The sequence below is a fragment of the Solea solea genome, chromosome 14 (assembly GCF_958295425.1).
Source record: "Solea solea chromosome 14, fSolSol10.1, whole genome shotgun sequence".
Taxonomy (NCBI): Eukaryota; Metazoa; Chordata; class Actinopteri; order Pleuronectiformes; family Soleidae; genus Solea; species Solea solea.
Genome location: NC_081147.1, coordinates 12,551,882 through 12,693,264, shown reverse-complemented (window position 1 = coordinate 12,693,264; position 141,383 = coordinate 12,551,882). Strand labels below are relative to the sequence as shown.

Sequence of the window (141,383 nt, the reverse complement as noted above, 5' to 3'; positions counted from 1 at the left end):
CTCATTTTTCATCATGATGATTCAACAGTTTCATGTCTACCAAAGCTTTGGAATTGATCCAAGTCGCAGTCACCTCAGCTTTTCTGTGTAGACAGTGAGCAGACTGTTACCTCAGAACCCCGATGAATGTTAAAGGTGGCGTAGGCAACAAGTGTTGGCATTACAGAGTAATAATTCCTCAAGCATATTGTAAATCTGGCTTGTGTTGGGATACTTTGACCAATCACATCCAGAGAATATGGGACGTATGCATAAAATAACAGGTTATTCTTTCGGAGAAAAACATGAACTGAGTCTACAAGTTAAAGTGTCAAGTATTTAGTGTGACCTAACAAAATCATGACCCTGGCTCTCTTAAACCTGCAGTGGAACCCTTATTAATTTTACTGGTAAAAACCTGTTTTTTTTTCCTACTATTTCATGTCACACCACGTTTATTTAAGACATGCTTGAGCAATAACCTCCACATGTGACTGAAAGACCAACTTTCAGTCACATCTTTACAATCCAAATGCCAAAGATCCCAGAATTTGACAGACTATAGAGTAGAGACTATAGAAACTACTTGTTATATTGACCCTTGTTCTAATAAATGTTAACTGACACTTGACCAACTCTCGGAAGTGTCATCTTCAGTAACTGTCTGTGTCCTAATCCCATTGATGCCATCAGTTCTGAGAAATCGAGCAGCACACACTAACATTGCTGCAACACCACATGTTCACAAACAGCTGCTGTAAAGCCTCAGTGGTACACAGGTCATTGGTCATTGAGGCGTTTGTGGTTACTGGGTTTATTTGACCATTTTACACTGAAAAAACATTCGACAATGAATATCTCAAAGCCTATAGGTGAATAACACCAAGCATGTTTTTTGTTTGTTTCTCGCACACAACTAAAGAAACTCTAAAACTCTAAAGAAACAAAACCACAGGACAGGCACTCTTTTACAAATATGTTGCAAAGCAATACAAAGGAGAAACGTGCCCTGCCCTTTTCACTTTCACTCCCTGTGTAACTTCCTCTTTTTGCCCTCGTAGCTTATTTCTTTTCACTTTATCTTATCTGTCACTACTTTACATTCCCTCTCACTGTGCTGAATATTTGGCAGTAGGTCAACTGTACATTTCTGCCTCAGGAATAACTTCCAGAAACTTCCTGACCAGAACAGAGCTGACGGGCAACATTATCGATCTCACTTACAGTAATGCTTTCCTTTTTCAGTGAGACCACTGAGATGTGATATCACCATTAGCACTGTACACGTTGACTAAAAGGCTGCTATTTGTCCTACCACAGACAGCTTATATAGAACAGCCAGGGAAGCCGTAAAGCATCCATCCTAGTTTTGAGTTTTGCAACCGTGGAATATTAGTGGTGATACAGGTAAAGCTTGCTGTGCTTCCTGTAGGTGTGTCTGAATCCATTCAAATGACCTGAATCACTTGGTCATCCTGTTTAACCAAACCCTAAACTGTAAAGGGGCTGAACATGGAAGGAAGACTAACTGATGTTTATCAGAGCCGCCCACCATGAGAGCGCAGAGTAGGTCTGTCGTAGCATTCTCAACTTCTGAACACGACAGAAATGTATGTTTCATAGATGACATGACAGGCAATATCGCTAACACACTCCACATATACAGTATTAACATGTGTTTGTGTTTATTGTCTAACTCTCTTTAAGACTCTAAGTGGAATAGCTGCTGTGAAATGCCCTGTGATTGGTCAAAGTATCACAAGCCAGATTTACAATATGCTGAAATTTTATTGAGGAATTATTGCTCTGTAATAACTAAGTAACTAAGTCTAAGTAACTTGTTGCCTACCCTTTAACATTCATCAGGGCTCTGAGGTAAGAGTCTGCTCACTGTCTACACAGAAAAGCTGAGGTGACTGCGACTTGGATCAATTCCAAAGCTTTGATGGAAACTCTTGGAGTTGAATCATCATGATGAAAAATGAGGAACAACATTGCAAAATGTCTGCTTTCTTTTTTTTTTTGGTAAACACAAAAGCAAAACTCCCAGCTTTTTGCTCAAACAACATATGTAATGGTGGTCTAAGACTTTTGCACAGTTCTGTATGTGCAGTGTGTCTTTTTTGTGTGTGTGTGTGTGATGTGTGCAGTGTCCTCATAAAAATGAAATCACTGACATGTCTGTGTGTTACTCACTGTGTCTGAAGTCAACAAAGAGTCATAATAAAATCAGTATCTCGGTTGTCACGATCTGTCTAATGATCTGGAAAATACACACAGACACACACACGCACACACGCACACATTCATACACGTGCACGCGCACACACTAGCAATAATGTCCTGCAATAACTACTGCTTGCCTAACACTACCTGTTATCCTAACATCCACAAACTATTTTCCATTATTAACAGAAGTTAATAATAATAATAATTCATCATTTCATCATTTCATCATTTCCTCAGCTCCATCTAAGTAGAGCAAAATGTCTCCAGTGGATTTAACTGTGATTGAACATGAACAAGGATATCTATTTGAACAAAATAACGTGCTAATAGTCTTTAAAGAACTGAACTATGAAAATCCCCCCAAATTCCAGACACTGGTGGTGGTGATGATGATGATGATGATGATGATGATGATTGTTGACCTGGTGAGACAGTTGAAGGAGGAAGAGAGATGAATCAGAAGAGACTTCAAAGACTTGGTGATGATGTGGACATGGGGGAGTGCACGAGACAGCAGCGAGAGAACTGAGGCCGAAAGAGACAACACATTGAAAAACATGGCAACGTGATCATTGTCTCAGGAGGCAGGTGTGTTGCAGAGACACACAAGTTTTCATGCCGTTTAATCACACAGTAGTAGTACTCCTGATTGAACTTCATTTCTTATTACCTCCAAATAAACAATAAAATACTTTGTAATACTTAGTATTTGCCTATTTAGGTCACATGGTCCACTAAGGTTACATTGTTAATGAGGGTGTAACATTAGTTTAGTGTCACCTAACACTACTACAGTCTTAAATCTCAAAAACAGACAACACAAACTTCTTCTACTACATCAATTAATCTCTTGCCTCTGGGCGTAAGGAAATCACTTTGATAGCTCGTGGACAAAAATGAGGTCCCTTTGACACTGACAGCCGCCATTGTGTCTCTTGACGCACGTTGTTTATCTTAGTGAGGTAAGGGGGCGGGGCTTATCCATAGGTCAACTGGACCAGTTAGAGGTAGCCTATGAAAGGCAGTCATACAAAGGAGCACACACATGCACGCACACACACAATGCGCGCGCACGCACAAACTACTGCAGCTCGACTGTAGTGCCTGTGTAACAAGAGGCGGCTTTCTCACAGAACGGCGAATGTCACAACGATAGGTCTCCATTCCACAGACTCTCCTGACCTTCACAGTTCACACAATGCTGCTTTTGAAAGGCTAGAAATGTCTCTGTGCTCAAGCCAGGCAGTTTGTGTGTGTGTGAAGCGAACATGGAATGGGGGAATCCCTGAGACAAATAGTGTTCCTCACATACTCAGTAATTAAATGGTGCATTTTGCCAACACAAGCAAACTATCCAGGGTCTGCAGACTCTTTTTTTTTTTCTCGACAATGTGGTTTCTTTTACTCTTTCACAAGCCCACACAAAACGGATGCATGGAGAAGAAGTGTGTTGATTTGGACAAGAAAAGGGAGAGAAAAACCATTTGTCATGAATAAGACAAGTCTGTCTGCCCGGGTTTCCTTGACTGGGTGATGCCTCCCATGATGAAAAGCCTTGTTTATTTTTCTATCATGGACCACAATCCCATACTGCAGGGAGGAATTGTGCTGCACCGCGTGGATTATGTGAACTATGCAGAGGATGTGTGGGAGGCAGACACATTCTGTTTGACGTGAATGATACAGGAAATAAAACCATGCAGGCAGACAGACAGTCTGATGACTTCGCGGACACACAGGAGCTGACCAGCATGATGAAGAAGCAAAGGAGAGATCACTCACAATTTCTCAGACAGCATCATGGTTCGCATTTGTCACTGGAGACACGAGTATAAACTTCATGAGTCTGGCATTTTAGATATTGAAACAATGGTTTGATTCATCACGTTGGTCATATTATACAGTGGACACATCACAGCTTTATAACACCTGCAACAGCAGTCTGGGAGCTCTTTGAAGCTGGTCTGCACAATATGAATGCACTAATATGCTTGACCACCACCATTCTAATTTAGCATCAACTTTCCAACAAGTGCAAAAATGTTTTTGCAATATTTTAAGGATTTATGCCTCTATCTTGTCCTCTGTTACACCAACTGTCCTCATGTCCCTCCTTTATGACATCCATGAACCTTCTCTGTGGTCTCCAGCTCCATCTCACAACATCTTGTGTCCAATATAATCACTATCCCTCCTCAGCACGTGACCAAATCGTCTCAACCTTGCCTCTCTGTGTACTTTATTACCAAACTGTTCAGCCTGAGCTGTCGTTGGAATATGCTCATTTCTAATTATGTCCATCCTGGTCAGTCCCAACAAAAATCTCAGCATCAGCAATGTGCAATTTAGAAATAAGCTGGAAATAGAAGTAACACATGAGAACATCTGCTGATGACACTAGTGGCATGATTAAAAGATCACATAAGCAATTACAGTTCAGTGGTGGAGGTCAACTGAAATGCTGCTCATTTACTTTGAATGGGGCAGCATCAATAATCATCGTCCAGTAAGCATACAAGTAGAGATCAAAATACAGTATTTCAAATCAAAACTACTAATCTGACCCTCATAGAAGAGATACAGTAAGCAGGTCTTCAGAATAAAATGAACTTTGTCCTCTGGGGAACATGAATGTTCATGGAAAGGATCCATTGTGGCCGATAGCGATCGGATGGCTCTTTACCACATGCATTTATACCTGGTATTCACACGCTTCCACATCAAGATCCTATTGCTATCCGATCACAGTCATTCCCTTTATGTCACCTTCCTCTCTTCTTCTGCAAAGATTTCCAGCAGCAGACATATCAACAACAACGATGTTAATGTTAATGTATTGTATGGACTCCTCTGCTTTTCGAAGCAGGGAAAGAAGTCATCTTCCACAAGCGTAAAACAGATGAAAGCAGAGGAGACCGTGCAGTTTTCATGTTAGCTGTGGTCGGAGCCACAAACATACATGTATTTTCGCTCACAAAGTTGTTGTGGGTGGAGCGGAGACCCATCAGAGACTCGTTGCATTTACACTTCTGTTCAATGTGGCCAGAATGCGTCTCCGACCACCTCCCAGAGTGGTTTGGCAGATGGGATAACAATCCTCAATGTATCTTGGGTGTATTTACACCTGTACTTACAAGTGGTCAGGCACTATACCACTGCAATCCGATCACAGAAAACACATTTTAAAGCCAGGTATAAAAGGGGCCTTTTTTTAACAGTGACTGATGCGTAGCTCAGTGACTTAATCTCCACATCTCATGCTGTCATGTACCTGGAGAAAGAGAGGAAATGAAATGTTCCTGCCTGGTGAGGGTGTGTGTGTGTGTGTGGTGAGGTGTTGACATCGGTGCTCTGTCTAAACATGCATATGCACACAACCTGGGAACCGGTCATGACATCATAATGAGTGATTGCCCCTCTCATAACTCAAGAATGCAGCACCGGCTTCCCCGTCTTTCAGGGCTCGTCTTAAGTACTTTTCCAAAACACAGCCAAGTCCCTAGGCTGTGTTTTGGAAAAGTACTCCAGTGCAACACAAGAGGAAAATAACAGTTATTGTTACTATTATTTTTTTTTTTTAAATCTAACAACTAATAACTTCATTGACTTTTACTCTTTCTGTTCTGTTTAATTTGCTCTCTGTCGTCCAGTTTTTTGAGCCTGTGACTGCATCACATACACAAACACACACACGCACACACACACGCACACAAACACACACACACACAGAAAGAGAGAGATTACAGCTGTCAACACATGCACAATTTATTGCTGTGTATCTGAGCCACTGCATGCGTAGTTCGTAGCCCAGAGGCCATAAAACAGCAGTCACCGATTGGAACAGCTGTGGCTTAAGTTTATTGTCAAGAAAATGTTGGCTTTTTATATTACATTCACTTTGTTTTTATTACCTGAGTGCATCCATGCGTGATAAATGTACGTAGTACCTGTAGGTGCAGGCTCAGCAAAAACATACAGATAATACACGGTGCACACATAGTGGATGTTGCAAGTGAGTGCATCGAATAAAAAGGTGAAGGCTGGGGGAACCATACTAACTATAGATACTGGGTCTACATCGCCAGCATTCCCCCCAACCTTAGTCTGTATTTAGCAGTCAACCCCCCCCCCATGACAAGGATCTACAGACCATCATGACCTCACCATCCAGGAGGCTTGCGCATTCACATGGTTGGGGACAGTGGGTAGTCGAGGGTGTTCATTTACAAGTTAACATGATGTCATTAAACTGGACACATACACACGCTCATGTCACAGCCCAGATTTGACCCCAACATTAATATGAACCCAACGCCCTGCATTTGAAGCATATTTTTAACTAAAAGTACGGCATGTCTGCAGTGGGGAAATGATAAAATGACCCCTTTATGGATTTTCATGATGCACTTTGCAACTTTTACTCATTGCCTGTCTGAATAAAGACTTCACTGAGGGTTATTGTTAATAGGTAGTTGCATTTGAGTGTAAATATGTGTTATTAATACACCAATGGCACTCACTTGGGGGGGATTAGAGGGACCTCTTGAGTTTCATGTGTTTGTGAGCGCACAGACAACTGTCCCTAAATGGTCCCTAAAAGTGCTAATGGCTTGATTTCTTCGCCAAAGGTGCCAACTCATCAGATTGCAGGCTGCAGCATATAAAGTGCTGCATTTATACAGCATCACCCCAGTACCAACAACAAAAAGCAGTTTTCAGAAAACAAAACTATTATAGACAAATGTTTATGGTATTTACACATTTTGTTCAGCAAAATCTTCATAAATAAACACAGATTTTATGATTTTTAAAGTCTCCGTACAATTTATAGCAGTACAAAGCTAAAGTTGGTCAGCACAAATGTTTGAAGTGTATAAAACAGCTTATTTATATATATATCACTCATTGGTAAAGCACTCCTAGTGTGACCTAATGTGCAGCCCTAGCAAGTCCACATACAGGTCAGGTCTCACAACAGAAGATGCATCTTGTCTGAAACATGTCTGCATTGGATGTGATTTTTCTCCAAAGAGCCTGGGAAAATCTGCGTGGGATGGATGACAGTCACTGTCATCCACTTCAACAATGGTCATTGTTGGTATAAGCAAGAATCCTAAGCCCTGAATGTCCCTCTGGAACTATTCACTGGTCAGCAGCAGAAGACTGTGGTTACACTGGGCAACTCCCCCAAATGGACTTTGACAAAGACTATGCAAGAACAGTCAGTTTTTGTCAAGTAACTGAAGAAAAACCACAAAGTAACAAATATAAAAGCACACAAATATTAAAATTTCTTTTCATTGTGATTATATTTTTCCTCCTCTCTCTAGTCCAGTGATTTTATTCATTGCCCCCGTACGGTGCAAAATCTGATCAACTTATAAGGTAACAAAATATTTCTGCAGGAGGAGATTTTCTGCACGGTCGTCATTATCGTCACGCAGTCACGCATGCATGGATATTCTCCACACACAGCGTGACTAAACCTGTGCTATTGTGCAGGTGAAACCCAACAACAGGAAGCAGGGGAGTCAGCCTCAGCACCGGTCTGTCTGACCAGCGGTGACACAGCATGTCTGTCTGTCAGCCAGTCTCTGACCTTGTCCATCTGTCTGTCTGCTTTAAAACTATCCGTCATTGCAGGCTGTGTGCCTGCTTATCTGTCTGGCCGTCTATTTGCAGCATCAGACAGTCGATCCTGTTTGTGTTTGACAGTTGATGTGTTATTTTGTCTGTGTGTCTGAGCGGTGGCATTCAGGTGTTCTGTGCCAGAAAGCCCGGGTGTGACTAACGCCTTCATCCTTTTTTTTCCCTCTCCTGTCGCTGGTGATCCATGCACTTGTTATTGCATAAAGACATGCAGTATGAGCATAAGTACAGGTGTGCACATCTGCACGTTAGGTGGTAAAGATGCAGTGCTGTAGGTCCTGCTGTACAGCGTGACCTATGGCTCTGTTGTTGTCAAACTGTGAGGGGTTTTAAATAGGCGAGTCCTGAGATTACACTGTGGTGACTGATGGGCCACACTTTCTCTTCCTTGCTGTCTGTGATTTTGCGCTGTGTTGATGGATGCCCAGCCCTATGTAAATATAGCCCTGCCCCGGCTAGTTAGCATGGTTGGCATGATCCAGCTTGGTGGTCATAAGCTAAATATATATCCAAAATAAATACTTCCAGATTCAATTCAGGACTGTTGTTTAGACAGGCCGTAGTCTGACAGAGAAAAAGTTTATAATTGAGCATGTTCTAAGGTTTGCAAACAAGTTTCGAAACTATAGAGTGATACCGTTTTTAGAGAGCAGTGGAGGAAAACTCTGTGGTTCTGCCACTGTCTACAGAAACTTTGCCCAGTTCTGTGGCGGCTGTGGCGGCGAGTCACTGCTGTGGTAACAAGTCATTGCCATGGTTTCCATCCAAACTCTGATTTTGTTTCACATGCACTGATACTGTGGAATGGATGCTGTGGGTGGAGAGACGGAGACAGCTGGCCAACGCTGACCACAGCAAGTGACGCAAGTAGAGAGGCGGCTATGATGTTCGAGTGGCACTCAAGAGTTCATTCAGGTGAGACTGTAATACATGGTCTTAAACGACCACACCTGCTCTGTGCAGGAGGCAGTCGCAGGAGGACAAAGGCATTTTCCACAGATGACCTGTCAACGCAGATGCTTTTATCAGATTAGACAGCCATCAATGTAAACATTCACAAAGCCTGGGACGTTGTGCAACCATCACGTGTGTGAGCTGTTGTCGGAAAATAAGCCAGAGAGATATTCATAAAGGGGGAAATACTTTTGATCTAACAGAAAAAACAACAACAGACTCTTTGAGATTGGTTCAGAAGATGCTTATCAGAGCGTTGCCACCATGACCGCACTAGTAGGATGGAATCTGGCTGTATGAGAGTTTCTATTCTCCTCACAACAAAAGAAGGCCTTCTCTGCCTGCGTCCACCCTGCTCACTTGAAGCACAACAATCATCCAAACATCTCCTGTTCTTCCCGTTTGCTACTGTTTTGACTTCTCACCTATCAGGACAGATGCACGAGAACAAGCCTTTTACTGAATTCTTATTTGATTTTCTTGAACACACACACACACTGACCTCATTTGGATGCCGTCAATGGTTCCACAGTACTACTATCTCAGCTTTGAGCACGGCACACTGGAGCTTTAGCATTTTGAAGAAGCCCAGTGGAATTTATGAGCATTTATTTGTATGTAAACACTGCCAGCACAGTTAAAGCTGGCAGGAGGATTGTGTTCAGGATAACACAGTATCCAATGCATGCCTGTGCTTTCCTATGTGCATGCATGATTTAAGTACAATGTCACGTGGTCAAGAAAAAAACAACCCTGATAGAGTATCCTCAAAGTGTTCAAAATGCACAATACTGCCACCTAATGTTGCAGACTGGTACTCTGAACTTAGAAACAAACATGATCGATGTACAAAACAATCACACTTGTACTATGTTCCAGACTCTCATACATAAATAGGCTGCAGAGGGCTTTTTTCTGTTTCACTGTGCCAGTGAATGTCTCAAGGAGGAATTCAGCCAATCATAATTGTTTTATTAGTCACTCTTTGTTTTGTTTTTTTTGCTGCTGGGATAAATTTCCTACACCCAGTTCAGACCATTTTCCAAAATATACCTTTCTGACTCTGGATGGTGCTTATTTTTCTTGGTTGATACAGAATACAGTATCTTGTACGTCATGTAAAAAATATTGCTAAACCTTTGAAGGGAAGGTATGCCCATTAATCTTATCTATCACACTGGACCTGACTTCAAACCCTCATGTGAGATGTTTTGAGTTCTGCCTTCTACTATTTTGGGGGAAAATATCATGGGTGGTTTCTTATTAATATTGTCTTATTGTTTCCTTAATGCTGGGCAGGCAGCCTGAAAAACAAACTCACCCAGCTGCCTTGGGGATGTAAGAAACACTTGGAAAATATGACATACTGTACAGTAACACCTATCTGACACTTGGCACAAACAATCCAGCGGCAAAGAGCTGCATGACAAATTACCCAGTCAACAAGACTATTAAGGAAAATTTCCTACACGTATTGTTTGTTTGTGTCTCTTCCAGCTTGTCTTGTCTTGTTCAAGCGATGGTTAATATGACCACCAAGACCACACCACTTATTAGATCTTATATTAAGGACTCCTGTAATTTAGGTGGAGCAGTGGCTTTAAAATGGAATGTAGATAATTGTGTTGGTATGACACTGATGTTAAGGGAGGTAAAGGTAATAATAACGTATCACATGTATACCAAAAATAGAATTTTCATCACTATCACTATAGCTTTATTTACTATATTTGTAATACATGCCTTTTTCACTGCCCGCTCAGCACCAAATGAAAGACTTATTTAGCGATTACCTGGTAAACATAGTAGAACATACAGCAACTAATGAGCCAGATCTAATTGGAAGCCCTGTTGTTCTTATTAACACTCTTAATAAGATGATAAAGAAAGTAGGTTTAAATACTGAATGTTGTTTGAGGGAGTTTTGAATGTAGTTATGAGCACAACATTTTGTGTCCTGTCTGTGAAAGGAACTGAAAGACCTTTGGCCCACTTAATAATGCAATAATAAACTAAGTGAACAGTACAAAGTGCAAGCTATAATTATTCCTGCGGCCTGCACGTGTGGCCCTGGTCTTGCCCTGCGGCTAAACTACAAAGTTGCCTTTTTATTGTTGTGTTTCAGGATCTAAAGTCCTCTCCAGTGTGCTGGGGATTGTCTGGACTATGTTTGAGATTCCACACACTCAAGACATGACAGAGATTCTTAAGTGAGGGGAGGGAAAATATTTCCTTAGGAAATCAGAAAGACAGATGTGCTAATGTTAATGGCTTTGGCTCTCATGTCTAAGAGTTGTAATATTAAGAGCGGACAGTCTGTGGGGGCCACCCTGCGTGACTCACTACTTTTACCTCACACTAGAGGAATCCAGTGACCCGTACACCAAAGGCCAAATCCCGGGGGAATAGCCTACATTCTTCAATCTGCCAGAGCTGAGTTGACATCACTGTACAACTCAAGGAGCTTCAAGGAGCGGTGCAGTAAATATGTGACACAGTACAAAAGCAGTAAAAGTTCAGACATTTCATCAGCTCTGAGTGATTTGGGATGGAGGCAGCAAAGAGCTTGTTCATGTCAATAATCTCTCTCTCGCTTTACTCTCTGTCATTTTTTTCCAGCAGCCACTTACACACATGCACTCAGTCTCTGTCTCTCTCCTCATTCTCTCCATTCCTCATTGATCTGCAATTCATGGAGGAGGAGGAGGAGAAGGAGGAGGAGGACGGGTAACGTGATCAGGCCATGACATCATTCCTTGGCTACTTCATCCTCAACACTGGATAATACCAGTGTGTTTGTGTGTGCATGTGCGCCTCAGTCTCCAAGACGAGGATCGACTCATACTTTAAGTAACAATTTCCTTCCTAGACATGAGGGGTCCTGGGGCCACTAAAGAGACGAGACTAGTCTAGACTAACGATTTCCACTATAAATGAAAACATCGCTCATCGGAACTCTCTCTTTTTTTTTTTTTTTTTTTTAGCTCTAAATAAGTAGCACTAACAGTTCATGTAATGGTATTCTGAGATTTTCTGTGAAATGAAGCACTTGGACAAAATCAATAATTAGATGGGCTGGCGACCTGTCCAGGGTGTATCCCGCCTATCGCCCTCTGTGAGCTGAGATTGGCACAGTGCCCCCCACGACCCTCATGTGGAGGATAAAGCGGTAGAAGATGGATGGACGTTATCGTTGCTCAAACAAGCCCTGATCATTGCTAGATAATTATTAGATTCAAGATTCAAGATTCAAGATTTCTTTATTGTCATACCAACACACATTAAGACATGAGGTCAGAACGAAATTTCAGTCTCTCCAGAACCCGTTCAGCCCAGCAGTAAAAGAAAGAAGAAGAAAGAAGAACCAACAGTTTAACTTAACAAAATATAAATTAAAAAAAAGTTGAAAACTTTAAACCTCTGAAGGTAAGGTGCTGTGCAAAAATTGGTGCAAAAGGTATTATTATTGTTGAGATTGATGCAATCACAGGAAGTGACGTGGATATCAAACACTGTCACACAGGTAGGTACACCACCTGGTGGATAGAGTGAGGCCTGTGGAGGACTTGCATTGCAACACAGAGTCATTATTATGCTCTGGTTGCGAGGCATCGGGGTGACTGCTGGAAGGCACGCATTGAGGTGGCATTTCATGTGTAGGGACACATGAAATGCCATGAAATTCCCTTATCTTATCCGGTCTTGTTGCGTCACTCACCAGCTGTCTTAATCAGCAAATACTCACACTCACACATGAGCCATAAGCACCACACCCACTTCCTCCTGGAGGAAAGCCATCTATGGGCATGTACTTACCTACTACTCACAGGTAAGGCAGCACTTGAGATAAAGTAGGGTTTCTACGCTATTTCTTTGAAGGTGGAGGAAATCGCTTCTGTCAGATCTTTCCATAGGCCGTCATAACCAATAAAAGTAGAGTTTGTCTTTGTTGACATGGCAGCATCAGTAATAAACGTTTCCCAATATAGTACTGATTGAATGAACTGGTGGTGATGCAGGTAGACATCACACAAGGGAAAGGAACGTGGAACAACTATGAAGAGTGAATCATAGTTTTGGTGCATCTTGGCTTCTTTAGCATTTATGCCACTGTACATAAAATGTATATGGTATCAAACCTGAGAGTCAACCCCCCTCAACTATGGATAAAATATATTGTTTTCAAATCAAAATTGCAATTTGAAGCAAAGCGAAAATGTGATGTTCCTTGGCAATCAAACAATTGAATGCATGTATGTTAGAAACATCTATAATATGGGGAATATTGATCTAAAGTTTGTCTCGGTACTTATATATATCCTTTTATAAACAGTGTGCCACGGGTTTTGATTGATTGAGAGCATTAACACCTGAGAGCAGTTTTGTTCCATTTTAGATTGTTTCACTTAGAAAACTGTCATGAACCAGAAAAATATCCACTATTTAACAAAAAATTAACTTGAAGAAAAGTCAGACAGAATAAATACTTCTGTGGCAGAACATGTTCTTCTGCACCCATGAAGTATCTGTCTCAAATTTATATTCATAAAATATCAAATTGTAATTTTGTCAAACAAGTTTTACTAAGCCTTTCATCCTACAGTATGTCAGCTGAGATTGGCACAGCGCCCCCACGACCCTCGTGTGGAGGATAAAGCGAATGGATGGATGGAAGTTTTACTTATTTGTTGAGTATGATTTGTTATGCTGCCTTCTTGGCCAGGTCACTCTTGAAAAATTGATTTTCTTTTTTATCTCAATGAGGCTTACCTGGTTTAAAAAATAATTAACGGTGGACATTTTGTGAGCTTTCTTGCCTAACATTCCTCTTTCTCGAGACAATACATCCTGAATAAAGCTTTCCAGCCAGCCAGATGTTACTGATATCAGCGTCTGACAGGGACCACACAGTCAGCTCATGATGTTCCTATTAATCGATGCAAGACACAAAGACACCAAGTCATGGACAGACTGACTGGAACAGTTGCCAATTCGGTCACTATTTTTTTTTAGAATTTAACATTTGTAAACCGACATCTAATCACAGGTGGAGGCCCCTCACTGGAAAATATCAGGCAGCACACCACACATTTTATTCCTTATAGTCACTTAAAACTCTGCGTGTTATCTTGTCGCCTGGTCCATGCTACCCACTTTTCTCCACATTCCTGATACCAGAAAGACAATGTAGAGAGAACTTTTCCACTGAACAATCAGCTCTGCAGTGGGTCCACATCAAATGTGGCCCAGGAGTCAAACTCACCCACTCACTCCTGGGTGCGGCAGGGATGATTGGACTTCTACATCGTATGCATGTGTGTGGTTTTAAAAGTGGTCAAAGAACCATAACAATAACAGCCAAGATTCCCCCTAATCGTGTCATGGGGTCTGTTCCGTGTGTACATATGATTGGAATTCACTTTAGTCACACACAGCGGGGAGGATGGTTATGGAAAATGTTGATTACTTTAAAATCATGATTATTAAATAAAGGTGCATTATCAAATCCAGTATATGTTGCTAAATGTTGTTTAAGTGTATGTTGCAGAGAGCAATGCTTTTATCACCACCTTGAAGATTCTTTATGGTCTTTTTTGACAGTTAATGAACAATAAAGCCACATGAGGTTAACATCTTTTTCAAATAGCACGTTTGCTGAGTGATGTGTCTTTTTTATTTATTTATTTATTTTTTAACGGCATATTTGAGAATAAAAATTGGGTTATAGTAAGAATGGTAACTCAGTGAAGTGGCCTCTTGGAACAGGACCAAGGTGTGTTTTTTGTGTGTTTGTCTGGAAGTGATTTGGCAGTAGGCGTATCAGGAAGTTTATACAGATTACTGTGTGTATCTAAGGTGCGTCTCAAATTCTTATCCAGGCAGTGACACAGGAACACTGCAATAAACTTAAATAGCTTCCACTCACCGTTTTAAAAAGAGGAAGATCTAAAGCGGCAATTTATTTCATGCGAAACCAAAACACTGTGTCATTTTGAAAATAATGAGGCATGTAATGTTTGTTATGCTGTTGCTGTGCAATAACTGCCATTCTTACTGATAAACTCCGTAGGCACCTTTCCTCTCTAGCTCAGTGTCCTTAGTGATTTACATTGTTTAGGTCAGTCTCATTATTTAATGAGTGAAATTAGTGAAACAACATGTCACTTGTCTCAATAGACATGAACTGTCAATAAAAAGTTGTGGATGTTTGTTTTAGAACACATTGATAGTATAGTTTTATAGTGGTGAAAGTGACCTACATAGAGGAAGAAAACACATGTTGCCAGGTGCTGCAGTATGATAATCCCTCCAGATGTGAATGAACATGCTCCTGTAAGGCTTCCTTGTTACAGATGAAACAGTGTATTGTTTGAGGTGTCATGTGAGACACACACACGCACAAAAGGCCGCCCTCATCGCTACTGGTCAGACCTCTCATTAATTTTACTGCTATCCACATCAAAGAAAAGGAAAGCCAACTTTGATCCTCGGGTCTAAAATAATGAGGCTCTGGTTTCTATTTATGGGTTCACGTTCTGATTAGGGAAACACCAACTTGTGCTTCACTAGGTCTTTACACAAGAGGGTAAGTGGAGGCCCTGAGAATGGGACATGTTCACCTGCTGCTGTAGTGGTCTGTGGCACCCTCCAGTGGTCATGGTGGTGCATAGTGATTTCACACTCTCCAATACATGATTATTAATGTTGTCTTACAGAAGCCCTAGCACAGGAATGATTTTTTTTGTTTGTTTATGAATAAATGAAGTTTAGTTATTATGGAACAACTTACTATCGATCTTTAGGTAGTCTGACTACCATGAATTAGACTTAATTTATGTTGCACATTGTTAGGGATTTCAGTGCTCTCTAAAGGTAAGAGCTGAGATAAAACAATATATATATATAAAGTGATGGTTTCAAAGAAGCAATGGCACAACATATGGTCAAGTAGTGATAAGTAATGTTTCATAAATTATAATGGTGGTCAGTTGCAAGTGAGCATGTTTGATGGACTGTTAAATCCATCTATATTATTTACATTGTTATTTATATATTCAGTGTAATGGTGCATGTCAGTATTTCCATTTACACAATGTACCATATTAAATTAACGCATTTTCAAAACAAGCTACTGATTTAGTTCATAAAGTGTGCTACAGAAAGAAACTAGATTAAGGAATGAATAAGGAGCAGTGGATATACGGTAATGTGACACATTTTATTGGCATTGTTGCATATATTATTTGCAAAAAAACTCACTCATTAAATATTAGAGAAAAACAATAATAAAATAAATATGAGGTTCTTTTAAAACAGTATTTTCAAGTTTTTTTTTAGATGGTTGTCATTAAAGTACACAAATCAGTAAACCTATCGATGTATAGTGTATGCACATTAATGTTGACGTTACAGTATGATGTTCTTGCCCTGCATCAAAAAATGACGAAAAACCTTTATGGATAATTTTGAAATTCTGTAACAATCTCACAAATAAACACATCATGGAAAAGGTTCACTCTTTTTTGTGTTTTCAAAACCCCCTTCTCTATATTAAAGCAGGTTTGCACAAAACAAGCAGCAGCAAATAAACAGCCAAAGAATTGCTGTCTTTAGTTGCAGTGTGAAAACTCAAATAACAGTACAGGCTAACATTAGACACCCACTTCTATATACTGTATATTTAAAACCCAACAGGCTCCAGTAAGGCGGTCTCTATCCTCTATTTCAGGACCTTTCCCCCCCTGTTGGGGGAAGGTTGGAGGGATGTTTGTGGTAATAGTCTGGTGGGGTGGGATTGGGGCTCGCATTCATCCCTGTAGGGACATAATACATATTCTCCAGGTAGCTCTGGTCCAATGGTGGACGGTTCTGGGGCTCCAGCTTGGACCCCTGACCAGATTGATTTCTGTAGTTGACCCCAGACCCACTTGGGTGTATTGTTGCTTCAGCAGAGGCCTCAGGATAGCGAGGTGGCTGGGGCTGAGTCTGGCTGTGGGCTGGGGGAGGAGGAGCTGCATAGGGCATGTACTGGGCACTAGGCGCATACATGTTGGGGTTGTGGAGAGGTGGGTAAGGAGCTGCTGAAGGAGGATACAGACCTGAATGTGAAATAGCTTGTTGTGGGATGAGCACTTCCACATATTGGCCAGTCTCAGGGTCAAACAACATTTTCCTCAGAGGCTGTACAGGCACCTCGATATAAAAATACTTCCCAGTCTCAGGATCTAGGAGCACTCTGCGAGGTGTCTGTCCATAGCTGCTCTCAGAGTACAAACTGGAGCTGTCACCGCCATATTCAGAGCCATAAGAAGGCCCCAGGCTTTGAGGCCCACACAAATACTGGGGATCCATGGGGGGAAGGCCAGGAGAGTGGCCGTGGCCAGGATCGCTGTAAGGAGCCCCAGCCATGTTCTGTGGCTGCTGCTGAGGAGATCTGTGGACAGGGGGTCGTCGAGGGTCAATATGCTGGGGTGGCTGCATTGGCCGATCAGCAGTGCAAGCCTGCATCAGTGAGGGGTGGGGAGGGCAGGGAGGAGGCTGGTGAAAAGGCTGGTGAAGAGGTTGGTACAAGGCCAGTGGCTGGTTTGGACCAAGAGGACTTGATTTGGGAGAACTGGGCTGGTAGCTCATTGGCTGAGGGTCAGGTCTGCACTGATGGGGGCGTAAACGGAGCTGAGCCACTGGGTAAGATACTCCCTGCCCTGGAGAGTGAGGAGGAGCGGGGGGAGTAAGGTTATGAGGGCTGCGGTGATGGTGAGAAGGTGAGAGACCAGGGTGGGAAGGGCAGCCAACAGAGCAGGAGCAAGGAGGAGGACGGGATGAGGGCTGATAGCGAACTGACTTCCTCGGGGTTAAATCTGGTAGCACCAGAGGACTGAAACTCTCTCTTTCATCATAGCTTGGAGGGTCATCTGAGGCATAAAAACACAGGTCATCCGTCCTTCGGAAGCGCTCACTGGACAGTGATCTGCGGTAGGGTTGGTGTGTGTATGATGGCACTTGTGTTGTGGGAACAGCAGCAGGTTGGTTCGTATTGTTTGAAGTTACAAGCATAGCTTGTTCACGAGGGCATACCATCCTGGTGTGTATTGGTTGGCTGTTTGGATCTGTAACAGCTGGCTGGCTAGCCTGGTTGGCTCCAGCTGTGGAAGGTCCTGTGACTTGGCTCACCACTGGGTCAGAAATTGAACCTGAAGCTGAGATTAAACCTGCACAAGTGGTTGATGCTGGGGCTAAGGTTGTTGTTCTCTGTGTGTATCTGGAGCTTTGAGGTGAGGCAGCTGGTTGTTGTTGTTCTCTGTTATTAATTGTTTCTGGCTCTGAGGCTGTTGTTGGCTGAATTAAGAGATTGGAGATTGTAGTTTTGCTAGGGGGTGGTTTAAGGCTGGATACTGCAGACACAGCTAGTTTTCTTGAATAGTTTGAAGTTGTTGTGGACTCACTGGATATCTTTCTATAAACAGTTGGTGAGGACACCACAATTGTTTGGGACCTCTCCTCACCTTGTGGTTTTACGGTTGATGTTGATGGCTTCTGAGCATCATTTGGCATTATTCCTGAATCTGCAGGTTTAAATTTGCAGCTTGGCTTTGGGGGCACAACTGGCTTTTGAGAATTTTTTGCAACCGATTTAACTTCAATTGTTTGAGCTATATTATTAACTGTGGAATTTGCAGGTATACCTTGTTTTTGTGTTTCTTTTGATAATGACTTAACCTCAATTGGCTGTTGTCTGAATCTTCTTACTGCTGGGGACCTGGGTGGAAATGTGGGATCTAATCTTTTCACTGCTTCAAAATCTCCAGGTTTAGTGAGAGGTGGTGTTTGCTCCGGTGTATTCCTTAGTGGAGGGGTACTTTTCTGTTTCACTGTGTCTTTTATTGTAGGTTTATTGTTAACTCCTTCAGCTTCTGTCATTGTTGTAAGCATGTCTGTGTTTTCTGACACTGACAATGGGTGTGACATGGTGGATGACGAGGAGAACGTCTGTTCTCTATGAGGCTCATTTTGCTCATCATCTGAAAGCATTGATGTTTGAAGGGGGATCTCCAAGCAGTTAATATGTCTATGAAAAGGCACTTTCCCTCCCACTGAATTCAGACTATCACCCACCACTGCTCCAATGTCAGCTTGGTAGCCTTTCTCTTTCAGAAACATGGAAACTGAGTGGGCAGTGTTGCCAAGGACATCGCTATTGATCGTGGGTCCTGGTGAAAGTGAAGCACTCTGGATTTGGGCTGGAGTGGGAATATCTTCATGGGATGGAGATGCAGTCTTGGTTTGGTTGGATCCATCCCTTATCAACACGACAGCAGTGGACACCTCTCTTTCTTTACTGGGCACTCTGGGCAGACTTCCGAACATGGGGGTATTTCTGTCTGTTGTAACAACTACAGCTTTGCTCTCTTTGTCTGTCATTTTATACATTTCTGTAACAGTCTCTTCAGTGTCTGCAGCCATTTTGGGATCATGTTGACATGGTTTGTCATGTGTTGTATCCTCTGTGGTACAACTCTGTGTGTTTGTGTTCTCTGACTTTTGTGATTCTCTGCTTACCTCAGTGACAAGTTCTGAAGAAACCTGTGGATTTTCCCCTTGGCTTTCTTTCTTGCAGTGAGACATTTTATTTTTGTCCTCTTTCCAGCAAACAGCTTTGCATTGTATTTGCATTGGATGTGGACGAGACAGAGGCTTTCCTTCACTTTGGGAAGGTGGAGGTAAAGTCAACAGCTTTGTGTCTTCCTCCTCTTTTTGATCCTCCTCCCTTTCAACACTGTTCTCCTCTTGAGTTTCCTCCCTCCTCTCCTGAATCCTCATTTTGTGGGTTTCCTCTTGCTCCTTCCCTGATATGATCTCTTTCCTCCTTTCCTCGTTTATATCACTCATTTGCTCATTAAAACCTTCAATCATTAACTCATTCACATCTGATGGCATCACTGTACTGGGTGCCTTGAACGACAAATTGTATTTATTTTTTACAAGCTGTCTCACATCTCTAACTTTGTGAATGGGTGTTTTTAATTTATTATTGCCATTTCCTTCATCTCCCCCTGTTTTCTCTTCCATATTGTGCTCCACCTTTCCCTCATTTACCCTTGAAAACATATCTGGCGAAGAAATCCCAGATTTGTTTTCTGCTTCAGGTGTGAGACGGACATTTAAAGAAGCTTTCTTTTTCTCCACAGCTTTGATCATAATCTCTTGTGGCTTGGATGTGTAGGCACCAGTGTCAATCTGTTGGAGTTGCTTATAGTCCTCTGTGTTTTCAAATTCCTGGTCTCTGTTTATCATTCTGGCCGGACTGTTGCTGGCTCCAGTGGCAGAAGGAGCTCCCATGTTCCCAGCAGTGGAATTTGCTGAGTCACCGGTTTCATCCCAAATTTTAATGCCATCTGCCCGTCGCACTCCAGTTCTCGACTGTTTACTATCAAATGGAACTTTCATTTCTGATCTAATTTCAGATCTTAATGAAGTTGCCTTCCTGCTTTGAGAATCAGCCTCTTCACTATCACTCTGTGAAAAACTGACACTTCTGCTGCTGCTGGATGAACTTGGCCTGTTACTGAATCTCAGTCCAAAGCTTTTTGGTGATTTGGTGTCATCCTTTCTGCTTGTTTTAATTCTCCCAGGAAGGCTTTCAGATGAAAGACCATAATCTGATTGAGGAGTGGAAGTACATTTATGTGTGTCAGGTTTTGGGGACACTTTAAATGATGGCACTGCACTCTTTATTGGCAGACTAGTTTCCTCAAAAGCAGGGTTCACTTCTTCCGCCTCTTCACCTGATTCTTTATCAACACTTAAAATCTTTTTGGACAACACACTCTTGATGAGACAAGTAGCCATTTTTGTTTTAAAACCCGTTTCATCCAGGGATGTAGATTTCTGCAGTTTCAATTTTCTTTCATTTTTTTGATTAGGCTCAGGGCTGCATGTAGAAGGATAGCATTCTTGTGTTGTTGCCGCTATACTCTGTTGTCTCATCACTGTCTCTCTGGTGTGAGTCTCTGGTGACGGACTCTCCAGCATCACTGCAGGACTACTATTTTCACTGCTGTCATCCTGCTTCCCTTCAGCGTTATTCTTTCTCTTCAGCAAGATCTGTCTCTTTGGAACTCCCCTTCTCACTGTCCTGGAGTCTTCTCTCTCCAAAGCCACATCAACACACTCAAAGCTGCCCATCTCATAGCGCCTTGATGGATCTAGGCCATCTGAGTAGTTTGACAATTGCTGGAAGGGATATTCATCATTGTCCAACCTTGGAGCAGAACCCCTGAAGTCAGCGTAGGCCTGCCAGGAGGTATTAACCCCAGCAGGGCTTTCCTGGGTCGATGGTTGAGAAATGTTGGTAGATGAACGATGGCTTGAGCTGTACATATCAAGGTAATCTACCTCAGGGCTTGACAGGCTGCGGAAAGCCAAGTCTGTAAACCATTTCACCTCATCATCTGCCTCATCAAGCTCACTTCCCATGCTGGAACTAGAACTCCGACACGGCCTGCTTGCAGCCGCACGTCCGAGAGAACTGTTTTTTTTCTGGTGTGCAGGATGTTGAAGCCGTCTGCTGGGACCACCACCCCTGGTGTCTTGTTGGGAAGCTAGCCTGAGAAGACTCTGTTGTTGCTGTAGTTGTCTGGTGGCAAGCAAGCTTTCTGAATAGGAATGCACTTTTGGCAGTCCCTGACGAGTCTCTCTGCTTGTGAGAGCTGCACTGCGACTCACAGGCCCTTTTCTATTCCTGGCAGTGAATGACAGCTCAACCTGTTCCCCTCTGTAACTGGCGTCCCCCTGCCACCCCTCCTCTTTTTTAGGAACCCGCTCCTCCCTCTTTCTCTCTCTCTCCATCTGCCTATGGATTTGCCTCTCCCTAGCTACTGCTCTCTCCTCCTCCAGCTGCAATTCTCTATCCATCGCTAGTTGGCCTCCTAGTCTGACACAGTGGGCCTGGCTATTATTGTCACTGGGGGCAACATTGGGGGTTTCCCTGTTTGTCAGTGCTTTATTCAAATTACCCCTTGGTGAGAATGCTACAACCTGAGATGGGCTGTGGCCTCTGTTCTGCCAGTGCCGGTATGGTTTCTCAGGTGCTATGATGTGGACAGGTGTAAACCTGGTGAGTGGTGGTGAGGGGGTCCTCCTGTTTGCATCGTGGGCCATGTTCTGTGTGAACTTCTCTTTGCTTTCACGTCTTACTTGGGTTGGCAGTTGTCGCCTTAAATGCTCAGGTGTACAGACACTTTTTAATGAGCTACTGCTTTCAGAACTTTGCGAATAAGTTGTGAACTCTGGCTGTGTTTTCTCCAGTTTCTGCAAAAGTGAGTCAGGTGTAGCCCTGTGGACAGGTGAAATAGTTGAACCCCTGTCCTGAGAGACTATAAAAGTAGGGGAAATAGACTTGATTTGAACAGGGGGGTTATTATAACTGTCCTCTTTCTGAATAAGGGTACGGTCAAAGGCCTTTGTTTCCTCAGAGAAGGAGGCAGATCCCGAGTTATCCAGAAAGTTTGCTTCCTTTGTCTTTGTAGAAACAGGTCTCTCTGTGCTTTGTTGTTGAGGTGAATTCTCTTCTGTGTCTGAAAAGGGTGAAGTTATAATGGGTAAACTAACTGCAACCAGTGGTGAACCGCTTTTAATTTCAGCAAGAACTGACTGGTTTCCCCTGTCCAACTTAAATGAGGGCGACCCGTTGTGTTTTACATCAACTGAAGAGGAATATTTCTTAACCTCAGGTGTAGAACTCGGAGTAGTAGGCGGTGTATGCTCCAAGCAGTAGTCTGTTGAGAGAGTTACTATTAAATTCTCCTCAGAAGATGGGTAAACAGGTGATGGATCTCTACTTGTAAGTTGCTGAGGAGGGGGACTTTGTTGCTGTATGGGTGAAGGAGTATGATATCTTGGCTCAGGTGAGGGAGCCCGATGCTTTGGCTCAGGTGAAGGTGTTTGGTACCTGGGTTGATTTGACAAAGTTATTTCAGGCTGCAGGTCAGAGCTTGTGAACCCAGATATTTGAGGAGAGTCTGGTGGTGTACCAGTGGACTCTACTATGCTGCTACAAATACTGTCTCTGCTATGGGTAGGGCTACTTGCTTCAGGGGACACAAATGTCCTATCAGGCTCAGGGGTGGAGAGATGAGAGAGTTCAGGAAATGTGGGAGTGGCCCTGTCCTCTGGTTGAACAACTATATAAGAAATTCCTGTGATATGAGGGGATGAAGTGGGGCTTCTTGATGAGGGAGAATCAGTGTGGGGCTCAGGTGAGGATGCTGTAATCCTGATTTCAGGTGAGGGAGCAGTATGTCTCTGCTCCAAGGGAGAGCAGTTACTCCAAAAGTCAGGTAATGGAGATAAACTGTAACTGACCGCAGGTGTGAATGCCTCTTGTCTTAATTTAGGTGAGGGGCTAAGAGAAGGAGTTCTTGTCTCAGCTGGAGAGGCAACACTGAGCAAGCCAGGTGATGACGCTGTTTGTCCTAATTCACGTGACACACTAATTTCAACAAGTCCAGGAGAGGTGGGTATTGAAATAACTGGTGACGGAGGTGTGTATCGTGGGGCAGGTGTAGAAACTCTACTGGATGCTTCAACTGAGCTCCTGTTTTTGCTATCAGTAGTAGATGGGGTATCTATTCTTCCAGAAGAAGGTGTTGAAATCAGCTCTCGAGAGCAAGGAGAAGCTTCATCAGGTGTGGAGCCTCTGCTGAAAAGATCAGGTAGGGACACCCTCCCTCTTAGCTCAGAAAATGGAGATAATGCTTGAGTATCAGGGGACACCAATGTCTCTCTTGAACGGGATAACTCTGTACTAATTTCTGTAGGTAAAGGAGATGAAAGAATTCCTCTGGATTGTAAAGATTCTTTAAAATCTACAGATAAATCTTTAGATGTGGGCTCAGGAGAGGGACTGCTGTGTTGGTTAAAGTAGCTATTAATTTGCTCTAGTGAGTTTTGTGCTAATTGTAAGTCAGATGAAGATGGTATGTTCAGTGATTCAGAGGAGGACCTGACACTGTTCCTAGGCTCAGAAACGGGGCTTGAAGTTAACGAGTGATGGCTGTTATATTTGTCTATTAAAATAGGGGTGATTCTTTCTATTTCAGCTTCTGAATGAGCTTTTCTTGGATTAGGTGATGATGATGATGATGATGATGATGAATGTCTTTTTTTGACTGAGGAAGATGACAAGGGTGATACTCTTTCCTCTGGGCTGGTTGTATATGGACTTTTATGTCCAGGAGAAGAGGTCCTCTCACCAATGTTGAGGACTTCACTTAGTGGGCAAGCTGCAACAAGCGTAGGGAGTGGTGATTTATTTTTTTCTTCTAAATCTGGGCTCGTCTCCTCAAAAATGTTTGTATGTTGTGAGCTCAGTCCCTCACCTTCTGACTGACACTTCTCTGAAGATGAGCTCAACAACAATGGGCTATGAAGCCTTTCTTGTGAATCTTCAAACCCCTCCTCACCTTCACTAGAGCCTGGTGCTGTGTGGTAAGACCCTGAGGAGTCGTTAAGATCATCCACCAGTGAAGCTGCAGCAGCCGTCCCGTCCACTTCCCTCTGTGAAGGGACAAAGGACCCAACAGCAGGACTGCTGGAGACTGACGGTGACTCACAGTCGTCTCCAAATATGTCACACAGACAAGTTGTCTCAGAGATAGCACTGCGCTGCGTAGGGACGTTGATGATGTCAAAGATTTCAACGTGGTTTGGGGTTCCGTCACGATGGCACAAGGAAAAGGTGCGGGGCGCACTGCGCAGGAAGGAGTAACTGTCCCCCTGAAGAGTCCAGCTGTCCATCGCTACTCCACAAGCTCCAAATTCTCACTGTGGCCAGTCCCGTCCACTCGTCTTGTCTGCTCCGGGCTCTGTTCCTGGACTGGAAATAAAATATGGTCACCTGGAGGATGTGTAGCTCTTTCATTTTCAACAAAGGTCTGATATATGTATCAATGATAGGGAACGATGTAGACAGTTTATGTTTTGTAGAAAGCAGCAAATATATATTTAACCCTTGGTTAATCTGAAAATATATTTCACCAACAAAGAGGATTTAGAACATAAATATAACACAGTCACCCTGGCTTAAAAAAAACAGTAGTGGCAATCTGGGAAAAACTCAACATAATACATAAACATTCTCTTTAAGTAGTAATCATTTTAATTTTTTAAATAATTAAGTAAATAATTTAGTTGAATAATAGCAATTTATTGTCTTTGTATAATGACAATTAATTCAACTTTTTCATAACTTCAAATTACTTTAAAATACACTGACTTTCTTTGAATATATAAAATATGCATTAGCTCGGTCCAGTACATACCCTTTATTCAAGCTTTTTATAACTTCTTTGGTATAGCACTGACTAGAGACAGAAAGAATGGCTGCTCAAGTGTAGAGTAGAGAGAGAAAGTAGAGAGAGAAAGAGTGATTGGTACTGTACCTTTGGCCAATGATGAGGCACTGAGTTCCACTGTGTTGCAATATCTGTCTGTCATCCAGTGAAATGCCCCTCAAAATCAACAGCACACTCCCAGTATACAGGATCTCTGCACATATGCTGTATCCAGAACTGAGCAGTTCTGTACAGCTCAGTGTGGCAGTGCCACACTGCCATGTATCAGGCTTGAAGAGAAAAAGCACACAGGGACATCTCGCTCAGTTACATCCTCTAATGCTCCATCTCTATTACTGCCCCTCCTTTCCAAGCTGGCCTCAGGGTAAGAACTTACTGAGTCTAACCTGATTCTTTTTTCTTTTCCAGACTGGGCTTTGGTTGGGCATTGGCTGTCTAGTGTGAGCCAGCCTGGGGTGCGGTGCCGGGGGTGGGTTTATAGTTAGCAGCAGGTGCTGATCCAGCCAGGACAGATGAGTGCGCCTGGAATTTGACACTTAAAGCCAGCTCAGTCACAGGGTTTCTCTATATATAGACCCATACTATCAGGGCCAGATAACGATAGCTTTAGCTGTATGCCTGGGCACACTGGTGTGGACACACATTGTCCACTTAATCACTACAAGAGTTTATATTTAGCATTGACTTGGCACTGAATAAGTGCATATACAGTATGTGTTTATGCATTGTGTGTATGTGTATGAAGGCTATGGTGTGGTTGCAGGACAACAAGTCAAAGGTTAACATAGACCACCCAATCTACACAGCTCATATGCAGAACCCCTGTGTACTATACGTTAGGGTAGCAGCACTTAACCTTGTTATAGTGCTCTCATGTTTCCAGTCATAGTTTTTCCTTTTATGTCGAGACATCTTCTTTTCCAGGGAAAATTGCATTCACATTGAAGCTTGGCATGACATGACAAGTGTACAATCAAAACTGTCAAAACATTCCAGGGCACATCATTACTCTACATTTCACTGTTGCTGCAATAGCAGAACTCTTGGATCCTCATTGAGACTGCCCGGGCATGTTTGATGGCAGTGAGTTTATGTGGGCCTCTGTCCCTAAACTAATACCTCATGAGACTACCATTTACTGTCAGTCAACAAGTCTTTCACACTGTGCAAATGGAAAATCTTTGATTGTAGCCTTGGCTAAATGTTCCATTTGTTTGTCACCATCCTATAAAGTCAAGAGGCTATTTTATGTCATCATGCATTTGAAATTTGGCCCACTCTTCCGTCTGATGTCTCATTGCCAGAAGTGCACATAGTGTAGCTATTCAGAATGGGACCTGGGTCTCTGACCTTGGTGTGTTTAGTGAACTATGGCTCAATGCATACGGAGCTATTAAAGTCATGACACACATGGATCATAATGCACACCCATACAGCAAACTGCCATACACTATTTTATTATGATTTGTACTTGAGAAATAGGGAGTAAACATGTATAACAATGGCTCCTGAGAAAAATAATGTTTCAAAAGGTTGCAGAGGGTGGCATGCAAGCATCTGAGTGTTCTAGTTACTAGCTACTAGTTACTAGTTACTAAATTTGAGCCCCTGTGGTTGTGGCAGCATGGCATATGAGAACAGGACTCACAGGGAAAGAATGATTAGCACCTCAGCAATGGGAGCTTTGGTTTACATCACTGATTAGTCACACCAGCCTGCTTCGTCCAAAGACCTCACTCTTAGTCATGAAAAATAACATGAATATGAAACAATAGGCTGCATGTACAAGCTTCTTCATCAAGAGGCATGGCAGGAAGTCTGATGTTCAATGCACACATGTTGAGGAAATATTTCCTGGCACATTATACATAAAAATTAAACAAATGTGAAGTAAAGTTAAGCTGATGGGAATGAGTTGAAGTTATACATTTTGCTTTCATTAACCACAAATAATATATTTGCATAGCACATTTTAAGGGCACACACAAGACAAACTTACACTGTAAATACAACATCTTCATTTGTGTACAAGAGCTAAATATGTGACAGCACAGAGTAGAGATTGATGACTGCACCTACAATTCTAAAAGTATATTGTCTATCAATCAGGCTGTTTTGCCAGGGCATGAACAGACAAGACATTCATTTATTATTACAAATCTTTGAGTCCAAATACCAAAATATAAATATTACTAGCTACCTTGTCAACTCCTGTCCCATGCATTTCCAGTGTGATTAACAGGTCCAGTCTGGCCTCTGCCCTTGCAGAAAAAAAAGATTATTAATACAAAACTCAACAAATTAACATTAATGTTGTACAAACAATGTTAAATGCAAACGTTCACAACAATGGAGTTACACAATTGGAAGCATTGGCTGGTGTGCATTGTTTTTGGTAGCATATACTATATCACAATGACAATGACAACTGTGATGATTTATAATCCTTCAATTTTCACTGATGTTTGTTATTTCAGTGCGCTGCTCCTATTTTCAACACATACAAGTTACATCACGTAACACAACATGACACAACATAACGGAACCTAGCTTGACCAGTAAAAAATATTAAAAACTCCACTTCAAAGATTAAAACTAATTTAATTGAAGAGTCGGGATCGCCAATATTGTATGTCGCAGAGAAGATGGCTTTTATTTTGAAATATGCAGTGAAGGCAAACTGCGACACAGGAAGTTCCGCATTACGACTGCTGGTGAAGTGTTGCCATAACAGGCAAGTGGCTAACGCTAATGTTTGCTAACTAATTAGCACGACAGGTGAGTGTTGTTTTTGTAAACCCATCTAACGTTTCACTTAAACGGCTCTAGACATTTGAAGTGTGTGGGTGATATGAAATAATCGGGGTGTCATTGTCTCCCGAAATGATTTGGGTCGAGTAAGTGAGACGCTGGTTACATCAACTGGCTAACTGGCTGCTAGCAGTGGCGAGCTTTTGTGGCTATGGACTGTTCGCGTTTGTTTACGTTAGCTCTGCGACAACTCAGTACTTTAATTCACAGCTGCGGATCACAAGGTATTGTTCACACTTGGTGATTGTTCGTGTTTATATTCTAGTGGTGAGTAATATTTACAAGAAACCTGGTGTTTGGTGGCTGAGACACTAGCGCAGTTAGCTTTAATGCTGGTTACCTCTGTTGCGGTAGGTGGACATTTTCTGTGTTCAGCTCGCAGTCGGCGAGTTTACGGCGAATCGGTACTCAAACGATTCGGATTTGTACTAGTAAGACAGTAATAAGAAAGCAGGGTGAAGCTTTACATACGAAACCCCTCGTCAATATCGCTGCTGGTCACTGCATGGCTACTATTCATTTAAGAATGTTTGAGACGCTAGCGACGGCTGTCGTTCGTAAACACCAGGCCGCAGAGTACACTGTGTGCCTGATTCCCATTTTACAAAGGCCTGCCAACGGGAGCTAAATGTTAGTAGTGTCACAACAGAACAATAATTAGAGCAAATCTGCCTGTGTGTGTCCCCCATCCCCATTTAATAAAACGCCTGTTTCTCAGCTGTCAAAGGTCTTTTCAACTCATTATACTTCAGGGCGTCTGTCAGAAGGTTGACAGTTTTTAGGCACTCTGTCATCATATCAGTGTCGTCAAGCACTGTCTGTGATAGTGAAATCTGAAGGACTTAAATATATCATCTTGTCCAGAGTCCAAAGTTGAAGGAGTTTCTTTTATGTTCCAGCATATTACAAAAACATGTAATCTTAACACATTAAAAAGTGAAAATAATAACATCAACACAGCGTGTCATCCATTTTATCACAACCATCCAACCAACTTTTACTTCATTGTGTAGCAACACATACTGTATACATACTGTACACATAGTGACCATCTTTTTTAGGAACAAAGGACATCTAATTGAGTGGCAGAAGTGGTCCACATTGTTAAGTAACTGTTGTATGTTACTGTTGTCTTTTTATCTAGTTTAGCCATTTTTATTCATTTATTGTCTACTGTTTCATCCTCCTCATGAGGTTCGCTGGGCATTTGGTGCCAATCCCAGCTGACATTGGGCGAAAGCTGACATAGGACGAAGGACTGGTGGACAGGTCGCCAGTCCATCACAGGGCCATTTAGCCATTCTACTCGGGCATAAACAAGGTATTTTTGTCTGGAGAACTGCAGCTCATTGGCAATGTTCTCTTTTCAGACCATATTCTGTTAAACCCAGACATAATTGTACGCAATTATCTCAGTAGATCAGCAGTTTTTGAAATACTCAGACCAGCCCTAATCAAATTAATTTAAAACCACCTGTTTTTCACATTTTGTAATTCATTGGTATTGGTGACGTGTGGCTCAAAATTGTTTCAGATTGTGACACATTTCTGAAACATTCAACTTTTTCTGCACTTTTCTTTGGAATCAAAGTAAAGGTGCCACTCAAAGGCAGGCAAGGTAGATCATGCACAGATCAAAGGGAAACAGATGCATACCCATTTTTTTTTAATTCAGTTCAACTGGGTGAACTGCGGATTGAGAGCTTTGAACTTTGGAGGCCAGGATATGCTTCTTAGTGTACAGCCTGCTGGAAATTATCATTTTTTTTAGAATACATTAGATGGAGTCAGGGGGTATAGAGGTGTTTGTATTCTATTTATACAATGTCTAATAAATGGATAAGAAATTGGAAATGTAGATAAAAGTCACCCGAAACAGTTATGCACTGACTGAAAAAAACATTTGTCAAGATGTACAGTAAGTCGAGCTAATGTCGCTCTCATGGCTGTTTAGAATTACAGTGTATTTGAGGTTGTTTAGAAATAGCATCAGGCCATCTCCTTCATGTGTGCTGCCTTATTTGCTATGGTCCCCGAACCAGACCCATTTGTATTAAACTTGAATATTGAACATTTCTAGAAACTACTGATGTTTCCTTAAAATGTTTTCTTTTATTTCCAGGTGTCAGTGTTGTGTGTGTGAATGTGTGTGTGAGTGTTCCAGTTTGAAACATGGAACAGTGTGCGTGCGTGGAGCGGGAGCTGGAGAAGGTGCTCCATCGCTTCGTAATGTACGGCCACCAGTCTGAGGAGAGGCTAGACGAGCTTTTGCGCAGCGTCTGTGAGATACGAGGACAGCTACTTGCTTTCGGTAAGAAAAAAAAAGTATACACACTCACTGAATGTAAGACAGATTATTTCTGAGTGAAGTGAACAGAATCTTGTTTTTTTTATATTGATATAAATGTTTTATTTTAATCTTAAATTCAAAATTTACAATTCTCCCTTTACTCTCTTGCAGGAGTACAAGATGCAGACTTATCAGTCTTGTCTCAGACTATGGCCCAGTGTTGTAAGAATATCAAAGAAACAGTGCAGATGCTAGCCTCCCGACATAAGGACATCCATGGTAGTGTGTCGAAAGTGGGCAAAGCCATTGACAGAGTAAGGACAACCAATAACATTCTTCAACATTTAACATTTGCCGTAGAAAAACCTCATCTCTTGTGTGTCTCTCTTCAGAATTTTGATGCAGAAATCAGTGCTGTTGTGGCAGAGACAGTGTGGGACACCCCAGAGAGACAGAAATATCTGAGTGAGACAATAGTGGAGCACCTGTACAGACAAGGCATGCTCAGTGTGGCAGAGGATTTGTGTCAGGTAAATGGCTCAATGGTTCAATTTCACTGAAAGTGAATGTTAAAACCTCCCTATGAAATGTTTATGTTGTGTAATGTAATCCATGTGTCTCCCCTTAAAATACCCTGTTTCTGTATTCTAGGAGTCTGGTGTTGTTATAGATATGAGTATGAAACAGCCGTTCCTGGAGCTGAACAGGATCCTTGAAGCTCTGAGAATGCAGGATCTCAGGCCAGCACTAGAGTATGTTATTTAATGGAAATAACAACAACAACAACAAAGTCAACTGATTTGACAGTTTTTGTAAAGCTGTGTTAAGTTAAAATGCGCTGCTGTTGTGTTTGTGTTAAGCCAATAATATTACTTTTGATGATGAATCTTTCATGTCATGTGTCTCCTTAGGTGGGCTGTGACGAATCGGCAGCGACTTCTGGACCTGAACAGCAGTTTAGAGTTCAAGCTGCACCGTTTGTACTTCATCAGTCTGCTCAGTGGTGGAATTGGCAACCAAATGGAAGCTCTGCAGTACGCCAGACACTTTCAGCCCTTTGCCTCTCAGCACCAGAGAGGTAGTCATAAACGGAGGCATAATCATTGTGACATTCAAGACACACTTGCAAAGATGCTTACCAGAATGCATTTCACTGTTTTTAAGAATTTGAAGCTCTGACTCCGAAGTAGAAACCCTGCAAATCATTTGCAATCCTACATTACTCACAGTAATAACATTGAGTGTGTGCTGTTTTTTTGTTTTTTTTAATCCCTTCAGATATCCAGATTTTGATGGGCAGCCTGGTGTATCTGCGTCATGGCATTGAGAACTCTCCATACCGCACTCTGCTTGAGACCAATCAGTGGGCAGAGATTTGTAACATCTTTACCAGAGATGCCTGCGCATTACTGGGACTCTCTGTCGAGTCTCCACTCAGTGTTAGGTTAGAAAACTATCAGACAAGAAGAGAAAAACAATGCTATTGCATTGACATCATGTGGTGTTATTTATGCTTTGTGTGCTGAAAAAATTAGAGCTGCAGTTGAAGTTGATCAATTTTTGTTTTTTCTCTCCATAGCTTTGCATCAGGCTGCATGGCTCTGCCAGTGCTGATGAACATTAAGCAGGTGATAGAGCAGAGACAGTGCAGTGGAGTCTGGACACACAAAGATGAGCTGCCTGTGAGTCACTTCTTAAATTACAAAGGGAATATCTCAGTTATTTGTCCACAATCACTTAACTTGCACGTTGTCCTTTCATTCAGATTGAAATTGACCTTGGGAAGAAGTGCTGGTACCACTCTGTGTTTGCCTGCCCAATACTTCGGCAGCAGACCTCGGAGAGCAACCCTCCCATGAAACTCATTTGCGGCCACGTCATCTCCAGAGACGCTCTCAACAAACTGACAAATGCTGGGAAGTAAGTCAAAAATTAAGATTATTTAGAGGTATAATACATCATTCCAAATTGATATTGAAGTCATGTGGACTCAGTGGGGTTTCATCTAGTTAAACAAATTTAAATGAATCAAAATTTGGGCCTTTTGGGCCAGCGAAGCATCCAAATTGTGTTGTTTCTTATATTTTTGGCTGTATATTTGTCCTTTGGGTCCGTGAGAAGCTTATCTAAAAAAATTAAAGGGTGCAATTTGATGAAATTCTCATTGGCACCTTGGCAGAAGTTTGTGCTCCCTGAGTGCTTTCTCTGTATTACCATGATCAGCCATCTACACTGTAATATAAACATGGATGTTTCAGTCTCCTGTCATCTTAACATCCTGTTCTCTATCTCCTCGTCCTCAGGTTGAAATGCCCGTACTGCCCCATGGAGCAGAATCCATCACATGCCAAACAGATCTACTTTTGATACCACACACTCTGCTCGTGAGTAAGGATGAAGTTCCCTGGAGCTCTTTACATTTCCAGGACCATTTGCTCTGGCAATTTCCCCCCCTGTTACTGGCCTCTTGGCCTGTTGTTGAAAGCATTAAGTTTTTTTTCCCCCCCAGTGAGCCACTGGATAGCCTTGGCCACACCGTTATCCATCTTGGACCCTCCAACTTTGAGTAGTACACAGAGTCCAGTGGAGATGATCCACCTACGACCTGTTGTAGAGTGAGGAGTGTTTCATCAATGAGAATATCTTCATGAAGAAGCGAAGCACCTCTGAAAAAGGATAATTCATTGAAAGTCATTTGCAAACGCCTGCGAAGTTATAGGCTTATCTTTTTAAATATGTAATACTTTATAGTGTTTGACTGCTTGAGTTGGATGACTGCTTCTTTCTTTCTTTCTTTTTTTTTGACAGAAGCAGTGAAATGATTATTATGGATGGGTGTGTGTTTGGAAAATGGCAAAGATGAGCAGTCTTTTTTTGACTACAGGATGGTAATAAACTTCTGTTCTGTGTAAGAAAACCCACAGTGTAACAAACTGTAGTAAGTTTATTATTTGCTGGTGAGGGGAACTGTGGAGGTCTGTCTTGATTGTGAGCAATTACTCTTCCATAATGTAATAAAGGCCGCACGTAGCTTGAAAGTCACTCTTGGCTGATGCATCCATTTGATCTGTAGAGTTAACTCATCAAAGGTGGAACAGCTTTTTTTTTTTTGTTTTTTTTTCCCGTGACTGACTGCACCAGCAAGACTTTCCTCATTATAGAAGCCATTTCTCTTGTTCTGTGTATGTATTTAACAAACAATGACAAAAAAAGAAACAAAAATATATACTACTGTGAAATGTGCTTTGTTTCTATTTTTCATTGCAACCGCCAGGACCGCTCATGTACAATAGTCAATTAAACTGAAGAGCAACATGCATAATCAACACTGCTGTGGAACTTTCAGAGCTGACGATTGGTCGGTTCGCGTCACGGCTGTGCCATTTTCTCACTCTGCCCTGCATCGTGTTTCCTGAGCTTGCACGCCATGTGATTTGAAGATGTAAAGTGGTGTGACGGAAGCCGTATGGTCTGACTTGCAGTGACTGTAGGCTTGTGATTCAGCTTTACTCGTCGTGGGTGGGGGGAGTCCTCTGAACTTTGTGGCTGTTGTTTATTATATACTTAGAAAAATGCCTCCACTGAGAAGGTTTGTCTTTTATTCAAGATGGAGTCAGAAAAGAAACATTAGAATCTATACATTTCCTCAGGGCTCATTGTAACCATTCATACCACACCTCACATTTAGCTTTACGCTGTACATTCATGAAGGACTCTTAAAGATTACACACATTTTACTTATTGAGGCTCATAGTTTGGGTGATACGGGAGTTTGTATAATGTATTCAACTGGTCAAAAGTGTGTTATAAGCACTGCATTTGAATGTACAACATGGTACATCCAGGCGAAAATAGTAACAGTGCAGGTTTCTGGTGTCCTTTTGAAAATGGTGATGTCACCTCACGCTCTAGTGAGGCAAATTTATTCAACAAGCACTGCACCAGCATAACTCACACTAACTCTTATAAAGTAACACTTGGTTTGAAGTCAGAGTTTAAGAGTTTAACGTCTCTTTGGGTTTCAGTTTGGTTGAAGTACATGTTTTTTTGTTTGGAATTTCCTCTGTGCTTTCTTTCTTTGGTTGACAATCATTCATTGCTTCTTTTGAGTGTTCCTTTGGTTAGACTGATAGCTCTCTGTACTTCAGTTGGATTACTTTAGTTGAATGTGTGCATTCCCCTGCTTTTGTGTGTTAACGCAGCCTTTATTGTAAATATTTATCCGATAACATGTTTCATATTTCTGCATCTGAAAGTTCAAATAAAAAATTATACTCCATGCATGTTTGTTTTGTGGTGGAACTGACTTCTTGTGATCGCCACATGGTGGCGTCACTGCTACATTTATAATACTAAACACTTCTTTGCCTTGAAGGCTCTTCACATCTCATTTTGGAGGTTTTCATTTCACATTTTCTGCTATAAAATATTCTCTATTACTTAATCAGTTCATCAGATAAACAGCATTCTCGCTGATGGCATTCAGCTGCAATCCTCCTACAGAATGACGATAACGTGTCGGGCAAGAATCTTTCTCATCCCACTTCAGTAAGTCATTCAACCTCTCCTGAGGAGTGCAGTTATATTAAGCCCTAGTTTATATAATAATGTTCATATACAAGTAAAGGACTTGTGAGTCAGACACAGTTCATAACAATTCAGATAAACAAATCCTAAAAACCACCGCTCGTGCTGTTTTCTCAAATCTTCACACTTTTTTTCCATGAACAGTGTCTGGTCTCACTTATACCAAACATTCCCATAAACACAACACATTTGACACGGCTTTAAATCTCAATCTCTATTCCTGCCAAGATATCATTGGCTCTGTGTACATGCAGTACAATGGTTTCCATAGAAGTGTTTATTTTCTTAACCTAACAGGGATCCTCCTGTTTTCATCTCAGTGGAGCTCCCACCCCACTGCTGTCCATGCTGCAGGAGGTGGTATGTAAGAGCTGGACGGGGTAGAGCAGGGAGAGGCAGAGATAAGGATCCAAGGCTAAACCTCTAAAAGCCACATTAGTCCCCAAAGCCTCTGTTGCTCTTGTTCCCTCTGTCATAAAGCTCCTGTCCTTGGGTTTTATTGGCACGGTTTGTGGAGATTTTAAGCCCCTTCAGAGCAGACAGGCATCAGAGAGGGTAAATGCCATCAGTTACACCCTAGCAGTTCAATTCTACAACAGACTATTCAAAATATTCCTAAATAGTTTTGAGCCACGCACCAACTTAACTCTTGTTACACCACATCATAAATGTTTATTATGAATCCAAAACAAACATTATGTACAGTTTCATTCCAGTTCAGTCACAGTATATTGAAGTGGCAATTGAGGGCTGTTTATGTTATTTATTATTATTATTATTGTTCATATATTAATAATAAACAATACAATAGAGCAACTCCACCTATGTCATGCATTTACTGGTTTGGGGACAAAATCACGCCAATAAGAAGAGCAGTCTCATTCATCGTGTGCATCTGCTGATGGTTTCATTGCAATCAAAAGACATGGAAGTGCGCCCATTTAAGACAACAGTGACAGAAGGCCAATCAATAGAAGAACTATGTACAAAATATACTGGTATCCCCCGACAGGAAAGTGGCAAAATAAGTCCAACATTTCCACTTCTTTTCTTTGTGGCAAATAATTAGTAACAGTACCATGGCACCAGTTAGCTTTAATCCTCCCAGGGATGCAGCTCAGGTCCAAGTGAACCCTGGATATACAGAACCATCTGCACACACGGGCAGAGATTCTCCCAGGCCACAGTCGACCTTTGGACCTTTTATACAGCAGTCCAGACCAGAATTTAACAACCAAAAGTGACACAAAACCATCACAATTGAAATATCAATTTCTTAATTTACAGATCTATGGTTGGGCAGAAGTCTTGAGCAGGACGGTTGAGGTTGTTGGCTCTACGGCCAAGGATCCACGAGGCACGGACAGTTTCTCTGTGTTTCTGTACAAGCTTATGGGACCAGTCTTTGCAGAATAATGGCATTAAAAAAATAAACAACTGCATGGGCAGAGCGTGGCAGAATCTATGGAAGGCCCATATCTGCCAAGAAAAGATGGAAAATCGAAGTCAAAATTGAAGTTGTCAAAACAATTCCCTCATTATTTTTATTTCCTTATTAAAAATTGAGATACAGTACGTTGCAAAACTGTGATCATTGACATTTGGATTAGAATAAATCTATATTAGCAAACTGTCAATGAGTTTAACTCATGCAACATGTGCATGTTAGTGCTCAAGCATGTCTTAAATAATCCTGGTGTCACGGCAGATATTGTTTGACATGAAATAGTAGGACAAACAGGTTTTAGCAGTAACATTAAGGATAAGGAGTCATGCTATTGTTCTAGAGTGAGAGGAAGTCACACTAAGTATTTTCTGGATGTGTTCCAATTAAGACATAATTAAACTCTATGTGACTTATGGCATTGTAAAAACAACAAATGTAAATTCACAGTACTGTTTATTCCTTTGTTATTTATCAATGTTTATTACCATCAATCATTTTCTTTTAGCGGGCGGTAAACTTGTATTTGGCATCACATACTCGTTTCTCTGCAAGTACAATGTGATTTACAATAACATCATTTGAAACTTTGACTGTGCATGACACAATCAAAGGGTTACTTTTCTCAATTTGACTCAGTAAAGTTTTCCTTGCAGACGCCGTCTTCCATAGCTGCCAAACGTCAGGAGAAAATAGTTTGCATTGCAAACAAGTTGGACAAACATTCAAATTTCAGATGATTCGATCCTCTCTATCCACGGCAGACCAGAGGAAGGTCTGTCCTCTTGTTTTTCACCAGCTCTCTCACTCCTCAACTCTGGCACTTCTCTTTCCAAAGTCCCATTTCTGCTCCCTCCACCACCACCACCTCCTCCTCCACCACCTCCTGCTCCTCGCTCTCTGCCTGCGTTCAGCTGGTGCAGTTCCCTCTCCAACAATTCATTGCGGCGGTACATCTCTAAGTAGCTGGCCTGCAGCTCCTTCTGGTAGCGGATGACCTTGTCCTTTTCTGTCTGCCATGTGTGCCTCTCCTCCTCAAAGGCCATGGCCTGGGCCTCGCTCTGGCGCCGCTCCAGCAGCAGCTCTGCACGCAGCCGCTCCTCTGTGGGCCCCGCACACCCTCCTGCAACACAGGATGAGGTTCACATGGCTTCAACTACAGTCCAGCAGTGCCATAGGGGGAAATATAATGAAAGACGGTGGCTGCTTTTAAAAAGGCATGCACTTATAAACACACACACACACACACACACACACACACACAGAACTCTGCTCCTGATCCATTTACTCAAATATCCTGATCCTGGCTCCAAGGATGTAAGTGGTCTAACAAAAGAAAACTAATAATAGACGAGTTCCTGCTGGGTTGATAAGAAAGCCAGTTAGAACTAGGATATCATTAAGCAGATATCTGTGGAATATAAATATCTTGCCTCTTTCACTGTTAATCTCTCTCTTCATACGTATCATGTCTTTGAAATAAGATTTCCAATGACTCTATTTCTCTATTTGTTATTATAGTGATGTGTGAGCAAATGTCTTGTTTGTGTTTGTGGCATCTCAGCATGGATCCTCTACTTCTTTCAGCTTTCTTTCTTATTTTAATTCTCCCTTTGGGGGTCGTCACAGCAGATCCTCTGCCTCCATCTTGTCCTCATGTCCACCTTCACAACATCCATGAACCTTCTCAGGTCAGGGGCCATCAGTGTCGGGTACAGTGTGTACTCAGACTTACTGTTGTAAACACTGTTGTCTACCGTGTTCAGACTTGAGTCAAAACCACTGGTTTAAAGCTGGTACAGATATTAAGACATGTGCATTCCATTTTTAGCGTGTAACTGGTTAATTTTACACCCACACGGTTGCGTAACACGGTCGGCGTAGTGGTTACCACTCTTGCCTTTGCAGCAAGAAGACCTGGGTGGGAACAATGGCCTTTCTGTGTGGAGTTTGTATGTTCTCCCTGTGTGTGCGTGGGTCTTCTCCCGGTTCTCCGGTTTCCTCCCACAGTCCAAAAACATGTAGATTAAGGAATTAGGCAAATTGGACACTATGAACTGAAGATGCGACCTGTCCAGGGTGAACCCTGCCTTTCGCCCTGTGTTTGAATTACATGGGAGCCAATGGGAGTTCCGCTCCAGCCATAAAGGTAGTCAAATTGAGGGCGTCGTAAAAATATAACTTAAAACCAAAGGCGTAGGTTTGTTTATGGACGGTGTCCCCACCAATATTACTTTGTGAGTGAGCGGATTTTACGAGCATCAGTGAATGCATCACAACCGAGCAGAAATATCACATACAGCAGTGAGTTTTTAGGGCCAAACCTAAAGCACACAGGCTAATCTTTTTACCTTTCATCACTGAACCCTATCACCTTTACTTGCCCCTCTGGTTCAAAATAAATCACTGTGTTCATATAGAAATGTGAGGATGCAATGGATTGTAACACATCCTAGAATCACATCCAGTTAGTCGCAAACACATCAGACTACCTGTTGCCCCAGTGGATGTAATCTCCTCAGCTCCTTTTCCGTCCTCTCGTGCGCTCTGAGACGGAGATCTGTGACGCTGCGTCCCTTGCATGACGAGCTTCAGTGCATCTATCTGGTTCTCCCTGCTGCGCAGCTCCATGCGAGTCTCCCTGAGCTGCGTCTTCAGCTGGAAGATCTCACTCAGCTTCTGGGTCACTTCGGCCTGGGAGTCTCTCAGCTGCTGCTTCAGCAGGGAAATCTCCCCCGACTTTTGGCAAACCTGAGAGACGGAGCAACATGGAAATATGGGAAAAGAGACACAGTCTGTATTAGAAAAGTGGCTGTGGTCTTTGCAGTTTGCAGGGTGAGTCTAACCAGGAAGAACACATGTATCAAATAGCCACCTAAGTCTAAGAAAATGATTCTAGTTCTTACTTGATTTATAACGTCAGTAAATAGTTAATGGTCCCAATTAGTTTCAGCTCTTCTTCAATAGAGCTCCTGCAGCTCACGCAGTTGTCATGCTACCCTCTGAACCAAAACAACCCCATTTTGGCAGGAAGCCAACAGACAGTATATAGCTGGCTGGCAATATGCCAGGCGACTTGTCTCTTCGCCGGCTGCATTCATAAAAAGTGAAGATGGTGGATAGCCGTCGTGCCCTGGGATGTCAAAACAGTTGGGGACGAGAAGACGGGAGAGCATTTAGACACTAGACACTAGAGTTGGATCACTGCCATAAACTACACTGAAAGCGAGCATAGAGGACAGAGCGATGGGGAAAACGCAGGCTTGTGTCGAGATCACTTCAAATCTAACTAACTTTAATGTTTATTTTACATGGTTTTATTGAGATGTCCAAGCATTCTCTAGAGTAGGATAAGAAAAAGTTTGTCCAATCCAATCAATCCAATCCACTTTATTTATATAGCACAAGTTTATACAAACTCGTGGTTTCCAAAGTGCTGTACAAAGAATAAAACAGGGATAAAATAAATAAATAAATACATTGAAATAATATGCATGTGTACACATAAAACAAATACAGTCACATAAAATCAACACTATGTGGTGTTAAAAGCCAAAGAAGAGAGGTGAGTTTTAAGAAGAGTTTTAAAATGAGACAGAGAGGAAGCCTGTCTAATGTGCAGCGGCACTTGTGAGTTGAAGACGGTCAAATCACAAACCCCGAAACAGTTATCCAGTCTGATCTCTGCAAGTCTTTACCTCCCACTGCGTCTCCTCCAGCGTTGGGCTGGTTCGCTTTGCTGTCGCTCCATCCTCCTGACTCGTCTCCTTCTTCAGGCCGTCGAGCTCCTCCTGCAGGCGATTCTTCTCCTGCTGGGCCTTGAACAACTGCAACTGCAGGCTGCGCTGGGAACGCTGGGCATGCTGGGAAACCTGGCGCAGCTTGGCTGCATACAGGCGCTTTAGCTCCTCCACCTCTTGCTCCCACAGACGCTGTTTCCCTTCAAAGACCTGCATGAGGCGAGCAGATGGGGGAGGGGGGGGGGGGGTCAGACTTCAAGCGAGAGGTGGATGAATAACAGACATATAAAGTGAGATTCACCTGAACGATAGCGCCCTCGCTCTCATCCAGGTTTCTCTTCATCTGTTTTAGCTCATGCTCTTTCTCCACCAGACGCTCCTCCAGATCACGCACCTGGACAGGACAGCAGAATGAATGACTTAGCGGTCTGAACACCGCACTGACCTGCTCATCCTCACATCTATCCGTCCATTCGTGCAATCCTTACCACTTCCTCTACAGACAGAGAGAGTGTCCATTCATAAGGAGGTGGAGCCTCCCCTCCATATGGAGTCAGACGACTCAGGGTTGCCATGCTCCGACACGCCATTTCCCCTATAGCCACACCCTCTGACCCTATAGCCTTCTGACCCAGTGAGGTACGATCCAGAGAGCCTATGGTGTTGATGTGGCCCATCGATGCACTACAGCAAACAAAAGGAAACCATAAAATCTATTTATTATATTCAATCTCTTCTATTATCACTTCCCACACAGTCATTAGGATTTTTTTTTTAATACAATACAATAAAAACAATTATAGCAACACAGTTGACTATAAAGGAAAGAATACTGCAGCCGACCTGATGTGAGCCAGGTGTGGGCGGAATGGAGGACGGTACGGCGGCAGGCTGCTCATGGAGTTGTGACCCGAGTCTGACAGGTTATCATCCTCCTGGCTCATCCCACGCATCGAGGAGGGAGCCTGCACAGTCACACTTATGCCGTTATTCATCACTTCAGCATGAATTAAGTCGAGAAATATGTATTTTAATGAGTAAATAATGATTGAATCAAATCCAGAATCAGAAGTAGGCCCAAAACTCAACTTCAGTGGTAATATTGGGATTAGATTAGATCGGGATTAGATTGGGCATTGACAATCATAATTGTGAATCGTTTCAAGGTTTTAAGGCAATTAAGTTTTGATGAAATGCTCAGGCACCTTGTTACCACTGGATGTCTGTGCTCCATGACGAGAGGGCGAGGAAGAAGAAGAGGAGGTGGAGACAGCTTTGGGGACATGGGCATATGCTCTGTGCAGCCCGTTGGAAAGACCATGGTCCACATCCTCCGACTTGGAAGAAGGATAGAGGTTCTGCATAGAGCTGAAGTTTTTGGGCGTGACGGGTTTAAAGGCGGACGATCTGAATCGAGCCTGGAGAAGGAAAAGCAAGAGAAGACTTAGATTTGTAGAAAGTAGAAGGAAGGGGGGTGAGAAAGACCCCACTCACGTCAGAGGAGAGTGAGCGATGCAACATCTATCACAGTGTTTCTATTAAATCAATACGTTCCACCCTCTATCTTTTTTTTTAACGTTGATCAATTCAAACATGCACGCCCTTCCCTTGGAAAAAAAAAGAAGTGGGATTTGATTGCAGCGATAAATTCAGAACACAGCAGGTGGCAGATTCTCAATCTGTGCTGCTGAAGGTTGATTTATGCAGGCAGCAGTCTATGGGTGTGTTGCTTTGCAGAGACGCATAAATGGGATGCTGATCAATTCAACATCGTCACAACCAGTTACATATATCACCTTTAAAAAGAACCTGGCGGGAAGTCAGTCACGTGCACATGTGCCTGAATCAGTGAATGATACTCAGTCCTCCTCACACTGATAATGAAAGGTAATGAGGGGATGTAAGACTGCTGGATGACCTACACTTTGAGACTGACATTGAAGTAAACTCTGAATAACACTGAAGAATTTCTCCCTGAGGTTTCATCTCAGGATTACATTAATAATCCAATATGTACCTTTTCATACTTGCCCCCACTTGGCAGTGAGTTCTTTGTCAGGTCAACCTCTGTGCCGTCTTTATGGTAGACCTTAGTGTACATGTTGTCCTCTTCATGGCCGCTGACGGAGCTCAGACCAGAGGCAACATCCTTCTGGCCATCACTGCCTGGGTTTGCTTTAGGCTCCTTTCTGTTTGGGAGGACAGGGTGGTGAACTGAGGTCAGTAACATGTCCTACATATGCTCCTGCGTCTTCATAGCGGCACTCACCTGGTGATGTTGAGGTAGTTGAGTAGCTCTCTCTGGGTAAAGCCTTTCTTCAGGAGGCCGCTGGTGTGTTTAGGTCTCACCTGGGGCACAGCTGCACGGCTGCCTTTAGATGGAGACACATCTGGCCTCTCCACCAGGCTGCCAACACTTCCCATGCCACAACGGGAGGAGAGGGGCGGGGCCGTGAAAGGGTTGCGGAAGTTTTTGTTGGGGCCACGGGTCAGAGGAAGAGTCTGGATTGAAGTTGCCATTGGTTACAGGGCTCTGTGGGGGAGTAAGGTGTTCTGTAGAAAAGAGAGGTACAGAATGAGTTGACATTGACATATAAGTGCATTTCCATTGATGTTGATTCAGCCTTTTCTGCTCCACACAACCCTCTGTGTGTTTTCTCAGTCTGGTGGTGTTTAGATCTCTGCTGCACCACGGCAATATTGCGCCTGTAAAGTGTGACAGCTGCAAACACAAGGAAGAACTACCCACGGAAAGTTTCAGAAGTAAATTGTACTGCTCAAAAAAAAAACCCTGGTCTTTCAAGACTCGGCAATGTTGTTTCAGTTCACAAAGAGCCAAGCAGAGGCAGAACAAAAACAATTAATCCACAAAAGTGGACAGAAATCACTTTTATTCCAAATGACAGTCTCCATCATAGTCAATTTGGACTCGCTCTCACAGATCGGAGATGCTGGGGATTGAACCCAGGATCACATACATGGGAAGCGACTGACACAAAGCCGTGATGCGCTTGTAGCAACACATTCAAATGTGTTTTTTGTGTTGTTTTTTTGCTCCTACTGAGACAACCTCCACCTTCTTTGCTCCTGTGATGGAATGTAGATCTCTGGAGGGACATTGTGAGCTGATGGACGTTTCATCAGCTGTGTTTCTCTGAACAGACAGCTGTCTGCAAGCACAGCTACGATAACTGTCACGACAGCACAGCTCTACAGAATAAACAAACACACACACACACACAGACAAACTGACCCAATGCAAACCTTCTTACAGGGGAACAGTAAATGCCTTTTACAAAGAGGACGAATCCCAGAGCAATATGATAACATTTGTCAGTCAAAATTTAAAAAAAACTTTCTGTGACTTTCATGTTGTTTTCTTCAGCATATGGCAATTTATAAGCCCGTTACATAATCCTGATACAGCAAGGTTACCAGGCCTTTAGATTTTTTATATAAATAAAAGGGCGGCGGCACCAGCTGAATTAGTTTGCATTTCCTGCCTCTTATGGAAATCATGTGTATCCAGTCACAGAAACTAAGAACACAACGGCGAACGTTTTCTGTCAACTTTGACAAAAAAGTGAACCCAACACCTGCCTCAGAGGCAGTATTGTTTTGGGTGCTTGAGTTTGGGCATCTTCGGCTCCTTACAACTATTAATCTCACTGCAACCTCCACACTGCTATCATTTTTCAATTCACCCACATATACCCTTCTCTTCCTTCCTTTCAGACAAACTCATTAAGGATCGCTATTGATTTCACCCCTCTGACCCCCTCTCTCTCTCTCTTCCCGTGCATAAGCATACCCGGCGGCCATAAACTTCTCAAGACCATAAAACACCACAAACGCGCTGCAATCTGTCAGACCATAAACAGGACCCGAGGGAGGCCAATCCTTTTGTGCTCAGTGATCTTCTGTGGCACCCAAGGAACAGGTAGAATGTAAAAGGGCCGTACCAGACGCCGGGCTTGTTTCAGCCCATTAACAAGCCATTTAAAAAACCACCAGCATACGACAGAGCTGTGAATAATTTGTGCCTACGCAACTGTTGGTTTCACGTTCATTTTATTGCACTCTGAAAATAAACCAAACCTACTGTAAGAGTTGCTTCAGACAGATTGATTTTTGAAAGTCTGGACAAGAAAAAAACACAAGAAATCAGATTTCAGAAGAACAAAATCGGTGCCTAAAGTATTGTATTCAGTCGACCATGGAGAGGTTTTACTTGGACTATCGTGGAGTTCTGCACCGTGACATTACAGGGTGATTGTTTGCAGTGAAATGATGCACCTCTATTTGAAAGTTGCTAGTTTTTGAAGGTTTGTCTACGTCTGAGCACAATGAACAGTGCAGACAGTCGGCCTGACAATGTCTGCAGTTTGAACATAGCCGTAGGCAAGAGAGCAATTCATTATTAAGTTTATTTTCAGCAGCAATGCACTTCCCTACTCTGTTTTAAAAAAAACTCATCCGATGACATGTGATATATGAGAGGGACAGCTGTCAAAAAACTCTTTAAAGTGTAGGTTTGTTGAAACAAGAGTCACCAAGAGTGCCTGAGAACTCTTTGCCTTAGAAAGAATGTTTCTTGAGAGAACTTAAGTTCAAACCTCTCCCTGCTTTTGTCTATTGTAATGACACAAAGAAACGACTGAATGTAAAGTTAAAGGAAAACAAAGCTGGCAAAGACGTAACTATGACAAGCAAATTTCAGGGACGGAAGAGATTTTGAATCTGTTTTCAGTGACATGTTCACTGTGTGCTCGATTTGTTGGTCGAAACGTGCACAGACCCAGGAGGGCGATGGAGAAAGCCTTGGCAGACGCATGGTCGCGTGGGATATCAAACCTGTGGCTCATCACAACTAATGAATGAGCCGTTCTTGCTGCCTGGCTGTAGTCACACACTCAACTGTTACACACAACTATGTGATGCAAACAGACTCCTGCAGTGACACTCTGGCATCTTCGTTTCCTTCTAATACAATACACATTTATTGAGAGCTTTGCACTGCTGGATTGACAATTATGCAAATGGTTAAAATAGGCAGAGAGAGAGAGAGCTGCGCAAAGGCAGCTCCAGCCTACTTCACTCATGGCTCTCAGCCAGGCCCAGATCAAAGCAAGCCCAAGCTGCTCATGTTTATATTCATGAGGTTCTAGTGTAAAACTTTCCACTAAAGCATCCGGCTCCTAATAAGCCAATATAATGCAGGGTGAAGTCAGACTGAGGGAAGAAACCTAATGAATGATCAGTGATGCTGAATAGGACCAAATATAATGTGAAATGTATCGACTCCATCTTACTTTGTCCTGCAGAGTATGACATGACGGATGTGAGTCAATGCAGGTCGTATTGAGTGTGTATATGTGAATGATACCATATGAATGAAATATGAGTGTGTCATACCTGATGGCCATGGGCCAAGGTCAGACACAGTATATATATATATATATATATATATATATGGGTTTTTACTCAGTTTTTGTCTTGTATCAGCCAAAGACACCGCAGGTCAATCAATGTTTGATGGGAAGCTGAGATCGAGGTGGAGTTAGGCAACACTACACTCCTTTTTGGTAGATAAAACCCTTTTAGGCTGCAGCCACAAATCTCACAGGACTGAAGAAATCGTGCATCTAGTTGTTTTCCATAATTGCATTCTAGTTTATGGGCCAGTGTAAACCAGGAGACACAGCAAGATTTACAGCCCATCCGCGGCTCGCCAAGGGGCCCTGAAACACAACACACCTCCTTAAATCACACACACACGGATCAAAGCCATGCTTCCTACCAACCTTGTACAGCTACGGTCTAATTGAAAAGTGCTCTGTTCTTGATTTATACATCTTTCAAAGTGGTGACAAACCTTTTCAAAAGCAGCAAACTTTGATCCACACACACTTAAATGTTTGATCATACAGCAGTGTATCAAAGTGGTGCGCTGTGCAGGTACAGATGAACACATGAAACTCGACCCTCCCTTTACACCGACACACGTAATGAAGCTGCAGCACCAGGTTACAGGTTATGGAGGTTTGAGGAGTCTTGAATGTCATCTTCTGTTCATCCGTGTGTGTTTTTGCCTGTCCCGCATGTTTTTGCAAACAAGTTGCTGTGATGCAAGACGGATTTCAGGCATGTTCTGACAATAAAGCATATTTGTTGACTATATCTTGGTCAGTTAACAGTCAACACACTGAATGTATCTGGGAATCGGCATAATTAGATTTGAACTTTTAAGTAGTGATGTGACGTTCCGTTTCGAGGCTTCGAAGCGTGTGCCGAGTAGGGGAGGGGGCGTTTCCGCGATGCGCGTATCGAGGCTTGCTTCATTTAGGGGAGGAGCCAAAAATGATGACGTCCGAAGCCTCACTGCCCGGCTGTACCACGTGATTGCTTCGTGAAGTGGTTCAGATTTAGCGCGAGGTTTTACGGCTATATAGACCCCTCAGGCTCCATTCAAAATGTGGGTTTTTGAAGGAGAGTTGCGGTCAGTTGAGAGTTTGGATAGAGTTTGGATAGTTTGGAGAGTTTGGATAGTTTGGATACTAGAGTTTGGATAGCGTTTATATAGTTTGGAGAGTTTAGGGAGAGAGAGAGAGATTTAGGAGAGGGAGGAGAGTAGGATAGGTGATATAGGATGGAGCCAGCGAGGCTCATCATTGTCCAAGTTACACAAGCATAATCTTTGCCCTTTTCCTAGTTCCACAAGCACTTTCACTGTCCTCTGCCTGATTACGCCCATGCCATTTTCAGAAAAACATTGCACAACCTGCCATATTATGATATTCCCATTTTGGGAAGATTTACACACACAGAATACATTCAAAAAATTTATTAAACACATATGTACAGAAATTATTTGGTCATACATTTTTTGTAATTCATAGTCATTTCTAACAGACACAAAAATTAAATTCATCACACATTATGTGGTTCAGATACAGCTGCCTGTGATTATACACTTGGCCAGTAGGTGGTTTCGTGTGCACATGAAGCTTCGAGAAATGAACCCTTTCTCGAACCAATTGGCTCAAGTGGTTCAATGCCTCATGAGGCTTCATCTCACCATCACTACTTTTAAGGTATTTGCCTCGACTCAGACAGGACTCAGGTGGTGGACGTGAGACAAGGAATCAGTTCAGTGGTTCAGAAAAACAGTCGATACACAGGAAAACAGACCAGAGCAGCTAACAAATCCCAAATAAGCAGGCAAAAGAAACACAAAGGTCAAAAACACTAAACCCAACGAAAACACAAGGAGAAAATGCTTGAACACCACACGCAAGACAAAGGAGATGTGGCAAAGACTGATGATGGGACACTGACTATATATGCACCGGGAGGAGGGAAGACAACGAGGCACAGGTGAAACTCATTAGAGTGGAACGAGCAATCACTGCAGCTGGAAACTTGACAGGAAGTGAAAAGAAACAAGACAAGGGTTACCAAAATAAAACAGGAAACACAAAGAAAGCACTACTACTACTAATAATAATAATAACCCTGAATTGAGAGAGCTTACTGGGTCATGACAGAAAATTAATTATATCTTTAGTGTGGAAATGGTGATACTTCACACTAAAATTCCCAAACTAAAAAAAGGTCAACATTGATGATGATTTTAATATTCCCCTTATATTCTAATTATTCTGCATATTGCAATAAAGACTAAATCTTTTGCAAAGTATTATTTCTTTAGTTTTAACTAACTAATTAAGGACAGCAAAAATCAAATTTTTCTTAATTATGTTATACCACTATTATAAGAGGCTGCTGCGAGCCATGAGTCTCTTCTTTTAGGCTTCTGTGTCTCTGTCCTGTTAAAGTCTCAGGATGATTTGCTCCTAACCGTACAATCCCCACTTTACAAATCACAAAGAAAACTAATATTACGGCCTTCAAGAGGAGGCTTTCAACAACACTCTGAATATTGTAATGAAAAGCCTGAGTGACAAGAGTCTGAGGACATTTCAAAACCTTTTGGAGACACACAGGTCAGCGCTGGGACTGAGACACAGGAGAAAAGAACAGGGAAGCCAAATTCCATAGATGCTTACAACACAAGCTCGGGCTCGTCAGCTGCTGATGCAGTAAGCGCAAAACTCCCACGGACACAAACTCACACGAGTGTGTCACTCAACACGGAGCAGAAAAGAGCTGGAAGCACAGCTCGAAGCACCAGATCCTGTGCCCTCTTCCCTCTGCATTCTCTCTTCCCCTGCGCTCTGTGATCAAAGTTTGTTCACATTTGTTGGGTAACTTTGCAGGTTACATCTAAAACTCCCACACAGCGCACACTCGGTTACGTTATGTAAGCTCCATCAAAGCCGTGCTCGCTGGGCTTCACAGCTGTTCGTTGTGTAAAACACTATGGAGTGATTACCAAATCAGCCAGTAGCATTACTCAGACGTGCAGTTTTATATTTAACTCCCACACTGATATCCTCACAGTCCTGTTTATGGGACGCTTTGTATCGACAGGTGAGGCCATGACAGTGAATTGTGATGTTTACTTGCAGTGTCAGAGGTGATGCCGTGTTTACCTGTGTACCTGCACCTGTAAACCCAGCTCTGATCCAGGACAAAACCACTGCACAGGATATCAAAAGGTCCAAATTCATACTTTGCTATGCACAGAGTGTAAAAAAGGAGATAAAACGCAGCATTTCCACTGAGTCATGTTGTGGGCTATTTATTCCTTCTTTATAACCCTACCCAGCAACAACTCTCTAAGGGCAAACAGTGCAAGGTGTAAATGATTACAGTGAATGTGGTTGCTGTTTCTACCACAGAAATAAATGTATAACTAAGAGTAACCTTTCAGATATAATTGTGTAGGTTTAGTTTGTCGTCAGCAGCAGCAGCAGCAGCAGCATGGTGAGCTGCGCCAGAAGCACCGGCACTCCACTCTGTGATTGACTGATTACTTGACTACATCCATGTTATGAGTGAGTATGAGATGAGTGTCTCTGTCTGTGGGACATGACAGATGAGTGTTATGATGCTTTTCCACCACATAGTCCGGCTCGACTCTACATGGTTTGGTTGTGTTTCCATTGGAGCTGAAACAATTAATTGATTAACTTATTACTAAGTTAATTGACAAATCGAGAATTTAGAATTCCATGCTAAATGTCGGAGATTAACTGATTAACTGTTATTAATTGTTTTCAGAATTTTTAGGACTTTTTAATAATTTACAGTTCAGCATTGTTTGGTTTGATTCTTGTGCCTCTTCCTGTGACGACACCCTGACCAATCGGTGGACGGCAGTTTGATGACATCACGCATAGTATCGGCTCAGCTCGCTTGAAACCTCGCAAGAGCAGGTACTCAAAAACAGTACCAGGTACCAGGTACTATCGCTAATGGAAAAGCAAAAAAAAAAAAGGGCCGTGCCGGGACCATGTAGTGGAAAAGCAGCATTAGGCAGCAGCCTCTAAATGTTAGCAGGTTATTCATTATTGTGGGAGACAATGACGCAGACAGAATCTCATTCCTCTACGACCTGAGGCCATTTACAGGAGGCCAGATGTTGAAAAGCATATTCCTTCTTTACATCTGAACACAGTTCGTCATGTCATGTTTACTACATATGCGAATATGTTTGGTCAGACTTCTCTGAATGGAGGCGCAATGAAAAAGGTCGACCTTCTTTTCACGATGTTGAAGATGACGAGTGGCCTCTCAGTGAAACATGGCTCATAATTCAAGCTGAAGGAGCAGTGTTCAGTCGCACACAGTCTCCATTGATGACAAACACTTTTCACGTTTTCAGAGGTCAAAGGGCTAATTAGGTCATAGCCGTTGATACAGGGCGCCATTGAGGACGCAGACGGTTAAGAGCAGACACAGACGTTTTATTCAGCAAGTTCTGTCCAGTGAAAACTGCCTATTTCCAAATGGGGTTACTTTGAACCTTTGTGAAAAGTTCTATTATTCACCAGTCTTTCAAAATATATGAACATCTACTAGAGGACTTAATGTTGAAATCTAAAATGTGAGCAAAAATGATGTTGGTTCGCAATCGGGTCTGTTCATTTCTGTGTGTAGTTTGCAAGTTCTCCCCGTGTGTGTGTGTGTGTGTGTGGGGGGGTTCTCCACATTCTCTGGTTTCTTCCCACAAGTCCAAAAACATGCAGAGGTTAACTGGGCACTAAGTTCACCATAGAGGTGTGAGAGTGAAAGTGAATGGCTGTTCGTCTTTGTGTGTTGGCCCTGTGATGGACTGGCGACCTGTCCACGGTGTACCCTGCCTTTCACCCTATGTCGGCTGGGATTGGCTCCAGCGGCCCCACAACCCTCAATGTGGAGGTAAGCGGTAGAGAACGAATGAATCAATGAGAGAAAATGTAACAAGTATTCATTTTCAATTTCCAAAATCCACTATTTCTATCGTTGCCGTTCATCTCTGCTACTGTCGAAAAAAAATTTGTTTCCTTGCTTCATTTGTCATGTTGTGACTATTTCATTGATCTCATTATCTAACTCATGTATGTGAGAGATTACGTGTTTTTGTAACGGGAGTAAAAACATAAAGGCACATTTGGAGATGTATTATGTAGTTTCAGAACTCTACTATACTATGAACTCCTATAGAATAAACAGTAATTTTTCAAATCCTAACATTGATCCAGGGACCTTTAAAAAAAATAGACAGAAAAGGATTAGTGCATGTGGCTAATTCATTATAAACTGCTATCTTATGCCTTAGTTAAATTTGTTGCGAGCTGGAACAAGTTGGACTCGAAAAATATTTGCAAATGCTGATATGATTGATGATTTGCTGGTGGTGCTATAGTTGAGGCAGGTAAAATAAATCATAATGTACTTACATTACATTGTCAACAGTGTAAATCTATATTTGTAGAGTAACAAATGGACGATACAGTTGATACAAAATTACTTTTTTCATTATCTAATATTAAGAAATGTTATACTTATGATGATGAACTGCACACAGGTTCATTTTCGGACTGTGAATAATACGGAGAGAAGTGTTGACTAGTAATGCATCTCCACTGCAGAATAATAAGTTACATATAATAAATTAGACAATCTGAACGTGCACTAAATTATTCCAAAATCTCATTAGTCATTTCCACAGCAGCGTCCATAGAAACTGACCCAGAGAAAAGGACTTATTGCATAACGTTAATAAAAACTGTCACCTCAGACGATGTGCAGTTACTGCAGGTTTTACATTTCTGAGCAGCATTTTATTTGTCTCCCAGTCCTGACCATGATAACTGGCTCTGCTCTGAACTCACTCCACTAAATCATCTGTCACCACTTCCTCTGGGGCCGACCAGCTGAGGCGGGGTTCCTCACTTTGCATCTGTTAGCCTATTGATGGCAGTGTCTTGGCCTTTCCTGCTGACTTTAAGGTATTGTATTTCTGCACACAATTCAATTGCTGGCTGCAACTACAGTAGCCCCACTGCTGGGGTTATCTAGGGTGACTGGTTGCACTGGTGTATCATGGGACCTTATTGATCTGGATGTGAGGATGTTACATAAGGCTACTTCACTGTGAGGAGACGACACTCGAGGGAGGCTTTCAATATGTTACCTCTAACTCGAAAAAGTATTATTCATGAGGGAATTCATACAACAGCAGCCTTGTCCTGGCTCTATTCAAACAGTATGAAGAATCTGTTTTGCTTTAGGTATCAAACAATCTTTGATTTATAAGCACTCATTGCATAATTCCTAACTTTAATTAGATGATGAATTCTAACCTTGATCCCTGTGCAGGGATACAAGTTCAACCTCTGTGTGTATGTGTTACATTAGTGCTTGCAGAATATGGATAAGTAGATGACTCCATCGGCATCCACGTGCCCCTCACATGCACACTCACTCACCTTCAGTCACCCAGGAAATCAACAACTGTAAAAACAGAACCATTTCCCTGACGTAACGTCATCGGAATTTCGCGAGGCTACAAACGGCAACAAGTTATTCATTTCACCTTGATTGAGTTCAAGCTCTCCATTTGGTTTCTGCGCACCTCGTTAACAAGCCAAAGTCTGTCCAGTGTTTGCCGACGGCTGCTATCAGCAGAGTCGTGTTCGCTGCAGAGCCGACGCTCAGCGTGAGGAATGTTAAGGGAGAGGGCAACGGGAGGAAACAAACTCACATTCCCTACATTTCTCTCTGGGTAATTATTAAAGTGCCTTTAACATAAGCCATATAACACTGATATGGGTGAAGGGGATGATCCCCAGTCTGCTCCTGGCCCTCAAGTGTTGTGGATCAGGTCTGTTATCCAAAGCACCCTTCGTTCCCATGAGAACTACAGTATGTCGGTAATGTTAGACATTTAATAACTGGCAATTTTACCATAATGAAAGTGGGAGGCCCACACGGTGTTAAATTGAGCTGATCAGGACGAAAGCATGGGAGAGCTTGGATGTTATTGAATTAATTGCAGTGACAGGGGAGGCAGCAGAGACTCTCTTTCTCTTTTCTGTGGCTTCTTTGTTTCCCGGAGCGGTTCATGTAGGAGTCACTGTTCTGTGATCACAGCGATAGACATCGAGCGGTTCCCACACCTGAACCACATCCACTGTACACAGCATGTTGATGGCAGCTGATTACATTCAAAGGCATGACACACACTTATGACATGACCCGCAGCATGGCGATTACAATGCACAGTATGTCATGTCTGCTTCCTGATAAAAACAGTGACAAAAAGACCTAGTTTGATGATGTCAGGAAGCAGCGTGGGATCATGGAAATTGTTGCTCTGGGAGCTTGGGCTGCAGAACGCCAAACAAACAGCGATGAGTCAAATACGCACGCACTCTCTCACTCACTCATTGTCTACGGCTTTATCCTCCACATGAGGGGTTGCGGGGGCCTGGAGCCAATCCCGGCTGACATAGGACGAAAGGCAGGGCCAGACCCCACACAGGTCGCCAGTCAGTCCATCACAGCGCCAACACACAGAGACAAACAACCATTCACTCTCACACTCACACTCTACGCCAATTTAGAGCATCCAATTCACCCCTGCATGTTTTTGTACTGTGAGAAGAAACCCACAAGCTCTCGGGCAGAATATGCAAACTCCACAGAGAAAGGCCCTCGGTCATGTGACCCCAAATATGCACAATAGAATGAGAAAGAAGACAAAAAAAGACAACACCCTGGACACCTTGTAGTAACACATATTGTCTTCCGTCATTCTGATGTTTCATGTTCCAAAGAATAGCAAAAAACAGGTTGACGTCAGTAAAAGGTAAACTAAAAATTTTAGTCTTGTCATTTTTAGACATTTAAAGGCGACATAGACCGGAAGCTCCAATTAGCGCTGCGTTTGTGTGTGTGTATCTGCGTCATTACCTCGTTTATGAAACCCTAAAGTTTCAGAACAAACAGTTCAGCCACTGCTGAGAAAATAGTGTTGTATTGTTTTCCTGGGCTCTGTGAAGCGGATCGGCACTTCCTTAATCTGATGTCGTCATCAGAAATCCTCACCACTCCTCTCACCACCGTAGCGCCTCCTGGTGCGGGCACTAGTCCGGGCACATCCGGTTGCGTACATTCAACCGCAGAAGAAGAAGAACTACTCTCGTTGTAGCTGCTGAGATGCAGAGCATCCACCGTGCCAGAGGGGGAGCTGTGTATCTGACAGCTGGCCTATCTATTACGTCACTTCCAGGTACCACAGGACAGTGGGAAAGCTCTCATTGGCTGGCCAATCACAACACAGTCCACGTTCTGGGGGTGTGGTTTTGGTCTGAAACAGCGCGGCTGACGAGAGCGTCAGTGAGGAGATATTTTGATCGGCTCGTTTGCAGCGACTAGTAAGTTTATAACCATGAAAACAAGTTAATATATGTAAGTAGACCTTCATAACTAACATATATGTGTGATACAAGCATTCTATGTCGCCTTTAAATGCAAAAATGGGTAGGGATGGGGATCGGTATCGGTCAGTGTTGGTATCTGTCCGATAGTGGTCAAATCACTGGATTGGATATCGACAGACAAATGTAGTCAAATGAGTCATGCTTGGGCTGTTTATTTCTCCTTTTTGGGAGACAGTTGATACACAATTATGTCTTTGAAATGAGTCATCACAAATGTGTTGTTAACAGCGAGTTTGTGATATCAGTACACAAAAAAAAGTGGCATTGTCCCGTCCCTCGCAGAAATGTATCTTTCTATCTTTCAATGTTTGAGCTTTCCAGTTTAGGCCAACACATATCATGGATAAAAAGTTTCACTGAACGCAGCAGCTTCTCCTGCGAGCCGAGCAGCCCACATGTCAGGCAGTAAACAAAAAAACACTGATGCCGACACAAACTGATGCAGAGTCCGGTGATCAGCACTTTTTTCCTCTCGCTGAGTTTCTCCGTAAATAAAGTTGTGTTTATCGTCCGTCTCTGCTGAGAGGCGACGTAATGGGAACGCCAGGTAACGTGTTCAGCCAGGTACAAACTTTGCTGCACAGAGTTTACAGTAACAACAACGTAACAAGAGGCAGCAGGGAAACATCAACACAAGGAGAGAGATGTCCACTTTGTGCATGTGGGATATTTTACTTCAGGCTGCACACAGATAAAATGGATACTGCACAATTCTCAGAAATGCCAGTAAGTGGAAGACTGAAGTCAGTTAAATTAAATCTACTGAGTTCAACAGAAAGCCACAAACAGTCCTCAGTCCTCAGAGGCAACTCCTCCATCACAAATAAACCACCGGACCAGGGATTATTAAAAGATAAAAACAGATAAACAAGTACCGCTCAGCTGAGCAAATAATCCTTCAGTATATATATTGTTTAAGCACAGCGTGGCTCCCTTTGTTTGACGTTCAATAGTGAAAGCATATTTGTTCTGTACTGAAAGAGAACGAGGAGGCTGAGGCTGCGGCTCAGTGTGACGTCATTCACCCAGGAGAGATTTCACCGGAAAAGTTATAAAGCTTTTTCAAACGAGCAATTCACCATCATGCTGCTTTTTAACCTTTCGATGCAGCTTAAGCTGTTCTTTGACAGTGCGGCCTGAAATCACGGTAAGACTCCTGACCATGTTGAGCCTGCTGGCATGAAAATAAGTCAAACTTTCCCAGTAGTAACAATCTCAGGAATGTATAAAATACACACGCTGGTAAGAGGCACGTTGTTCCTTTCATCCGAAGCCCAGCATCACAAACATGTCAGTATCATGAGGACCGAACTAACAACTAATACAAGACTAACTTTCACAGACTCTGAGAATCATTTAAATGTTATTAAAATGCAAGGCAGAACAAAAAAATTGTTTACCTGTTTGTTCACCTGAGATTTCACTTCTCTGAACCTGATCCCATTCTCTCTCTCTCTGCTCCTCTCATGCTCAGGCTACTGATTATCATACCACACCACTTCCTGTTTCACAGACTGTGATGACAGGCGGGAGGTGTGTGGATGGGAGGGAGCTGCCGGCTCTTAACCACTGACCTGAAGGCCACAACAGGATGACTTTGAACAAATCTTAGTAGAGGTCGAGGCTGATTCTAAGCTACGTGTGAGAACATTTTCACTGGAGAAAGCAGGATCACGGGGGATTTACCAGCTTGTTTGATAAAAGAAACTGGGGGAAATCACAAAGTTTCCCTGTACAGTTGATCTCAACTCTCTGGAGAGAATCCTGGTACTTTCCTGCTCACCCTACACCCCCCTACTTTCCTCCCTCTTCCCCTCCTCACCTGTTCATCTTATTGTGCATTATGAGACCTCTGAGAGACCAGCGTGGTTGGACTTGTTCTCCCAGTTCCAGAAACAAAAGCCCCGCATGTGAACCTACTTTGAGGCGGTCAATCCAAACCGTGCACTGACACATGAGAGCCAGCCTCGCCAGACAAATAACAACAGCTCAGTGTGTCTTGTTTGCTTGTGGAAAATGAGACATTAATGAGCGATCGGGCTTGGGTTAAAAGACAAGCAGCATTGTGAAAGAAGGATGAGGGGTGGAAAAATAAAGACAGCACAGACGAGGAAGATAGGGACGTGTGCTGGCAAGAACCTGGTGATATGATACGTATCCTGATACAGGGGTGATGATACAATATATTGTGATATATAGGAATACTACAAGCAAGGATTTATATGTTGTCATTTTCTCCTGCACAAATGGCTGAAAACCTGCTGCCAACTAGTGGTCAGAGGCTGAAATACAACACAAAACCACTGTCAAGAATATTTGCACATTAATAAAGCACTTTTAAAAAAAAAAATGCGATGTTTTAGTGGATACATTTTTTCTTACACGCCCAAGGAAGGTGTAAAACATGAGAGAGAGTGAAAATCTCCACTTAGTGACCACCAGCTTGCAGGAGAAAGAGGCAAATACAAAAAAACATGGTTCCCCCAGAGAAGAACGTATGTGTGGTCACTGCTCGACAGGGAAGGTGGAAACGGAGTTGCATTTTCTCCTTGACTGTGAAATTCCTCATATTATGTAGAGCTTATGTAGAATCACTCACTGTCACAATCACTGTAAGAACTATATATATGGGGCATGTTTGCAGTATAATATGAATATGTACTATATGTAAAACATAACTTATCCCATATAAATGTGATCAAATTGTTGATGTGCAAAATGTAACCATGGAATGCTTTTGCAACAATTTGTTTTCGTCAATGCCAAAAAAGGTACTTGAACTGAAATTGAGAGAGAGAGTGCGAGAGAAGAAGGAGGGTCTCAGTGTGGACAGTCTGGACAATAGCCCGAGTGTAAGACTCCTCGAAGCTCTGCTGCTGGACAGACTTTGCCTCTTATCAAGTTACACAACTCAAACGCATCGAGAGGAGGAAATAAGTGAGGACATTGTTCTGTGCTCCATCATCACAAGAGAGAGTGACTCCTTTCTTCTGAGTTGTGATACAGGCCAAAAGGAGCTGAGGAGAGTGAGGGAGGTGTCTGGACTTCCTAAAGCCTGGCACTCATAGGTGGGCACACAAGAATCCCAACTAATAAAGCACCTTGCCAATCAGAGATGCACTATGTAGAGATTGGCAAGCAGTCAAAGACATTCCAGAGCAAGAATGTGGTGTTTTTATGATGCCCTTTGGCCTGCTGAGTGCAGTTTGAACAAAACCAGTTAGGAAAATGAAAAGCAGGGATAAACTCTACACAGCCCAGTCTAACACCTGAGCAGGTGCCACTGCTCCTGTCATTACCTCTGTGCCCCAGGACCAACAATCCAGTCTCCGATTATACAGATTCTCAGCTGCAGGTTCTTATAGTGAACAAAACAGCTCCAAGAAGAAAGCTCTGGCAACCTGGGGGAAGTTGAAATGGAAAGAGGACAGAGTCTGCAGATCCAAAGATGGAGGTATGAGGCAGGAACAACAGAGAGCGACGAGTCAGGGCCTGCTTATAGATAGCGTACAGGTCTGTCCAGTCAACCGGACAACCCAGCCTAGACTCATTTCCTCTTGCCTAAGCTCTCCTGAACAAAAATGTAACAGGAAGCAGCTATGGGAGGCATGTTGACTGTCTGGATCTATAGACGCTGCATTTTCATTCATCAGACAGCCACCATAGCTCAGAGCATGTGTAACTGTTTGGATTAGTCCTTGAAGGAAATGTTTGATGCGCCGCAACTAACAAAAACATACTCTATATTGTCATTGTTGCTTATTTAAATAAAAATACAAAAGTAAGAAAACCTTATACACTTTAGTAGGTACACCTGTTCAACTTCTGGTGAAAAAAAAATCTAATATAATGAGCCAATCACATGGGAGCAACTCAATGCATCGTGGCATGTCGCCATGGCCAACACAACCTGCTGAAGTTCAAACTGAGCATGGTTGTTCGTGCCAGATCTGAGTCCAAGTACTTCAGAAACTGCTGATGTAGCGAGATTTTCATGCACAACCATCAAATATCTGGCGAGTGAAAGTTCTCTGTGCAAAAATGCCTTGTTGATGCCAGAGGTCAGATGAGTATGGCTTGGAAAAAAAGGACTAAGCACCATTTTTATCTGAGTGATCATACGAAAACGTGCATGTGATTTCATGCAACATGCATTTATCCTATGAAATTCACGACTATTGTTGGTGCGTCATTAAATAATGTATTTGTCTTTGTAAAGCGCACATGTTTTCCTTAGAAATTTACATTTGTCCCTTGAAAATCAAAAAAATAAAAGTCACTTTAAAAATCACACATTGTGATCTTAAAAGTAGAAACATGAGTCACATGAAAATCTGACCAGGTGCTTTCCGGCACCGCATCGGTGACCACTGATACAGATCTTGCTAACATGCTCTGGTATTTCAGATATTCCCCTCTTGAGGAGTTTGAGCATCAAGGTTTTAATTGAAAATTCTTTGCTATACAGAGAAATGTCCACTCTCCACACAAAGCTGAGCCGTAAAAAAACAACCTAAAAGATAAGATACTAATGCCAGTGTTGTAACCACTGCTTGTGAGATTAAAGAGTAGGTCACAGTAACTGACCCTAACCTTTCAAACCACTGTATTGATTAAAGAGAAGTGGATGTGACAGCAAACTGAGATTCAGAAAGAGAGAACACAACTGCAGCCGCTTTGACGCTCACAGCATGTACACGCGATTATAAATAAGCAACAGCACCCACTCACAGAGGAGGGCTTCGACTCGTGCATGGCCCTTTGTTACCGCACTGTTACAACTCTTCAGGTAAAATAAAACGGCTGAACACTTAGAACACACACAATTCACCCCCCCGACAACTCACAAAGAGCAATCACTGCTGCTGATATCTATAGAAGGCAGGAAGATGGTGGGAGCTCCTTGTGGGAAGATAAGCTGATAAATGATGCCAATACAATACACGCGGAAACGATAAGACCGACCTCATGTAAACACACCACGACTGACTCACAGGAATAACAGGCTATATATCTGTTAGCAGGACAACAGTCCCAGGAGTCCATGGCACAGATCTGCCTTTTTCCGTTTGCCTTGAGTTGGTGACATTTAAAGACAAAGGCCCTCGTATGGGGTCCGTCCAGCCTCTGACACGCTCAGACCTTTCCCCTCTAAAGGTCAGTGGGGTTAGGCCCGTCTCATAACTATTGTTAAGCAGGTCAAACTGGAACACAATCAGTAAAAACCAAGCAAATACTGGGACCTTGTAGGAGATTTTACCATGATTAAATATTACGTCTAAGAGATCAGGTTAATCTGGCAGCAGACAATATTTTGATTGATAGAAATAAGTGTGTGGGGGTAAAGCGAGCTCCTCTTTCGGCCAAATCCACCCATGCAAATATCACACTTAAGCTGTTATAATTCATCAATAACATGAGTTATTTTATCAAAAAATGAATGAGTTGTTTGTGCTCTGGCAGCTACATGAACAATCAAAGATAAAGTCAACAATGTTGAATGCATCCTGTTGGTTTTCCAAGAAGATAAGTCAAATATAAAGTCATTTCTGGTTTATTTATCACTTACCCTGTTCTCTAAGCTACTGTGTTTTATTTTTTAATGCATAAAGTTGTTGGTTATATTATGTCAACAATCAATAAAGATCAATCCTCAGCTACAAGGAAGCACCTGTCACTTGGGGACAATGATTAACTGGGGAGTGTTCTCAGTCTTGCCACTTGGAAAATAACTTGCATCTCAACCCTGCAGAATAAATCAATGTGTTACTGAGGCCTATTCATTCTGATCTGATGTCAGTCTCTCACAAGACCATGTGGTTAACCGCATGTTTGTGTGGACTGGATAATCAGAAGGGTTAAACAGCTGTATATGTGGTGCAGACCTACCTTAAAAATCCAATCTTTCTTCTGGCAGCTACTTACAGAGATGAGCACTTTCTTTTGACTCTACTGGCAGTCATATGCGACTGTGGATAGTTTTAAACTATGAAAGCTTTACAGCCGTATATCAAGCAGTGATAGAATGAAGCAGGCAGCCATGTGCGCTTGGCCAGGCCCCGCAGTGATTTTCCTAACCCGGCCAGACTTTAATCGCAGCAACAGACAGCCCAGACAGAGGATCAGACCAGCCACAGGCTGAGAGATGACTGGGGATTTAAAAACACAAAGTGAAGGAGCATAACACTCTCTCCTCAGAGTGATCAGGCATGGCCTTGTCTATAAACAGTAAATTAAATGAGAGCAGGGAAGAAAGAAAGCATATGGTAACAGGATAAGTCAGAGATTAGGAGCGACAAAAATGGGGAAGAAAATCTGAGGAAAGAAACACAATAGAGGAGGAGAGACAGGCCAAACCAACAGAGTGGAAGAAAGGCTGATTAGTGTTTGATTAGCTGACCGGCCTGAGGGGGAAACTCTGGTGACCAAGACAGTGTCATTACAACCGTGCTCTCCCTGCTTCACCATCTGCTCCACTGTAGTATGCATGACTGACCTGCAACAAGAAGACTCACACTGTGTGCCAGTTAGAAGAAGCAACAGGGATGTTTGTGTTTGCAGATGTAATGCAATTTCTGAGTGTCATTGAATGCATCTTGTAGCTGCTCTAAACTCAACACCCTGTGGAGCCTGCATCGTAATCTTCTCCATCCTGGAACTTAAAAAGGATTATCCATCCATCATCTACCGCTTTATCCTCCACCAGAGGGTCGCAGGGGATGCTGTGCCAATCTCAGCTGACATAGGGCGATAGGCGGGGTACACCCTGGACAGTTCGCCAGTCCATCGCAGGGCCACACACACATAGAGACAAACAACCATTCACTCTCACACTCACACCTATGGTCAATTTAGAGTGTCCAATTTACCTAATCCCCACATTGCATGTTTTTGGACTGTGGGAGGAAGCCGGAGAACCCAGAGAAAACCCACGCACACACGGGGAGAACATGCAAACTCCATGCAGAAAGGCCCTTGTTCCAACCGGGGCTCGAACCCAGGTCTTCTTGCTGCAAAGGCAAGATCACTAACCACTACACCAACCGTGCAGCCTTAAAAAGGATTATCTTATCTTATTATTCGCACAAAATCACCTAGTATGTGCACATGTTCATGCCATTGGCCCATAATTTGTCTTTGTCAGACAGTGAGTGGACAGTGATCTGTGTCCCCACATGACAGTGCAGCCATTAGGCACCATCAGAGGCGGGGTCTGCTGATATCAAGAGGTTGCAAAATGTCCAGTCAACCTCTAGTTTGATGAGTTTTAAACTTGGTCACAGTAAAACATTGGGGTGCACATTCATATCAGAATAAACCGTGTCAGAGCATGGGGGAGAAAAAAACTGTCCATTCAAACTCACTGCACTTAGAAGGAGGAGTGTGTGTCCTCCAATCATTTGATTAAGACATGCAAAGCAAATGGTCAGCAGACATTTGATGGTCAGCAGAATCTGTTTCATCAGCTGTTTGTGCTTTAAGGAGGACTGGGGAGTGTCAGTGGATCGCAGACAGCTGAAGAAAGACATCACATCAGCTGTCACAGTGATTCTGCTGAGCGAAGAGCAGCAGAGAAACAGACTAATGGGTTCTGGTCAGAGACTTTTGAAACTAACAAATGGCAACTTTTTAAATAAACATATTAAATAATTCATGATCAATCTGTAAAATGTTACAAAAACGTGGTCATTGCAAGGACTCAAAGGTCAAAGTGACTTGGTGTCAAATCCACATTTTCATATAGTGGTAACTAATATATTTGGCATTTTCACTTGATTAATTAATAAATGAATGAATGAATTAACTGATATAACCGATGAACTGATATCACAAACTCAAGTATCTACCAATACTGATATGAAGCTGTTAGCAACACATTTGTGCTGAGTCATTTCAAAGACATAATTCTCCAACTGTCTAACAAATACTGTTCCTAAACGTGTCTTAAATTAAACTTTTGTAATTTCCTAAAAATGAAAAAAAATACAACAAAATAATTTCAGCTCGAGCATGGATGCAAAAGTTCCAGACATGAGTGAGTCAAACTTCTGCACCTAAACTGCTAATGTGCAATGAAACAGTGTGATTATGGACGTTTGGGGTTCAAGACCTTTCAGCCCCAACCTTCACTCACGTTTGTGTCACCGAGATGAAGGCTGGATGTGATGGAGAGAAGAATTTTTTTGTGGTGACATCAACTCTGAACAATAGCGAAGCTGTCAAAGTGATTGCCACACAGTGATCAGTCATACACAGTTAGCAGAGCCAGCACAGCAGTCTGTCTCCCCTCTATCACTGCTCCTATAATCCATTCCTAAATTACAGGAATGTTACCACGCAGTCTCCAACAACAGCTCCCACATCTATTGTCATCCTATTGTCAGACCTGCTCCTTCACTTGCGTCATCGCGCGCCCATGACCACAAAGGACTCTTCCTGCAACGCTCCATGAGTGCTCAGGTCAGAGGTCACCTGTGGCCTCTGGTCTCCACGACAACAGCCAGGCAGTCCCCAAGACTTGAGCTGAAGTCTGGCCCCTCCTCACCTTCGTCCTCCACCCACCCACACCCACACACAAACACTCTCTCACACAGAAACAGCTTTTGTCCCCAAACTCCTGTGCATCAAAGGAGAGCCTGGAGTGTGAGCGTCAACCCAAACATTTACAGCTGAGGAGCAGGCCAAACACTTTAACACTACAATACACTGCAGTGAAGAGGCAGGAGACCACCAGAGCTGCAGAGTCACACCAGATTAAATACAAATCACTGTTCTTCCTGGTGTTGTTGCATCCAAGACATGACACACATACTGTAGAGGTCTTGTTCTTGGTCAGTGAGGACTCAGGATTTTAAGTCAACAACCAAAACGGGTGTGAGCAGACAGGACATCTTTGTTCGTTCCAAAAACACAGTAAAGACCAATTATATACGATGTTGTCAAATCCTGGTGTGTTCAGTGTGGTGTTCGGGCCAGTTCCTTGTCATGAATGATTTAAAACCTCCTTCAAATGCAACCAAAGCATTCCCAACACACCGCAGTTAGGCTATTAGATGCATTATTGACCCGACTATCACAGATACATCCATCAGTATATGCTGTCTTATATCAGCTGATGTGATATCACATAACATAGTGCACAACTATGTGTGTGGTGTTTTATAATTATTCAGTTTACAGTGATGTTTTTCTATTTTGGTTCATGCTTTTAGTTGATCTGTAGACTTGGTCTTGTTCTGGGTTTGGAACTCATGGAACTCCAGTTCCTCCATTAGTCTTTCTTCACTCACTCACTCACTCACTCACAGGGTGGTGCAGCTATTCATCTTAGGACACTGCACTGACTTCCATTCATTTGGTCAGCCTAAACAAAGTGTTGTCCCTAACCTTACTATAACCAGTTAGTCCCATCTTTCAAACATTTGCCCTAAATTTAACCAGTGCCTCAGAAATGAGGTTCTGCCTCATTAGGACCAGATTTTGGTCTCCATGAGGACTACTGGTCCTGACATGCAAGAGATCAACACACACACATACACACTTGGCTGCACGTGCACAGAGGAGCGGATCAGACTCAAAGATTAGGAAAACTGGCACTCACCATGTTCAGCGTGCAGGACATCCCTGAGTCAACTCTACTGCAGTTTTGTCTGTCGCTGGTTATATAATGAAACAAAGTGTGTTAACGTGGCTGCGCAGTATATTTTCCTGGAGACAAACTCAGAGATCAGCTCAGTGTGAGTCTGCAGCTGCTGCTGCTGCTGCTGCTGCGGAGAGAGATACAAACACACAGAGAGCAGAGGGAGACTCTCTCTTTTCCCTCCCGGAGGTTTGAACAAGAAACAGCAGGGTGAGAGGAAACATGAGGGGCAGGAGAAACGTGCGCCTGCCCCCTGGGATAACTTGACCGGCATGATTTGTAAAGCGGGACAGCGCCATCTAGAGGAGAGAGTCTTACATTATTATTATTTTCCAGCCAAGGGCCCCCACACAAATAGTCACTTCTTTGTTTCCAGTTTGGTCAATAGTTTTTCAAGACTCTTCCCACAGTCATACATGTCTCACATCAGCTCATTCATCCACAACACTGGCAACAAGTCTCATACAATACAAGACAATGCACTCAGTCTTGTCTAAAGTATCTTAAAGGGATACTTGAGTAAAAGTATCTTACTAGAAAATGACTTTGGTAGAAGTTGAAGTCACTTTTTATATTGTTACTTCAGCAAAAGTATTAAAGTATATGACATTTACCGTACTTAAGTATCAAAAGTCCTGACTCTGCTTGTCTATATGTGTCCTTGAGCAAGAAACACTTAACCCCATGTTGCAGCGTGGGAATGGGTATGAAAGATGTGTGAATGGTAATACTGTCATTGTAAAGCAGCTCATCAAGACTTTACAAATACAGACCATTATCAACTCTTCTTCTTCGTAACAACGATAGTGAGAGGAAATGTAGAAAAGTTTCTGATTGAAATAACAAAGTAAAATACAGATACTTGAATTTTGTACTTCAGTAATGTACAACACTCACTGTCAGTCTGAGCACACTGAACTACAAAGTACTAACAGCAGAGAAAATTACAGAAACTATCTGTTATCTTTAAAGTTTCAATGATTTTCCCCCAGATAGATCTGCATTTTATTACAGAATAAGATCTTTGCATTTAATTGAATGAACTACATGACTTTACATTGTAACAAGAATAATTCTGCAATGAAGCAATTCAATAACGTGTATGCTTTTCATTTATTCACTGTTAGTATTGCATGATTAGTACCCAGTACAACAAAATATTAAGGAATGTATTACATACCATGCCGATCACATTCTGTGACATATCAGGTCATTGTCATCATCAGTTTATTTTTGTCTTTGGTAAAACAATATACAATAACAAACAACTAGAAAATAACATGCAGCATATTTACAACATGTAACACTTGATAATGATTTGGTTATGACATGCAGTAAATTTAATGTACCATATACATTCAGCTCAAGTTCCAGCATACTTTATGAGGGACATACTGTATATGTCTCCTGTTGTGATGACAGTGGGTGATAAAAATACCTGAAGGAAGATACTGCAGTGTTGCCTCACTTTACTCTCTCACTCCCATTTCGTTTTATTAAGCTTTACTGGTGTGTGTGTGTGTGTGTGTGTGTGTGGTTCTCATGGTTTCTTAGGTTTTGCTTTGGGCAGCACTTTAACAGTGGTGGATACTGATTTGACTCCTTGCAGGTTCTGAGCGGTGCAGGTGTACGTTCCCTGGTCCACGTCCCTCACCTCATCCACGAGGAGAACAGACTGAGACTGCTGTCGTGCTGATCCTCCAGCCACTGGAACGATGCTCTCCTGTGTGTATGGAGGCCTCCCAATCTGCAACCAGCACAGGTGTCAGAAGAGTTTCCTGTTTACTCTTAAAGCATGCAGTCTGCAGATTACATATTAATAAGTCATAAGGCCTGGATGCTTTGCAGTCCAGAGGTTGTATGTCTCTTAAGTAATGATGAACAAGTTAAAAGAACAACGTTAGCTCCACAGATGTAGGATGTACACACCAGCTGCACAGATCCTTCACTTACCTTTCTCAATAACAGCTAATGAATGTGCTTTTAATGACTTAATACTCATGTGTACAGAATAACAAATGACCTATGAACACTAATTTACGTAAATGTACAAATTATTGTACAGTATTAGATTTATTAAAGGTAGTTGTTTCAATCCGTCAGTGTGAGTGTCTGACCTCCTGTCCGGGATATTCCCAGGTGAACTCGACCGCTACATCCTGTTCTCCCACCACGCTGCAGCTGACACGCAGGTTCTCTCCCACAACCATTGAACTCGCTGAGGCCTGGATGACTGGAGCCGGAGGAGCCATGGGGTCTGGTGGCAAATGTCAGTGAGTCAACGTTAGTGTGAAGTCACACAAAAAGAAGCGCATTAATAGTGACAAAGACCCACCGTACACACCATATCTGACCCATGGTTTATATTTACCTTCAGTGGTTTTACACATTCTCAGGGTTGTCTTCATGTTAAAGTTGTACTACACTACCAAGTCCTCAAAAACAGGTACATGCTGACAAGAACAATATTCTAATTATCTGACTGTCGCAAATCCTGATCCAGCTGATGTACTTTAAATAGTAGTTAAACACAAATACAGTATAAAATGGTGTCTATTGAAGTGAACATTAAGCAAAACTGTCGTGTCTATCACATATATATAACTTTATATGCGCTTATGGCAAGGGCCCTTTCTTTACGTTGCCTGCCATCTTGTGCCGACATGTTTCTACAGCAGCCTGAATGGACAAACTAGCCAGAGCATGTGTTTCCGCTTTTGAAGTTGAAGCTTTCTACACAAACGAAGAAGAACGACATCCCTTCTGGTATGTGAAGGTCACTGTAAGTGGAGGAGTCCTCCATTTGTTACAAGGTCAAATTTAATTATTGTTAATTAATTGTTTAAATGTTGACTGATGAAAGAACAACAATAGAAAAACGTGGCAAATCGTCACGTATGAAAAGCTAGAACCAACAAGTGTTTGAATTACTAAGGAATCGGTCAGATTGTGATGAGTTACAGTACATGTGTTAGTTTGACTTCCTGTTCCTTGTATTTCACATCTCTCTCTCTCTCTCTAACGCATCCTGGGATAGATTAAACAAATTAGCAAATAAAGTGCGATTGGGAATCGGGATGACTCACAGTTGACATAGATGAGCATGTACTTGGTGGAGCTCAGCCTCAGGTTGCCTAGACTGGCTACACAGTACAAGGATCCAGCGTGATAAGGCCGAGGTCGATGGATGGTGAAGCCCTTCTTCACATTAAAGGAGATCTCTGTCCCATCCACCGCCACCTCTGTGGGTGGAAACTCTCGGTGTAGAGATACTTTGGCCTCAGGTGTGGTCACCTGGCAGGGGAGGACTGTCGGCCAGTTGCTCCTCAGTTGAATCACTTCATAATAGTCGGATGACGGGACAAACAGCTCCTGTGGGTCTGGTTGGAAGAGCAAGAAGATACGGAAGATTGATGATAAGCTATCATGTGGACGTAAAACGCTGCTAATCAAGATGGCAGGGAAAGCAGAGGCTTGCACTTCTGGAAAGTGTGTGCGTAAGCATCAATAAAATGTACCAGGGAAGAAGATGAAGACTGTGATAGCTTTGTCGTACACCTTCCGGCAGTCCGTGTCCTCACAGTACATTGGGTAACAGGTGTACTCTCCTGTGTCTGCACCTGTTGTGTTGACTAATGTCAGAGCGCCGTATCGCTCATGTTGGACCGTCCTGCAGAGACAAAAGTGAAAAAAGTTAACTTAAGCAGATTTGATCTTTGAATTAAAAAAGTGTTTTTCATTACCTGAGCCTCCCTTCATCCTCCTCCTCTAGGTATGAGGGGACACTCCACTGCACAGGTTTGCCCCTGCACCTCAGCTCCAGAGTGTCTCCTGTCGGCACGCTGATAGTTTCTCCCACTTTCTTAAACTTCCTGTTTAGAACCTTCATGTGTGATACAAAATCATATTATTTTACATCCAAGTGCAAAGAAAAATGCATTTTCCTCCACTGTTTAATGTTCCTTTTGTGGACCAGATGAATTACCTGTGTGAGGACGGTCTGTTGTTGAGCTGCAGGTGACACTTTGCTCTTGGGTTTGGCTGTTACAGACGTGGACCCTCTGTTTGTTGACTTCTCTGCTTTGGGTTTACTCAACTTGGGCTTCCTTGGTTTCTGAGCGTCTTTTTGACAGTGAGCTACCACAGATAAAGAGCACATGAGGCATCAACACAGTTCACAGATGCAGATGACGTGTGAAGTGGGGCTGTAGCTTCTACGGTCATCGGCACATCATGCATTAAGACAACAGAAATGACCTTTCTTTGATCTACAGGAACACAGGCTTACCTAACTCGAAGATTGCAGCACAGATGAGAAGAGTGGTCAGCACCAGCTTCCTCTTTGACCCAAACAGTTTCACCAAAGCCATGATTGATCAGTGGATTATCGGTGTGGTGCTGTGTTAGTTCATGCAGTTCAGCACACTAAAAACAAAATGACTGAAGGAAAGAGAGGAGAGGGAAAAGAGGAGGAGGAGGAGGAGGGCCGAGCTGCAAAGTGAGCGGTCAGCTGTTTACTAGAATCACACAAAATTCCTCCTCCCGAGCATAAGCATTAGCACCTCAAATTCCTCCTTACTGGCTCAATGGAGGCTTTCAAGCCTCACTGGACCAATGAGAGTATGGAGACAGAGGCACCTCCATGTGGAAAAGCACGGCCTGTTTACTTAGCTGCTAGACTGGAGGTGTGTGAGGTACATGAGTACACACCACGCAGCCCAGACAGGGGCAGTGGGAAGGGTTTTAAAAGCATTTGGCGCCCAATAAACATACTAATTGTCTTTCTACGGAAAACACAGGCTTTGTATGTAGAAAAATCAACTTATCTTGTTAGACTGAGCTTTTATTTCTTAAATCGTCGTGCTGTTTCACTGATGGACTTCGTTGAACTGGATGCTGAAGAGATTAAAAGCTTAAACACACTATATGCATCAACAACAAAAGAATCTTGTCTTGTTGTCTGTCACGGTCGTCGTGGGGTCGTGTGTGTAAGTGTCCGCATGTGAGTGTGAGATGAGCTGCATCGTACTTGTTTTTAATAAACCTTTAAAATGCCTTGTTTAGTACGTTGCTGGTGGTTTCTTGGGAGTTGGGAGGAGGGAGTCTCTACACTCTTATTGCGATCAGGTTTTCCCCCAAATTGTACATTTGAGCTTTACTAAAACAGATTTGGCAGCAGCATGTGCAGCAAACAGCAATGAGTCATCGTAGTGACAAATGCACACAAATGATAGAAAATACACTCTAGGCAACACTCTAATGATGCCATTAACAGATGACTAAATTGTTAACTATCGTTAACGTGAGTGTAAATCAAGACTTAATGAGTGTTGGAAAGTAAACTCAGTTTGGTCTTGTTGTTTTTTTAGACGTTTAATGCAGAAATGTGGGCCACGTGGTTAGTGTAGTGGTTAGCACTCTTGCCTTTGCAGCAAGAAGACCCAGCTTTGGAACCTGGCCGGAACAAGGGCCTTTCTGCATGGAGCTTGCATGTTCTCCCCGTGTGTGTGTGTGTGTGTGGGCTCTCTGGTTTCCTCAGTGCAGAAACATGCAGATTGCAGACCCAGCAAATGACACGTTTTCAAACAGTAAGAGAAATAGAAGTTTGAGGTGTTGTCTGATGTTCTGCTGTGCGTCATGACATTATTTAACTGCAGTGGAAGGTCCGAGATTTCAAGCGGAACAGTACTTTCTTCAATGTGCCCTTTAGAAAAAGAACTCCAGGTTGCAGTTGTTTGGAGGAAAATATTAATATTTTTTAATTGAAGAAAACATTTACATCAAATTAGAAAATGATACATTTTCATATTTACACTTTGAAACAGTACATAGTAAATAAAAATGGAAAGAAACACATATCTAACAGACAGGTTTCCATATTGACATTCAATTTATGTGTAAAAACACTTTTTTTTTATTTACAGTCATGATAGAAATTGGTGTGAAATTGAAATGCCTCCTCACAACATACAAGTGATATATAAAAAAAAGTGTAAACGTGTTATTCAGAGGTTAAAAAACAATTTGAGCTTTAACATGGGTGCAGGATTTCTGAGGCACCAGGTCATGGCTCTGACACTGATACTGGACACACATACAAGAACATGTGATTAATAATGGTATTAGAAATATACAGGAAGCAATACTTTTTTCAATGTGTGCTCACAAATCTTTAATGATTCCTACACACAACTTTACAAAATGTTCCTGTTCTTTCCTCCTTTAATGTTATTGAGTCCAAACATGATGGGGACAACAATATTAGTATAATTTACAAACTCCATCAAGTTTGTCCATCTGCACTTCGAGTGTAGATACACAGGGACTCACACTGAGACTCTCTCAGCTCCAAACAAGCTCAGAATTTCTCTTCTGTAATGATGTATGTTTTGATCGACTGCTTGGAGTCTATTTTGTCACTGATGGTTTGAATCCCCATCTGGTTGCCGTGGTGACGCTTCCTCTGAACACTGCAACGAATCCCGTAGCAGAAATAAATTAATAATCCTGCAGAAAGAAAAAAGAAGGGGGTTATTAGAGGTCAACAGCTAACTCGCTAAAAGCCCTGCAAACTTTTCGAGCAACAGCATAAACGTACCCACTAACATCCAAATACCGTATCTTAACCAAGTGTCTCCGCCTAACTGCACCATCAAGTAGACATTGATGAGTGTACTCAATATAGGCAGAGCAGGGAGTAAAGGCACCTGTGAAAAGAGAGGGCGAAAAATGCGGGTCATGTTTTATTAGATTTGTTCAGATACAAATTCAAATTAACTAAAAAAAAAAAAAAAAAACACACACACCATAAACGTAGCCTTGGTAGGATTCTGCGGGTGCCTCCAGATGATGAAAGTGATGACTAGTATCATGAGGGCGAGGATGCAAACAAGCACCAGACTCCACGCTTCCAAACGGACCAGAGAGTCCATGGCTTGAGCCAGGAGGGCGCACAGTGAAATCACACACAAAACTTCAGAAAAAGAAAAGCAGACGTAATTATGCATCTGACAAGAAAATATGTTTGGGTGATTCATGATAAACTGAGAAACACCAAGTGCTTCTATAATCTTGGGTTTACCAGCAATTACTGTCAAGATCGTGACAGTTCTTGCAGTTGCAGAGGTGGGCGACGATGGAGGCCTCAAGAAACCAAATTTCTTATTTGATTCTATGTTCTGCGGATCTGTGTCTTCTGATGGACTAGCCTGGTACCTGGTTTGCAAATAAAATAAATGTGAAATATAAAGCGAGATTTGCTCAGCATTCTCTGTGAAGCCTGCGGGAGGATACACGTACCTCAGGATCAGAATGCATATGGCCACGAGTGTGTAAGCAAACAGAGTGCCGATGGACATCATTTCCACCAAGGCCTCCAAGTCAAACAGCATAGCCATGATGGCTGAAGAGAAGACGTGGAAGAAGAACAGTTACTCCAAGTCCATAAACGTCACCACATGCGCATAGAGATTGATAAACAGCTAGAACATCGGTACCTGCCACAATTCCAGATGATATTGTAGCTAAAGCAGGACTGCCTTTGCTAGTGACTTTGCTCAGGAACTGGAAAAGCAAACCATCTCTGGCCATGGCAAACAGCACCCTGGGCATTGGGAACATGGAACCCAGCAGGCTTGACACACAAAAACAAGGAAAATTAATAGAGTTCAACAGAAGCGCTCATAAAACCAGTCTTGTCCAAGGAAATACGTACATTTCTGATCATGTTTAAGTTTTCAGAGTGTGGGGTCACAGCATTATACACATCGCTGTTGGTTAACAATTAATATCATGCTCTGAATTGGCCCTTTAAACTTTTCATTTATAGACTGCACTTAGACACACCTCCTTGTGACTTTGCACACCACGTTGCAGCCAGGTGTGAAGCAGATTGCCTGGGTAAATATTTTTGCAGAGCACATTTAGTTGGTTCAAAGTACTGCAGCATTAAGACCGTGTAACGCACACATTGCATATGTTAGAAAATAGGGGCTGAGAATGTTGGGGGGAAAAGAATTATGAGGTATAGACTGAAAACTGTTTCTCTCCAGTCTTCTGTCTTCTGGATTTTTTAGGCACGTCTGAAAATGTTGCCTGCACAATGGTCACACATTTCAACAATACAAACAGACATAATACAACTGTCACACACAACAAATAAGTTATAACAAATACAAAATAGGCTTGCCAACAAATTAGAAGCAGTTACTGAAGCAATCCTTCAAAATCCACTTTTAAATCCTGTTAATCATCTGTAGAACATCAGTATTCTGCACTGATGTTCACTGTCTTTGGTCCCCACTAAAGTAAAATAATCACGATGTCATGATATGAAACCTAATCATCAAACACTTATCACCTTCTTTTTAATCGTTCAAATTTGGCAAGTGGTTAGTAACGCATATTCATTTTGGGTGACAAAGTCAGAGGAGTTTTTTTTCTTTGTTTTTCTGTTTTTGTCACACTGACTGATGGCAAGGTATCGCATTATAAATCACTTCACATCTATTTGTCAGTGGATTATTTATGTCAGTAGCATTTGTTTTGTTTTTACTTAATCCTCCATGGTTTTGATTTTCAGACAGCCTATCTACTAGCTGTTGAGACACACAGTTCATCTACTGTCAGTGCCCTCAAAAAAAAAACAAAGGTGACAGAGCTTTATCTGCTGCTGCCTCTAAACTGTGGAATAGTCTCCAATCACACTTTAGATCTTCTCTTTTCATTGATATTGTACATCTTAATCAAATTCTTATTCAGTTATGAAGCAGTTATGTATTATTTGTCTTATCTTTCGTCAAATTCTGGTATAATCTTTGCTTTTGTAAAGTAGTTTGGCTCAACTCCCAATGTGTTATAAATTGAGGGGCCTGACTGACTGCCAGACTATTATAAAAATCCATACTACTTTGGCTAAAAGGTACATTTCAGCCTTTGAATTGCATCCTTAATCACATTGCACAAACTCTGCCTGTGCTACGAGCAGATTCTTACCTGGTGGACAGAGCGCACAGTGATCCCACGGCCACGACATATTTGGCCGGACCCCAGTTAACGTACTCAAAGGCCACTGGCAGCGGGCTTTTCTCGTCAAGCAAGTAATACGGCATCATCAGAGTGAGAGCAGCCGACACAGCAAAGTAGGCCAAGAAACAGATGAGTAGTGAGGCCACAATGCCTATAGGGACAGACTTTTGAGGGTTCTTCACCTCCTCACCTATGGAGATAAACACAAGGTCAGTCACTCTTTTAATGATCATCCTCCTTCATTTGTCTGGTTTAGTTTTCGTTATTTGTCTTCATGTCTTTTTGATTGTTTTAATAGATTTTATACATGATATTGTACTTGATACAACCTCAAAGTTCTCAGTATTGATTAGTGACTGTGGTGAAATAGATGCTGTGTATGTGTATATAAACCTTTGGAGTAGTTTTATATCTATGTTGATGTGATATAAAAAAAAATGTTTTATCACATGTACCTGATAAGTGGCAATAACAAATAAATGCCAGCAGATTATGGCATTATATTGCCAGTTGACCGGTCACATGATGATTGAAAATGATTCATGTTTTTATATAAATGTTTTAGACTGTTTTAATCTTCTTTTTTCAGTCAAACCCTGTTGTTATGTGCTTTTAACAGATTATTAAAGTTGGATTTTGAAACTGAGACACAACACTGAGCATGCAATGGACTGAAAACACTGCAAAGTTGGCCATGCATTCCACTTGAATCAATACTAAGTTACAGTATACATGTCTGTGTGTTCCCTCTGTACTGGATACTACGTAATTTATCAAACAGCTTGTTAATGCGAGTGAGACTTAGTTGTCATCTCACCTGTTGTTGCAATGCAGTCAAATCCAACGAAAGCATAGAAACATGTTGCAGCTCCAGCCAAGGTCCCAGAGATGCCATAAGGGAAAAACCCTCCTACTCCATACATACTTGTTACATTGGCAGTGGAACTCAGGTTTCTGTTTGATGGAAGTCAGTATTATCTTGTGGTTATTTACAGAAATACTACATATTTCTGTCTTTGCATGAGACATAGGACCCCGTGTGCATGTCATAAAACACATTGCTCTTACTTGAATTCTGCTGTGGCTTTTATCAGAGTCTCTTCGCTGATTTCCCAATTGGCGATGTCTCCATTGATGAATCCAGAGATCGTCACAAACAACAGCACCAGGATGTTGATTGCTGTGAAGATCTTGTTTATTGTTGTTGACTCTTTCACTCCAAAGGCCAGCAAACCTTCAGAGAAAAAAGAAAATAGTGAGGTGTATCACATATATATATATATATATATAAATATATATATACATATATACTTTCACCACTATGAATACACCTTTGCATTTATTTATTTTACCTGACAGTAATATGATAAGAGCCGCAGCAAAGACATCAGGGTAAGGTGCCAGACCAGGAAGGCCCATGGCTGCATTTTCTTCTAAGTAAGTTGATATAACGCCCCCTATGAGGTCATCAAATGTCCCGCTCCATGCCAGCGCAACGCTGGACGTCCCTGAGCAGATAATGAGAGAGAAGGTGCAATCAAGTTATCAGCTTGACTCGTCATTCAACTGTAACTGCGGCCATAAACAGTAACACTGGTGGTAATATTTCCTTTCATGTTTCTGTCTTCACACTTTACGACCCAGTTTCTTTTACCGATTGTATCTGGTCTCTGGAAGTTATTAACAAAAAAACAATAAACTTATGTGTCAAAACAAGCGCAGATCTGCACTGTAAGTAACCGTTAAAGCCATTATGAATCTGCCTCACCAGCTGGTGAAAGGTCACTAAGTGTTTTAGAGTCTCATGTTGATGGTTGATGATTTGTAGGTTTCATTGTTTCCCGGTGAATTGAAAACATGTTACATAAGAGGAAAACAGTTGTTTGTCTGGGAATGTAAATCACAAAGTTGAGAAAAATATTAAGACGGTGATAAATAATTATTTTCTGTGCACAGCAGCTTAAATGCAAAAGGAAAATCTCCTCAGACTCAACACAGTAACTCATTATTATTCTCATATACTGCAATTAAATAGTAACTGAATAGTAAAAATGTTTTTGTACTAGATAAATTATACTTGGGTATCACACTTACCTATGACGTAAGAAAGTAACAGATTCCATCCAGTGATGAAAGCCAGCAGTTCCCCAACAGTCACATAGCTGTACAGGTATGCAGAGCCTGTTTTGGGAACCCGGGATCCAAACTCTGCATAACACAGACCCGCGAATATAGAGGCCAGAGCGGCGATGAAAAACGAAATGATGATGCTGGGTCCAGCTGTGTCTCTGGCCACCTCACCAGACAGGACATAGACCCCGGCCCCCAGGGTGCTGCCCACACCCAGGGCCACTAAATCCAGAGTGGTCAGGCATCGGTTAAATGTGGACTCTTCCCCGTCGGGCTCCAGAGGCTTCCTCCGAGACAGGCTCCCCAGAAAGGACTTCACCAAGCCGCACGGCATGTTTGGATCTGGATAGAGAGATGTGGTAATTGTGCCTTAGAGGACGGAGAGACAGGTGGGAGAGCACGTTGATGTTACTGAGAAAGTGGGAGTGAGTGGAAGGTAGAGCTGAGGGAGAGGAGAGGAGTGGAGTGGAGAAGGCAGATCTGGGCAGATCAGTGACATGTTATTCAAATGTCAGTGAATAATTGTCAGGTCAGCCCCCTGGCAGAACATTTGCTCTTCAAACACCAAATTTCGACAATTTAATCTTAACTTGGGAAAAAAGGTATGCCTTGTTCTGTTGAAGCATAATTTGTTAGAAATCTTACACAAATGACAACTTTTGCATTCATTTTTTTCATTAAAATGAAAAGATTCTCCCACCTTCTCCGTGCAATCTCTTGCCTCTCACGTGTACTTAAGAGATAATTATAAACCCCATCATTCTTTTATATGTGCTCTTCTTTATGACCTGTCTGATATGATTTTGCAGATGCTTGCAAGTTTTCATTGCCACCGTACATAGAAAACAACGCCCTGCTCAGTGGCTGCACTTTACTCAACCTTACACAGTTACTTCCTGTGACTTTTCTGAACATTTCTAATGTAATACTCTGCTGGCAATGAAAAGTGCTCTCACCTTATTGAAGCAGCATCATGTCAGAGATAATCCCTCTGGACTAAATGGAAAAAATACAGTTACACATTTGTGCCTTTAAAGATTGTCCTTCAATAGTAGAATTATTCTTACACACGTTGAAAATACGGTGCAGAATTGTGGCTTTTCACACAACACCGTACTAAACTATATGTTAATATCTTCATACTGTAAATGCTTTTTAATCAATCTTTATGGATAATTCCATACTTTTCAAACACAGTTTACAAAAGTGTACGTATACACATATTATACAATAAATAGGAATGTAAACAAAATCAAAATTAAACAAACAAAAAGTCAGAGTCTAATGGGGAAATTAGGTGAATTAAAATTCACTAACAATCAAGGGCTTGAAAATGTGTATAAAATGTTTAGCCAATATTTGCAGGGTGTTGTATGACATCACTTTTTTCACTCATTTTTTTTATCAAAACACCAAATTTACTGTCATTGAAGGAAGCTTTTCTCAGAGGTCAAGAGTTTATATACTTGTTTTTGTCAATGTTGAATTTCTGTCTCAAGAATTCACGACAAGTGCAGATGACATTTACCATTTTAGCTTTAACGGAGACAGGAAGGGAAAGGTTTTTGACTATAATTACATATTTCCCTTTTCACATACTACACAAGTGTGAACATCTCACTACAACAGTTATCGTTTGCTCTGCTTCCTTAAAAAAAAAAAAAAAAAAAAAAGAATTAAAAAAAGGCATAGAGTGTGACCCGGCCACACTAATGCCCTTGTGAGTTAATGAAACAGTGGAGGACAAAGCAGCTTTCATGGCTTATGCATGCAGCAGGCTGCCCACTCACGCTTTGAGAGGTAGCTTTTGCCTCCTCATCTACCATCGAAAGGGGATTGTAGCTCAACTAATCCGCCCTGGCATCTACCTCAGCAGGCAGGAGGTGAGTGAGAATGAGAATCAGCAGCCAAAGCACCTTTGACCAAACATAAAACTCAGACTTCTTATCTGCAGAGCTTCCTGGTTATTTCAGAGAAATAATGCTTAAAGCAGCTACTTTGCACGTGCTGTGTGGCTTTATGATCACAGAATTGATTAACATCTGTTAATTATTGGTTGACTCCCGTGTATAAAAACATCTTAGATTATCTGATTACAGATAATAAAGAAATATTTATGTCGTCATTAAATATCAAATGAGGATTGGAGAAACAGGAAATGGATTTAAACTGTCTTTAAAGTTATTCAGTAGAAACTCAATGTTCTTACCTTGTCTTGATTTGAAGTGACTGGTCAGTGTGAGTTGAAAGCAAAAATAACTCTGCTGTTGACTTGGATGAAGAAAACATGTTTTTTTTCCTGTGATATATATGTACAACACTGGCCTGTGTGACCCTCCCACTCAGCAGGCTTTCTCACCCCCCCGAACACTTTGGATCATAATGAGCTCATTTTTGTATGGAGGGCACAGAGTGAGGATTGTGAACAACAAATCCTATTTAGAATGTCAACATTGCTTTTCTGCTCACTTTAGTTGTTACTAGTGCATGCAATACCCGTTCAATATGTGCCTGTTTTTAGATAGGCTAGCAATGGAGCAATTCTAGCAACATTTCTGTTGCATTTCTACAGATATCTCTTGCATTTCTTATCCAAACAACATCATAGTTGGTACTGAGCACATTGGTTCCCTCAGTAAGTCACCTACCAGTGTTTGAACTGTATGACAGATGTGTGATTAAAGGACAGATGGACAGAGTATCTATTGGAGTTCCACTACAGATGTGCGTTGCTCTTTTGTCTGAATTAATGGGATCATTTTGACTGAAAACATGTTTTTGGCTCAGTTTTTCTGAATTAATGGTCTCCTTGAGAAGCTTCTGTTTCCTTCTTGAGAGCTTAATTTGAAGGAAACATGTCCCAGTCTTTCAGTTTAATGAACCCTAACCCTAACCCAACATGCCCCATTTAGCCATAAGTCCTGAAGCGTTTGCGCCAAGTCAACAAACTAACAACTATTCCATCCATATTACTTAAAGTCATGAGTATTTCCCAATGTCTCAAGCACAAACAAAGTAAAACTGGATTAAACTGGTGTGCATATGGGGTAAGAAGAAGAAGTGGCTCATTTAGAGATAAATCTGTTGCATTTCTACCAATCTCTGTTGTATTTCTTATCCAAATGGGTTACATATCCTGTGTAATATATTTGTTTAAATTGTACAAGTAAGTTGGCAGATGTTATGTGTTATCGAAAAAGAAAAAAAAAAAAAGAAAAGATGTACTAGTGTTGTAGTTCTGGAGACCAGTCCTGGTGTCAAGACCTGTGTGTTTGTCTCAGAGAGGACATTTATGCTTTTCTAAACCACATTGAATTGATCGGCTCACGAAACACACAAGAAACACTAAATGACTACTGTTTCATCACTTCCTATGCTCAGTATGTGGTCTTGACAACACTAATATAAAACATTTAACTGATGAAACCATTTACTTTGTGTCAATAGAATTGTAATCATTATTTTATACAGCAGTCAGGTTCTTGATTTGTGTGCACTGCTTTTTCAGAGCACAAGAGGTCAGTATACAATAAGTATCATTCATTACCTCATGTCTTTCCCACTCTGTCTGTTTGAGGGCAGGAATCAAAAGGAAGGATCTGCACATTGTATTACTGTAAAAACTTCTAGAATCTGTAATTACCAAAGCAATGTTTTGGTCTCACAGATTTGATTGTCAAATCACCACCACAAAGCAACTACAGAATTTGATTTTGGATGTTAAAGTTTCATGGATGTGTGCACCCTCAATCTGAACCATCAAACACAGGTGGAGAGAAAAACAAAATCACACCAGGATAATATGATATGAAGACATAAGGATACAGAGGAATGACATCGACTATATTTCCATAAAAGGCAACACAACATGAACTCTCTCATTAGATTCTTAAATAAAAGAAATATTCATTCATATCGAGAGTGAGGTTCAGCTGATGTCAAGAGAAACGCTGATAGTAACCATGGTGAGGATAAATTATGAGCCATATTTTTGCTATGTGATGTGAAACTGTGGCTTCCTCTTCTTTTGCTCCCTCACTGTTTCAGTGCCACATCACATGTCATGTTACACACATAGATCCACATCTGTGTATGAATATGTAGGAGAGTGAATTGCTGGTTCCAGGCACCAGCAAGAGTTCACCTCAGACGCATTTGAATGTGGTCAATTGACTCTTTCCACATTTTTCAATTGTCTTCTTCTGTTGCCAACAATGCTGAGGCCCCCAACCCTCCCCCAAAACTATGCTGGAGTCCCTCACCCATTTACTGGAATAGATACTTGACAGGCCTGAAATAGAGCAGGCACTCACTCACTCACTCACTCACTCTCTGTAAATTCTCTTGTGCTCAAATCACTTCTAATGTCCAACTTGTTACAACTGAAAGGGTCTGTAATAAATAGCATACACTTTTACTATAGCTTCTCTGTATATGTATCACAGATATTTTAACTTCACATTTCAGATATGCCACATTCCAGATGACAGTCTTCCCAGAGCAACTGACGTCACCTTTCCCCATTCATGTGCATTGGATTCAATTGTAGAAATTCACTGTGCTAATTGTTTATTTGAATTAAAGATACAGTATCTACATGGTCATGTTTACTAGCCATAACATTGGTGTAAGTGTTTTAAACACACAAAGGGAAAACCTTCGGATATTTTCGGATAATAGACGATTTACTTGTAGATATTTGTTATCGATTATCTGGTATGCGTGTGATGCTAATGGCTAATGCTAATTCAGATGCTGAACAGCCTTGTGCGCACGCACGCGCACACACACACGTAAGAGCGCGCTGCAGACAGTCGCTGCGTCACGGAGAAGAGCTAACGGGACACCCTGAGTTATACAGAGAGACACACAGAGACGGACAGGCGGACAGGCGGACCGTGTTAGCGGGGACAGAGCAGAGACAGCAGAATAAGGTGAGCTCGCTGTGATTCTCCCGCAGTTTAACCTCCAACGGCTTCTTGAAAAACCGCTAGAAACGCACCGGTAAAGTTCGCTGACGCGTCATGAGTTTCTGTGCCAATGAGTTGCAGCTGCAGAGCCAGAGCTGGACAGACTCTCCTGCTTTCTTTCAGCTTTTAAGTTAATGTGAGAAACAAATAGATACGTGGACCTGATACTTGTATAATTCAGAATAAAGCCTATACAGTTGAGGGGGAATATATGTATCAGCTGTAGTTAATGTAAATCCTGTGAAGTTTGCGCTACAATGTGCGGTATATAGGAGGGTGTGGCTCTGTATTGCATGTATATGGAGGCCTAGTCCCCCAGACCTTGATTATGACATGAAGTTAAACTGTGCATGCTATTTTTAGAGAGCTTCTCTTCTGTCTTAAACAAGCAGTAGAGCATTTAAACCCAACATGGAACCCCTCTCCTTTTCTCTCTGAAGAGTCCTAAAGTCTGTATGTATGTGTTTCAAAGTGATATGGTCTGGTTTTCAATTCATTCTCTATATAAATCTATATTTTAATTCTAAACAGTGAAATCTGTGTGATAGTTTAGCTTGTTCCTTCAAAGCAGCAGAACCTGCATATGCCTAAACCCATGTGAAAGGCTGCATTATATAGGCCTGAGTATATGGGTAAGGAAAAAGTGACTAAACAGTTTTGGGGGTTTTTGCCAGTTGGTGTTTTTGTACATTCCTTTTTCAGGTGAATGTGAGGACACGTCTAACAGTACATGTTCTGTCTCTGGTGCTGAGCTGTGGTGCTCTCACTCAGCAGGAGTGATCGGTTATCTGTCAGACAACACACTGAACAAACCTGAACAAACCTCTTCAAAGGCATTTTTTTCCAGTACAAAAGTCCAGTGAGCAATCTACATTAACCCCCCCCCCCCCTCTCTCTCTCTCGGTCTGTCTGTCTCTGTCTCTGTCTCTCTAGGCCCCAAACTATTGATTCCTGCACAGTGTTGACACACAAGACCAAATATAGAGATGGTAAGTGGACCAGACCTTTCTCATCTTGCGTTTTGTGAGCATGATATTATATCGCACTGCAGCGCAGATCTCGTGTCCATAGAACATGGATGGGTTTGTTTACCATTGATTGAGGTGTGGGACAAAAGTGAGGCTATTTTTCTTCCGCCTGCCACCACACGAGTCCTCTCCATCATAATGGCAGCAGTATAGGGTGTCAGAGCCACCACCCTCACCTGCATGTCTGATAGACACACCTGACTGCATCTTTCCGAAGTTAATAGCTTTGAAGAATTATTTAAACCTTGTAGCAGGTTTCAAACTTTATTGTCCAAGTTGTAAGTCAGTGCCTTGCTATTCTGCACTGGCTGTAGGTGAAACACACACTTGCTCTTAATTGTGCTCTGGAAAACTGTAGCTTTGGCAACAGAAGAAACAAACTGCACCCAGTGAGGAAGGAAGTGGTAGAAATTTAATTTAGTCCACAAAATGACATCTTCATCAAGTGTCTTTGAATAAAAGACATTATTCTTGGTGAAAAGTCTGTTGCTCTGGGCTTGTATTTGTGGTCCTGTTGCTATGTGGGTGAAGCACTCCAGCTGTCGTGAGGAGTGATGGCTGTTGTAGTGAAGCAGAGGTTCAGAGCATGTGCAGTGGTCCCTCAGACGAGTGGAGAGGACACTTTGGCTTTCTGCCTCAATGCAGCAGGAATGTTTACAACAACAGCTGCAGTTTAAGCTTCAATCCATTTGCCAAGTTTTCCTGTTTTCCACAGTGAAGGAGTTTGTAACACTATAGATTTGTATGGCCAAAATGACTCAGCTGTGATCATTTTTATTCATGTGAGCAGTATCTCAATGTTTTAAAGCAGAACTGTACATTCTTTACATGGTCAATGATATTATGTGTATGTTAAATTTGAGGCCTTATGTGTCAGGTGCTCTGTGTGAAACCTGACTCCACACTAATACACACCCTACAGTCCTCCCCCATCACACCTGCAGGCCACACACACACTACATGCTATGTACAGGAGACTGCAGTGACACTTAGTTGGAAACCTCCTAATGAGGCCCAATGCCAGTAACATGCTTGGGTTCAGCGTGAAGCCCTCCCTGGTAAGCAATGGCAGACTTGGCCTCACCTCCTGTCACAGTGAGTCCACTACTCACACCCTGAGGAGATTCACATTTGACCTTTTTCTCAACTACTTGAGCAGTAGTCTAGAGTGAGTTGTCTCCCTTCAGTCTACAAAAGTTGTTGAATGAACAAACCTAATCAGAATATTCACAGAATCTTCACCTTTGGCTTTAATATTGAAATAAGTAATGGGCCAATTGGCTAGTGTGGCAAAAAACAACAACAACAAAATTGACTCTTTTCCAAGAACTACAGACTTTCCTTTGGTTTTGTTTTTTAACCACACATTTTAGTTTCTTTCTCCTGAGCTGTGGTCAGCATTCTCACCTCACTAACCACAGCCAACTTCCTACTGTCAACAACAATATGACACATAACTAAAGCTGAAACAATTAATCGATTAATCAATTATTAATAAATTACTATATTAATCGACAACTATTTTGATAATCGATTAATCGGTTTGAATCTTTTTAATGATTAAAACAAGATTTCTGTTTGTTTAAGCTTCTGAAATGTGAGTATTTTCTTCATTTCTTTGCTCTGGATAACAAAGAAATCATTAAAAGTGAATCATTTTGGTTTGTGGACAAAACAAGACATTTGAGAACATCATAATTTCCAGGTTTGACGAACACTATCAACATTTTTTAAGGTTTTCTGATATTTTATGGACGATTAATCGAGAAAATAATCGACAGATTATAATCAACAGATTAATCGATTATGAAAATAATTAGTTCCAGCTCCACACATAACTAGAGTTAATTTCCCAACACATCATTAGGGTTCCTGTTTCAGGTGCACTGGGGTAGCATTAGTCGTCGTATGTTTATTGTAATTTCAGCCCTATATACGCACACAGTGAGGTGAAACAAAAATATGCAGTGCATACTTTAACCATGAAGGGTAACATAAAGTGCAGGCTCTAACACAGTAACAATATTGAGAATACAAAAGTCAGACCTCCATGTATTTTATTACTTTACTGTGAAATAGTCAGGCCTAACGTCACTGTGACTGTTGAAATGTCTCACCTCTGAAAAACATCAGAACTGTTTCTCTTACAGGTGTTCAGAGGCACAATTACAGATGCTCCAGACTTTGACCCCAGCGCTGATGCTGAGGCTCTTTACACTGCCATGAAAGGCATGGGTGAGTGTTTCACTACGTCTAGGATATTTGCTGTTTGACTTCCTCTGACTGACAAAGATCCAATCATACATCAATGTATGACTTTGATGAAGCAGATGTCCATTTTTGACAGTGTTGGCTTGTGTTCCTCAGGTAGTGACAAGGAAGCCATCTTGGACCTGGTCACCTCAAGAAGCAGTGCACAGAGGCAGGAAGTCATTGCAGCATACAAGTGCAGCTTTGGAAAGGCACAAGAACCTCCCATTATTCATCTTTGATTAAAGAGAAAACTGACTTTCTTTTAGTAATTGATTTGTTTTGATGTTGACTTTCCATATAGCAATACCCTACATAGTTACACATAAATCTAATCTTGTCTCACTAGGACCTGATTGAAGACTTGAAGTATGAGCTGACTGGCAAATTTGAGCGTCTCATCGTCAGTTTGATGAGAACTCCAGCCTACCATGACGCCAAAGAAGTCCATGATGCAGTCAAAGTGAGACATTTACATCGTTCGTTCCTCCATCACATCCAGTGAAGCTGTAGCTACTTTGTGTTAAAGTTCATTCTCTGTTATAAGGGAGCTGGAACAAACGAGAAGTGCCTGATTGAGATCTTGGCATCGAGAAACAACAAACAGATACAAGACATGGTTGCAGCATACAAGGATGGTAAGTCATGTTCATTTTAAATAAGTAAATCATTTATTACTATGTGTCAGCATTTGTAATTGACATGTGTGTTTGTCTGAAGCCTATGGCAGAGACATGGAGGGGGACATAATCATGGACACTTCAGGTCACTTTAAGAAGATGCTGGTTGTTTTAATGCAGGTCAGTTCACTCAGGAGTTGATCACTATTGAAATGTGCAGTCAGACATAAAGTGACTTTGTTTTAGTCTGATGTGAGTGTGTTGTTATATGTTCAGGGGACCAGAGACGAGTCAGGAGTGGTGGATGCAGACTTGGTGGAGCAGGATGCACAAGTGAGAATTTGAATGATGCTTTGGTGTGTAATGACTTTAAAATAAGGATCTTTTGGTTTCCATGGCCTTAGAATAAGCCTCATGTATGTACTTAAGGTAAGGGCCTTGCCTATGGAGGCTGACATGTTTCCACAGAAGCCCAAAGGGATGTACAGGTTTTGCATTTTGAAGAGGCAAAGAAGAAAAAGGAAATTCCTGGGAGAATGAAGAGAGTTGTGAAAAAGAGTTTGCACCCTCTCTGGTATGCAAAGGTCAACATGGTTCCCTGACACATTTTTACACAGTGGACCTGTGAAAAGTCATTGAATATTTAAAGTCACTCTCAAAAGGAAAACAAACATGTAATGGAGCTGATTAATGGCAGTTCATCTAAATTTTATTGACATGCTTATTCACAATTTGCAGACCTACTGTGTGTCATCATGTGTTTCCTCCCCTTCTGCACAGGACCTGTACTCTGCAGGAGAAGAGCAGTGGGGGACTGATGAGGCCAAATTCATCATGATCCTGGGAAGCCGCAGTGTGACCCACCTTCGCATGGGTGAGTGCAGGATATAGGGTTTTTAACATAGCAACGAGGCATTCAAGACATCCCCACTCCGTGACCTTTGTTAAACATTGTTGTATGAGTGTAATTGTCAAGAAATTAGTTGTTGCCAGATTCAACATGGTAACACTCCACTTTGATTACTGAGGCCTCTTCTCAGAGCCGAACATTAGATTATTAGACACAAAATGATTTTGTCTGTTTGGTATTTGTTTAGTTTTCGATGCGTACGAGAAGATCGCAGAAAAGTCCATTGAGGACAGCATAAAGAATGAGTTATCTGGAGACTTTGAGAGGCTGATGCTGGCTGTTGGTAAGTAGCACTCAACACACCACAATGACTGGTGCTGGGAAATGTCAAGTTCTTAATGCAGACCTCCTTTTTGATGTTGTGTCGCAGTCCAGTGCATAAGGAGCGTTCCCATGTTCTTTGCCAAGTGCCTTTACAAGTCAATGAAGGTAAACACACACCATGAAAACATCTGCCTTCAGTAAACACATCTATTATTAGACATCATATAAATCATTGTCAAATTGTCACCACTTTTCCTCTCCTTTGTCTCCAGGGTCTCGGAACAGTGGACAACACCTTGATTAGGATCATGATTTGTCGATCTGAAATAGACATGTTGGATATTCGAGAGTTTTTCCGCCTCCGATATGAGAAGTCACTTTACAACATGATTAAGGTAAAAGAAGAGAAAAATAAAAAGCTATGAAGATTTCAAAATGTGTACTTAACTAAATATTTGACACCTCTCAAAATGTTGGCGTTTTTAGGATGACACGTCCGGCGATTACAAGAGGACTCTGCTTAATCTGTGTGGAGGAGATGATGAGTGAGTTCCAGTTGGGCTGCAAACAGCAGCAGCAACCAGATGGTGGTGCTAGATCACCAGGAGTTAAAAGATGAGAAGTTTGTTTTTACGGTGATGGAGCAGAGATGAATGAATTGTCTTTTTGGTGAAATTGACATTTGGCTAATGACTGTTTTAAAAAAAATAAGCAGCAGTTTTGTTTATAATTACACTTTTCATATACTGGTGGAGTTTTTGACTTTGCTGAGTATGTTGTGCTGTGTCAAACTCATCATTACAGCTTAGCTGGAGAGTTCTTCCCTGAAGCTGCTCAGTTAGCCTACAAGATGTGGGAATTAAGTGCCATGGCCAAAGTCCAGGTTTGGGCCCCTGTTTGCTCTCACTGTAGATGTGTCATTGCATGTTTGGCTTGGCAGTGCATCATGCATCAATGCATCATAATTATCTGCTGGCCACGCTTCTCGCAGTGTCATAAACTGTGCTGATAATTCTGCCTTGAGTACACAGTGAACGCTTTGTCTAACAAAGGAAAGGTTCAGAATGCCACTCACTGAAATGCAAATAGTTTTTGGCGTAGTGTGGTCACAAAGCCACTGTGTGGTTCGTTCTGTTCCAGGAGCTGGTGAATGTCAAAACGATCTCAGCATTTTTTGTCAACAAAAGGCCATCTCACTAATGCTCAGTATGATTATGCTTCAGCCTACACACCTTTTCAATGTCGTAGCCTCTAACCTCACAAGGACACAATCCCCATCAAATATCCATTGACTATTATCTTAGAGCTTAATACATATTATATATATACATATATTTAGCAACTATAGTTTATGGTTAGTCAACTATACCATAAACTAGAAACAAATTATAAAGTTACCTTTTTTGAAACTAAACCATTATATAATTAACATTTTGCATGATTATCACTGTTCTTACGGCTCTGGTTTATTTATCTGAGTGTACATGGTAATAATAATAGTGTAATAATCTCATCCAAATTTCCAGCTGAGAGCAACAATTCACCCCTCAACCAATTTTGACCCTGCTGCTGATGCCCAAGCACTGAGGAAAGCCATGAAGGGATTTGGTATGCAGCTGAAAACTGGACACACTGAATTCACACTGCTACTGCATCAGCGCTGAAACACATTTTTTGACTGCTTTCCCTCTTTTTTTAATCACAGGAACAGATGAAGATGCAATTATTGACATTGTTGCGCAGAGAAGCAATGCTCAGAGGCAAGAGATCAGACAATCATTCAAATCCCTACTGGGAAGGGTAAGAGACATTAATCATTAAGATGAAATAGAAATAACTGAACATCTTCACTTTTAGTGGCATGTAAACATCTGTTGCATAAAAAATATGATGGCTTTTTTGTTTCTTTCCTCAGGATCTAATGAAAGACCTGAAATCTGAACTGTCCAAGAACTTAGAGAGGCTGATCATTGGGCTGATGATGACTCCTGCAGATTTTGATGCCAAAATGATGAGGAAGGCAATGGAGGTATAGCTGATCCAGAACACTCAACACAGAAAGTGAATATAGTCAAACATCTTTAGACTCCATATGTTTATTACATATTAAACACTGAATTTCCCTATGTAGAAATCTTACTCATCAGACAAGAATTGAGTGCAGAGGAATTTGCTTATGAGCCATCATAGATTCAAAGCAAGGCACAAAATAAGATCAATACTAATTTGCTGTTTTTCGAAGTCTTGAATGGCCACAAGTGCTGAACATCACTAAGATACAAATATAATGTGAATGGACGTGAACAGAAATAGCGGAACATGGATTTTTGACAGTACGTGTGAAATGGCACAATTCACACTTACTCACATGCACCCTCCAAACAGTGTGGTTGGTTTCATCTTTGGCTGCTTTTGTGAAGGCTTGTGATAAACATTCACTTTAATAATGGAATTTAACAGGGCGCTGGGACAGACGAACACTCTCTCATTGAGATCCTGGTCACCAGGAACAATGAGCAAATACTTGCCATGAACGCTGCCTATCAGGACGGTGAGTTTAAACCACAAAGATGTTTTTTAAAGTCACTATTTGTCTTAGCAAACTTCAGCATGCAATGTGTTTTTACGCAGCCTATAAGAAGTCTCTGGAGAACGCCATCCAGTCAGAAACATCAGGCCACTTCTGCCGCATCCTTGTTTCTCTTGTACAGGTATGATTATCATCATTAAAAACACATTTTCAAACCGCACCACTTTTGCAGCAGAGAACGAAAATGTCTGAGCTACTGATTAGTTAGTAGTTACCAGGTTTACGTTTCACCTCTATTCTGTTCAGGGTGCGAGAGAGGAAGGCCCTGAAGATGTGGAAAGAGCCAATGCAGATGCTCAGGTGATTTGGTTTATGGCTGTAATCATTGGTTGTGGTAAAAGGGTCAAACAAAAGAATGGTTTGAAATGATTATTCTTGTTTTTTTCCTCCTGAACAATCCAGGAACTTGCTGAGGCATGCAATGCAGACTCTGATGATATGGAGATGAAGTTCATGAGTATCCTGTGCACCAGGAGCTTCCCCCATCTCAGGAGAGGTAAAGGAGGAATCACAGTGATCAACTCATTTGCAAACACATATATACAGTATATACACACAGAATTATATATACAGTTTATTCTGTATACAACTGGTCATTTTCTTGTCTATCCACAGTATTCCAGGAGTTCGTAAGATACACCAATAAGGACATTGAACAAATTATCAAAAAAGAAACGTCTGGGGATGTGAAAAATGCCTTTTTTGCTATAGGTAATGAGCAACTTTGATCTCATTTTGTTTTTTAACTTCATACATATCAAGTTAAAGTGCTGGCAACATATTCTGTGACTTCTCATCAGTTCCTGTTGACTCTCTCTTTGCTTCGCAGTCCGCAGTGTGAAGAATCAGCCCTCTTATTTTGCCGACCGTTTGTACAAAGCCATGAAGGTATTTATTCACCATGCTGTTAAATTGTAGTGCATAGCATTTAACTGTAAAGAAACATCCGTAATGTTCAAAACAATTATCAAATGAGTTCACACAATGGTGATTAAGCCTGTCGGTTTCGATCTCTGCACTGTAGAGCGATTTGCTTTGTAAAAAAAAAACAAATCACAGACCGAGGCAACTGCAGCATTGTGCTAGTAAAGCAAAACTGTTGCAAACAGGTTGGAGTATGAATGAAAACACAAAGACAAGTCAATGAAAGGTTTCAGTGAATTCTCTTGCTCCCATCCACCCGTGCTGCCACTGTATACACGCAAATGCTCCCTTAGTCAGGTCTGATTGTATCACTTGACAAAACCAGAACATGAACAGGCAGAATAATAACATCCACAACAAAAATGACACACTGCAGCTTTAAAATATAGTCATTTAATGTGTAGCTGCAGTCTTATAGTTCATCATTCCAGAAGCAAGTAATAAAGTCATATTTGTTGCTGCATGTAATTTATACTTAGGTTTTGTTTCTTACACTGTATTGTTGCTGCTGAGACAGTAGCAGCTGCTATAGCAAAGTCAGACACAACAAAGTATCAGCTGATCTCGTACTCTACAGGGCCTCGGCACAGATGACAGAGCGCTGATTCGCATCATGGTGTCCCGTAGCGAGGTCGACCTTTTCAACATTCGCAAAGAGTTCAAGGACACACATGAAGTCTCCCTCCATGAATTCATCCAGGTAGAAACTATGCTTGTAAGTCTATGTCGACTAACACCCCTGTCATGTTTGTCTCTGTGGCTCTGTAACAACTCTGAGCGTGTGTTGCACATCCTTCTGCTGCTGCTGCTGTGGTGGGGTCCTATAATCTATAGCTTCCTGCGGTGGACTATGGGTCTGTAACCACTGCACTGCTCTAGGAATTTCCCTTGTGCTTAACTTCCTCTCTGTATCCGCTATGTGATAGGTTGACAGTCGCAGTGACAGGAAGTACGCAGAAACAGTTCTATAATAATTTGCAAATTAAAACGCTGTGACACAAATACAACACGTAGGGTGCATTATCAGATTACGCAAGAGCAAAGTTTCAACTGTTATGAATAAAAATAATGTGTAGAGTGTGTTTTGTAGTGAAATAAAAAGTTAAACAATTTTTTCACATTCAATTTTGAGATTTTGTTTTGGATGTTCTGTTTTGGAAGACAGTGCTTGTTGCAAAGCCTGTTGATGACTTTAATACAGTTACACTACAATGTAGCAGTAATTACCAAAATGAGGAAGGTTTTTTTTAGTTGTATAGTATATGAGTATCAGCTGATTTAAAGGGTAGTACCTATTTCAATGTAATTATTGATTTTAATTGTTGCTTCACAGCAATAAAGTCACCAATTCGAATCCCAGTTCACCTGAGGGTCTTTAGCCTGTTTGCCCCATGTGTGTGTGGGTTCTCTCCACATACTCTGGCCTCCTCCCACAGTCCAAAAACATGCAGATAATTGGACACTCTAAATTGACCGTATGTGTGAGTGTGAGAGTGAATGATTGTTTAACTCTAATAATGATTGATTTGCCGAGTAAACATGAACAGAGTCACATGAATTGAAGGTCCTTTTTCTGTGTGTTTTTGTCGTCTCTGTTCAGAGTGACACGTCAGGAGACTACCGTAAAACCCTGCTGCTGCTCTGTGGAGGGGAAGATTAAACCGCGCACGTCCATGCAGCTTTGTTCACAGGTTTCTGTGACAAATCACGAGTCGCAGAGTGAAACTGTGGCATTGAACGTCAGCATCTATTGTTCTCAACTGCTGCCACTCCTTAGCCAAACAGAGTGGTCCGTGACCTCCCAGCCCTCCATGCCAGTTATCTGCTCTAACATTGGATCGTCCTGTAAATCCGGATGATGTCTTTCTTTTTTTACAGAGTCATACGTAACTTTAAGATGTCCTAAATATCACTTGAACACCATATTTCAAACTAGTAAGTGCTTAAGCAGTGCCTTTAGATTGTTGGCAATCCAATGATTACTGTGATTGTAAGCTGTCAGATCAATAAAATTAAACTGTGTCTCTACTTTTTTTGTTTCCTCTCACTGTTTAAATGTAAAAACAAGATCAACCTTGTTTTCAGCCCTTTCAACCACTCTCATATTACAGATGACCTACCATGACTGCACACATATCTACACATCTATACATTTAAAACTAAAATAAATGCAAATAGTTGTTGTTTATTCACTGGACTAGTATACATGTCAAATACAAGACAGCTGTCTGTTCTTGTCAGTGTCTCAGTTCACTGCATGTGTGTGAGTGCAGCTGTTGTTTGGCCATCTTTGAGTTAAAAGAGGAAAGAAGAAAAAAACAAACGTATGTGGCGAGGAAATCCCCTGCACTACGCCAAAATCCAAGCAGCAAATAGAGTCTGCAGCAGTCAGTCACACTCTGGTTTTATTGGCACACCCAACCTAAAATTGCTCCATTTGCTGATAATTATAAAAGATGAAGCGATTACTTCAATAGGACATTGGTAAAATGCAGTGGTGTCAAAACATACACTTGTTTGAATTTCCCTTTTGAGTGCAGGGGGAACTTTGTTCTGTGGCGTTGTTCAGAACAATTTGTACAGCGTGAACTAGATAGTGTAGATCACGTATTTCAAAGCTGTTGCATTTATTGGCTGTTACTGCAAGTCCTTTCTTTCTTTTTTTTTACTTCTGCATGATCATGGTGGACCATAAATGTGGTCATGCATGTACTACACTGTTTATACAAGTTGTTTTACGTTAGGGGAACTTTGCACATCAGCTCTGGCTGTCATGTCATATAAGCAGTCAGCTCTGTTGACATGCATTGATGTGTGCAGTGTGGAGTATGCACTGCAGATTAAAATTATAATGCACAAATATACTGTAACAACAAATTGTTGTCAAATTGTATTTCCATGTGTTGTGTTACTTGCAAAGGCACCGTGCAGCTGGACACACACCAGGTTCTGTTCAGCCTGAACTCACAGTGCAGGCCATTTTACTGGGTTATGGGAATTCCCCCAGTCTCTCAGTAAAATTGCTTCCCCCCGATTCACCAGTTTCCTTAAAAAGTGCCTCTCTGACACAAGCTCAATGTGGGTAAGTTGTTGTTTATTTGTTTTAACATTTGAGGCGTAGTAGCATAATTAAGATGAGTTCTCATTATATGGGGCACTGTCTCCTGTAAATTTACATTATGGTAAAATCCTATTATGTTCTTCGGAAAAGATAAAATGGGATTTAGGGATAGTGGAAACATTTTTTCTGGTTGATATGCTGGAAAAAAATGCCAACTAACTCTAACTAAGTAACAGTTACAGAAGGCAAACGCTTATTAACTTACTAATAATAGACAATTACTGTTCTAAAGTTTCTTTTTTTTTAAATTTTGAATATTCTTCAAGAAATGTAATAAGATAAAGACAAAGCAAATTCTACTGACATGTTACCAAATCAATGTGTAGAATAAAATCTTTCTAAGACAACACAAATGTAGTGCTTGAATTGCTTGAATTGTTGAAAAGTATTCATATCATGGTGATATATTTGACACAGACTTTTATTTGCTGTTTTAAACGAGTGCTACAAAGAGCATGTTAGAGTTAAAATGGAGGCACAGTGTGATGGCGGTCCCATCTTGGCCAAATGTTATGTTTGTGATAAGAGGTTTTGCAGTAGAGATGTTCCTGGTTAATGGATGTGACAGGAGCTGCAGTTAAAAAGCTAACACTGGGACATTTTGGTCTAAGTAACACCTATAGTTAACATCTATAAGCTGCTGATTTTTGTTGTGTCCCAGCAGGATGGAGTTCATACTTAACACAGTGGGCTTCAAGCCTGATGTTTGCCCTCTCCTGTCTTTGTGTAATATGGCAAATGCTTATAATAGTAGGAAGAAGGAGAAAATGACGCGTATAATTTTCTGCCCTGCAGAATTTAAACGATCGGTGACATTCCCTGTATCTCCAGACTCATGATTTAGTTCTAACAAGCTGTATCAATAAACAGAGTGGGATTATTGTTTTAGCAAACATTAACCTCCATACAAGGAAACTAATAAACAAGGTCAAGGTGTCTGGTGGGAGGCAAATAAAGTTGTGAAATCTTTACTTTATAATTAAACTGCATTTTTTTTACCTATTTGTACCTAAGTTGTTCAATATCATTTTTGTATTGCAGAAACTAGTATCAGTGGTTACATAAATAGAAAAACAGACGTTTGATTCTGAATAGGTTTGACATCATGTTCAGTGGTTGTACACGGTTGTTTCCTGAGTAAACTCAGTTGCTCCATTATAAGACTCTGAGGATGTTGTTCTGAAACTCATGACACAGGGTGTTTTAATTAGTGTCTCCTCTGAGCCATTTTGAAACGTTAACTAATAATTCTGACCAGTCATAAAAACTAAGCACTTAGTCAGGACTCCCAACCCTGGTGTGATTCAGTCTAATCCTGTTCACAGTTTACACAGTTGTTGAATTACTTCACATACGTATTTTTTATTTTTTTTTCCATTTGATTGAGGAATATTCTTTGTGAGTGTCTGAGGAGGAAATATGGTCACATATCACCTGTTTGTTAATTCCCACAAGATGTCACCATTGTTCTAAATCAGTGACGTCTGATGTGTTTGGGCCTGCAGTACATTTCTGACAGTTTCGTCAAACGTTGCAATAATGACTGTACAGTAAGAGACACAGCATTCATGTTAGCCTACCAAATGTGTCCCATAAATAAAACACACGTGATATAATTGTGTGTATTTTATTTATGGGACACATTTAAGAGGTAAAATTAATGTTTAATACAGGTGAAACGGAGGTAGTATAATAAATATTTTGAATGGATCATGTTATATGTGTCTTCCACTGTTCACACAAGGAACATTCCACCCCATAGATCACAGACAATAATCTGAAGTGATATTGAGATATCACAATTAGATCTACAATGATTAGTTAATTATTCAATTAGTACATTGATAGAAAATTAAGGACTTTGTTCAGTAAAGTCCTTGAATTCCAATATACTTCTTTTTTTCTTTTTTTTTACGACATTTTACAGACAACAATATTTGGTTAACTGAGAAAATGGTGTTTTGTTGCAGTCCTAATGATATTATAAACAATATACATCTTGTCTCTAAATGTTAAACATTTCCTTTTAGTTTATAGTGTGCCCTTCAAAGGCTCAGTGTAACGTGAACCAGATCTCACTGCCTTCCCTTTCCAAGGAAATGATGTGATGCAATCACAGAAACCCCCAACAGCCCCTTCTCAAAATGTATCAATGAAGCAAAAAGTCATTCAGTAAAAATGTTCGCGTTCATCCCGCAATTGAGGGGGGTGGTTTTTCAAGAATTAAAACCAAATGTCAGTTCACTCACGTATTTATTTTTTTTTGACGGCTCTGTTTTACTCACTTGAGTGATGCTGTTATATGAGTTTGTGGCTATGAATAATTACTGACTTATCAAATTATGACATGACACACAAAGGAATAAAACACTATATACTATATGTATGTGAATGAATGTTGGTGCAGTGGAAGCTCTTCATTTTAATTTTTTTGGTGAGGCAAACTATACTGTAACTGGAAAAGTTAGAAAGTAATCACAGAGTGTAATAAAACCACTAGCAATCGTTGTAAGGTAGACAGCAAACTACAACAATAATAAATAATAAATATGTAGTAAACTGCAAACTGTAAAACTCTAATGGTACAAAATGGTAGGGAAGTATTATGAATTTGCGGTACTGACAGAGTAGTTGCTGTATGTGTTGACTTCCTACGTCTGTTCGTTCGACGGTTTTGCATAGTTTTCGAGAATGTTTATTGGCTATTATATTTAAAAAGTTGCCTTTTATGCAGTTTGCTATCACCAAATCAATAATCTCCTACTCCTAATCTACTACAGCAGACTTTTTATTGCGGGTGGATGCAGAAGGGGAAAATCTGCAACAAAAAAAAGCGTGTTTTAAGCTGCTGGTAATAGTTATGGATTTAATTAAATTATTAGTACAACAGCAAGTCAACTACACCTGACTATGGTATTTCTTACACCAACCGGCCGAGGCACATGGCTGTTCTCGTCTGCTTTTTTCTCCACTGACGCTAAGTGTTTGCTCATTTAGCTGAGTCTCTCCTTATGTTAAAGCCTTGGCCTTACTATGTAAAATGCCTTAATATTGGGATTTGGTGCCATACAGATAAAAATGATTCAAATGTAATCAGTTTAAATAATTATTTAGGTTAAATCAGTAGCACACAAAGAAGCGTTTATCGCTCGCTCCTGTGTTTACATTACACTGACTGGTTGCTGCGGGTGTCCCGCTGACACACAGCTGCGCCCTGATTGGTCCGCGGGACTGTCAATCATATCGCTGTATACGTCAAACGTCGCGAGGTGGAATTTCCCAGGTCACTTCCGCAATAGTCTGGCAATCAGAGACGAGAGGCCACTGCGAGCTGAAAGGTAGCCAGCCTAAAGACACCTCTTTGTTCTTCGGTTTGTCGTTTAACTGGGTTTCCGGGCTCATTGACCGCGCGGATAAAAAGTATCTTTAGCGGGTTAACGGGACGAGCTGACGGCGTCTTCTACCGCACTGTCATTTTAGTGTTAGCTAGCCGACAGCTAACGAGGATGTTGCTAGCAATTTGCATGACAACAGCGAAAACTAATATTAGCCTTCTTCAGCCAATCAAGGTAGCTATCATTAGCTGGATTGTGCTTTGTTTGACTCTCGTGTGTAGGGCAGATATATGGTGGCAGGATCCACCTCACATTCACTTCTCTTTCTCCAGCTTTTGTCTCTTTTCCCTGCGCTCTCTGATATGATCGTTGTTGCAGTTGTCAGATGTAGCTCTCACAAGCGTTAGCACATTGTTGCCATATGTTTCAGTAACAGTGTATGTAGCGGCACTGTGGTGCTGGTGGTGCTGGTGGTGTCCCTGCTTTTGTCCTCACAGAGCTGTCGGTGCCTCTTTATTGACCTCACCGGGCTTCAGCCATAGTCCAGCAGGGAGCCAGGTAGAAAGTGTTAGCTAAGGCAGCACTGACAGTGATGTGTCTACATTTGGATATATTTATTTATTCCGCTGTCTAGCAACATTACTAGCTGTATTCATGTGTGGTGGTGTTTCTACTGTGTGAAATGTGGTTTTAAGGGATTTTGTAACGCCTTATTATAAGGAAAAAGGTATTTTTCTTTATTTTGTGCAGTCAGTGCTTCTGTACAGCTGGCTGATGTATCTACAGTATCTAATGCTGGTTGCTCTTGGATCTTAGATTACACCTTATACTTTTACATACATTGCTCTTCTTTGGAGTTTTAAAATGAAGTTATGATTGACACTTTTTGTGTTTCCTCTCCACAGTTCAGATGACCATGTCTAGGAAGTGAGAGACGGCGATGGAAGGTAAAGGTCCTTACCGCATCTATGATCCAGGTGGGAGTGAGATGAAGGCCAGAGATGAGGCCGGAGGGGGAGTCAGCTATCGACAGCTGCTGGAGGAGAACAGCATCCTGAGGGAGCGGATGAAGGGACTTAAGAGCTTAGGTAAATTCCTAAAGGAAGCAAAGGTTCTCTTTAGCATTGCACATCTGTAGTGTGTAACACCTGAGTATTTTTCTATATGAGAACATACATTTCCTGGTTGTAGTTTGTGTAATCTCAACTGAAAACACTGGCCTTCACTGTGTAGCAGCATTAGTGTTATTGGAGCCATATAGTAGCTCATGTGTCATTATATGATAGGTTACACATGTATTGATTTTAATGTGAAAGTACACGCAAATGCAAGGGGGAATGTATTGTACAGTAATTGAAGTGGAATCTTGTAAAACCTGTTGAGGTTCATTGCACAAGCTGACATGCCAGTTGTAAGAATGTTCTTACTTTTGTGCCTCAGGGCTTGCAGCTTGCAAGTAATTTCTAACTCTCAGTCTTATTTGATGATTGCTCATGTTAATGTTTCAAGCGTTAGTAGTCTTAGCCGAAGAAAACAGGTCAATCAGAAACTAGTGTGGACATAGAAGACATTTCTCTGAAACTTGCAGGCGATTTGCTGGAAGAGTCTCAGTCAGAGGCATCAAGACTTCGACAGCGAGTGGAGGAACTTGTTAGAGATAACGAAGCCCTTAAGTCCTCTAGCTTCGCTGCAAGTCTGTGTACAGGAGGACCCGTCCAGATCGACACACAAAGTAGGTTTAACAGAGTTGATTGTAAAGCTGTCATCTTGCAGACATATTTCTTATTAATCTTTGTATACAGTTGTAAACCTCAAGCACATTTCACTACTTACTGTAACTTAAGTGATATGGCTTGTTGCAGGTAAACCCTGTTTACATACCACTGCAGAGCCAAAGGAAGAGCATACTAGCTGTATAGGGAAGACACTGCAGTCTGAAAAGCCCAATGTAAGTAAACTTCGCCTCATATTAGTGGTTTTGTTTGTGGCAAAGACATCTTTAAATACTTTTTTAGATGCTTAAAAGGACATATCATTTGACATTTGGCACCTGTTAACGAAATGTTTACTTTGCTCTTATGAGTTTATTGGATTTATAATTGTGTACACACTGTATATACTCTGGCACCACTTACTTTTTGGTCTTTTACAGGAGGCCCTAGCAGAGTATGAAGTTGTGAATATGGAGAAGAAGACTCCAGATCCCTTGATAGTATGTACCAGAAACAAAGTAATTAATTTGTGTGATTTATTTAGACTAAATTCAACCTTTCCTCTTTTTTTTCTATTTGCTCAATTGTAAGAAGTTATTCATGGTGCAGTGACTCATCAACAAACTCAATACTGGTAGCTCCAGCCTGAGTCAACCATGGGAAAGTCCAGGATTATTACTGAATAGAATTACACAGCTGATTCATTCACACACTACATTCTAGGGATTGTGTGAAAAGGACATAATTGTGAGAACTAACTGCCTAGTCACATAATTATTTTTGCCTAATGTGATACAGATTTCAAATACATTGCTTCATCACAACAAGAAGAACAGTAACAATATTCTTAACCATCTATAATGTCATCTAAGTTATTTTTAACTTTCAATTATTTGAATTATAATTTTTATCTTCATGGTTTGTCAAAGTTAAAAACCTGTCACTTGTCTAAGATGTGGTTGTTTGGTATATTTAATAGATGATAGACTACCACAGGGAATTCAAAAGTAACCCATTGTCACACACTAAGAGAAAATGACTAAATTTAAATACAGCTGGACAAACTGGTTTGGACAAATTCAGTCAGTAACTCCTATTCCTAGAAGCCGTAAGAGGTTGACTCTTCATTGTTGTGCTCTTTCGTTCTTGTGCTGCTTGAAGTAGCTGTCTAAGTTACCTCAGCCTCTGAGTCAGCTGGAGCAGAAGCACTGACAGTTTACCTGTGTGGCTACCTCTAGGCTGGGTCGGTGGCAGGAGTAATCCCTGTCCTGCCACAGGAGAACATCGAGCTTGCGAGCCAGCTTAAGAGACTAGAGAGCTCCTTCAGCATATTCGCAGAGGAGTCCAACCCGAATCAGCTGTTGGCTCACCTTGGCCGCATGGCTGTGGAATTTCACCATCTTTCCTCTAAGGTCCAAAAGAATGAACAGAGGACGTCCCTCCTACAGGTATGCAACACAGCTTTAAGAACAAAAGTGAAAGAAAAAGAATCCAAATCATTCCATCACGCCTTAGGTTTAAATTCAGCTATCTCCTTTCCTTTTAAAAAAACAACAACTTTTATTTATAGCCTGTGAAGAGAGAACATGATGATTTGTTTGCAGTGTAATACATTGTATTCTGTTTTTTTTTGTTTCACCACAACACTGGTCCACAATATATTATTTGTTTCAAACTTTATATCAACACTTTTCCTTTTTTGTAAATGTTGTATTATAAATATATGTTTTTAATGGTGATTTCTCCCTGCAATGTGCAGGTCTGTATTATAAGGTTAATATGTTCATTTGTTTTATAGACTCTCTGTGAGCAGCTCAGACAGGAGAACAATGAGCTGCGAAAGAAAATGGAAGAGGACCATCATATTAGGAATCGAGACTTGGAGCAGCTGAGGTAATGTTTCACATTCTTTTTTAATTTGACTTGTTGCTTCTGCTGAAGCAGACTATTGTAAGTAAGCTGTTACATATCAGTAAGATCTGTATGTATTCCTAAGAGAATGTAGTTTTCTTTTGGTTATAGCATGAATCAGGGTTTGATTATTTTATCTCAGATGCTGATGACCATACTGATACCCTTACTTTTACTTTTGATTGGTGTTACTCCAATGCTCTCTGGGCCAAGTGGGTATTGTAGGTTCTTCCCAAAATGCATCCTCTAGGCTGTACCCAAACTTCAGCCTACACTGGGAAGGGTTGTTGTTGATGTGAACTATCGTTTTCTTTTTCTTGCTGCTTCAGACAGGAGAACCAGAAACTCAAGGAGCTTGTCACAGGAGGAGCAGCAGTGACAGCAGCAGCAGCAGCAGCAGCAGCGTCATCTGCCGCAACATCTGATACCGAAGCTCCAGAGGCCAAAGAGGAGCCAGTGAAGGAAGAATCAGCAGCTGTACGACCTAAGATGGAGGCCACCACACCACAGAAGGTAGTTATTAAATATTACTTTTACTCTAGTGAAGACAAGCATATTAAAACTCTGTTTCATGTGAATAAATCTTGTTTTAAGTTAAACTTTATTTGTCTTGTATAAAAACAAATTATGATAAATTGAATTTGTGACTTGACACTTGAAAAGTAGTGTGTAATGGGAAAATGTCGTGGATTTAGGAATATTTTGTTGTTGCCCCCAGAGTGGAAAATCTGCAGAGAAAACCCCAACTAAACCTTGTGATGTTGAGGTGTATGAAAAGAAGATCAAGCTTTTGGAGAAGCAGAGAAAGGATGTGAGTCTCTTTTGCTTTTACTGCTCATCCTCTTTTGCCATAGGGGAAAGTCTGTGTGTATTTAGTTTCCTATATGTTGAGTGTCATTTGTTTCACTTTCTGGTGCTGCCTTCAGGTACTGGAGGTGAACAAGCAGTGGGACATTCAGTGGAACTCCATGAAGTCACAGTTTGAACAGAAGGTACAGTAATGACTTTACAGCTTTTATGAATAGTGTGGGAAGAACCAGATGTGTCCTTGACTGATTTGGAGCTGCCAAAAGAGAAGTAATACCTAATTCTCTCCAAAACTCCTCTCCATTGTATGAAAGCTTGATTGATTGATTAAATGATTCTTCTAATTTTTACATTTTATTTTGAATGTATGTACCTATTCCAAGTCCAGCTTAAACTGTCCTTGCTCCTTTTATACATAATCTATGTGTTTATCCGTATCTGTTAATTGGGTCAAAATGATCTTTGTCTTCCACCAAACTAATTACAGCTTCAAGTTTGTCATTGGGCAAAGATGCAGACATGCAGAGCAGAACAAAATTATGAGCATGGCTTTCAATTAAAAATACAAATAAAACGGTAAATAGGAGGATAAAGGAGAGCTCATAAAACTGACCACTACCATATTTGAAGAGTTTTTGTTTCCCAAACAATGATGTATTAAGCCATAGCATTTTGAAGGCAAAATCATACAGAAAATACCAGCATTACAATTATCTTATCAGACTTAAACATTTTAATTTTTGACACAAATGGTCACATTTTAAGTACTCATAATAATTTTTTTATTTCTTTTATTAATAATCCATGTGAAATGACAGATGGGAAGGATTTTGTAATTTGGAAATATCTTAAAGGAACACAGGCCACGGATGTTTCATCAGTTGGCAGTGAAGGAGATATGTGTGTGTGTACGTGTGTTGTCTGCTTGTCCAGTGGAAAAAGGTGCAATCTTGCAATCGTTCCCTATCTCAACGAACTAAACCACAAGGCCCGTCACACTTCACTAAGAATTCCCCTCACATCCTCGGTACCCACTGACTTCCTGCTGTGGTGCAGTCAGAGGGCAGCAGAGATACAATGTACACACTCTTAGACTCACACACCTACGCTTGTTCTCACCCACAATCATTACCAAAACTGCATTCACTCTGTTGGGATGGGGACACCATGCAACCTGGGGTTTAAACCACAGAACCCTAGATAGATGAATTTGCGTCACTAGGTTTGTTCATATTTTACACAAACAGAAGTGTGTTTTGAAAATATGTCCTTGTTGCTGTGGCTTGGTTTATGTTTTGTAAACACTAATTTTTTCATGGAGTATATTGAAGCTTTAGTTCAAGTTCATAGTAGAGGTTTTGAATTTGTAAAGCACTTTTTATCTTAGATTAACACAACCAATCATTTACTTTGGATTAAACAGATTGACTTGCTGTTCTACCTGTCACTCACTGACCAGCCTGCCTTTTGTAGTTCAGTATGTTTAGGATTTTAATGTTGAGTTAGACATGAAGATGATGATGATGATGATGATTTCTGTATCAACAAAGCTGTCCTTGGTGATCTCTCCTCAACTCTTCTTCATGCAATGTGTGTTCTGTGTGTTTTGAGGAGAGCAGAAAAGTGGTGGTGGGACGTATCTCTGTGTGATACTCTCTAGTGTGGTCTGCTATTGCAAGCTTTTCCATACTATGTTTTATAACAAATAGCATTAAAAGGACTTGGGCTTTAACACATGCACCAGCTGATGTTCGTCTTTACCAGAGAATTGTTGCCACTGAATCATTGTTCCATTATTCCTATAAAAACTGTACTTTTACAAATTTGATGTCACTGTCAACTAAATGGTTCTGGTGTCTCAGATCACAGATCTCAGACAACGACTGGCTGAGTCCCAGAAAACTGTGCTCGAGCTGGAGGCAGAGCGAGAGCAGAGGCAGCGTGACTATGACAAGAAGCTGCTACTGGCCAAATCCAAGATTGAAAATGTACAGGTGAGTGTACTGGGCCACATAGGAAAGGAGAAATCATTACAAACATACAAAGCCAAGATTCACTATGGAAGAAATAGACCCACCACAAAATAGTTAATGAAAGGTGTTGTGTGTTTTAGGGGGAAAAGGAGTGTCTCAACTCTGAGACCACTGAGCTAAAGCAGAAGATTCGCTACCTGCAGGATCAGCTGCTTCCCCTCAGCAAACAGAGGGAGTACCAGGAGAAGGAGATCCAGCGCCTCAATAGGGTGAGTTCAGAAGAGAAGAGAAACTGAGTGACCGAGGACAAAGATATTTCTTTATATTTATTCTCTTTTGTACTTCCTGATAGTCGATACATGTTCTGTCTTACGTCAGGCTTTAGAGGAAGCCTTAAACCTGCACTCTCCTTCATCCTCTCAACAACCACCTGGCCAGGGCAACTTTGCAGATGCTGCCAATAATCTGAAGAAGCAGGAATTGCTCACTCAAATTGCTGTACTTAAAGAACAGGTTAGAAATGCAACAAATAACACACGTGCCCATGTACTGTACACACACACACACAACTGGTATACACAACTGCTGTTTTGTACTTCAGGTGAAGATCTTTGAAGAAGACTTCAGGAAAGAGAGGAGTGACAGAGAGCGAATGAATGAGGAAAAAGAGGATCTGAGGCGACAAGTTGAGCGGCTCCAGGGTCAGATTACTAATTTGACCAATCAGGTAAGATGTGTATACATAATTAGGAAGCGTTTGTTGCTGTGCCTTGCATTGAAACTTGAAGTAAGTTCTTGTTTAACGTTGTCATATGTGTGTTTTTCAGCTTCATCAGGCACAGAATGAGTGTCAGAGAGAACGCACTGAGAGGTGTAAGCTGGAGAGGCTGCAGATGCATCATAAACAGGTACTGGCTGCAGCTCAGGTCTGAGCCTGGTAGTATTGCAGACATATACATATGTACAAATAAATTGAGGTGTCAGACTGGATAGGTGCAGTGTTTGTGCGTTTTGGTCATTCATTTAAGGCCTGGGTATTTACTGAAAGCTGCTTTTGAAGCCTTTGGGATGAGTTGTAGTAAACCCTGTAGTCTAGCACCCCCTTGTGACAGAACACAGTCACTTAAGTTGACTGTATATTTCTTAGTGGAGAAATCAGTACTCTAGGACAAGAGCCTCACTCCAGCAAGCATGTTTCAGTGCATTTGGGATCAGCAGGTGGAACATTTACACTCCTCAGTGTGAGGCGGTGGCGGTGGGGGTCGTAGGTCAGCAGTGGCCCATGCCAGGTCAGAGTAGCAACCGTTCACTGATCACGGGGATCACGTGTGTACTTATGATCACTCGTAGGGGCAGCAGCAGGAAAGACGTACTTCAGACCCCACGTCAGGCTCAGTGAACGGCCCGTTGAGTCCTCCCTACTGTGGTCCCTTTGTGCAGGTGGGACCGCAGGGCCTTGAGGGCTGGCCCATACACTTCACTCCCCGGATGCCCAATGCAGCAGGCGCCACAGCCACAGCAGCACCGCCCCCTGTACGAGACTTCCAGCCTGTTACCCCGGTAAGGGTCCTCTGAGGCCCCTTTGTCTCTGTCTCTGGAGTGACTCTTGGTCACTGAGGAAATAAGGCTCTTTTCTCTTACTTGTACTCCTCTCTTATACATCAGAGGAACTGGGGGGTCTAACTGCAGCTCAGTTTAGCCACGTTTTCATTCAATACATTTGGTAGGGTACAGCAAAGTCAAGAGCTGTGGGTTATGATACATAAGGATGTTTAGTGTTTTTGAACTAAGGTTGTGCTTCCTCTTTGTTCAGGGTTTTCCTTGGCAGTCATCATTCCCACAGCCCAGAGGGGCCAGAGCAGTTGGGGAAAGTTCAAGACCACCACCAGAGAATGCAGGTATAGTACAGCCAACTAAGTATAATATTTAATTCTTGGTTTGTACAGTTTTACTGCTCAAACGCTGGTGTACTGTTCTATATTTGGCTCTCTTCATTGGGGTACCAGAGTAAAATAGTATGGCACAGTCTAGGTCACAGGTGTCAAACTCGAGGGCCACCATGCAGCTGCATTCGGCCCGCGAGATAATGTCTTTTCTGCTTTTTTTTTTTCTCTCCACTGACTTGCTGATTAGTACCACACTTATCAATCACTCTTGATCACTCTTGATCAAGTTACCTTGCCAGTAAAATAAGTAAACAAATTAAATGTGTATTTTGAAGACACAGAGCACACATTTCTATTTGGCCCCCCTCTCTTTTAGCTGTTCACATCTAGTACAGCCAATTTTTAAGAAGCGAACATACATGTGACCACAGGCCTGTATGTGCTGTTCTACTGAAATACAGCAGAAGGAGTCAGGCAAGACGGATGGAAAATCATCTGTCATCTGACCTCCTCTAGCCCTTGACAGATTTTGACACCCCTGGTCTAGGTGGTCTCATACAAAGCTTGACGTCTTGTTGAGACAAACACCCACAAACCGCGCAGGAAAAAAAGCTGCCAGATGCCCTCCATTGGTTTCCGTTGTGTTGTTGTCCTTTTTGACGCATTCAATTTCGCCATCGTCATTCCGGTATGATGTCACGCTATGTATCTCGCGGACGCAGCCCACACCCTACCTACAAAGTAAAATACTACTCTCAGTTAAAATACAAACCTCACCTAGGGCTTTATCGCTCCAAACCGTACCATATTATATCAACCGAACTTTACCGTGATGGAAAAATGGCAATTGAGGACTTGCATTGTTAAGAATAGTCCCACTGTATAAAGCCTGTGTGTTAAGGGCGGATGCTGCTCTTACATGCTGCTGAACGAACACACACACACACTCACTCAACACCCACACAGACTGTATGTTATTTAAATGCTTTGTTACTCCTCAAGATTTAGTTTGATGCTTATAATGATTGCTTACATAAGCGCATGTGATATTTTATCTTTGTAGATGAAAACAGCAATCATTCAAACATCCAGTGAAATTGTTTCACACACAGCAGCTAAAATACTGTTTTCAACTGCACTCAGTCAACTAAATTAAAGGAATATGGAAACATGTTTGAACGTAATCAATCAGCTTGCGTTTATGGGTGCATTCATTTAATTGTAACAATGGCCATCCCTAGTTACTCTGTACAATGATGTGCCAGATTTTCAGATTGTGACTACACTGACAACACTGAACTGGGCAAAGTTATTTAGATTTTGGTGTTTTCATAGGATTTGTTGCATTTACTTTTGTGTTTGAGTCAATAAATGACACCATACAAAGGCTCCATTCAATTTAAAAAGCATGAATGAGCTTAGAAATTGACTGTAATATCATAGTCTTTGTTCTGTTTGTACCTGTAGATCAGTCTGCTGCAGCAACAGCAGCAGCAGCCACTGCAGCAGCAGCGGCAGCTGCAGCAGCAGGTGGAGGTGGAGGTGGAGGTGGTGGAGGAGGTGGAGGTGGAGGTGGTGGAGGAGGAGGAGGATTTGGAAAACGGGAGAGACAAAACATTGACCCTGGAAAGCACTAAAGCATCACCGTACCCACCTAAACAAGTCTGGGTAGTAGCATGAAACCAGTTTGTCTTTGAGTTGACAAGGTGTGATTTGATCTATAATTTTCCTACTGAACTGTAGATATCCAATTGTAATGTTGTTTATACCAGCGTTTTATAAGGCTATTTGTGAAACACTTCGCTATTCTGAATGAAATTTTATTTAGATTTTTTTTTTTTTTTCAGGATCTGAAGTCATTTGTTAAATAGGTTGAATAATTGTGATCGTCTCTCTGCAAATATGTAACAACTTGACACTTAGTTTGTTACATAGGAAGCCATTCCCCAATATGACTAAGACTATACATACTTATTCCAATGCTGAATGATTATATAGGTACATTAAATCAGAAAATTTACAATGTGAATGTTCAATTGATTTATGAAAATCTCTCCAGTACCATCAATGTTATAGAACTGTCCCATATGTGTAACTGTTCAAAAGTGGTTGTTGAAATACGAAAATTTGGGGGAAATTCATTTTGATTTTATCATACCAAAAAACATGATTGTGATTATTGATAATTTATTTATAACTGTTTTGATAGTTGCATTGACTAAGTGTAAATCATTGTCTTTAGTAATGCTGTTCTTTCTATGTTAGTGTAATCCCAATATATTGTAGCTATTAACATTGTATGTTTGTATCGGACACAATACACAATGCACAATACATACATAACCTTTTTTTCTCCATGACAATGGACCTAATCTCATTAAACACAACACTTGTACTTTACCACATTTGATTTGATCGCTCATTCTCATTTTGCTACTCTCTGTATTGTTACCCATGCTTTAGTCCCTGCACACAGCGTCTAGGTTACAGAATGAAACCCTTTAGGCAGGAGAGTTTGCCAACTTCAACTAAACTAACTAGTTTAAGAAATGGAAATCCTAAATACTGTTTAAACAAGATTAATATTTGCACAAGTACCTCAAGGCTATGGATCCACATTTTCAGAAAGCACTTTCCACCATGTTGTCTGGCTTTTCTCTGTGTGGACAGAGTGTTAGGGTAAGAGCACACAAGGGAGCTAGATAGTGACAGTGTTTAAAGGGATACATTTGAAGTCTCAAATCCAGCCACTTCCTCAAATGAAGACCCATTAAGATTTCCTTAAAAAGCAAGGTGTTCTGATACAGGGGTTCAAAATGTGTCTAAATAAATTTAGAAAACCAACTGAAACTAATTACAGGTAACATTCTGATAGGTGAGCCCCAACACGAGCTGTTAGCAAAACTGTACCTTGAAGATTCCCCTTTTTTGCTGTTGGCAAAAGCACATGTGAAACTTTTGTATTTGACTGGCTTAATAAATTTATTCCAAGTGTCTGAGAATTTTACCCTGTTTATTCATGTTCATATTGTGTCTCTTTATTGATTATGCCACGATTTATGGCCACAGAAAACACAGATGATGTTTTTGTCAGATTTGGATAAAAATGTCTGGGGATGTAGGTTTTGCCCAATGAAGAAGTGATCCAGACTGGAATTATGCAATGGTATCTCTGGTTCATATTACTGTGTCATTTAGTCAATATTGTTGGATGGCTCTGAAATGTTGCTTGCTCACCTCTATGACGCATCACAATATCACAGTTGTTTCACATTAAGGAAAGTAATGCATGTCAGGGTATTCTCCACAATTTGTTTTAATTAATGTGTAATGGCTAACAGGTCCTGGGAGGAGAAGATGCCACAATGCTGGAAGGATTTCAGGGCAGTCTGAATGCCATGAAGAACTGACCTGAGCCCCAGACCCCAAAGAGGCACCTTACAGTATGTAGTAGCCACAAGAAAAGGACACTCATGCCTTTGTAGTCACTGAAGTTCACAGTTCAAATCTAGAGTCTTGGCATTGTATTTGTAAATATTTGCACTGCTACAGATAAAAAATGGGTCAAAGCACATTTTATTTACTTAAAACTGTTACAGCAATAACTTCTTGTTCATAAACACCAGCTTTTTATGAATAGAACAGGCTTACCAGAGCATCATTAGGACCAGGTTTTGATCCCCAAATGGACTACTGGTCCTGAAGAGTCCTCCTGCAAAAGTCTGTTAACAGGTAATAACAGATAAACACTACGATGCTTGGACAAAATGCATTCCTGATGCCAATCCACAGGACCACATAGAGACAAGCAACCATTCACTCCCATGTCAGTTTAGACTGTCCAATTTGCCTAATCCCAAAACCTGCATGTATTTGGACTGCACGCAAGGTACAAATAAACAAAAAGAAAAATGTGCTAGTTTGTAAGTATATGCAAGCAAGACCTTTGTGTTTATGTTTCAGTTTTTATACTTTATACTTTTACAGTATTCTGTATTGTATCCTGAGACCCACTGCTAATGAATGTGCTCTAAATAGCTTCAAACTATTACAGGCTAATCACTGCTTCAGTCACAATGTGTCACTGCTGTTTACATAAAGCATACAGAAGTGGGCTGTGCTGATCTGATCCTATTCCAATTCCTCTGAGACAGTCTACAACACATTGCAGGCAACAGAGTTTTTTTTATTAATAACAATAATAATAACAATAACAAGAAGAAGAAGAAGCTTCTTCTTTGTATAGGATAAGGCAGTGTAGACACAAGTAACCATGGTAAATGTCAGTCTCTTGGTCACAAGACCTTTAGTTTGGTAATACAAACATGACAGACAAATACTGTACAGGGGTAAACAAGAGCCTCAGAGCAAACAGGATGAGATACACCTCTGTGTGTTCTCTTTTCTCAGTTGGTAATTGCAGGTAAACAAATGTACTAGTTTATTGTGATTAAGTACACTATCATTGTTTTATTTCCATCATTGTTTCCCCCAACAATTGTGTTGCTAGTCACTGAAAGAATAAATGGATAGATATTTGATCAGCAGGTCTAGAAAATGAGAGTTATTAATCTGCTTTTCTGCAGCAGTCCCTGTGACAGGTCACAGTAGGAAAATACCAGGTGTTGATAATCCAATCTATGATGGCAGAAGTTCATTTGCCTTTGTCAGTTTCAGGATGCATGCTGATCCACTGTCACAGTAGGAAAATACCAGGTGCTGATAATCAAATCTATGATGGCAGAAATTCATTTGCATTTATTTATTTGTATTTATTGTGATAAAATTTGGACACTGTAATAGCACAGGGTGAAGTGACTTTGTACAAAGAGCTTATGTGTAGCTGGAAATTAACGTCATTAATTTATTTATTTGTGCCACCTGTGCGCGTGGCTGACGTCACCAGGTGGCGTCATCACAGCCGGCTGTGCAACTGTGTCCTCCCCGCCGAGGAGACTATTTAGAGAGAGGAAGGAACGGAGGAGACAAACCGCCCGCTATCATGTCGAAGGATAGCGGTCAGATGTGGACCTTTTTACCGCTGCTGCTGCTCGCGCTGCTACGACCATGTACAGCTCAGGCGTCGTTGACTCGGGTAGGTCACCTGTTGATCCCCCCCCCCCCACACACACACACACACATACACGCAGACGGTCTGGAGTCAGGCGAAACCAGACCAAGTCACTGTGTTATTGTCTTAATTAACCGCAGTCTCACACCTGCCCCTTACAACCTTAACGGATCCGCAGCAGGACAAGACACTCTTGACATAAACGCTATTGACAACGCAACTAACCTGTGAATTAGTTTTTAGTTCTTAATTAAAAACTAGTCTTTTCCGAGTCTTAATTAAACAAATGTTTAAAGCAGGATAAAAGTTACTGTTCTATTGCAAATACTTTTGGACGATTTGGCTCACTTTGTACACATTTAACTTATTTTACTGTGTAGGGAGACATACATCCGTGTGAAAGACATGCTGTCTTAGACTATCAATGTAGATATGTGAAACAATGAATGCAAAATTTAAATTTAAAACTATGTCGAGTTACCGTCAAATTACAGCGTAATGTGAGCAGCACACTGTTTTGTTGTGGGGCCACGTCATGAGGCAAAATTTGGATTAGCTTGCCCCTGAGACAGCTGTGTCTCTATTGTTGTGAGGATGCATTTTGGCTCAAAACCAGGACACTTGTGCAACTTCACAGCTAAGGTAGAGATAGTTGTATCATTATGCTATTATTTACTATGCTCACAATTGGTGCGTGTAATTGTTGTAGGTCCTTTTTCTGGTCTTTCTTACAGGGATGAAAGGCAAGTTCCTTACTTGTAAAGTGCATGTGTCGATGTTGGGACAGGGTTAAAGGTTAAAGTTATTTATTTGAAAATACATATATGACCATTATTAGTGGTCATGATTTCTCGGCTGGTGGTAATGATTGTCAGAGCAATGCGCTGCTGTGTTGACCCTGGACTTGTATTTTGTAGACGCCAATGGTCTGTCCTACCAGCCCAGCAAAAGAGGTATGAGGTGGAAGTGTTGCACTGGTCTGTCTATTGCACCTTGTTGGGTTACGTCCCGGCACAAATTGTTTTCTTTGTACACCACCATTTTTCCAGCACTATTTTTAGAAGTTATTTGGTGAAAAACCACATTAACCTTTGGTTTTTTAATTTGTCTGTGTTGAGTTGTAGTTCAGTCATTTTGAAATGGCTTGCATTTATGAATTGGGAGAAGTGTTGTAACTGGACAGTTTAGTAAATCGTCTGCTTTAATCTGTTTGTACCTGCAGCAGTGCAACTCGTCTACAGATGGTGACGTTTACAAATACAACGCAAAGACTCTGAACGGGAGTCACAATGTGAGCTTCAGCGACTACAAAGGCATGAGTGTCCTTTTCATCAATGTGGCTACATACTGAGGATTCACCTTCCAGTATGTGGGTAAGAAACACTTACTCCACAAGAAGCATTAGCTAATGAATGAAAATATGCTTCTCCACAGGCTGACATATCTGTATTTCTCTTTTAGAACTGAATGCACTACATGATGAGATGAAACCACTTGGACTCACTATTCTTGGCTTTCCTTGTAACCAGTTTGGGAAGCAAGAACCTGGACAAAAACATGAAATCCTGCCAGCTTTGAAGTGAGACGATTTCATTGCAAGTTAATCCTGCGTGTAAAAATCCAGTCAAGACTGTACACTGTAATGTGATGCAACATAGAATCCTTCATGGGTGAATGTAGAGGGGGATTTCTGAAGCAGGTAAATCCTGTCAATCAACCTACTTAATTAAATTGTGGTAAAACATCCTTTGGCAATAAGATCTTGTTTCACTTAGTCATTTCTCACACACATAGACTGTATGTCTTAGGTTCCATCACTCATCATGTATACATAGCAAGGCCTCTACTCGGTTTGTCCTGACTTCAGGACAGCTGCCCAGCCACAAGTGCTTGGGGGCATGTTCACTGATGAGCTGTCATCTTTCTGGATTTCAGATATGTCCGACCAGGCAACGAATTTGTTCCAAACTTCCTGCTGTTTGAGAAAGGTGATGTGAATGGACAGTATGAGCAAGAGGTTTTCACATTCCTGAAGGTAAGTTGTAATCTGCTGGCAAAAGTTTTAAGTTTGAGCCTACCCGACACTGAGAGATGATCCAGTAAGGATGCACGAGTGCGATTAAACACCAATAAACTTTGTGTTTAATCTAACAGGGAGGATGCACAGAAACTCGTGACTTCATAATATAAACTGACATGGTGGCTGTATGTCAGCGTCAGTTAAGAACTTGTGTGATGTTTGCTGAGAAATGCAAAAAAATAAGGCAGCATCAACTTGGTGGTCTGTTAAATTAAACAAAAGTATATAACATCCATTTCCCAGTCAACTCAGTCATTGGTTATTATGGGGTTCTGCTCATGCCCCAATTGCAGTTCAGTCATAAATATCAAACATGTTTAAAACTAACAATTTGAAATCAAGTCAGATGATAAAATCACATCCCCTTAACCCCTCACACTACAGGATAATTTGGCTAGATAATCTGTTCAAATTGGCCTAAAATTGGAAGGTACCTGCAGTCAGATTGACATTTGTTTACTGAACACAAATTTTCACTGAAACACAAACACACTGACAGACATTAACAGAATCTTTAACACTGTAGTAGTTGTACTGAATTGACCCTTAATGTGCTGCAACTCCAAATTATTATTATTTTTTTTTTAATTTGCACAAATCCATGTGGGTGGAGGTTCACTGTGTCGCGCTTTCTTCCATGCAGAACTCGTGCCCTCCAGTCGGGGAAGACTTCGGGCCGACCACAGACCGATTGTTCTGGCAGCCTCTGAAGATCCGTGACATCAAGTGGAATTTTGAGAAGTTCCTGGTTGGGCCAGATGGGAAGCCTGTGATGCGGTGGCACCCATCGGTCAACATTTCTGTGGTCCGAGCTGACGTTCACAAATACCTGCTCCAACGTTACACACAGAAGCTCTTCAATTAGATCCATGGTCAGAATTATCTGTATGAGATGTATTTGTATGTAGAATGTAAATGTTAACTGTTCCTGATGTATAAAGAGGTCATGATTAATGAAGAGGAGGCTTGAAACCAGTAACTCTGTGGGGCCTCTTTGGAGTCATGGGCTCAGGTTAGCTTTTCAGTGCATTCAGGCTGCCCTGAAAGCCCACAGCATCATGGCGTCTTTTTCTCCAGGACCTGTTAACCATTACAGTTGGCATGGCAATTACTTTAAATAAATCATGAACATGCTGATGTGTAGACCTTTTGTGTGAAATGACATGAAGTAATCCATCTAGTTGAAGGATTGAAATATTCACTTAAGTGCAACCTCCAAGACAATTCAGTTTCACCCAGTGTTGACACAGATGAAGATCTAGGTTTTGTTCAAATTACAAACATGTTAAACCTATCAGGTACTATTGCATGGTTTCTCTTCATGTAATACTAACATAACAACATACATACAAATGATGTGAAGACTCCTTTCTCAAGGCTAATGAAACAAACCTTTCTCAGGCCAAACATTTAAAAAAAAAAAAAGCGCCATCCTTTAGTTTTTATAGTTGTACTGCTTGTAATCATAAGCTACACTTTATGCTCGAAGTTCAAGAAGCCACTTGAATATCAAGTGTAATGCTTTTACCAATAAAGGAAAAAATGACAAGTAATCAAGATGCAATTCTGCCCATGTCTCAGTTTCATTCACCCATCAGGATTTGATCTTGATTTACTGGGGCAAAATTTGAAACTGAATTTTCTAAACACTGCCACTACCAAATACTCCTTGTATAAGCAGAATTTTAATGTTTGGATTCTACAGGTAGTTAAAATGTGGTTGGTTGTGCCCTGGTGTAGGCCAATGCCTCCATTGAGGAGTGTAACTGTTCCACCTGCTGATCCTGAATGTAATGACATGTTTGCTGTAGTGAGGGTTTTGTCCTGGAATATTGATTTACTTTTGTGTGACTGTTCTGCCACAGGGTGGTGCTAGTCCACTGGAGGTGTACAAGTCCTGGATGGGGGTGCAGGTTTACACCAATGATATTCTCTGTACACACTGATTGTCTGATTCAGTGTCTTTCTGTCCTGTTTGGTGGCTGATCCAAAGCAGAGAACCAACTGAATAATTGGTTACACATACAAAGCATTAATACTATCCTATTTCAGAACCCTAATAACTAGAAAACTGTATAAAGAGAGTTCTCTATAAGTTCTGAACAACAAACAAAAATTCAACTTAAGTCCCAAATTGGAACATTCTCAACTTTGATGCATTAAAAACATCTGGACAAGACTGAATAGACTGTGTTTGGGACACCAATGCCTACTAGCATACTGGGAATCATGCATTTAATTTCAAGTTTTCAGTCTACATTTGCACTTTAATTGGACAAATTGTCAAAAAAGTGTGAATGTGGGACATTGGCATGTCTGATGGAACTTATATGTTCACTGATCGTCAGTTGTGCCTTTAGCAGCATGCACTTTGTCATATGGACACCTTAAACAAAATCTAAATCCTGGATGTAGGATCATGGATAGTGACCATTTCTTAATAGTCATTTACTCTGATGTGTGCAACTAGAGAACCACACACATTTACGTTAAACTACATCTCCTGGCTGAGACATCCATGGAACTCCTCACTGTCATGATCCTGGAGACATCAAGGACAAAGGGTCCTTGATACATAGAAGTGCGCCACAGACCCCCATTTGAGAACCGAAAAACTGTACCATTGCTCTGTCTTCGTGCAGTTCCACAGTTCACCACATGGGGTTGACATTGAGAAGATTTTTTCTTGTAAGCCCCAGAACAAACGGCGGTGACGTCACATCAGTCAGCAGTCTGGCTGCGCCTCACAGAGATGGCGTCTCTTCTGCAGCCGGATAAAGTTGTCTATTTGGTTCGTGGAGAGAAAAAGATCAGAGCTCCTTTGTCTCAGCTTTATTTCTGTCGCTACTGTAGTGAGCTTCGATCTCTGGAATGTGTCTCTCACGAGGTATGTTGGCGTTTTCTCGCACTAACCGGTGGTCAGCTAGCTGTTAGCCACTTTGTTGTTAGGCTATCTAGTAGCTTTGACAGGTAGGCGGGATAGTCCAACATTCTGGCACGTTATATGGCTAAGGTGCCTGTCAATCAAGTCAGTCCCCTCATCTCATTGGCTGAGTCCGCTTGAACTTCCGTTGTGGTTAGCTTACTGCCTAGAGCAAGCTAACGCTGCCTAGCTATGGGTGTTGTTGGCGTGTAACATCAACTTATCCGGTTATCTGAAACATGTAGACTATGAAGGTTTTGTCCGACAAATAATTAGAGATTTGTTTTGACTTTGGTCAACTACAGCTTTCGTTTTCATCGTTAAAAAGCAGCCTGCTAACGTGGCTTGCAGTCATGGACACCACACCCAGAGTGTACAGATTTGTCTTCTATGGCAACTTAAGATAAATTGTGAAAGGCCTTTTTTTGTAAACACATGACAGTTCAGTCTGTTCCTCTCTTTACTATTGTGCATCACTATCTTAATAAATGTCATCCTTATAGTTTAGTTTTATACACCATACATCGTCAAAGCACTGTGAAAATCCAACATTTATGAAGCCAATGTTGAATGAAGTTAAAAACGTGGATGCACAGTTTGACTAATATCTGCTGTCTCTCATTAGGTGGACTCCCACTATTGTCCAAGCTGTCTGGAAAACATGCCATCTGCAGAGGCTAAGCTTAAAAAGAACAGGTGAGAATGAAATGTTGATTCTTAATTGACACTGTTCAGACCTGGTTTTATCAAATCTGGATAGCGCTAAGTAAAGGACTCAACTGAAATACTCTGACCTGCTGCAATATTCACAGTATTTTCACTTCCTAGGTGTGAATTCATAGTCATATCATTAATAGTCATCAACACATCTTTTTTCTAAAACTTACATTACAATTTTTTAACGTTACTGCAGCGTGAGTAGTGCTTTGATTCACTCAGCTCCTTCATTCTTTTTTACATAATGTGTGGATGTGAGATCTGATCACATGAGACACATCCAGGACACATTTTCATTGCAGTTGAACGAAACACTGTGCACTTGCGATTGTATGTACCTACCTGGTGTCTTTTTTAAATTTGTTCTATTTATGTCAATGGTGTCTACAAATCTTTTTGATTGACTTTGTACTCTTCTTTAGGTGTGCAAATTGTTTTGACTGCCCATGCTGCATGCACACACTGTCCACTCGGGCCACCAACATACCAGCTCCTCTGCCTGATGATCCTACTAAGACAACCATGAAGAAGGCCTATTATCTGGCATGCGGTTTCTGTCGCTGGACCTCCAGGGATGTAGGAATGGCTGACAAATCAGTTGGTGGGTGCTATATGTATTTCTAAGTATTTCAATAGTCAATTTTCTACTTAAACCTGAAGCTCCAGCAGGCAAAATACTATTAGAGGCTAACTTAGACGTTAGCATTGCCCTGGTTCTGTCAATAGAACAAAAAAGTCATTACGTTTTTTCTCTTATCCAAAGGAATTTCTCAAATGGGTTTTAGATTATTATAGAAAATACTTTACTAATAATTTTACTAATAAGACTATTTTGAGTTTTGAATCCTAAATATAAGCAGCACAATGTTAGGCTATAAAGCTGTATTTAGCGTGCATACCTCTTCACTCCTAGATTATTATTTATAGTTCTGAAGAATGAGTCTTGAAGAGTGTAAGGTAAACTAATGAGTAGCAAGACTAGAGATGATGTGTCATTTCCCCAACCAACCTATGTAGTCACATTTTTCTACTAACCTGCAAATGCCTTTAAAAAACAAACAAACCACATTTTAAGTCAGTGTTGTATAATGTCCTTACTGAATTTATTTAACCCAAAAGCCTTTCAAAAGCACCATTCATGAATGAAGTGGAAGCACAAAAATAATAGTGCAACTTTCTGCAGCCTTCTCAAGTGTGATGTTTTTGTTCATTGCAGCCAGTGGTGGATGGCAGGAACCAGAGAATCCTCATACTCAGCGGGTATGTTTTGCCTGTGACCATCTAAAATCTCTTTGAGTATTAAAATAAAAGAATACATGAAGCTTTGACAATCAGTGTCTGCATTTAATTTTTGTCCCCCACAGATCAACAAGCTGATTGAGTATTACCAGCAACTAGCTCACCGAGAGAAGCAGGAGAGAGACAGAAAGAAGCTGGCGAGGAGAAGACAGTGCATGCCTCTGGCATTCTCGGTACTTTTAACAGTTGGAACATCCTTGAGTTCATCCTAATCTTTTTAATCATGTAAAACAACTGTTGCCTCACTGTCATTTGTTCTTAAATGTGCCAGTGAGTAAATTATAAATAATTAAGTCCACCAACATTTGCTGTAAACAAAATTGCAAAATTGATACCATGGTCTGTACTGGATAATTATGAAAATGCTGTTTACATATGGGACTTTTTCAGGTTCTGTGTCCACATTGAATTTTCAAAACGACAGAGAAATCAGTGTGTCAGAAACGCTGAATTGGTGTTTTAACTAATCATGTGGCATGAACATGATTTCCAGGCTTCTTTGGCTTGTTGGCACAGTTTTCACACCTTGCATTTCGCTTTTATTGTAATTAAGTTTCCATAGTGCTAACTAGTCTTTCCCATGCTGTTTTAGAACCATTGTAAACCCTTCAGCTGTGATTCCTTGCTGTTGTTCTCATGCATTTGTGTTGCATGTTACCAAATGCCACTGCTTTTCTGCTAAATCTCTTCACCTGGTTGTTAATTCTCTCTTTTTTTCTTTGCTTATGCACTCTGATATTTTGGTTTTTACCCTGCAGCAACACACTATTCACGTGGTGGTGAGTTGTATTTTTCACAACTTGGGTAGTCTCGTCTTTACAGTAGCACCGTTCTCTCTTTATATCTGTTCTTGTCTAATTTGGTCCAAAGTGACCTCACACATCACATGAATGTCTCCTTGGGTAAATGAGTCTGAGAACCAAACAATGGGACCCTTTATCTTGTTCAGAGGGAGATGATCAGTTGTAGACTGTATAACCAGATCAAAATATTTGTCATACCAACAAGTCCTGACCTATTCTGTCAGACTTGATTCTCTTTCTCTATCCTAGACAGAAAGGCCCCCATTATTGACTCTTTTTAAATGTCAAATATAATTTATTTTCCCGTTTATGTATATAAATCTTTTTTTTGGGGGGGTGCACACACATGTTTAAAATAGAGAAATTAGGTAATGTCATAAGATGTTTTCAGTCCCCCTTAATGTTCAATAAGCATTTTCCCCCCCAAACCAGGAGAAATATGGCCTTGGAACTCGACTGCAGAGGCAGAGGCCTGGAGCTCCCATTTCAAGCCTGTCAGGCCTTTCGTAAGTGCAGTCTGTCATATCATGGGAATTGTCTCTGCTTTGAGTCAACACATTGAACGTTTTATCTCGTGTAAAACCTGTGTACATTTTAAGCTCAACTCCTTGGTGTATGTATTCCAGTCCATTAATTACACATTGTGTGTTATTGGTGACCTAGAAAAATGGACTTCTTACTTTCCAGCAGGTGTTGTTTCATTTATTTTAGTTTGCCAGGAAAATGTATTTTTAAGATCCTTGAAACTTGGCTTGTGATACAGTGGTAATCCATCACAGTGAACACATCAGCTTTTTTTCCCCTGTACATCAGTACATTGTAATGTTATGGTTAGCTGGGATCATTTTTAAATCTTTTTTTACTGGAGTACATTCAAGGACCCTGTTAAACATCTGGAATTGTATAAATGGCACTGTTTTGAGAAAGCATGCTGATGGACACAAGAGTCAAATATAAGTCAGGGTAGGTCGCCGTGAAATTGATACTTTGAATAAGGTTTTCTTCTGTTTTTAAAAGGTTAGTGTTCAGTAGTCAAAATCTCTGATGTCAAAGTGTCTTGAAGGCACCATGACATAGTTCTTTTTTCATCCGCATTACATGCAACTCAACACTTTATTGGTAAAAACTGTTTAGCCCTACCATAGGTTACATTATTGAGAATGTTGTCATCTGACGGCTGACAATACATACTGAGATACACCAGAACGTTGACAGCTGTATTTGTTCACATCCATTAGCCTTAAAGAAGGTGAGGACCAGAAAGAGATTACTATCGAACCTGCCCAGGCCCTTGATGAAGTTGAGCCGCTGCCTGAAGATTGTTATACCGGGCCCATCAGTTTACCAGAGGGTAAGATCTTTGTCCAGAACTCTTTAAACAATGACAAGAGCTTGTCCAATTGAGGCTGAATTGAATTGGTGTTTTGTTGACTCTTAGTGACTACGCTGCGCCAGCGGCTTCTGCAGCCTGATTTCCAGCCTGCAGGTGCATCTCAGCTCCACCCGAGACACAAACACCTTCTGATGAAACGCTCTCTGCGCTGCAGGGTCAGTACCACCTCTAGGTTTAGCCCCTTTTTTAAAAAAAAAATCAGTTTAAGGTTTTTGCTCGAATGTAAATCTCATTTATATGATAATATTTTTCCCCACCAGAAATGTGAACACAATTTGAGCAAGCCAGAGTTTAATCCAACTTCAATCAAGTTTAAAATTCAGCTGGTGGCTGTGTAAGTACTGGTCATCATAATCTGTGTATAAAGTGTTTTCACAGTGTTATTGAATGCATTACATTTAAATCAGCCTCAAGTAGTTTTGTTACGATACAGAAATATCAACTGGAAGCACAGCGTGATAATGTTTGTCTTTACTAGTCAACCAAATGTGGCCTCATTTTAAATGGGTTTGCTTTATCCTGAAATTTCACTGCGTCTTATTAGCTATTTTCTATTTGCCATGGTAAATTCTACGTTGTCTACATTTTTCTCATTTGTACTAAAGACAAAACTTTATTAAATGAAAAACCCAATCTCTTTAACTTAACTGTTGTTTTCCACTTTAGCTTTTAATGAATGCAATTTTTTAACGTGCCAAGTGCTGCAAGTGAGTATTGATTGACCTTGTGCTGATTTTCCCCGCAGGAGTTATATACCTGAAGTGAGAATAATGTCCATTCCAAATCTCCGGTTCATGAAGGTCAGTGTGTGCACTAGTGTTTCATCCATTCTGTTTCTTATTTTAAACCATTTATCTCGAGTATGTGACATGCTTTTAGATCTAATAATCCTACTTTGTGAATGATGTGAAATGAACGTCCTTCTCTAGGATTAAGATAATAGGGCTGTACTGCTGCTGTAAAGACACATTGCTATTAACAAGTAAAAGCAATAAAAGAAATCACATTAGGAAACAAGATGATGATGAAAGTTAATTTATTCAAGAGCAAAGAGCTGTATCACTTTATAATGGCAAAAATGCATAGCTTCACTTTAAGGCTGGGTTGTAAAACTATTAAAGGACAGGGACAGCATCTGTTAGTTCTTGTTACAAAGCACAGCAAAATGTTAAGAGGTTAATACACTTGTTCTAGAGAAGGCATGGGCTGATTTTAAAGTTTACCACAGTATTAAAAGAATCTGTCGAAGTGCAGAGTGCAGGAATCGCTGAGGTTGTCTCCGTGTTGGTGTGAGCTTTCAGTTAGCTGTGTATTTGATGGTATGATGGCTACAGGAAGTGACATTTCAGAGACATGATTGTGCTAGAGAGAGTCCAGTAAACATTCAACCGTCCTGAGAATCTGCTGATTTAAAGCAGACACAAAATGCTACCATTTACTCTGCATGAACCCCTGGACCCCAGGTTTTGAGACATGTTATTTACTTGGTTGAAAGACAGCCTATGTTTTGTTGCGTTCACCCATCTTTGAAGAGATTCATCTTTTGTCTTCTTTCATTCATTCTACCTGTTTAGGAGAGCCAAGTGCTGCTGACTTTGACCAACCCAGTGGAGAACATCACCCATGTCACGTTGATCGGTTGTCAGGAGGAGGATCCCGATGACATCAACAGCACTGCCAAGGTATTTGTTTGAACTTTCAAAAACATTACAGGGCTGTGGGTCGGTCTGTTAGATTGGTTGGGAGTCTCTCCCACATGGTGGCCAAATAATGTCAATAAATGGAGCTTAAATTTCTGTAAAGAGCAGAGTTTCCATCTTTCTTCAATAATAAAAGGCACTGGCACAGCTTCAGCGCGCCTTTTGTTAAATATTGCATGTTGTATTGAACGGTATTATCATTTATTTAGTTATTTTTAACAGTGAGCTTCAGAGAGTGCAGTGTGGTCAGTTTTTTTCACTCTGCTGCCTACTTATTGAACATTTCACCTTCACATAATCTCTTATGCAGAGCAGTTGGGTTCAGTTTTTAGCTCCATCTGTCAGCTGTCACATGCAGAAACTGCTCTGCTCCTTTGGAAATTTTTACGTCGGGTTGCCTGTTTCCAGCAGATGCTGCAAGTCCCTCAGTGACTACAGGCTGTTTGTCTTGGCCTCTTGAGTTATGAAGTCATAAGCCGAGCTGGGTAAAGAAGAGCTCCCAGCTAAATAAGAGCATCTTCATGTCTCATTTCCATTTACGTGATGGCCAAACAGATTGTGCAGCCCCGTCAGTCTGCTCGATCAGATATTCAAACACCTGGGGGAGCTGGCTGAACCACAGCGAGCCATGCTCAGTCGATTTCACCTACCTGCTCAGAGCGAGGCTGCGTTTACTCACGTCTGCAGTTGTTTTCAGACATAAACTTTGTAGACTGACCAGAAAAAGATTTGTTGGTGGGTGATACCTGACTTAAGGCTTCAGGACAGAACACTCTCACCCACTCCGAATGATCCGAAGCTTTTTCCTGTCGTCGCATCATCTCTCTTGGACATGATGTGGAAATTTGATTAGACAGCTGGAAGGAGCAGTTCGGGAAAATGTCCAGTGCAGGTTTTTTTTTAATTTATTTTTTTGACATTTGCGTTCACATATACAACTCCTTTGGACACAGTCTGTCAATTACAGAAAGATGTATGGACTTCAGTGCGTGTCTGAAAGCAGCTTTACATGTATATCATTTTGTGTGTCCTCCATGTATTCTGTAACTGTCAATGACTGTGTGGGGACACCAGCTCTACCTGTAAATCTAACTCCTATCACTTTTTGGTCGCACACAGAAGTCGTGTCATCTCAGCATTATGAACTCCTAAACCCTAAATCTTAGATTTTGGACACGGTATATGCAGTGATGGATGCGATGCACATTCAGACCTTCTGAGAGCAGTGGAACTATTGATTCAAAATTAGTAATTAGTAAAGTTGAATTAAACTTGACAAAGCAGTAAATAACTGGTGGGTAGAACAGGAGTATTTCACAGAGCCCCAAACTCAGAAGATTATATTTACTGTAGTCTTGTAGTATAAATGTTTTTAAGCAGTTTCTTTAGTTGATGTAGTTAAGTTGATGTTTATATACTGTACTGAAGTTTTTCCTTCACACCAACTATTGGCAACAGTAAAATTAAAATACCGGCGTCAAATAATTGTGCTCAAATTTCAAAACTCTGCATTATACCTCTTTTAACAAAACACAGTAAATCTTCATTGACGTGTGTTGGATCCTCACTTGTGTATTTTTCTTAAGGTTTTAGTTCCTGGCAAGGAGCTGGTATTAGCAGGAAAGGATGCTGCTGCAGAGTACGACGAACTGGCTGAACCTCAGGACTTCCAGGACGACCCAGAGTATGTTTTTGCACACACACACACACACACACACGCACACGCGCACACCCACATTGCCACAGCTTACATTTGGGAGCCCCTGCATAAACTTCCATAACCATGACTAATCCTAGTCTTTGCTACTGACCCAAAAATCTACTGTTTTTCAATTAGAGACACAGCACTTGTCCCCAGTTGGACAAGTCATTCAGCACATTTGTCTCCATTGTAGCACAAGACGGCAACACACAGAGAATTATGAGGTAACTTTTAAGCCTCTTTTACACTCGCAGGAGGCGGTGTGCTACAAGCTGGCACAGGTGTTTATGGTTGTCAATATACCAGGGTGGGCTTTGTGCAGTTCTCCATCTGTTTAACATATTGTGCAAGAAATAAGCAGCCCACAACATGACATGGGTTTTACATTTTTATTTTTAACCCTTCTGTTACCAATCCTGTCATCGCCGTCAGGATTTGGCATGCGTACTTCTCATTACCGTAGCTCCTAGACCGTTTGTGATATCTATAAAATTCAAAAACTATGGCCTGGCAACCTGTCCTGGTTGTGACCCCGCCTTTCGCCCAATGTCAGCTGGCACAGCACCCCCCCCCGCGACCCTCATGTGGAGGATAAAGTGGTAGAAGGTGGATGGATGGATGGATACCGGAAAGCAGAGAAATAGAGCTTTGCACCCATATGTTTGTCATTACGGTAGACCAGCAGGACTTCTGCTGACATGACCGTCAAGATTCCTAAACGGTTGAATAACTGCCACGTATCGAAAGTGAAAGTTATCTTGGTAAAAGGGGACAGAAGCACTCACTCGTTGAACATTTTTTGGCAATACTACAGCCATGAAATCAAAATACATCCAGGTGGCCTGATTATCAAGGTGGTCATACGAGGCTCATCCCGTACAACACACCATGGTTTCTCAATTTTTGGTATGCAAGCTTCATCTGGTGGAGAAAAAGCACAAATACTTTTCTACTGTATATAACGGGGTATGTGATCGGAGTTGAATTTTGACCAGAGTGTGTAAAAAAAAAAAAAAAAAAAAAAAAAAATTAAGGAAATGACAAAAAATAATAACAATACTAACGCGATACCAGTGTGTGTATGTGAGGAAGAGGATCCATGCATGCGCTCATCGTGTAGTTACAAATATTTATTTCGGAGGCGACGTCACTTGCCTGCACACCCTCGCGCTGGATGCACTAAGGCAAGTATAAAGCAAGCGTTAACCTGATCTCAATCTTCTCTGCAGTGTGGTTGCCTTCAGGAAATCCAACAAGATTGGTTTCTTCATCAAAGTCATCCCTCAGAAAGAAGACGACGTGGATGTTGCCGTTTCGTTCAAGATAAGACACGACTTCCGCAACCTCGCAGCTCCCGTCAGGCCAAGCGAGGAGGGGGGCGATAGCACTGCTGATGCCATTTGGCTCACACACCACGTAGAGCTGAGGCTGGGACCACTCGCCCCCTGAACATGAATACACTTACTCTCCGAACAGTCCCAGAGTCCTAGTATTGGGTTCTTTGAACTAATTTCTGAGAACTGTGGGATTTATTTAATTTAAAGATGATTTCTGATTCTGCTCATTTCTGTGTCAGAACAGTTAGAGATCTACATTGCACACGACCGTTTCAGACTTGTTTTTGTTTGTATTGAAGTTTAAGTTGAATCATCATTGTGGAACATGCAGTGAGTGAATATTAGCTTAGTGATAGTTTATGACACTTTTGTTGGCTTCCTATTTCTGCTTTCTTTCAGTGTTGCCAAATGCAAAACATGACGGTATATTTGATGTTGCTAACTTCATTATCACCTTACCTTGAACCCTACATCAGCACAGGAAGCAAAACATGTATATACACACACAGTACGTGATAAATAATCATTTATTTAAAAACAGTTTGGATTAGAAATGTCACCTTTGCTGTTGCTCAAATATGAAAACAATGTTATGTATCTCCACAATGGCCGTGCATTAAATGTGTTCATTTTCTACTGAAGGAGGAGAATGAGTAGTAACATATGAATACAAAACTGAGATTAGAGAAAAGTTGTGTCTAATGACTTATGTAGTGTTCATGAGCAGAATCAGAAACCATAACTGAGAACAATCAGAACAATTACAGACTGCAACACACACCTACACACACACACACACACACACACACACCTGTGCTTCTAGCTTGTGTATCCTTGTCAAGACTGTCCCCTTCTGCACACCGTAGCGTCGTATTAACTGGCATGCTTCAGCTGTAGTAAACACCACACACATTAAACCATGTCGTCACAGTTACTGACCCTGTGTCGTGTCCTCTTTTTACGGTCATGGGTTAAAGGTGATGCACTGCCTGCCCATTATTTTACTATTGTCTGAAGCCGTTGGCATTGAGGAGATGTATGTAAAGGAAGCTCTGAACATGAAGTGTTATCATTTGAATTTGTTGAGAGACACTAATTTTTTTGTTTCCGGATTTAAAAATGTATCTCTTTGTTTTGTAGACATGACTGACCTCATGGTTGGTTTGTATTGTGAGCTGCTGTCACTTTTGGTCTCCAGTGTGTTAACTTCAGAGCTTTGCAAACACAGTTAATCACCTGTACTGGCATAAATAAAACAATATGATACTGTAACAGACCTCCTGACTGTTTTATGTGGAGATCTTACATTCTTTTTTTTTTTTATTAAAGCAGTCAAGTCCAGTATGACGTGTGCTCTCCTTTTGCTTATGCTATATTCTCCTTTACCACATGATGGCGCTATTGGCAAGCAGTTTTAAGATCGTTGTAAAGACATACAAGTACTCGGGGACATGAGCTCTTCAGTGTGATGAATTACTTGAATTACTTTCGAAGCTGATGTGTTGATAGCAGTATGTTTGTCACCAGGCACTGACAACAAAACGGAAACATTTGACAGGAATCCAAGCAAGAGCTGGCAGCTTTTTTTAAACTGAGATCATTTCTGTCGACATTAGGAGTAAACAGTAATGGAATTTGTGCTCCAACAAATACCTTCTTTTTTTTCTTCCCTCACACACATCATTTCTATGCTGATGTGTGCTGGCTCGAACACAGGGGGGGACAGTTTATTGCCTCTGAGAAGGCAGATCAGATATGTGTGATGATGCAGGCCTGTTGCAGCTCCCCAGCCAGCGAGGCCCTTCTGCTGTGTAAACAGACTGACTCTGTCTGGGTAATAAAGCCATGATTTTCCTTTATCTTCCACAGATATAATCCTCACAGAAGAGTGGCCTGTGCAAGCCATAAATCACCGATGAAGATGAGGTAATAAAGCACACATGGGGCGAAACAGCTCAGACTCCCACTTGAAGCCCAGCTGACAAGAGCTGTGGCTGTGCTATACTTTCAGTGGTGCACTGTATATGCACTTACTGGTGGGGGAGGCTGCTGTCGTGCTGGGAATGTCAAGTTTTATTAAAAGAGATGAACATTTGCTGCTTTGAGCTTATGCACAGAGTCGCAGCCATAATTTAATTTAGATGAATACAGGCAGCTGATTGAAAATGACTGCGTCGCACACAGCATATGGAGCTTTATGTGCAAACTTGTGACTGGCTCATGAGCAGAACCTTGAATGATCTCCAAAAACACTGTCTGCAAGACTAATTCTGGATTCTTCTGCTCAGGATAATATTTTCCTGGATCACAGTCCAAATTATTTTGTGCACAGCGTTGGCGTGTTCTCATTGGCAGAACTTTATACTGTAAACAGCACACTAGTTTGACCTGTGACAATGTTATGGGGATTAAAAATTAATTTCAGACTTTTCCACGGTTGGTAAGTAGGTTACTTAGGGGCTTCGTCTTCCCCCTTCCTCCTCCTTTCCTCTTCCTACCAAGTCACTCTTGTGAAGACTTACATCTTTATTTATAAAGACAGAGTCGGCCAGCCTTGACCAGATGAAAAATTCCTCACTGAATTACAAGTTTGACTGCACCCGGGACCTTTCCACAACTACGTCATTGTACCAACCACCAGTAACTCACCCACAGAAGATGACACACGCGAGCAAAAGAGGAAAGAAGCCACACCTCAACAGAGGCAGTAAATTCTTTTCATCTAATGAAAATACAGTAGAAGCCTGAGCCGATATATATCTCACTCTGCACTGCCTGTGGCCTGCGGGTCAGCAGTGCAGTGCAGACTGTCCAAACGGGAAGACCAAAGTGCGTTTTCTTTATGAGGTTTGTCAGGTTGATAGATTTGCATGTATTTTCAACTGCTAATGGACCACAGTGGTTTGGACATGTGCTGTTTCTGGATGTGAGGAGGAGAAGCCCAAATGACCCAGGGACTCATTCCATTCTCATCCCTCGTTTTAGATCGAGCAGTTGGCCCTGAGTGATTTATCACCTCCTTCATTTTCTGTTCACCAGACCATCATCTGGTTAATTAGAGGTAACTGATGCTGTCTACCCAGATGAATAACAGCAGGTATGCAGCCAAAGCCAAGGAAGCCTGAGCTGTGAAACCTTAGCTTTTCAGTGGGAAAAGTCATCGCTCTTCTTGTCATTTGCTTTCCATCTTCCACCCTTTTCTTCTCGCTTTTATTCTCACTCTCCATTCAAATGACTGTAGGTGGGGTGGAATTTTTAATTGGGAGAAAGCAGCTGACTCTGGACACCCTCTCTGAACCCCCAGTCTGGCATCTGCCTGAACTGACAGGAGCACAAACATCTGGCCTAGTCTGTGCCTCCAATTCTTATTTGCTCATATGCTCACTAGGTGCATTACATGTGTAATGGCACAAGTATGTTTGCACCAGAGACTTTAGAAAGTTTTATTGTTTCTACACGGTCATAGGTCAGCACTCAGAGGATCCATTAGAGCCTCAGAAAGGCTCAAATGTAGGTTTTTGCATCAGTAAAAAAAGAGTAGAAATTGATTCATATAATCATGTGTAAGCGAATGAAATAATAACGTTCAAGTATTATAATTACTTTAGCACTGTAAAACTCCACAATTTGGTCAACGCAATACCACAGTTTAGAAAACACCGCATCATGACACCAAAGGTGTGTGATTGGACAGAACCAGAGTTCCTGTTCATACTTCTACTCAGATGCATTGGATTCTTGGCTAAATCAGTGGTTCTCAAATGATCCAGCCTCAGGAGTTATCATGTCATGACTCACATTTTTGAACAAGTCAAGTTCACTCCAAAAGGAAATACACTATAGCCTCAACTGGGTATTAGCTGTAAGGTTGATGTGTTTTCTGAGCGGCTGTATCGCATTGAGCCTCAGGGCCACTGTATCTCTTCTTACTGTACAGAGAAAGAAAACAATATTTCTGCAGACCCTTACCAGCCATGAACAGTGGAAAGATTTGCAATGATGGAAGGGCTTCAGCCCAAGCAAACATTTTTATTTTTCCAGGCTAGAAAGTAGATACCGGGGAAATCACCAGAAATATGTACATTTTCAGGATGTTGCCCGCTGCTGCATGACTTTCCCTGAGAGCAGGAAGCACTGTGATTGAGTCAAAGAGTGACTTTGTGGAAAATGTGCTTTGTCGTGTTTTTAATGAGTGTAAGATGAGAGGCGCTGTGTGCTAAATATGAGCCAGCAGCCAGTTATCTTATGACTGGCTCTGTCTCGAGACCAAACCTTGCACCTCTAAAGACAAGGTGCAAAACAATATCGTGCACGGGCATAAAATGGATGACCTTTTTTAGCCTTGTCACCGTCTTTCTACTTCTTGAAGGGGCCTGTGAGGTTGGACATGGCAGTGACATGGCAGTGACAGCAGCTTCTCAGCTACCGAGTTGTATCGAGCTTCACATCCAATTCCCGGCCAGAAGGTAAATAATTGTATGCCCCAAGTACTCTTCTTTTAATCAGAGTAGGTTTTCACCCTTTCACACCTTGGCCTGAACTTCCCACACGACTTGTCTTTGCACAGATATATAATTCTAATCCCAGGACATTTTGCCTCGAGACACAAATGTCATATATTTGCTCGTATTAGCAGAAATGGGGGAAGATTGAGTTCCGCCTGACATTTAAAGAGTCATGTATCTTTACACCCTTCACACTATGATCTTAATTCAGCGTCCAGCCCAGGATAATCCTCTGCAGCCTACATGAATCCAACCAAACAAGCTTCATTAATTGCCAGAAAGAATTACATGCCCTGCAGAAATTCAACCACACGCCAACAATAATGCAAGTTCAATAAATAGAGGATTTCAATTAGGGGGAACACTTGTAATAGAAGCACAATTGTTTTCTCACTGTGGATGGTATAGCCGGAGGGATCCTGCGCAGCTAAGCCCCATTAGCTCCTGCTGAATGTGCACTGGCAGCTGAGAATGTGTGGATGGATGGCACAGACAGCGGCGGCTGTTTGTCACTGTACAGTCGTCCCAGGGTGAACAGCCAGACGCACAGAGGCCCAGGCTCAGCATGACCCAGCGCCAGCACACCGCAAATACTATACATCCACATCAACTAAACACATTCCCATCAGTGAACAGTGCTGTGTTTCACCCCGGAGAGCTAAATCACTGTGGGGAATCAATGAGGACTTCATTGGATTTACAGTGCAGGAACATGAAATGTCAAACTATAGATTTGGAGAAGACCGAGTGGTACAAGTGACTGGTAGAAGAGGACAAAGGATGAGAAATGTCTCCTTCATGTGGAATTTGTGACGCCAGCGATTTGTAATGTTTATTCTTGCACGATCATGGCTTCATACATAATTAAACTCTGTTTTGTTCCAGAAATATGAGATACACTCTATACGCGTAAGCTCCTGTAAGATTAGCTGACTGGATTATATCACTGTTAAACTCAGATTTTATACTGATGCTGCATTTTAAAAAACACAGTTTGCTGACACACGCGTAGTTCTTGTCACCGAGTGGAGACGTCATGATTTCACGGTGCCAGAAATTCACTGTGTTTCTCAGAATTACAAGTCATAGTGTCACTGATGAGACACTAGCCTAGCTATCTACCTATCTATCTACCTAGCCTAGCCTAGCCTATCTTTCTTTCTATCTATCTATCTATCTATCTATCTATCTATCTATCTATCTATCTATCTATCTATCTACCTAGCCTATCTATCTATCTATCTATCTATCTATCTATCTATCTATCTATCTATCTATCTATCTATCTATCTATCTATCTATCTAGCCTAGCCTAGCCTAGCCTATCTATCTATCTATCTATCTATCTATCTATCTATCTATCTATCTATCTATCTATCTATCTATCTATCTATCTATCTATCTATCTATCTATCTATCTATCTACCTAGCCTAGCCTATCTTTCTATCTGTCCTTCTATCCTTCTTTTATGATTCAAAAATGTGTTTGTAATCTTTGTAATCACTGACTCTGAGTTTGTCCAATACTCTTTGTCAATTGCCTCAAATGTTTTGTGGGAAAGGTGTTCCTTCGACTGTAAAGTGAACCCAATCAAGCAAGAAAAATAAGATACCAATGCTTAGCATTTCTAAGTGACGCACACCATTCAAATTCCCTATCTAACAACTGATGCAGCCATGTATGGCTTGGCTGTCTTCTGAGTCAACACTGATTATTGTATTCATTAAGTCGAAAGTGATTTGGATTTCTCGCTGCACAGCTTTTCACAGATTTCTACTGATACTCCAGCTGAGCTGCGGAAACAGAGTCAGACACCAGATCCCACAGGAGCCGCTGACACACACAAGCATGGCTAAATTACAAATCACCGTCATGCCCAAGGAATTTGAGACAGATTGTACTTCGCTACTCCTGCAAAAACAATCACACAAGAAACGTATAATGAAGTCATGATGAGAGCCCTCTGTGTGGTTAGAGAACAGCAACACTCTCGAGAAGAGTCGTTTACATTCAAAAACCTCACATTGCACACTGAGTATTTGAATAAAAAGCAAATATATAATGGGAATCATTATAATAGGAATATGAAAACTGTTGTTTGAACTCAGCGTTAACAAATCTGCAGTAGAAATATCCCAAATGTCATTATATACAGAGAGATGCCATTCACCTGTGGGCTCTGGACCTGCCTGAGCTCTCTGTCACTCAGTCCTCCAGCTTTTTCCAGCTTCCATCACAGGTTGATGTTCTTGTCGGGAGGATCTAGGTAGAGCGGGTCTGTTGGTTTTTGTCTAAACAATGTTGCTCTCTTTAATTTCCTGTGGATGGAGCTCACAGATCTGATTCCCCGCTGACGTGGGGAAGATAATCTTGTTGCCAAAGACGTTATCTAAGTTCCTCTTAACCCAGCCCATCAACACTGTCACGTTTGGACGGCAGGCCACAGAAATCAGTTTGAGGAGAACTCAGTGGGAGCATGAATAAAATACAAGGTTAAAATGAAAAGCAGAGTCAGTGTAGATAGATATGATATGTTTTAAATCATATAAGTCCGATAGTGGCATAAACCTGTTTTTACACCAGCTGCTGACAGCGTCCTCGTAAAAAATTGTATCAATCAAATTGTAAATCTCGAGGCTTCACAGTGGAGGTTTGTTTGCAGCAGGAATAAATTCATTTTTAATATAGTCTATGGATCTGACTTAGTTGCACAGTTGGGAGTTATTTTTGCCTGTTGCAAGCAGTCTAGATGAATACTTTCTATATTCTGTGGCCTTGATTGGCCAATCACGTTATGAGTGTGTGAGATTTGCACATGGACATAAAGGAGACATGACGTCTTCATCATTTATTTCACAAAAGTTAAAATGTTGAAAAGAAAACATCATTAAACGCTGATTGCTCCCATTTTGAAACATTTTAATTTGAAAACAAACAAACACATGTGGTGTTTGTGGTTTGAAAAGTGGAGCATAGGAAGCAGGAGAGACGTAGCAGCTCAACTGGTTGCAAAAATAACTCAGTTTAAATGTGATTTATAGAGGGGAAAAATGAGCCTATTACTCAGTTGATTTAATACGTCAGTAACATCTTTTCTGAGGAGCTGATGGTCTCAATCACTCGTTTCAGCTCTTCTCCAAAAGCACATGTCAGTTTAAATTATGTTCCCATTTAGAGGAAACTAGATGATGAAGCATGGTACATATGAGTGGACACCAGTGTGACTGACAGCTACTACTGTGAATTTATGGCTTCAAAAACCGTCATGGCACAGGTCAAACTGTGAATCTCAAGGCTTTTTTTTTAATATATATATGTGCAGTAGAAGTGGCTCAGCCTCGTCGCAGGGAGAGAAGGAAGAGGAAAAAATAGGAGACATTGACATGGAGAGAAGATCTCTTTAAAGGAAAACATGAATTTAGTCTGGGATCAATCTGAAGCATCGTGTCACTAACCCTCTCCCTTTAATTAACTCTCTGATAGTGTTTGAGACTTAACCGACAAGGACTCCACACAGGATCTCACTTCCCTCAAAGACGCATCGTTTGAACTTACGTGACTTTTCCATGTGTATCAGCAGCTGTAAACCATCGCTTGTGTTAATGGTATTCAGTGGGCAACAGCCGATCTACAATAATGTCAGCATTAAAAAGGGCTACGGGATGGAAAGTGGTGACTCACTGTAAAACTGCACACACCAGCTCCTCCGCAGCTCCAGATACAGATATGGGAGTGTACTCCAGTAGTGTGCGCAGTAGTAATACATACTGACATCTTTCCATTTGCCTGAGGATGGATGAGCTTGGCCTCTGCGTACTTGACCTTGCTCACCCTGAAGCAGGGGCAACACATTCCCCACTGGATCGACATCACTCAATTCACTGTTGGAATAGTTTTTTGTTCAGTTTATCTTGAAAGAGGGGCCATCTTTGAGGGGTCAGGGTGAGTTTTGTGTTGCTGTAGAGAGATATCCCTTTAAAATTGAAAGTATGAGTAAACCAATGTGCATCTGAGATGGATTTTAGTGTGGGTGTAAACCATAGCGCCACAATGACTTCATGTTACTGGAGTATAGCTTGCACAACACCGCGAGTACGAACTTCTGCCGGCAAACATCCAACACGATCTGTTACTAAGGGCCTTTTTCTCCTCACATCACTGAGTTGATAAATATGTTCATGCTGAGGGTTATCATAACATGACCTCATGCAAAGCAAAACAAAGCATTCCTTCTCCGCAGAATAAAAATCATCTGTTTCTCAATTCTCCCCATGTATTCTCACCTTTCTTCCTCTTTTTCACGGCTCTTATTGGAACCGTTCTCTTCTCCTTTTTCATATATTTCCTTGACTATGGATCTCTACTTTTTTTTCTCGCCTATCAACCCAGCTGCTAATTAAAGTGGAGTAAAAATAACAGCGGCGTTGCTAAGCTTGTGAGTTTGGCAGACCAGGAGTTGAGCAAACCCGGTTGGCTGCCAGCTGAGAAAACCTTTCAGGCACATTTGCCAGCCCATAATCTTTAAGTGGGTCACGTAACTGAAACCCAGGCATGACTTTGTGCTGCTCTGGAGGTAAAGAAGTCCAGAATCCAACGAGAGGAGGAAAAAATATCCTCCAAATTAGGAACCCCAAATACCAGACGGCTCAGGGATTATGATACTGAATTAATTAACAAGCACTTACTCTCTGGCTTGATCACCTATGAGCTGGAACAGGAGAATGTGGTTTTCTCCAGTCAGCCTGAACAGGAACTTGGTACAGGCGCCTATTAATTTTCTTATTTTCTTATTCAGCAATGTAAGTGGATAGGCCCAGTTGGCCGCCGCTGGCTAGATTGGTGGGCGTTTATTTCAAGGTGTTTATATTTGGTCCTGTCTCCAGGGATACACTCATTACATGGCTGTTATATCAGCACCTTATATGATGACAAATAACACAGCACTCATCATGCTCCAGGTTATTTCTTCATACATTTTTGTGACTGTGTATTCTCTGTTGACAGAGTTTTTCTGGGTTTTTTTTGGCTTTCTCTTTTTAAACTCTTACACAACAACTGGACTTTTCCCCCCACAATAGTATGTTTTCTACCCTGGGGAAATATATCCTGGTACTACTCCCTCTCTATAGTATATAAAAAATACTGCATTATATTCAGCCGCAATTCCTTCTTTGGTGACAATATGATTTATGTTTGCAGTCATGTAACCTGGATTGAACTCATTTCTTCCTGGGATGTGTTTCTTGAACTCTGCAACACATGGGTGTGCAGAGGCATTTGTCATACACTTTCTCCACTTTCCTTTTAATCACTTCTGTGGTGTTACCGTCCGTTACTGAAGGTTTATGAGGGGAAACATGGGAGAGCCCACGCTCTCGTCAGTGAACCCTGGCTGCATCCAGTAATTAGACTAACCATTGGAAAGCACACACTGACCCAGATTCCGGTGGGAGAATGTTGCTTTAGATTACATTTGAAAGAAAAGGTGTTATTTTTTTTTATTTGATGCAAACAATAGTACACTTACTGAACACATAAATATATATACGCAAACCTCTAACGCGATAGCTATTACTGCTGTTCTTCTGTAAGGTGTCTGATGTCAGATGGTAGTGATCAGTGTTGTAATGTAATGAAGTACAAATACTTTGTTACTGTACTTAAATACACAATTCCCTTATCTGTACTTTTTACTTTTTACTTTTACTCCACTACATTTCCTCTAACTATCTTTGTTACTACCAAATAAAATCAGAAGAAGAGTTGGTGATGGTCCATTCACCCATTCACACACTTCAACATGTGCAAGTGCCTTGCTCAAGGACACATATAGACTAGCAGAGCCAGGAATTGAACCCACAACCTTCCAATTGAAAGACAACTCACCCTACCATCGTGTCATATGAGAAAATTACTTTTGATACGTAAGTACAGTAAATGTCACATACTTTTAAGACTTTTACTGAAGCAATATTATAAAAAGTGAGTATCTCTTACAAGACTGGTAGTGATGATGATGATGATAATGATGATGCTACTTGCAGCTGGTTGTCCAGATTTGGGTACATCAGTTCACCAAATAGATTCAACCATCGCTTATGTCTCATCAGAATTATTACTTAGAGCCTGAGCAGTGGGAGGTTGTTGGAGCTGTGTTGTTTTGCAGCTCTGTGTTTCCATGTTGTTGATCGTCAGCCACATCAGCTTCAAATTAAACTGCAAATGTATGGAGTTGTAAGAAAGTGATTAAGCAAAATCTCCCAAAAGTGACTAAGTGACTTTCAACCAGCTATGGATAGTTGACTTTTATGTTCTTTTTAAGCGTCCAGATGTGTTTTTTATTGGCTCTTGAAGTTCTTATAGACTTATACTTCTCTTTGAGTGACTTCTTCAACATTAATTCACCAACAATTTATGGTCTGCGAGAAATATTTGAGTTATGAGACACATTGGCCCCTGCCCAATGTCTGAAATTACAGCCCCCCACATCATTCAAACCCTGCCCCGTTTGTCAGGAAATGTTTGGCAGAATTATTTTCGTGGGTTAATGTTCCTCTCAAATTGAGACTGACCTCGCCAGTGTTAGACTGCACTGAGACGGAGGAGGAGGAGAAAGGAGGAGGAGGAGGTGGAGGAAAGGGTGTTGCAGGGTATGTTAACACAGAGGAGAACTGTACCTTCCCATTCATGGTAACTGGCAAACAGGTGGCCAGGAAATGACACAGGAAAGTGCTGCTATCACACCTGACTCACACCTATTTTATTCTGCCAACTACCATATCCTCCTGCACTCCACCTCTGTATACCCACACCCACACTCCATTATCCTGCATGACACACCCTTTGTCTGTCCTCTCCTACTCAAATGAGCACGTCGTCCATTCATCACCTCGCCTCAGCCCCCGAGACAGACACCATAACCTCTCCTTTCTCGCATGGATGTATCTTGGCTCATGGCAAGGTCACATGCTTTTAAGAAAAGTCCTTATTTGCTACTCTAGCTCACGTAGGTCTGGCTGTGCTGTTGTACAGGTGCCGTTTTCATTCATCCTTCGCTTTTTAATGGGTTCACGATGTGCCGTGTCTCTCTGAGGTTGCACTTAGCCTTGATCATGGCAAAACAAAATGTACTATGGTCAAAGAGGAGCTGACTATGGATTTCACCCTCCCTAAAGGAAACAAAGGGGCATTCACCACATGGCACCACACACTGCTGACGTCTGTCTGAGCATCACGTTGATGAAATCTTTTCAGATTCAGCTGCCATGACATTATCTAGATGCACTGCCCACCATCTACGTTGGCTTCTCCTGTCTGCTTTGATGTCCTCCATATCTTTTTTGGCATAGTGGTTGCTATGACTTATCTGATCTGAGAGATGTTTCATTTCTCCAGATATTCCAGTGGTTTACTTGAAGGCCAAAAATGTTCTTTTCAGGGTAGGAGCGGTGATCTTAGAAGTACGCTTAAACCAAAAATAAAGCAGTTCTTATCTGGCGCACATCAGGACAGAAACAGTCGAGCTGAGACGTTTGGCTGGTTGCCCCGTCTAAAATAATACTTGAAATCTAAATTCTGTCATACCAGTTGTGGAAATACCCACCCGGTCCTGACACAGATGGAAATCAGACGCCAAGGATTCAGCAGACTGTTGCTGAAAGGCTTCGAATACTGTAGCTTTGTCCTGTTAGTCAGCCATCACTGTTTGGGCCTGCTGCATGCCCACTTTCTCCACACATCTGTAGTAGCTTAAAACTCAGTGGGTTGGATCAAAGAGACAGAGCTGGGCTTTGTCAGACCTCAAATTGTCTGCAGGACCCGACCATCACCGTGTAGAGATTCTGTCCGAAAGCTCCAGGGGAGGACTGAGTTCACTGCCCCTGACCAGCAGCCCCAGTAACCTCGCTTGATCAGAGCACTGGTCTGCACTGCAGCAGCAGCAGCAGCAGCAGCACCGACTGGGGTCTGTTCTCATCCCACTGAGGGGATTTTGTTTGAGAGCACTGAAGAGTAGAGGCAATGCCGTTAGCAGAGTTGTGAGCATGAGAGGACTACAAAAGACTAAAGAAAGGCTGAGAGGGTGGTCGAAACAGACAGCTCAAATGCCTCTCTCTTCATTTTGATGACTTTGGCTTGGCAGCAGTAACAACTTACTCTGGTATTTTCGTCTCTTTCTGTCACCTTCCCTCTCCTGTCTCCTTATTCTTTGCCTGCGGGACTCTCACCCTGCTGCCATGTAATGGCAGCGTGTTTTGATTGGTGCAGCAGAGGGAAACGGGACATTGTCTGGACAGGATCTAGGCTGAGATCAGCAGATAGATTGAATGGTGGTTTAGGGCAGCGACTCAAGCGACCAGCGTCATCTTTGTTTTAGTTGGACGCAGCAAACACTTAGCTAATCATAGAAGAGAACCACACATGCAGGAAATAGGGACTTATGAAAACAAGCAACCAGTCTGGCATTATTATGGCAAAGTCATCCATTAGAAATATGTTACTATTGATTATGTGTCCAGATGTCATCCGACGCTGTTTTCCTTTCGAGTACACCGGTGAAATATAATCTTTAACAATTGATATTTTCCAATGCTGTCACAATCTGAACAGTGTCAGCGCTTTTGAACGTCACCTTCCCCCTCCTTAGTGCCTGTTGTCAGAGCATCCTGAACTGTTGATTACATGGTTGGTTATGGCCCGCCACCGTGTTATAATTGTCAAGAGTGCACAGGCCTGGCTGCCGCTCTGTGCAAAAGGGGCTGACACTGAAAGGATGCAGACAACTGATTTATGATTTCTGGCAAAAAAAAAAGAAGCTAACAAGTAATTCCTAGCGACAGACTCAGATTACAACATGCTTGGGTTGTTGTGGCACGGGTGCATGACCTGAAATTGCTAGTCTGTCCAATTGCAGTGCCATGAATCTGCAGTGATATACAGAGACTGGGAGCCAATATGAAACAGGGCGTGGATGGTGATATATCCCATATGGTGCTCCACACATTGATCAATTGACAAAGAAGTCAAAATGTCTCTGACTTCTGTCCCGATTTATTACACAAACCCAGATTGTGTGTGTGTGTGTGTGTGTGTGTGTTTGCAGCGCACTGCTTGATGTTTTACAGTCTATTTGCACAGACAGGAATACAATTCAGGTGGGAAAATACCTAAATTCCCAACTTCCACAGTCATGCCTGCAGCTCTTTACATGTACATGAGTAATGATGTTGTTAGTATTCGTAGAATAGAAGTGTGATGATGATGATCGTAGATAAAAAAGTCAGGGCTCATAAATGTTATTATGATTCATTTTGACGGGGCATACAAATCACTCCATCCAGTACGTGTGAAGACATTTAAAATCTAAGCCTGACGGTGGCATTAGAGGAGAACACCAAATGATCATCCATTAGTTGTTGAGATAACTCAGGATGTATGAAAGTGTTGGATTAACAGATATAAGCTGTGCTTACATGTGCACACTTTCTTCAGTCAGTCTGAGTAATATGTGAATACATGCATCAAGCTTTTAATCGGAATAGTAGTAGAGAAGCCTGTATTTTATTGTTGCTGCTCACACTCAGTGTGTGTGTGTGGATGGTTGTTTGTCTCTATGTGGCCCTGTGATGGACTGGTCAGCTTATGTAGATCTCATGTGGAGGATAAAGCGGTAGAAGATCAGTGGGTGAGTTTCTCCTCTGCCCGTCTGACCATCATCATTTTCATGTCCCTCCTCTCCCATGTCCATGATGTTCATTTCTGTTTATAAGCCGTTTATTCCCCCCTTCAAAGATGGATCTACAGCATGCTCTTCAAACAATACATTTGTTTATTTTGTGCCCCATAATGAAGCTGCAGGCTCAGCAGTTCACACTGCTCCTGCATTTGATAAACAGACGGAGAGAGCAGCATGACATTTACATCAATCCAAGCACATTTTATTTACGACTCTATAACATATTCTTTTAAAGTCTCTAATAGGAAAATTGTGTGAGCTCCCACCATTTTTCTATCTGTTTCCAACAATATCAAAAGCACCAGGCTTTCATTCCGATTATTATTTGTCCATGTAAACATAGCTATTGGCGATGTACAGAACTGAGCTGATGTGTCGTATTGATTTATTTCTGTCCACCAGAAGTGACATCGTACGTCACACACTGTACTATTGTCATAGTGACAAGCTGGGCAGAGGGACAGTTCCCCAACACAGGAATTGGAATATGTTCCCAGTTTGTGAAATAGCTTCCTCTCCTACTGGGTTGGACTCCACATCGCCTGATATTCTGTGGGATTCAAGGCCTCTGAGGCTTTCCACAATGTGTCATTTCCTCCCTGGAATCCATGGATTAGTCATATCACTTCCTATTGTCCGTGCCAGGCCGTGGCCCACTTAGCCACAGCTCGCCTTTGTCCGTAGCGGCTTTTATGGCCTTGTGGTTATGCCACAGTCAGCACATGTCCACTACTGTCAAAAAGATTGACTTTTTCCTTTACCATTTAACTGTTGGAAAATTAAATTGGGAAATTTGAGTGCAATGGGACCATTTGAGCATCATTCCCAGGCTTTGAATGGGACTTGGCAGACATCACATACCCATCAAACCATAGCCATGTATGGTGACGGTTACACCATGAACCTTGCTCACATGATGATTATATTAACTTTGTCTCTAAAATGTGAATGTGTTAATGAGGAAACACCTTTGGTCACTGTGAGACAGATACTCTTAGCCTCTGGGTGGGTGAAAAATAAGGAAAGAGGAGAAGAGGAAGAGGGAAAAAAAAGGGAGGGCAAAAAAAAAACCTTTTCCATCTCGCTCCAAAGCAACCTTGGATCTGCCTGTGGAAGTTTTAATGGGAGTCAGATGTGCCGCTAATCAAAGGAATATGGCGGGAAATGTTAGTGAGCCTGAGCAAGCAGCAACAGTTATACAGGAACTGTGATAAGACCCAAACGACAGTAACAAATTACACTTCTTGACTTCAGAGCCAAGTAAAAGAATTCTACGTAAGCCTAGAGTTGATTTTGTGTCCACTGGGACATGGTGGTGTGGTGGAGTTCAGTGTCATTTATGAGGTGGTGGGAGAACAGACAGAATATATACCGTTGTTTCCTGCATACATGTATTAGCAATAAAAAATAATGATCCCACAATCAATGCTTTATAATAGATTAAATGACTATGTATAATGTGGAAAAGCTCAAATCCCACCTCTACAGCTCCCCGAAGCTTTAAAAAGTGTTTTATTGTCTTTTTGTTTTGCAGCGTATTCCTTTACTGCTGTGGTTCACGCTCATGGCTCAGAGCGTTGTTTTAAGCTGAAGCAGTCCACTATTTTCCATCTCTAAAAACCCAGTGTGTGTGTGTGTGTGTTTGTGCGCCCTAATTGCCTTGCACCAAACAGAAGACAGCGTGACAAAGAGTGCATATTTCTTCCAAGAGCTTGTGGTGACCAAAAAAGTTCATCCAAATAAGGTCACATCTAAGTTTCTTGTTTCTGTTGAAGTGAACACAAGTCATCTTCCTCGAATATTGAGAGGAATCGACCAAATGTTTTAAGACAGCTGTTGTTGCTCTTGGCGTTTTACGGCAGTTGGCAGAATGTTGCGTTACTGCCTTCTTTCCGTCGCCTTACTCACCTTCTGCAAAGCACTGAAGGTCGCTTTTGTACAAACACCTGAATGAGCCTTTTATATGAACATCAGGAGCAGGTCTTCTCTCGGCTGCCATGTTGGATTACCGTGTTTGTAATGACAAACTAAACACCTTTTGAATTTTAATGATAACTGAAGTCTATCATGTTTGGAAGGGAAGTGTGAGGTGAGAGATATTCAGCTATAGATGTTGCTAAATCCTACACACTGCCAAACCCTGAAGCCTATGTTTCCATCATGGTACATTACAGTATGTTCAGGATGGTAAAACCCTGGGTCAGGCTTGTGTTTCGACTAAGCGCAGTACATTTACTTGATAGGTGGAGTGACACAACAGAAAACAACAAAGCAGACCACAATGGAGGACATCCAGCATCCACCTTGGTTTGTGGCTGTTTTTCAAGCTTTGTGGTAGTGTACTATTTAAAATTGCCTCAACTTCCATGGGATATTTACCCCGGTGGCAAGAGAGTGGCGTCTTTTATGTCGCCCAATCAGCTGAGTGTCGTTGGTAGAGGTAGTCCAGCTCCTCCCTGACCTTTCCATACCATTTTACTCTGGTACTCCAAGGGAAAGGTGCCAAAATATGACCCAGCCAGTAGGGCCTGGTTGTTTTGGAACTATTCCTAATGTAAATGCAAAGAAACCCAAATTGTTCCACTCGATGGAAACATGGGTTAAGACATTTCAGACATCTTTGAATGTAGTTTTGAACTTTGAGTGATGTTTACATTCCAATACAGTAGCTTTTATACATCATTGTCTAATGTAATTGTCTGTTATGAGTTGAATATAGTGTTTTTCTCTCCACGAAAGGAATGGCCTTTGCTGCTCAGCATATATTTATGCTGATGTCGCACATGTAGTTAACACTCTAACACCACAAAGTATCTCACTCTGTCCTGTGACAATGGCATCCCGCCTATCTAATCACTCACGGCAGCCGACCTCACTCTTGTCTTTTCGCCTCCGTCTCTGTTTTTCATGTATTCTACTTTTTGTTATGCAGTACATGCAGAGTGCCAGCGCACGCTTTAACAGCAGTGACCACCAGCCAGCCAACAACCTGAAAATGGAAGTGATGAGATCATGTGCTGATGCACGTTCACAGAGGAGGAACAAATTCAGCTATTCGTCTTTGTCAAACCGCAAACTCCTTTCCTCCGCTTGTAGACTAAACACACTCACAACACAGACAGGCACGCATTGCATTCATGCATGCTTGTGAGTGCACAAATCAAAGTACCACAACACAAAGAGACGTAAAAAAAACACACACTGTGAGACCTACACTTGTGCAAACACACACTGTGAAGACCTACACTTGTGCAAACACACACTGACTGACATAGAAGTTAGAGCACAAGCACAAGCAGATATGTATTATGCTAAACACCTACAAAGACGTACAGTAAACCTAATTTATTACTTATCTGTCAGTGTGCAGGGTCACTCTGTTGACCTTCACTGTTTCTGGAGCTTTGTTTGCCCTGACTCTGATTCTCACAGACACGAAAACCACAGAGATGTGACTTTAACTCACATTAACATAAAATAACCACGGGTCATGCACAAAGAACTCATGGGAAAGCAGCGCCGAGCCTTCAACCTCTAACTGCTCAGAACCTTGGCTCGATTATAAAGGGGGCATTTTCCTTGCACTCCCATTTTCTGAACCAATCTGGCGAGCTTCTCCGTGAATATCTGTGGTCCAAAGAATAATAAATAGCACGTGGTAGAGGAAAAAACCCAGAAAGAGGGAAAACAGAGAGACAAGTAAAAGAAAGGAACTGTCATAGAAATAGGAGACTACGTAGGAAGCCTGTTGGAGCATGTTTGGTCTATTTACAACACAGTCATTGCTGCTGTCTGGAATGCCTGCATTTAACTGGAAGAGCAATAAGCAAAAGAGCTGCAGGCTATGGCATCCGCACAGGAGAGGTTATGGGGATTCAGCATTTTGCAGGAAGTATATTACTCCCTCAGTCATGCCAGTGGGACTGAAGCTTAAAAATAAGCTTGTGTGAGACAATTAAAAACGGAAATGTTCCTCTGGTGTCTGTTTTCATTTAGCTCAGTGCATTGTGAGGCACGAAACTACCACAAAAGTATCGTCCAGGTGGGTGGCAGGTAACGGGAGTGGATGAGAGGCTTTCCCCGGGCGCAGATGGGTTTTCCATTACAATTTATATCAGGTGAAAAAACATGTTTTCTTAATTGGCCTTTGTGAGGAGCGAAAGAGTCTTTTCTTTCTCAGAGTCATATGCCGAGCAGATGGGATTAAGTCCAAACTGCATTCATAGGCAGACAAGTTATAAACAACGTGGATAGCCTAAGGTGGAACCACCTCTTTACAATAACAAATGAGTTGACTTTGTGATGGAAAGGACACTTCCTCTGCATGCGGTGTGAATAATATGGATATTGGTTCCATATTGACCTGCATTGCCTGTCAGTGGTCAGGTGCAGCAGTGGACGTGATGGACGTTCTGGCATTTATGGGACGAGACAACGACGTCAGCAGGCTGAACATAAACAAGCAAGCACACATGCACCCACAATGTACACATAGTGAAGAGTGAAGCTCCAGTCATCTGAATCAGCTGGCCGGGATCAAACACAGCTCACATGGGGCACAGTGAGACGAGGAGCCGCGCCTTCAAAGAGATAATGCTCCTTCCCGTTGTGTTTCCACAGACTGAATCACCTTCCTGTGGTATGAAAGAATGTTTTCAATCCCGTCTGGTATTCAGTTTCCCACAAGAGCGGTTCAAAGAGTGATGTGTCATTAAGGGTCACAGTTGACGGGAGTAGAACTCCACTGGCTCCTTTACTCTTACTGTATTTCAGAGGAGAAAACAAGACTAAAAATCCGTCAACATGCATGATACAAGTGGCCAAGGGAGGCTGTAATTCTTATTTTACACCAGGGAACTGGTGTAAGAAACACAGAGACTGTAGGACTTTTTCATTCTTCCCACTGGTAAAGTAATAGAAGAAGAAAAAAAATCAGGATTTGCTCGATGAACAGAAACAGGTAAAAGTAGCAGTTGCCACGTTAGTTTAAAAACAGTTAAAAGTTATATTGATCAGGGTTTTCTGCAATTTAGGCAATTTAAGTTGAGTAGCATTTAACCATTGTGTTGTACATATTATGTGCCACTGACC

General features: G+C 41.5%; 9 protein-coding genes across 29 annotated transcripts; 5 read left to right on the top strand and 4 right to left on the bottom strand.

The window, feature by feature from the left end:
* Positions 1–16,011: 16,011 nt before the first annotated feature.
* si:ch73-43g23.1 (serine/arginine repetitive matrix protein 2) lies at positions 16,012–27,261 on the bottom strand. Of its 3 annotated transcripts, none has more exons than XM_058650000.1 (3): positions 25,540–27,261; positions 25,251–25,432; positions 16,012–24,685 (listed from the first exon to the last, which is right to left on the bottom strand). In XM_058650000.1, the coding sequence occupies exon 3, from the start codon at positions 24,604–24,606 to the stop codon at positions 16,537–16,539; it is 8,070 nt and encodes a 2,689-aa protein (XP_058505983.1). In that variant the 5' UTR covers positions 24,607–24,685; positions 25,251–25,432; positions 25,540–27,261; the 3' UTR covers positions 16,012–16,536. The 3 variants fall into 3 exon arrangements, with proteins under 3 accessions (XP_058505983.1, XP_058505984.1, XP_058505982.1); XM_058650001.1 differs by having other exon boundaries at positions 25,550–27,261; XM_058649999.1 differs by having other exon boundaries at positions 25,251–27,261.
* Positions 27,262–27,815: 554 nt separating this feature from the next.
* rmnd5b (required for meiotic nuclear division 5 homolog B) lies at positions 27,816–34,543 on the top strand. 5 transcript variants are annotated; one of them, XM_058650290.1, is made up of 11 exons: positions 27,816–27,941; positions 30,097–30,285; positions 30,436–30,578; positions 30,657–30,794; positions 30,916–31,016; positions 31,176–31,342; positions 31,543–31,708; positions 31,844–31,946; positions 32,030–32,184; positions 32,568–32,648; positions 32,774–34,543. In XM_058650290.1, the coding sequence occupies exons 2-10, from the start codon at positions 30,147–30,149 to the stop codon at positions 32,629–32,631; spliced, it is 1,176 nt and encodes a 391-aa protein (XP_058506273.1). In that variant the 5' UTR covers positions 27,816–27,941; positions 30,097–30,146; the 3' UTR covers positions 32,632–32,648; positions 32,774–34,543. The 5 variants fall into 5 exon arrangements, with proteins under 5 accessions (XP_058506273.1, XP_058506271.1, XP_058506272.1 ...); XM_058650288.1 differs by adding an exon at positions 29,169–29,295 and having other exon boundaries at positions 27,825–27,941; positions 32,568–34,543; XM_058650289.1 differs by lacking the exon at positions 27,816–27,941 and adding exons at positions 27,981–28,198; positions 29,169–29,295 and having other exon boundaries at positions 32,568–34,543.
* A 2,081-nt stretch (positions 34,544–36,624) lies between these two features.
* Positions 36,625–63,759, bottom strand: n4bp3 (NEDD4 binding protein 3). Of its 2 annotated transcripts, none has more exons than XM_058649739.1 (10): positions 63,532–63,759; positions 42,305–42,588; positions 42,053–42,224; positions 41,241–41,453; positions 40,879–41,000; positions 40,524–40,719; positions 40,337–40,429; positions 39,994–40,245; positions 38,788–39,046; positions 36,625–37,418 (listed from the first exon to the last, which is right to left on the bottom strand). In XM_058649739.1, the coding sequence occupies exons 2-10, from the start codon at positions 42,553–42,555 to the stop codon at positions 37,021–37,023; spliced, it is 1,956 nt and encodes a 651-aa protein (XP_058505722.1). In that variant the 5' UTR covers positions 42,556–42,588; positions 63,532–63,759; the 3' UTR covers positions 36,625–37,020. The 2 variants fall into 2 exon arrangements, with proteins under 2 accessions (XP_058505722.1, XP_058505723.1); XM_058649740.1 differs by lacking the exon at positions 63,532–63,759 and adding an exon at positions 55,331–56,061.
* An 890-nt stretch (positions 63,760–64,649) lies between these two features.
* Positions 64,650–68,089, bottom strand: LOC131472485 (platelet-derived growth factor receptor-like protein). Its single transcript, XM_058649744.1, has 7 exons — positions 67,859–68,089; positions 67,556–67,707; positions 67,314–67,453; positions 67,089–67,240; positions 66,657–66,950; positions 65,688–65,827; positions 64,650–65,317 (listed from the first exon to the last, which is right to left on the bottom strand). The coding sequence occupies exons 1-7, from the start codon at positions 67,938–67,940 to the stop codon at positions 65,111–65,113; spliced, it is 1,167 nt and encodes a 388-aa protein (XP_058505727.1). The 5' UTR covers positions 67,941–68,089; the 3' UTR covers positions 64,650–65,110.
* A 1,626-nt stretch (positions 68,090–69,715) lies between these two features.
* On the bottom strand, positions 69,716–76,996 carry LOC131472484 (cationic amino acid transporter 2-like). 3 transcript variants are annotated; one of them, XM_058649741.1, is made up of 13 exons: positions 76,937–76,996; positions 75,684–75,723; positions 74,692–75,069; positions 73,950–74,105; positions 73,666–73,831; positions 73,415–73,551; positions 72,565–72,787; positions 71,067–71,203; positions 70,870–70,972; positions 70,652–70,785; positions 70,377–70,543; positions 70,169–70,277; positions 69,716–70,077 (listed from the first exon to the last, which is right to left on the bottom strand). In XM_058649741.1, exons 3-13 carry the CDS (start codon positions 75,059–75,061, stop codon positions 69,929–69,931), a joined length of 1,851 nt encoding a protein of 616 aa, XP_058505724.1. In that variant the 5' UTR covers positions 75,062–75,069; positions 75,684–75,723; positions 76,937–76,996; the 3' UTR covers positions 69,716–69,928. The 3 variants fall into 3 exon arrangements, with proteins under 3 accessions (XP_058505724.1, XP_058505726.1, XP_058505725.1); XM_058649743.1 differs by lacking the exon at positions 75,684–75,723 and having other exon boundaries at positions 76,937–76,952; XM_058649742.1 differs by lacking the exons at positions 75,684–75,723; positions 76,937–76,996 and adding an exon at positions 75,428–75,524.
* A 2,510-nt stretch (positions 76,997–79,506) lies between these two features.
* On the top strand, positions 79,507–90,311 carry anxa6 (annexin A6). Of its 2 annotated transcripts, none has more exons than XM_058649738.1 (25): positions 79,507–79,661; positions 80,631–80,686; positions 82,876–82,960; positions 83,093–83,187; positions 83,325–83,438; positions 83,523–83,613; positions 83,696–83,775; positions 83,872–83,928; positions 84,376–84,469; positions 84,693–84,788; positions 84,876–84,934; positions 85,042–85,164; positions 85,256–85,314; positions 85,574–85,652; positions 86,296–86,377; positions 86,475–86,569; positions 86,685–86,798; positions 87,230–87,320; positions 87,401–87,480; positions 87,606–87,659; positions 87,762–87,855; positions 87,975–88,070; positions 88,189–88,247; positions 88,861–88,983; positions 89,884–90,311. In XM_058649738.1, the coding sequence occupies exons 2-25, from the start codon at positions 80,684–80,686 to the stop codon at positions 89,941–89,943; spliced, it is 1,983 nt and encodes a 660-aa protein (XP_058505721.1). In that variant the 5' UTR covers positions 79,507–79,661; positions 80,631–80,683; the 3' UTR covers positions 89,944–90,311. The 2 variants fall into 2 exon arrangements, with proteins under 2 accessions (XP_058505721.1, XP_058505720.1); XM_058649737.1 differs by having other exon boundaries at positions 88,861–88,998.
* A 1,031-nt stretch (positions 90,312–91,342) lies between these two features.
* Positions 91,343–107,572, top strand: tnip1 (TNFAIP3 interacting protein 1). 9 transcript variants are annotated; one of them, XM_058649734.1, is made up of 19 exons: positions 94,653–94,742; positions 95,645–95,827; positions 96,328–96,471; positions 96,602–96,687; positions 96,892–96,969; positions 97,690–97,899; positions 98,250–98,344; positions 98,692–98,875; positions 99,081–99,173; positions 99,289–99,354; positions 101,032–101,163; positions 101,283–101,411; positions 101,521–101,655; positions 101,744–101,869; positions 101,970–102,050; positions 102,493–102,702; positions 102,956–103,040; positions 106,370–106,471; positions 106,669–107,572. In XM_058649734.1, the coding sequence occupies exons 2-18, from the start codon at positions 95,680–95,682 to the stop codon at positions 106,441–106,443; spliced, it is 2,076 nt and encodes a 691-aa protein (XP_058505717.1). In that variant the 5' UTR covers positions 94,653–94,742; positions 95,645–95,679; the 3' UTR covers positions 106,444–106,471; positions 106,669–107,572. The 9 variants fall into 9 exon arrangements, with proteins under 9 accessions (XP_058505712.1, XP_058505717.1, XP_058505716.1 ...); XM_058649729.1 differs by lacking the exons at positions 94,653–94,742; positions 106,370–106,471; positions 106,669–107,572 and adding exons at positions 91,343–91,365; positions 104,496–106,035; XM_058649733.1 differs by having other exon boundaries at positions 106,370–107,572.
* Positions 107,573–108,003: 431 nt separating this feature from the next.
* gpx3 (glutathione peroxidase 3) lies at positions 108,004–111,313 on the top strand. 2 transcript variants are annotated; one of them, XM_058649745.1, is made up of 6 exons: positions 108,027–108,123; positions 109,017–109,052; positions 109,322–109,472; positions 109,561–109,678; positions 110,035–110,134; positions 110,823–111,313. In XM_058649745.1, exons 1-6 carry the CDS (start codon positions 108,031–108,033, stop codon positions 111,042–111,044), a joined length of 720 nt encoding a protein of 239 aa, XP_058505728.1. In that variant the 5' UTR covers positions 108,027–108,030; the 3' UTR covers positions 111,045–111,313. The 2 variants fall into 2 exon arrangements, with proteins under 2 accessions (XP_058505729.1, XP_058505728.1); XM_058649746.1 differs by lacking the exon at positions 109,017–109,052 and having other exon boundaries at positions 108,004–108,123.
* Positions 111,314–112,878: 1,565 nt separating this feature from the next.
* dctn4 (dynactin 4) lies at positions 112,879–123,327 on the top strand. Of its 2 annotated transcripts, XM_058650364.1 has the most exons (14): positions 112,879–113,066; positions 113,728–113,798; positions 114,242–114,420; positions 115,036–115,079; positions 115,184–115,291; positions 115,877–115,897; positions 116,354–116,427; positions 117,160–117,272; positions 117,360–117,469; positions 117,575–117,648; positions 118,060–118,114; positions 118,889–118,996; positions 120,601–120,698; positions 121,946–123,327. In XM_058650364.1, exons 1-14 carry the CDS (start codon positions 112,932–112,934, stop codon positions 122,163–122,165), a joined length of 1,410 nt encoding a protein of 469 aa, XP_058506347.1. In that variant the 5' UTR covers positions 112,879–112,931; the 3' UTR covers positions 122,166–123,327. The 2 variants fall into 2 exon arrangements, with proteins under 2 accessions (XP_058506347.1, XP_058506348.1); XM_058650365.1 differs by lacking the exon at positions 115,877–115,897 and having other exon boundaries at positions 112,880–113,066.
* The last annotated feature ends 18,056 nt before the right edge of the window (positions 123,328–141,383 follow it).

Excerpts from the sequence above, each read along its gene's own strand:
- si:ch73-43g23.1 (XM_058649999.1), bottom strand. The coding sequence starts at position 24,606 with ATGGACAGCTGGACTCTTCAGGGGGACAGTTACTCCTTCCTGCGCAGT.
- rmnd5b (XM_058650290.1), top strand. The coding sequence starts at position 30,147 with ATGGAACAGTGTGCGTGCGTGGAGCGGGAGCTGGAGAAGGTGCTCCAT. Across the intron at positions 31,343-31,542 it reads TGCCTCTCAGCACCAGAGAG|ATATCCAGATTTTGATGGGC; the intron begins GTAGTCATAAAC and ends TAATCCCTTCAG. Across the intron at positions 32,185-32,567 it reads AAACTGACAAATGCTGGGAA|GTTGAAATGCCCGTACTGCC; the intron begins GTAAGTCAAAAA and ends CCTCGTCCTCAG.
- n4bp3 (XM_058649739.1), bottom strand. The coding sequence starts at position 42,555 with ATGGCAACTTCAATCCAGACTCTTCCTCTGACCCGTGGCCCCAACAAA. Across the intron at positions 41,001-41,240 it reads AGACATCCAGTGGTAACAAG|GCTCCCTCCTCGATGCGTGG; the intron begins GTGCCTGAGCAT and ends GTGACTGTGCAG. Across the intron at positions 39,047-39,993 it reads TGGAGGAGACGCAGTGGGAG|GTTTGCCAAAAGTCGGGGGA; the intron begins GTAAAGACTTGC and ends TCCGTCTCTCAG.
- LOC131472485 (XM_058649744.1), bottom strand. The coding sequence starts at position 67,940 with ATGGCTTTGGTGAAACTGTTTGGGTCAAAGAGGAAGCTGGTGCTGACC. Across the intron at positions 65,828-66,656 it reads CATGCTCATCTATGTCAACT|ACCCCATGGCTCCTCCGGCT; the intron begins GTGAGTCATCCC and ends ATTTGCCACCAG. Across the intron at positions 65,318-65,687 it reads GGGAATATCCCGGACAGGAG|ATTGGGAGGCCTCCATACAC; the intron begins GTCAGACACTCA and ends TGCTGGTTGCAG.
- LOC131472484 (XM_058649741.1), bottom strand. The coding sequence starts at position 75,061 with ATGCCGTGCGGCTTGGTGAAGTCCTTTCTGGGGAGCCTGTCTCGGAGG. Across the intron at positions 74,106-74,691 it reads GTTACTTTCTTACGTCATAG|GGACGTCCAGCGTTGCGCTG; the intron begins GTAAGTGTGATA and ends TTATCTGCTCAG. Across the intron at positions 70,786-70,869 it reads ATATGCATTCTGATCCTGAG|GTACCAGGCTAGTCCATCAG; the intron begins GTACGTGTATCC and ends TTTGCAAACCAG.
- anxa6 (XM_058649737.1), top strand. Across the intron at positions 83,776-83,871 it reads TGCTGGTTGTTTTAATGCAG|GGGACCAGAGACGAGTCAGG; the intron begins GTCAGTTCACTC and ends TTATATGTTCAG. Across the intron at positions 84,935-85,041 it reads GCCTTTACAAGTCAATGAAG|GGTCTCGGAACAGTGGACAA; the intron begins GTAAACACACAC and ends CTTTGTCTCCAG.
- tnip1 (XM_058649729.1), top strand. The coding sequence starts at position 95,680 with ATGGAAGGTAAAGGTCCTTACCGCATCTATGATCCAGGTGGGAGTGAG. Across the intron at positions 96,472-96,601 it reads CGTCCAGATCGACACACAAA|GTAAACCCTGTTTACATACC; the intron begins GTAGGTTTAACA and ends GGCTTGTTGCAG. Across the intron at positions 101,412-101,520 it reads AGATCCAGCGCCTCAATAGG|GCTTTAGAGGAAGCCTTAAA; the intron begins GTGAGTTCAGAA and ends GTCTTACGTCAG.
- dctn4 (XM_058650364.1), top strand. The coding sequence starts at position 112,932 with ATGGCGTCTCTTCTGCAGCCGGATAAAGTTGTCTATTTGGTTCGTGGA. Across the intron at positions 115,080-115,183 it reads AGAATCCTCATACTCAGCGG|ATCAACAAGCTGATTGAGTA; the intron begins GTATGTTTTGCC and ends TGTCCCCCACAG. Across the intron at positions 117,649-118,059 it reads AAAATTCAGCTGGTGGCTGT|GAGTTATATACCTGAAGTGA; the intron begins GTAAGTACTGGT and ends TTTTCCCCGCAG.